Source organism: Coenobita brevimanus, chromosome 46 (assembly GCF_032717465.1).
Source record: "Coenobita brevimanus isolate Jiangsu-jjx chromosome 46, ASM3271746v2, whole genome shotgun sequence".
NCBI lineage: Eukaryota > Metazoa > Arthropoda > Malacostraca > Decapoda > Coenobitidae > Coenobita > Coenobita brevimanus.
In genome coordinates, this window is record NC_136999.1 from 41,292,587 (window position 1) to 41,436,765 (window position 144,179).

General features: G+C 42.7%; 1 protein-coding gene across 1 annotated transcript; it reads left to right on the forward strand.

Annotated features, from left to right (window-relative positions):
• The first annotated feature begins 3,194 nt into the window (after positions 1-3,194).
• On the forward strand, positions 3,195-91,735 carry LOC145398705 (putative glutamate receptor). The gene is made up of 8 exons (XM_080271507.1): positions 3,195-3,266; positions 8,591-8,719; positions 12,242-12,400; positions 18,211-18,301; positions 66,370-66,670; positions 66,774-66,994; positions 75,624-75,804; positions 91,632-91,735. Exons 2-8 carry the CDS (start codon positions 8,715-8,717, stop codon positions 91,733-91,735), a joined length of 1,062 nt encoding a protein of 353 aa, XP_080127633.1. The 5' UTR covers positions 3,195-3,266; positions 8,591-8,714.
• The last annotated feature ends 52,444 nt before the right edge of the window (positions 91,736-144,179 follow it).

A 144,179-nucleotide genomic window follows, 5' to 3' on the forward strand; every position in this document is an offset into this window, starting at 1 on the left:
AAGAAAAGGCTATGGAACTTAATTCCCTGAAATGTGACTAGTCAGCCTTATCTATAAGCCAGCGAGGAAGACGAAGCTGAGGTCCACTTGCACTAGCAGTTAAGAGTAACGGAAAATGGTCACTGCCATATAGGTCTGGCAACCCATCCCAGGTAAAATCTTAAACAGCATCAGCTGTAGATAAGGACAAGTCAATGGCAGTAAAAGTCCCAGTCTAGCTATGGAAATAAGTCATTTAATGGGAGTTTTAAATTCCCAACTCCTCTTCTTCCACTAAAGAGGCCAGTATAACACCCCGACGGTTGGTTTCACTGTTACCCCATAGTGAATGGTGACCATTCATATCTCCTAATAACAGAAAGGGAGAAGAAAGGCTATGAATGAGGCATCACATCCCACCCACGTTACAGGATGGTTTGGCGAATGAGTTTGGAAGGGTACAAGACAATAAATTTAAAAGTGAATGTAAAGGAGAGTAAAGTTGTGGTCTTCGAAAGAAATGAAGTCACTGAATGCACAGTTTTTTATGCAAGGAAGAAGGAACAAAAGGCCAGAAGCCTGCAAGATTGTTCCCTCCAAGTAAAAACTAAAACAAGATAAGAGGGAGCCGTATCCAAGATCAGTTAATTTCGAGACACTTGGACACACTACGTTTGAATGACGGGCAGTAGGAAATACGGAAAGAGGGAGACAGTCCCTGAGTTGACCAGTTGCATGCATGAAGGACTGGAGGTAACGGTTAGCTTTTGCATTAGAGAGTTGGATAGAAAATGGATGAGACCTTGCTGCTAGATGGTTGCTACACACCCTCCGTGATGATGGAGGGATGCAACAAGACAGTTCAGAGGAGAAATGGCCATTGAAGTAACGATAGTAAAGAGACAAAGATGCAAGAGAGCAGCGAAGAGGCAGAAGCTGAAAGGAGCCAGTAAGAGGCGGAGAGTTAATGAGACGAAAAGCCTTTGACTCCACCTTGTTGAGAGGAGCTATCTGTGGGGAGCCTTCCCACACGTGAGAATTGGACTCTAAACAGGAATGAAAAAAACTGTGTAGGAAGTTAACAACCGTGCAGCGGTTAAGAAGACACGGAGTCGGCGGAGCACATCTAATCTCTTGGAAGGAGATTTTACAAGAGAGGTAATATGATTTTTCCAAGATAAATCCCGAGAGAATGAAACCTCAAGTATGTTCAAAGATGGTGCAGGATAGAGTTGCATGTTGTTAAAAATTAGAGGATACTCCTGCGGAAGATTTTGTTTGGTTGAAGGATGCAAGAACTGAGTTTTTGAAGCATTAAATAGAACAAGATTATTTTTACCCCAATTGGAGATATGAGCCAAGTCAGACATTAGGTGCTGAGATGAGCACATAGAGAAGTGAATGGAAAGGTGAAGGGAGGAGTCATATGAGTGGATACGGTTAGATGTAGAGCTTAGAAAGTCACTGATGAATAGGAGGAAGAGAGTTGGTGACAGGACAGAGTCTTGTGGAACACCACTACTGATGGCTCTATGAAACAAACATTGGCCATCTATAACAACAACTATAGAAAGACCAGAAAGGAAGCTAGAGATGAAGGCGCAAATAGAAGGATAGAAACCGTTAAGAGGGCAAGTTTGGATATTAAAAATTTCTGCATGACTCGGTCGACAGCCTTTGAGATGTCAAGTGCAATGGCAAAGCTTTCGCCAGAGAGACGAAAGAAAGATGACTAGGAGTCTGAAAGACAGGTTAGAAGATCATCAGTGGAGCGACCCTGTCGGAACCCATACCAAAGATCAGCAAAGACGCTTGTGGAAGGAAAAATGCTTTAATTTTTTATGTGTTAGGAATAGATTCAAAAACTTACAGAGACACAGGATGTTAAAGCAATTGAGCGATGGTAAGTGGGCTGGGAATGGTCACTCTTCATTGGGACAGGGTGAATGAGAACAAACTTTGAGGCAGAAAGAAATGTACAAGTTGGAAGACAAAGGTGAAAGAGTTTACCTAGGCAGTGTGGCTGGATAGTGACGAAATGGAAACCTTGAGTGTATTTAAGTTCTTGGGAAGTGTGATGAGTGAGAATGGAAGTTTGGAGGATTAAGTGCTTGAAATGGTACAGCAGGGAATAAACGTTTCTTATTCCCTGACAGCAGTAAGTGAGCATGGAAGCAAAAAAACGCACTCCATGACAATATTGTGATCTGCACTCTAACGAACAGAAGCGAAGCTGGGTCCTGGTTGGAAGGAGACAAGTCAAGGGTGACAGCTTTGGAAATGAGTTATCTGAGAGGAGCATAATGAGTTACATGGAAAGACAGACTGGCAAATGCAGGGAAGGGACGTTGTGTTGTCGATGTGGATATGACAGAAAGCGTTAGGAGAAATATATTTGGGTGGCTTGGCCATATGGAAAGGATGGTGAGAGACTAACTAGGAGTGTATGGAAGTGACGTGGGGGGACGAAGGAGGAGGAGACCGAAGATGGGATGGAGGGATTGAGTAGAGAGGTATATGAGAGAGGAGGTGTAAGTTGGAGGGAGGGCAGCAAATTGGATAGGACAGGGCGACCTGGTGGAGATTTGTTTCTGGTCACCTCTTACGGATTAAGGCGTCTGGCTTCAAATAGATGGACAGATTGACAGACCTTTTTGCCAACACTTTTTAACTCCCTCCTCGTCTTTCACCATTAACTTAAGCCCGTCATTCCTTCTAAAACCCAAAATTTCAAACGATACCAGCCCTCTATGACGTGCTGGCAGAAAGGGCACAATAGAGCAATGGTAGTTGGGTCAGCTTTACCGACTGTGACTGTATAATGCTTAGTTCTTCTGCAAGTGGCATGAAGACATTTTAAACACAATGGTTACCAAGTTCAATTGTTTAAGAAGTCGAAGTGAAAACTTAAAGTTTTGAAATACACTTGAAAACTTATGCACGTACAGTGTAAAACTTGGTAGATATAAAACAGAAAATTAACAACCAATAAAAACAACGTGATATCAGAACCTCTGAACAACTTCCTTAATAAAATGGTGTCATTTACAGCTGAGAGAGGTGGTTTGGTGCATGACTGTGGTGGTGGTGAGTGACGATCCAGACTTCCTGTCCACTTTTGCCGAGTCTTCCTTCAAAACTCATCTCCTGATAATTCAGACAACGAGGCTGCTTGCCTTCACTCGCCTCCCTCTCCACCGCCTCCACGCCCTTCATCACCTTCACAAGACATTCTCTCGCACTGACTCACTCATCGCCATTATCAACGATGATCTGACAAAATTCAGGTAATCTTTTAACCCGATATCAACCCCTCTACTACAGGGACTTTCTCACCTGGGTGCCCTATTTGAAGATTTTTTTTTTTATTTGTCTCTCAGAAACCACCATTAACCTTCAGAAATGTCGAGTAAGTCGCACTGATTAAAAAACTATATCGTCATTCCTCGCACAGGAATTTTCCAGGTGTTTCGATACTTTTAGCACTTCTTACTAGATTAGCTGAAACTGCTATTTCACGCAAGTTGTATTAATTTTGTTTAATCTACACTCCTAAATTCTCAGTCATTGTATGCTGTATACTGTGTAAGTTTTACAGCCGGCCATACCGGAGCCCCCAGGAGGATTAAAATTGGGGTACAGGGGTAACTTAGCATGGAGAAGAATATAGACGTTGTGGCATTGGCCTCTGAGGCCATTTTGAGGCCACTACTGTTATGGCCCCGAGGCCAGAATGGCCAGGAGTGCCCTTCGGGGGCCGAATTTGTGGTTAACCAATGAGGCAATTTTCAAAATTATCTTTAGACCTTTCTGTTTTCCATTTTTTTTTTTTTTTTTTTCTGACGCAATAGCTTGAGCAAGTGTGTCCATGTTCACGTGGTGACAACGATTCCCGAGGTCGACCATTTCCGGTGAGAGCAGCGTGGCATCAGAGAGCATGCGCACGAGAGAGAGAGAGACCACAGCTGCTCCCACACAGTAATTTTGCACCAAATTGTGCACACTCCTGTGGATGCGCCACACTAGTCACGTTGATTTTTTTTTTTTTTTTTTTTTTTTTTTTTTGAAGAGGGTTAAAGAGTGTCACCCCTTCTTCAACAAATGTCCGCTGCCCAGCGTCACCAGGCGTGTCGTCACCGTGGCAGCCAACAGCCACGCCGCTATCTTGACATTCCTCTCTCTAATGATGGCTGCCACACCGTAAATCAACTGGTCCCCTGCCGGCTCAGGACATCCAACGTCTGAGCTTCATACCTATTCTAATTATTATTATTGTTATTATTATTATTATTTTTTATTTTTTTTTTACATTTTATGACGACTTACTTATTGTATTGACTAAAGGGTGAAACGATAGAAGTCTGACATTGCCAGTATAAAGAAAGTGGAATAGGTAAGTGTTTCAGGAATAAATGCGAGCGAAATGGAGTGTATGAAAAATCACTGTAGAACGCAGCGGGCGAAATTCCAAGAATACGCATAATGAAAACGCTTTAGGAGTTACCAGAATTGTAGTCGCATCAGAGAGTGTGTGCGTGAGACACAGAGAGAGGGGAGCCTGCGGCCAATTAGCTACCATTCGTAACTGAGCCACTGGAGCTGGCTATCTTTGTGTGATGTGTATTGAGCACCAAAGCAGTGCATGCCAACAACTTATCAGTTCATGGTGCATTACAAACACTCAGAACAGCTTGCTACGGCAAGCCTGTGTTTTGAACACCAAAGTCCTAAAAAAACAAAAACAAACAACAGCTTGCTATCACAGAACTTTTTTGGATTTGTGGCTAATGTCTACGCCAAGGGGATTTCCTTGACCCTACGTTACTCCTGTGGAGTGTTTTGGCACCCCCATTTTTTTTTTAAAGCTCATGTTTACTAGGTGGCAACTTGATTAAATTTTCTCTCCGTTCCAGTACTTGCCTGATTCAGTAAGGGGAAGGAGCACGTGGAGTTGCGCGGTCCTGCCTGTGCTGTAGTGAGAGGCACACACACTTTTTTCCTCCATGGGGTGTCCAGTCACCCGACCAGACTAACCAAGGTATATTATCACGATTTATGAAATGTTTTTCATTTCAATGGAGAATGAATTTATGTAGATTTGTTATGGAGAATATATATCAGTCCTCTCTCTAATATATGTTTACAATGAATTGCTGCTCTCAGTGTATTTTATTACTCATTCAGTCATATAATTATGAGTTTAGCTAAGACGATAATGCATAATTTCATATATTTGTTTTATGGAAACTTTCTGATTGATAAATATTATCCATCTTTTCACACACAAGATGGATGAAGCCGAGAGGCTAAGGATTCAAAAGATGTTGGAGGAGGCGGTTGTAAGCAGATCAGAAGATGATGAAGATGTAGAAGAGGATGAGTATGTTCCTGCCTCCGACACTGAAGGTGAAGATGATGTCGCAGAGGAGGATGAGCATGTTCCTGACTCCGACTGTTATGAATCAAAGCCAGATGATCTACCAGAGGAGCCCCAAAAGAAAATGCAAAGAAGTGAAGAATGGATGGGAAAAGACAAAACAACATGGTTGAGGAAGAATGCTCCTAATTTACCAATACTCACAATGTTATCAAATTTAGAGCAGGGCCAGAAGGACCAGCCCTAAATTCCCATTCACCTACAGACCTCTGGGCACTCTTTATCACTCCAGAAATAATTGATTTATTTGTCAATTATACTAACTTGACAATCAGTGAGAAGAAAAAGAAGTATGCTGAACCCTACAGAACACGAGACACTGACATAGTTGAAATGAAAGCATTTCTTGGCCTACTTTTGTTAGCTGGTACTTATCACGCCAACAGGCTACACCTTGCTGATATATGGAAATCTGATGGTACTGGCATAGAGATACTCAAGCTGACTATGTCATTGAATCCCTTTCGCTTTCTGTTGTGTTGCTTAACATATGACGATAAGGCAACACGCGAGGCAAGAAAGAGGGTGGATAAGCTTGCCCCAATCAGACAAATATATGAGATGTCTGTAGAAAATTGTAAAAAGAGCTACACTCCATCAGAAACTGTGACTATAGATGAAATGGTTGTAGTCTTTAGGGGCCATTGTTCCTTCAGGCAATATATCCCCAGCAAACCAGCCAAGTTTGGCATCAAGCTATATGCACTGTCTGATGCCAAAACTTTCTATGTATCTAACATGGAATACAGCCAGATGGGCCATACAAGGCTGACAAGAAATACAGTTCACTTCAGGCCGTGGTCACAAGGCTTATCTCTGAGGTCTCCGGATCTGGCAGAAATATAACATTTGACAATTGGTATATTACCTTTCCACTAGTCGTATCACTACTTCACGACTACAAACTGACTGCCGTGGGGACACTCCGAAAGAACAGACGTGAGATTCCCCAGCAGTTCTTGGTGACAAAGGGTAGACCTTCTTGTGATGGTATGTTTGAATTTAGAGAGAACCTTACATTAGTATCATACATACCAAAGAGGAAGAGTAAGAACAAGAAGAAAAATGTTTTACTTGTGAGCAACATGCACCATGATGACAATATAGACCCAAGAACTGGTGATGATAAGAAGCCTGAAATCATCACTTTCTACAATTCAACCAAAGGAGGGGTTGATGTGGTCGACATGATGGTAGGGAAGTATGACACCTCCAGAAACAGCCGTCGTTGGCCCCTAACCGTGTTCTTCGCTCTCCTCAACATCTCCACAGCAAATTTGCATGTCCTATATGCTCACAACCCACAGAATAAGCTGAGGCGCAGTAAATTCATCAGCAAGGTATGTCTGGTGTTTATGGTGGAGAGTCTAAAGAGAAGACTGCAGACCATGCATCTCCAAAGAGATCTCAGAGCAGGAATTAGAAGACTGTTGCCAGCAGCTGTTGGATCTTCAACAACCCCCCCAGCCACAGTCATCACAGAGGACAAAGCGGTGTGCATTTTGTGCCAGGTCACAGGACCGAAAGGTGAAAACACTGTGTAGCACTTGTGGTAAATATGTTTGCAGTGATCACAGCAAGGGTGATTGTGAGTTGCACGGAGTGTTAAGATACACTATCAGGTGGTGAATCAGAGTGATCGGAAATGGTGAGGATGTTGGGCAAAACCCATGTCTCATCCATGACTTTGTAATGAGCTCAAACAGATTTTTCCTGTATTTTATTTTTGTTGGAACATTCTATGGCGATTCTTGATGAGTGGTACATTTCCCTAGTATTGTATTGGTGTGCTTTAGATAAAATATACAGCATATGTTTACGTAACAAATTAATGTTAATTTTCATTACACTGACATATATGTTTAGTTATAATTGTGATTTAGATCATATTGTCAAACAGATTGGATTGGATTTTATTTTCCCATATTGTTTATCATAATACTGAATAAAAGAAAAACATGAAATGTATTATCCTGTGGCTGTTTACCTAATAAAAGTGTTTTGAATCAATATGTTGTTTTCTTTTTTACAATTTTTATAATTTATTGTATTTTATTATTTTATATTAATAAACATCAGCTACAAGGCATTCAATCTGTTCATTAGTGATTGTAGAGATATGCCGAAGCGGCAGTATGAATATATATAACATGCTGGTAACACTACATGTATTTTTGTATTGGGGTGTTGTAATACCCCACCTAACCAACCGTGTTTGAAAACCCCACCGGACTAGCGAAAGGTTAAAAACGACCCCAGGAAGACGCCCCATGGGCGAGGATGGAAGTCTTCCTGACTCTCAGGAAGTAACTATTGTAAATGCGCAATAATTGAGTAATAATCATAGGAACACTGATAAAGCTTCAACTATCATAATTTCATATGTAGCGGGATGGTGTGAACTGTGTAAGTTACATGCATGCGTTTGTGGAATGAAGGTGCTTTATTAAAGAAAGATGAATAATAAAGAGTAATGGAAGACTGCTAAAGCATAAAAAAAAAAAGAGGTGTATATCACGTCAAGTTCAATCTTAATTCGATGAAAGTTGTACTGATCACTGCGGCTACATCTGGTTCTACTTTAGGTGAAGAGAAGGACAGGTTTGGGGATCAACTAGGTGGAATGATCACCCAAAAGTTACAGGATATTGTGATAGTGTACTTAAATGAGGAAGTGCACAATGGCCCTGTGAAAATAATGGAATAAGCTGTTCTGAAGTGGAAGGCAAGACGGACAACGAACATTGACTGAAGGCTGTTTAATAGGATTAATTGTTAGAATATTTTAAGCACAAAGAACTACACAAGTATACGTGATATTGTGAGACTGGTAAGAATGATCAAAGGTGCCTGACTGATTACATAGAGAAAAATATTTTTGGAAGTGCTGTTGACATTAGAGTGGGGAATGTTCTATGCTGATGTTTGCCTGTTCATGTGATTTTTCTGTGCGTGGTAAAACCGAGAAGTGTGTGGTGATGAAGGAAAAAGGTAGTAGCCTACTCTGAGAGAATAAGAGTGAAGAAGCTAAATAAGAAACCAATATGTATCATCATTATCAACAACATCATTACTGTCGCCTTTGCTGCTATTTTTTGCTGCTGTTGCTGTTATTATTAATGTAAGTAGTCTTCATTTTATTTCTCAAGGCGTTACTTTTGTTGATGTTTTCAGAGTGCAGCTGTACTCGTCGTTGCCGTACAGTGATTCATCTACTCTGCCACAACGAGTGGCCACCTGGACTGCTGACAGAGGCCTGGTTCTTGCCCCCACCACCCATCTCTTCCCTTCAAAGTTTATGAAGTAAGTGATTTATCCCCAGGTTTGTCAAGTAAATGATGTATACCTGTAGAAAGAGAAAATTTACCTATCCAATGCAATATTCAACCCACATGAAGAATTACTTTACTTACAAAACTCTGTTTTACCAGTTAAATTTTACCTGCACAAAAAAATAGTTAACCTATTACTGTTGAGTAATAATTTACTTACACAATCATGTAGTTACACAGAGCAACAATTTACTTTACAAAGCATTATACTCCCCGTCTATCTATTGCCAGACGCCTTAATCCAGAGACTGCTGGCCACAAACAAATCGCCCTCTACGTCACCCTGTCCATTGCCATTTACCTAACCTCCGTCCAACTTCCCCCTGTCTGATATATATCTTCATTTAATCCTCCAATCTCATCTTTGGTCACCCGTTCCATGGCCAATCTCTCATTCTCCATACTCTCTCCATGACCAAACAAATATTTTTTGCAGACAATAGAAACAGAGCAGCATGGCACCAGATCGTGAACACGGCTGTGATTCGGCACCAGACTGTAAACGATTAGCCTTCAATTGATATACGATTAGCCTTCAATTGATATACGATTAGATTTCACTGATATACGGTTAAGCCTCAGGTAATATACGATGACGAGTCAACATGTGTGCCATTATGCCTCAACTGATTCGATTAGGGCTCGACTAATATACGATTAGACTACAATTGATATGCAATTAGGCATCAAATGATATACCACTCAACATCAACTGATGTATAATGGGGCTTCAACTGATACACGATTAGGCATCAGCTGATTTACTATTAGGCATTGACTCATATCTGATTAGGCTTAAACTGTTATACAATTATGCATCAACTGATTTATGAGTAGGCTTCAACTGATGTATGATTAGGTTTCAACTGATATACGATTAAGCTTCAACTTAACTGAAAATAATTTTATTTTAATCATATAAGCTTCAGCTGCAGTACGATTAAGATTAAATGATAAACGATTAGGCTTTAGCTGATGTACGGTTAGACTTCAGTCATTTATATGACAAGAATTTTCCTCTTGTAAGTCAATGGGTGTTTTCCACACTGGTACAAAAAAAAAAAATGGAAGAGGTACCCGGTGTTGCCTGGGTAAAACCCTATGATCGTGCATTGAGTGGGACCCTGGATGGCCACTCCTTGCGAGGGAAGACCCTCGGGTTCCCATCTTATCCTTGGGCCCATTTCCCCAGAGTTATATTCTCCATGGACCTGTTTCTACCATGGACGTATTTTGTCACTACCCACCCACCCACCCACCAACACTGCCCACTCATCCCACCAATCAGTTTACCTACCCATCAGACCCTCTGTTGCTAATAATATGATTGGAGAAGAAATTCAGCGGTATTTGGCAGCCATCTTTCCACCACGCTGACTTGAGTATTTCCGATTAACTATAATCTTGGCCATCAGAGGAGCCACTTGAGCTTATGTAATGCACACTTTTAAAGAGTCTAAATTCATTGTAAGAAGTTACACCTGTCAGAGCTGATATAAGTGTTCTACATGTATCCCCCTTGATTTCCATAGAGGACAGACAGACTGGCAGACAAACTCTCTCTCTCTCTCTCTCTCTCTCTCTCTCTCTCTGCAGAGATATGAAACTCCACAGATATGCCCAGACGTGTATTACTTAACATTTTGGGTAACTGGAGGCCCATTGCACCCATTTTATTTTTGCGCATTCTTTAAGTTAGTGCATTTTAGGTACATTGATTCAAAAATTGCTGTGCTATAATGATCAGTTGTGGTTAATTAGAGGTTACAAACAAACAGATAAACAGAATGGGAATTTTAGTAGTATATACTGTAGATACGGCCGTGTACCACCCTCGAATTCTAGAGCACAGAATAAAATATAAATCAGAAATAGAGAGGATAATACTTGGACACTTTTATCTATACTATTGCTGATTTCCATTCTGTGTACCATTGTTGCACCTTTTCTTATCCAGGAAAGTCTAGGTTAGGCTAGGCTTGTTTTCTTAGAACTAGGTTAGGTTAGCTTATTAGTCAGCTAGGTTAATCTGTTAAGTTTGGGCAGGGTAGGTCACGTTAGGTTAAAAAAATAAGTTACCATGACCTTCTGCAGTATATACAGGGTGTCCTAGGAAATGTCTGTCAAATTTCTTTTTCTTCTAGGGATAATTTCTAGTAGAAAATGCTGTATCAATACGGACTGAATTCTCAACCGATATGAGGGTACAATTATTATTAACAACCCATATCGGTGGAATGGTCTCTATGATTATTAACCCATAAGGTTATCAGTCAAAGAAGTTTCGTATCATTAACTCTCGTTCTCTTACTGACTCCTTTCAACTTCTGTCCCTTTGCTGCACTGTTGCATATTTATCTCATTTCTGTCGTTACTTCAGTGGTCTCAGCTCCTCTGAACTTTCTGCGTGCATCTTTTCACCACTACGACGGGTCAGTAGCACCATCTAGCAGGAAACTCACCCCTTTTCTGTCTCGTTTTCTTATGCACAAGCTAACCAATACTCCCAGTCCTTCATGTAACAGGTCAGTTCTGTACATGTCTGCCTATGACCTCCAGTCTTTTAAACGCAGTATGTCCAAGGATCTTGAAATGGACGTTTGTCGAATTTAGCTCTTTTTTTCTCTTTTTCAAAGGAAACACTTTTGTGGGCTTCTAGTCATTGACGTCTCTTTCCTCAGAAAAAAAAAAAAAAAAAAAAGCTTCATTATGGTCGCAAAATGGACTTATGTTGATATAGCATTTTTTACTCAAACTCACCCCTAAAATGTCTTCCTGAAGTTTGGCAGACATTTCTTGGGACACCCTGTATAATGACCTCTTTTAAGATATAGTGCCTATGAGCTAAACGTTAAGTGCTTGTAAGTGAGGACAGTTTCTAATGTGCAGATTATGTCTTTGGAATTATCAGTATTAGATATGCCTTTTTTTTTCAGAGGATTCGTTTGTTCATTGTCTCTGGAAAAGTGTCTTAAATTTCAATCCACATAACTTCGACATTTCCTTTATGTCCTTCGTGGTCACTGGACTTTGTGAAGTGTGAAAAAAATAGTGTAGGGTAGATGAATTGTGTGTAAACAGTTAGTGACAGGGATTCACTCAGTCTAAGATTGTTAAAGGTGACCCTACCCAAGCTTATAGACACAGTCTACATCCAAGTAGTATTTCCTATTCGTTCTCATACAGGTGAGTTAATCAATTTGCTCTAACTTGGCCTAAAATTTCCATCTCTCCATTTTGACTGTCGAGTTGTACCAAGATGTTATCATTTAGGTATGGCACTTGTCACGAAGAAGTGGTATGGAAAGGATGCAGAGCTATAGTTTGGTCTTACATTGCCACTGGACTACGTGGAATAAGCTGAAAAGTGTCGAAGATCTGGCCCAAGTTAATGTAAACGATGAACAAGAATATGCTCTCTAAATTTTGATTCTATTATACCATTAAGCACTAAAATCCAACTGGGAAAGCTAAAGATGCCATTCAATCTTAGGTTCCCTCATCGGCCTCATCTGGTGGCATCACAAGAAGAGTTTCCGACACAAGTAGCAGTGATGGTGGACGACCCCACAGCGCCGGGGGGTAAGCGGCTCACCTTTACGGGACCCATACATAATGTTGTGGACTTCCTTGCAAAAAGGATTAATTTCACGTACGTCGCACTGGTAGTCTAGTTTAACCCACTGAGTCCAGGAATTATGTTATTTCCTCTGTCAAGAAGGTTATGTTTTTCCTGCCATTGGATTATTTGTCTGTTTGTCTGTTAGCAGCATCACTCAAAAAATTAGGAATGTATTATGATGATTTTTTTTTTGGGGGGGTAGGGTATGGCCCAAGGAACAAGCCATTAGATTTTGATGGTGAAACGGGTATCATTAGGATCCAGGAATTTTTTTGTTTGTTTGTCCACACAATAACTCCAAAAGTACTCAATGAATTTCAGTAAAAATTCTTGGACGAGTGGGCCTTGGACAAAGAAAGAATTAAGTACATTTTGGGGCGAATCCGGATCCTGCAATGCCATTGGTGAAGGTATGCGTTCTCTGAATGCTTTCTAGTTCTCTATGTACTTTTGTCCTCTACTGACGATTATATTCAGCTTGGGATAGACGTTTTAAACTAAAAGTGTTAGATCTACCTTTAAGAAGCCTGTTCAGCTGTCTAAGGCAACTGACAGCAAACCTTTTTCTGTATCCTCTTACTTTCTCTATACTCATTTCAAAGCCAAAGGTGGCTGTTGTGTATATATACGAAACAACTTATCTTGCTCTCGTGTTCCTGAACTCGATTCTTCTGAATTCTCTACATTCTGCCTTCGGCTTTCCTGTCATTCTCTGACTTAATATATTTGTGATGTTTACTTATCTTCTAATTCTACTAACTATCAAATATTCTTTAACTACCTTACTTCTACCATGGAACACATTCTATCCATTTCTACTTTCTCTGAAATCTCCATTCTTGGAGATTTCAATGTTCACCACCACCTTTGGCTCTCCTCTCCTTTCACTGATCCACCTGGTGAACAAGCCTACACTTTTTCTGTCCTTAATGACCTAGAGCAGCTTGTACAGCACCCTACCCATATTCCTGACCACCTTGGAGAGAGCTCCAACACACTTGACCTCTTCCTTACAACTAATCCTTCTGCTTACACTGTTAATCTTTTCTCTCCGTTGGGCTCCTCCAATCACAACCTTATCACTTTAACCTGTCCTATCGCTCCGGTACGGCCTGCGGACCCTCCAAAGAAACGTTGTCTGTGGGTGGCACTTTGGAGCAGCGGATTGGGAGACCCTCAGGCGGTACTTTTTTTATTTTCCCTGGAATAATTATTGCTCCCATTGCCAGGAGCCATCTGGGTGTGCCTTGCTCATTACGGAGGCATATCCTTTGAGTAATGCATGAAAGCCTTGGTTTAATTATGCTTGATCTAATGTCCACAACAAGGAGAGGGTGTATAAAAGGTACCGGAGCCAACTCACCCATGAATCACATCTTTTATACGTTTCTGCCCGGAATTGTGCTAAGTCTGTTCTTCGCTCTGGTAAAAATAATTTCATCCATACTAAATGCTCTCAACTCTCTAACTCGAATTCTTTCCACTCCTTCTGGCACCTTGCCAAAAACCTTTCTAACAACTTTACCTCATCATCCTTCCCTCCTCTTTTCTACTCTGATGGTTCTGTAGCTATTTTTTCTACTGCTAAAGCAGATCTCTTTGCTCAGACTTTCTCCTCCAATTCCACCTTAGACGATTCCGGTGCTGTTCCTCCATCACTTCCCCCCCTCTGACTTCCTCATGGCTAACATTAAAATTTCTTCAGCTGATGTATTTTCTGCCATCACAAGCCTCAATACTAATAAGGCATATGGGCCTGATGGAGTCCCTCCTGTTGTTCTCAAGAACTTTGCTTCTGTGCTTACACCCTGCCTAGGCAAACTCTTTCGCCTTTGTTTATCAACTTGTACCTTTCAGTCTTGCTGGAAGTTTGCTCTCATTCAGCCAGTCCCAAAGAAGGGTGACCATTCCCAACCCTCTAACTATCGTCCAATTGCTTTAACATCCTGTACTCAAAAGTTTTCGAGTCTGTTCTTAATAGAAAAATTTTAAAGCATCTTTCCTATCACAACCTTCTTTCTGATCGTCAGTATGGGTTCTGTCCGGGACGCTCCACTGGCGATCTTCTCACCCGCCTTTCAGACTCAAGGTCATCCTCCTTTCGGGACTTTGGCAAAACCTTTGCCATTGCACTTGACATCTCAAAGGCTTTCGATCGAGTCTGGCATAAATCTTTAATTTCCAAACTGCCCTCTTACGGTTTCTATCCCTCTATCTGTGTCTTCATCTCTAGCTTCCTTTCTGGTCGTTCTATAGCCGCTGTTGTAGACGGCCATCGTTCTTCTCCTAGATCTTATAACAGTGGTGTTCCTCAGGGCTCTGTCCTATCACCAACTCACTTCCTTATATTAATCAACTACCTTCTAAGCTGTACATCTAACCCTATCCATTCATACACTGATGACTCCACCCTTCACCTTTCCATTCGATTCCCACAACGTCCATCTCAGCTGTTACTTCAACAAACAAGGGATGAGGCTATGGCACACCTAATGTCTGACTTGGCTCGTATCTCTGACTGGGGTAAAAATAATCTGGTTGTTTTTAATGCATCAAAGACTCAGTTTTTGCACCTATCAACTCGACAAAAGCTTCCACAGGTATACCCACTAACGTTTAATAATATTCAGCTTAATCCTGCATCATCCTTGAACATGCTTGGGGTTTCATTTACTCGGGACTTATCTTGGAAAGATCATATTACATCTCTTGTAAAATCTGATTCCAAGAGATTGGGTGTGCTAAGCCGACTCCATTCCTTCTTTACCCCTGCACAATTGTTGACTCTATACAGGGGTTATATCTGCCCCTGCGTGGATACAACTCTCATGTGTGGGGAGGCTCCCCACATACAGCTCTTCTCAATAGGGTGGAGTCAAAGGCTTTTCGTCTCATTAACTCTCCTCCTCTTACTGACTGCCTTCAACCTCTATCTCTTCGCTGCACTGTTGCATCTTTATCTCTTTTCTATCGCTACTTCAATGGTCACTGTTCCTCTGAACTGTCTGTATGCATTCCTCCACCTCTACAACGGGCGTGTAGCACCCATCTAGCAGGGAACTTTCACCCCTTTTCTATCCAACTCTCTAATGCAAGAGTTAACCGTTACTCCCAGTCCCACATTTATGCAACAGATCAACTCTGGAACTGTCTCCCTCTCTCTGTATTTCCTGCTTCCTATGGTCTCCAGTCTTTCAAACGCAGTGTGACCAGGCATCTCGAAATGAATGAATCTTGAATTTGGCTCTCTCTTGTATTTTGTTTTTCTTTTGGAAGGAACAGTTTTGCGGGCTCGTTGCCTTTGGTTCCTTCTTCTTCACATAAAAAAAAGTTGACTTTCTTTACTTGTATAAAATTATGAGATTGCAGCAAGGAAAAAAAAAAACTAAATAAAGGTGTCACCCGGATTCAAGGCAATCTAGAGAATTTAGGAATGGATTAATCTGTGTTTCTGATCTTTTGTCTCCTGAAAGTAGGAAACATTTACGGATATAGCTACATTTCCATTAATGTATACAGGATTTACAGTTCTGCCATAAATTGTCATTTTATATTATTATTCTTTTGCAGTCTGAACCATACCCTTTACAAACATAACATTGTCGTACCTAGATACGTTCCAAAAATATAATGAATGAACTACACAGAATTTTTAAAATAGTTATCTAAAGTCCGACCTTTTAGCCTATTCTGATCATATGATGGGGCAATGGCAAGTTGACAATAAATAAATAAATGTGATCGAACACCGGCTGGGAGAGGAAACAGTTTGGGAATTCGAGGTAATGGGTCATTCTCATGATAGGTCCGTCATAAAAAAAAAAAAAAAAAAAAATCTATTATCGTCACTTGGAGCATCTCGAATCTTTTGACAATGTGACGTGTAGACTACCATTTTGTCCAGATATACGAGCCACACCTTCCCTTTGACGACTGAGAGGAAATAATCCATGAAATGCAACACAGCCAGAGGGTCATATGTTATCCCTAAAGGGAAAACATTCAGCCGATAGGGTTTTTAACTTTCATTTGTAATCCTCCTCACTGAAAGTCAATGACTGAAAACCGGTTCACCTCAAACACTGTCTCTATGTAGCCAAATCATAAGGCAGAAGTTTAGTGCATCCTTGATAGTGCCAGTCATGCCTGTTGTACACGATCAGTAGATGGATGACAAGGGAAAACATAAGGGCTCATGATTACTTGTGTTAAGCAGCTCCTGAACTTGCCCCTTCCCCCCCTCTCTCTCTGTCTCTCTCTCTCTCCTCCATGCTTCTTGGTGAACTGGTGGTCCTCTGGTGTTGATGTAATATATTGACCACATGTGACCACATCATTCCCACCGTTACCTGCGTTCAATACCTCCTAAGGAAAATAAGGGTGAAATTGTTTAGTTTTTAACGCTTTGGAGGCACATCTCCTTAGACTAATAGCCTTCACTATACCACACTGAACAGCCATGGCGATATCACACATCCATATCCCACTCCACTACAGATATGGAACCAGTATCTCAAAGGGCGCCGGCAAACCAAGGCTGGAACCACACTTACTCTGACATGAATTGTCCACTTATGTACAGTCATAAGAAAAACTATCGTTACCCCAGGAATGTTCCATGCAAAACGAACGTTAGCTGGGCTATGTGGACAGGTCCTTGCTGTTCGCCCCTCCCCTATCTAGTGTTGCCATATCACAATCCCATTACAAGAGTTGGAGTAATGAGCAAGAATGTGCCATATGGCGGGGAAATATATAGGACGTGTTTGCGTTATCCTGTGCGCCCCGCCGGGGATTAATAATGAAACTCGGCACGTTTATTATTTTCCTACTATTCAACACTTATTTTCTACAGATTACACCAAATAAATTATTTTGAGGGGTATTAAATCTATAGGCATCGACTTTTTTTTTTTTTTTTATGATAGTCTAGCAGGGGTGCACGAGTTCATTTGTTTGCTTTAGATGGGTGGTTAAATGCTTCAGATGGATGATTCAGACGCCTAGAGGCTGTTTTGGAAGCAGGGGGTAGGTATACAAAAGATTAAAGCAATGAGACTGAATATGTATTATTTTCCTTTTACTCAGCGTTTATTATATGTTTACACTGAAATTTACTAACTTGGCTTGTATCAGCTGAAGTACTATCATAAGCCTGGCATGGGTGCACGTACTCATTGCCAGTCTGCTTGTGTGTTGCCGACTTTACATCATTGTGTTATATTTTTATTTAAATTAATGAATTCGGTGCCAGATAATAAAACTTATTGTCTCTATGCACAGAGGCTAAACGATCTAATTAGTTTTTATTACACAAATTTTAATATCTGTGTCTCACATAACCGACATTGACGGCTTTGCAGTACAAAGATTCCTGTCCCGTCATTCAACAACACATCGTCGTTTTGTCATAGTGCATTGCTCTGAAGGGTAACGATAGCTTTTCTTATGACTGTACGTTAGGAGTAACACTGGAATAAGAACACCTGGTTTCATTGTGTCACATTCTGACCTACCCATTCTCACTGTTAGACATGATGCATGTAACAATAAGAAGCATTATAGTCAGAATGTGACCCAGTGATACGAGGTGTTCTTATTCCAGCATTACTCCTAACATACATAATCAGACAATTCGCGTCAGAACAAGCCTGGTTCCTGCCTTGGTGTGGTGGCACCCAAACACCCATCTACTAGTACTCTTAAACAAGACTTGCTTCTTTCATAGAAACTTTACGGAATTATATAATTTTGTCTCCCCCATTACATATGAAACATCTTTAGATTTACTGTATGCAGTAAATTAGAGAGATCTTCCATTAACAACAAAATAACTTCAGGTACTCGTACGTGAGGCCAGATGACAGAGAGTGGGGCATGCGGTCGAAGGACGGCTCCTGGTCTGGTATGGCAGGCCAAGTATTCAGGGAGGTTAGTGTTTCAACATTTAGTATAATCATTTGGTATTATTGCCTTCAAAAGTTCCGCTCTTTCCCCTTCAGTTCAGTAACTCATAATTGTTAAGTAGTTTCGGTGAAATTGCATAAAGTCACCACAGTTTGTCTGGTTTGTTCAGCAGTTAGTTTTAATCAACAGTTAGTTTTAATTACCCTAACTAATAGTGTCATAAGTTACAGAAAGGCAAGAAGGGGATTGGAACTTTTGGAGGTAACAGTATAGTAGTCTAAAAGGCAGGATGCGGTGAAAATGATTTGTTGTTCACATTCAACTAGAATCCCTATGAGATGAAGTGCAGTATATCTAGTGTCACGAGAGATGGAGATCAGTAACCCACATTTAAAAAAATCTTGACTACAGTGACTGGCTTCAGGACCCTTTACCTGTCAAAGATCGTGATGTATGGAACTGATTATTACTGTTTCACACCAAATATAGACATTCAAAGTCAGCATAAAATTTCCTCCAAATTTAGTAATGTTCAACAACTCAGTAACAGTTAACACACTGTACAGTTACTGCCTATTCGCCGTGTCACAATTTCACAGTTTCTCTCTGATATATTATTGCTTCATGATGGTAGCTGAACAAGGAAAAATGTACTGAAATGAAAGACATTCAGATACCCCCCTCCCCACACACACACACAAGTAGTGGAAGCTAACACCATCTTGATCATGGCCTTCACAAAGTTCTTCACCAAACAATGTTTCAAATGAAGTGGAGGCATGAATGCCTTTTCAGGGTCAACAAAAGGTTTGTGAAGAGAGCTGAACCTTCTAGCCATATCTTTCAGTAGCACTGGCCATTCCTTTTGTGTGTAATGCTTAACGTCTGCTCGACTGTTCCATAAACAAAGAAAACACATGTGCTTTGTTTAATTTTGCTGAAGTCCTAGAAGCAAGCAGATCACCTTCAGGCCCCTACAGATGTTTCACTGATGTGTTTCGTGGTCATTAGCAGTCAACAAAGTACTCAGTTTCATAACTTTCATTCATTTCATGGGCATTCGCTTTTTTTTTTCCTTAGTGCAAGGAAGAAAGAACCAAAGGCCAACAGCCCGTAAACCGTTCCTTCATAAAAAAAAATAATAATAACAATAATAACAGTACAAAATTGAGTCAAATTCAAGATCCGTTCATTTCGAGGTGCCTGGACACACTGCATTTGAAAGACTGGAGATCATAGGAAGTAGGAAATACAGAGGGAGACAGTTCCAGAGTTGATCTGTTGCATAAATGAAGGACTGGGAGTAATGGTTAACTCTTGCATTTGAGAGTTGGACAGAAAAGAGATGAGAGTTTGTTGCTGGAGGGGTGCTACGCTCCCGTCGTAGAGGTGGAGGGATGCAAGCAGACAGTTCAGAGGAGCAGTGACCACTGAAGTAGTGATAGAAAAGAGATAAAGATGCAACAGTGCGACAAAGAGACAGAGGTTGAAGGGAGCCAGTAAGAGGAGGAGAGTTAATGACATGAAATGCCCTTAACTCCACCCTATTGAGAAGAGCTGTATGTGGGGAGCCTTCCCACACATGAGAGTTGTACTCTACTCAGGGGTGAATAAAGCCCGTGTATAAAGTCAACAACTGTACAGAGGTAAAGAAGGTACGGAGTCAGCTTAGCACACCTAGTTTCTTAGAAGCAGATTTTGGAGATGTAATATGATCTTTCCAATATAAGTCCCGCATGAATGAAACCCCAAGCATGTTCAACGATGATGCAGGATGGAGCTGGATATTATTAAACATTAGTGGGTACTCCTGTGGAAGATTCTATCAGGTTGATAGGTGTAAAAAATGAGTCTTTGATGAATTAAACGTAAAATGATATTTTCTACCCCAGTCAGAGATACGAGCCAAGTCAGACATTCGATATGCCATAGCCTCATCCCTTGCTTGTTCAAGTAACTGGTGAGATGGACGTTGCGGGAAGTGAATGGAAAGGTGAAGGGTGGAATCAACAGCCTTCGAGTGGATAGGGTTAGATGTACAGCTTAGAAGGTCATTGATGAATAAAAGGAAGAGACTCGGTGATAGGACAGAGCCCTGGGGAACACCACTGTTGATAGATCGAGGAGAAGAACGATGGCCATCAACAAAAGCGGCTATAGAACGACCAGAAAGGAAGCTATGCATCAAGGCACAGATGAAAGGATAGAAATCTTAAGAGGACAGTTTGGAAATTAAAGATTTATGCCAGACTCGATCCAAAGCCTTTGAGATGTCAAGTGCAATGGCAAAGCATTCGCCCAGGTCCCGAAAGGAGGATGACCAGGAGTCTGAAATGTAGGTGAGAAGATCGCCTGTGGAGCATCCCTGATGCAACCCATAATGACGATCAGAAAGAAGGCTGTGATAGGAAAGAGACTTAAAAATTTTTCTGTTAAGAATAGACTTGAAAGCTTTTGAGACACAGGATGTTAAATCAATTAGACGATAGTTAGGGGGTTGGGATAAAAGAATGACTGATTGATTGATTGTACTATATTCTGGCGGCACAACTGCCAGGATCATATACCACGGGAAAACAAGGTAAAAAACACGGCAAATAAAAAGTGCATATTCAAAATAAAAATATCTGTTAGTACGAATAAAATAACGAAAATAATAAAAGATTAATTTATATAATACAAATAACTTATAAAAGTAGAAGGAGGCGTACCTCCTGAAGAAAACTTCAAATATCACTAAAACCGCTAGAGGTTCCACCAAGCATCGAGGAGAGACGGTAGGGACCATCCACTCCCTTATGCTAATGGAGAAATCTATGACGTAGGTCCCCCATACTCGAACAATCGACCAGCATGAGACAGACAATAAGGGGAGCAAGGCAATCATCACAGTACGGTTGAGTCTCACCGCTCATGAGGAACCCATGCATAAGTCGTGAGTGCCCAGTGCGAAACCTAGCAAAAGCCACCTCCAATCGCCGAGACATGGAGGGGAGAAACCTTGGTACAACCACTCTCTGAAAGATTTCTTTTAGTTTATTATGAGCAACAGCATCCCGGTGTCTCTGCCAACACATACAATTTGCGTACCACAAGTAAGGTGTTACATCAGAAGCAGGAGGCAGGTAGTCTGTTGGAGGCTATTGAGAAGATGCAGCTTTAGCATTATAATGTATCTGCCCTTTCATTGCCCACCACACCAACATGTGCAGGAACCCAACAGAAGCCCACATGGCGGCCACGACGGCCAAGAAGAAAAAGCCTCTCTTAAACTGATAAAACCAATGGATGGGATGCATTAAAAGACTCCAGTGCAGACAGAGCACTATGTTAGTCACTAAAAATCGCAAAAACGGATTGGGGAAGAGTAAAAATGATTTTGAGACCATATAAAATCGCAGGAGGGATGCCTGAGAGGGAGGTGAACCCTTTTTTTTTTTAACAAAAGACCTACAAAATGTTATATGAGGGAGTAGCCAGGAACCCATCCTTGGGATCCGATGTGGACAAACTGCCAGTCTCGGAACAGAGAGGATTAACATAACAGACTGGACCCTGTACACAAAGGGCTTTGGGAAACTAAGGTGGGTGTCAAAAATAGATCATGAATCCGGAGAGACTATGACACAAGAAACTGAGAGTGGGATGTGGTGAAAAAGATTCCAACACATCATCATCAACACCTGACATCGCAAATCCAAGTGGAATACACCAGCATCCACCAACAAACTTAAAATCAAGGATGATCTGACTGCCCCAGTTGCCAGAAGTACACCAGCATGATTCATAGAATTTAACGACTGGAGATGGGCATCTGTTGCAGAGGAGTAGACCTCACACCCATATCCAAGTTTAGGAAGAATAAGGGACCTGTGCAAGAGGAGCAGGGTCTCTCGGTCAGCACCCCAAGAAGTATGAGCCAAAACCCTCAAAAGACTCAAAGCTTTTATTAAGAACCCAGGTTATTCATCTATCAAACAGAAGACCCAGAAACCACGTCTCTTCCACACAGGATATTCTCCAACCATAGACATACAAGTCCGGGTCTAGGTGAACCCCTCGAAGACAAGAAAACTGCATAACAACTGCCTTTGTTAAAGAAAAACGAAGGCGATACGCTCCCCAGCCGGAGATTCTATTAAGAGCCAGCTGGAACTTCTCTGTCAGAGATTTTTTAGATGCAGTGAAGGAAATTGAGAGGTCAATGACATATAGTAAGCCTCGTACAATGTCAGGAAGTACACTGATTATGCTGTTAATGGCCATAGCAAAGAGAGAAACACTATGGTTACTCTCCTGTGGTACTCAATCTTCCAGTGCACGGGCATTAGAAAGTAGTCAAAGCACCCCTCCCACTCAGACCCCTAAAAATGGGTTAGATAAAAACTGCTGAATAAAAATAGGCAAGCGCCCACAAAGACCAAATTCATGAAGAGAAAGTTAAATGTCATGACGCGAGACAGTGTCATATGCCTTCTCCAGATCGAAGAAGACTGTGACCAGGTGTTGGTTAGTGGAGAAAGCGTCAAAGACAGAATATTCCAAGAACAGTAGTGCATCAGAAGTAGATCACATTTTTCGAAAACCATAATGGGCAGAGGATAAGAAGTCACCTCCCCCAAAAAACCACACGAGCCTAACACTGACCATCTTTTCTAGAAATTTACATAGGCAAGACATCAGAGAAACAGGCCAATAATTCGTCGCATGTAGGTGGTCCTTACCTGGTTAGGGATAACTACAGCAACACCCCAACAAGCCAGAAACTCTCCAGAACACCAGATCTCATTACTGTAAATGGTGAAAGCAAAAACGAAAGGGATTCATCAGACAGGTGACATAAGAAGGTATAAGTAATATCATCATAACTAGGAGAGGAATCATGGCACTGCGATAGAGCCGCCTGGGGTTCAGAAAATGAAAATGGAACACTTATAGGACTCTCCCACAGAAGACACAAAACTGAGACCATGAGATTCTAGGCGTCAATACTGACAAGTGATAGGCGAATCTGCATCCTTCTGTGGCATGCTGGCAAAACGATCAACAAACAACTCTGCAACAGCAAATGGATCAGCCACAGTTCCACCAGCTGCAGATAGAACAGGAGGGGAAGGAACAGTAAATTTTCTTGAAAATTTCATTACCTGATCCAACACCTGAGTGAGGGAAGTCCCCAAACTGATGGAGGAAACATAACCTTTCCAGGATGAATGCCTGGCCTCCCTTAAAACCTGCTTCATATGACCTCATCCCTTCTGATACGCCACCAAATACTGAGGATCCCCACTGTGATGACGAAGTCGAGAGAAGGTGACTCGTTTGCCTTTCACTGTGGAACTGCAATCAGGGTGCCACCAGGGAAGTGGATGTTTAAGAAACTGACCCTTTGTTCTTGGAATAGATAATAGGACTGCTGAGTGCAACATGTCAGTGAAAAATGAGACTGCCCTAGTAAGACAGCCAAACTCACTGACAGAAAAGGAAATGGAACTTAATTCCCTGAAATGTAGCCAATCAGCCTTATCCACATGCCAGAGAGGAAGACTGATGTCCACCAGCATTAACAGTCAGGTGTAACGGAAAATGGTCGCTGCCATATAGGTTTGGCAACACACCCCAGGAATAATCTAAAACAGCATCATCTGCACATAAGGACAAATCAGTGGCAGTAAAAGTTCCAGTCTGGCTGTGGAAATAAGCCATCTTATTGGAGTTTAAGATGCCCAACTCTTCACCCTCCACTAAAGAGGTCAGAATAGTACCCCGAGGGTTACTTTCACTGCTACCCCATAGTGGATGGTAACCATTAATATCTCCTAGTAACAGAAAGGGAGAAGGAAGGCCATGAACAAGGCATTCCAGATCATCCCATTCAACAATAGCACTAAGAGGAAGATAAAGGCTGGAAACTGTAAACTGCCTATGTAAAAACATCCAGACAGCAACAGTCTGCAGGCGAGTGGAGATGTCCAGATGATTGTGGAATATCCTGGCAAAGGAAGACAGCAGCACCTCCATGACGCCTTTGGTCCAGCAGGATCAGAATAAAAAGCATGGTAACCAGAAGAACAGGAAGGAAGAGCATCACCAACCATGCACATGCATAGAGGAGTAAATTGTGAAACAAGACGACACAGTTCCTCACAGTCAGCATATAAACCCCGACAATTCCACTGGATGATAGAACCCATAGTGGAGGGATGATGATTAAGTGAGGGACTGTATACATCCTGACAAGCGAACGAATTTAGACTGATGCTTAGGAAGGCCCTTGGGAAGAGGCTGCCCAGCAACAGGAACCCTCACCCTGTCGAACATCCACTGGCAAATGTGATGACGAGCAAGAGGAGAATCTTACAATACTCTTCCTCGGAGGTGGAAAAACACTTGGTTTGGAACCGTTATGGTGCACAGTGTGCCGCCCGACTAATGATAACCTGGTGGAAGAAGAAGGGGTGCCAGACAATGTGGCTGAGCAAGAGATGGCTTGATAGGGGGATTGCAAGTTCTACTAGCTGGAGTAGAACAGCCAGTACCACCATGAGAAGAAGCACAATCAGTAGCACAGCCCACAATACTGGAACCCTGAGAGGGCCAGGCCTCATGCAGCTTAGCAGGCAAATCATCGACCTGGGTACCATCACTGTCTGGTGGTGGCTGGGCCATCAGTGAAACGCCATACCCAGCCTGCACTCACCCCGACCCCTGAGCATCCTGAGTAGGAGTAGTGGGCTCCACAGCAGAGATCTTTGGTAGCAGTGCTTCTATCTCTGAGCTCTCTGAGGAGCCACGGCAATGCTAACCATACACAGGAGGGACGTTGGGAGTTCTGGATGTGTCAAGACAGGGTGTAGTGTCAACATGGACATTTGCAGCAGGAGGTTCTGGGATGGGGGAGGCACTTCTAGACGCAGGAAGCACCACCCCAGAGAGGACACCCCCTGAGACAGGAGGCACCTCCCTAGTGGAAGCACAACTGCTTTCAGGCTGCACCCTCTCAGAAGAACCTCCCGGCTTAGAAGGCCAGGAAGTAAAAACCCAAGAGGTTAATGGGATACTGTATGATGGCAGGAGCACCTGCCAGGTAGCTTTAGGGCGAGACAAGGCAGCAGCAAAGGTAACCCCAGGGCGAATGAATCTCTCCCTTACCCTGGCCTTTGCCTCAGAAAAAGAAATTTTCTCCTTTGTTCAGACAGAAACAATCTCGTATTCAAACTTGTACACATTGCAATCCCTTAAGGAGGCCACATGTGCTCCTCCACTGTTCAGGCATTTAGAGGGTTGAAAACAATCAACCATACCATGGGAAACACCACCACAATTTCCTCAGACCTCGGGAAGGCCAGACGCTTCCAGCTGGCAGGAACGGCGGAGATGACCTAACCTTTGACAATAATAGCACCTTCTAGGTCAGGGAACATAAAGTTTAACCTTAAGCTTGCACTACGTAGCAATGACAACCTCTGGCAAAGTACTGTAACACAATCAAATGTCAAGATAAGAGTGGGCGTGGGTGTTAGAACCCCATCAACTTTCTCCATAATTCTCTGTACTACTACGACTCCCTGAAGAGCCAGCCCCTCCAAGAAGGAAAAAGCAGAATAAGATATCAAGTCACGAGAATACACAACCCCATGGGACTGATTTAAGGCCATGTGACAAGAGGTAGACACTGGATAACCGGCGACCATAGTAAGGGATTGGATGAGTGAACGCTCCTCTTCATTCATGGCCTATAGCGACAGAGAATCATCGCCCTGCAAGGAGACTTCGGGGATAAATCCACATGCAATAACTAAACCATTGTGAATCTGAAAACAGTTCAGGTTCTGGAAGAAAGTACCATCAGCCATTTTGAGTACTATGTATTTTGTATAAAAGTGTTTCACAAAGACGCCAGATTGTTCCCGGCATTAGGCTCTGCTGCCACAGTGTTGCCAAGATTGGTGGTGATGAGCCCTTGAAAGAGGAGCAACGTAGCATGCAGGTGAAAAATTGGAGCAGGTGTGTTTCTCCCTCTTTATTATGCCATAGAAAAGTACTGCTGCGACAAGAGAGAACAATGGAATACAGGGTCTCCCCCTAACGAAAGCTAAAAGTGATCTGATCTACCTCACTGCCCACCCTGGGAACCAGTACAGGTCAGCAAAATTTAGAGACGCCACTGTCTCTCAGACATGGGAGACATGTACAGCCGGGGAAAGGTCCGCGTTATACACTCGCTCGCCACGTCGAAATAATCAGTGTGAGACAAGTGTTAAGCGAAGCAGTAACCAACATTCATATATCTGGTAACCGTGTGAGAAGGATGGGGATGGAAGAGTAAAGGGTAGCAACTATCACCTCCCCCTTGCCTTCCTCCTCCCTGAATCTCTCCACTCCCACACAGTGGCACCAGACATTTGAGTGTCTCGCTACTTCTTCACTAGTCGTTGTCTCACGCAGAAAGGTCTTAACTGGCAGGTAGGAGTATAAGGTGGAACTTTCCCCAGGTGTACATGAGTAGGCGTAAGTTACAATTCTACTGTACTATGCACATGATACATCTCAATGAGGCAGTATTAACTGCATATGCAGTATAAACACATTCCCCATGATTTAGATATAGACAGAATTTGTATACTTCCCTCACCCTCCTTTACTCTTCCTGTGTACATCTAAAAGTGCTAGTCTTAACATGTCTGGCCTCTCATCTCTCTCCCACACCACACTCACAGTGAAGTTGTATTTGGTTATTTATCTCAACACTACAATACATTTTCTTTAATTATGAATATACATCCCTGTGTCTACTATGTAAAAATAGTGTGAGACTTAACTCATTGTTGAAATGATGCCAGAACCTGAACATTGCTCGGCCACACCTTTTTGACATCCCTGTCGACACTGTAGTCCTAACTACTGTGTAGCTTAACCAGTGTGTAGGGTCGCTAACTACTCAGGCCTGTGGTTTTCGTGGGTTTCCCCCTTTAATGCCTTTCAGAGAATAGCCCCAAACACAAACACAGGACAAGACCACAAGAAGTTGAAGACCAACGCCAGGACCAAAAGAGGAAGGAGAAAGACATGAAGGAAGATAGGACAGACATATGGTTTTAAATCAGTCTTGTTCAGGTAAGTAACAAACTCCATTCCGTTTAACACATGAGACAGCCTGTTCACATTCAACAAAGAAACACTAAATAAAGGTAGAAAGGGTCGTAACTGGGACAAGAAATTCACCGACAAAGCTAGACGTTACTTGTTAGGTAGAATTACCATCTCTTTACTGTGCAGCTCACAAAAATCGGGTGCAACATAGTATCCGACTACCTTAAGGAACAGGTGTTGTGATGCTCACATCAGGGTTACATCTTCTGTCTCAGGAAAGAAGAAGTACTGTTTCGCATGTACATGACCGTGGAAAACTGACTTCAGTTGGATGGGTTGGAAAGTGCATCGTTGCAATGAAGAAGAAGTCTTCGTGTCCAACAAGGCCATCTAACACTCCTCTACCTTTGAAGGTACAGTTTAAAGACAAAACGGAAAACAGTTTATACATGGAGATCGTGAAAGGAAGCCTTACACTTCTCAAACTCATCCACAGTCGTTTCTGCTATATACCTTTTGTCATCAAACACAACTAACACTTCTGGACCCTCCTTCAAAATGACAAGTGTGTTGTTAGCAGTAGCAAAAGGGAAAGGAATGAACCGCCATGCATGGTATGTTATTGTATTCCGCATGGATACCAGTATCAGGATGCCATCATGGGTCAACACGGCCTCCAATAGTGGATAATAATACTTCAGCTGATTTATACCAAAAAGTTGTGTAAGTCCATGCTTCACTACAGCTACGTCAAGAGCACTGCTTAAAACATGAGTAGGAAGCAATAATGCATAAACCCTTTTCAAACTTGCATTGACTAAGCCGTCCACCATATTGGCTGCATGCAACTCCAAAGCAGTGACTGATTCATCATCAGCATGAAAATACTCTGCGATTAACCCTAAGTTATGGTTGGTAGGTTAGTTTGGATACTGTTCACAATTCCTATGAGATGGTTGGTAGTCACAATTATCTCATTAGCCTTGTTAGTGAACTCAACTAGTTGTTCATATGTGTGGACGATTAGCCTGTTATTTGCCTTAGCCGCCAATGCAAAATCATGCATCTGTCTGCCCAATTGCACTACTTCCTTGTCTAGTGCTGTACCAAAGAGCTTCTGAGACAGGATGCCTAGACAATCCACAAGTCTTCTCTTAGTACGTGCATGGACATGCTGGGAAAGAGCAGAATCTGTATTTGGTAAAGCGACATGTAATTCAGTAAGCCTGTCTAAGAGCCTATCTATATGTTCAGTCTGAACAACTAATGCATGTAAGGCTTGTACGAAAGCTTCACTGTTCAAATCAATCAGCTGCTGTTTCAGGTCAGGTAATTTTCCTATCTCCATCAGCTGCTGTTTCAAGTTGTGTGACCGCCCCATCTCTATCACTTGGTGTTTTAAGTTAAGCAATCCCTCAAAAACACGTCTTACAGTGTCTGGAGTTTGAAGATAGTCATCCATAGGGTAGTGCACGCAGACAGCGTCTTCTACCACCATGACTTCTCCTAGTGGGCTCTTCAGTGCTCCTGGTATCGGCTGTACGACGACATAGACTGCGACGAAGACAGAGGGGACAACACCTCAGATGATCGGTTAGTTAGGCCTTGCTCTTGACTTACTGCCTTGATCCTGTAAGCATGTACTATCTCCTGAGTTCCATTCACATCATTCCTTATTCTATAGGTATGTCCACACACTATTTCCATAATTGTACATGGCCTATGGAACTTAGGGTTGAGCTTAGAAGTTCTTTCAGGATTCTGGACCATCATCTTCTCGCTACCTCCAGCATCTTTTCTTGAGTACCTTTGTGTTGTTTCGCCATCATCTCCACTCTAGAGGCTTTTAATCTTTTCTATTCTTCACTATGAATGCACTGATATTTTGCAAGTTGAACCTTGTTGTAATCATCAGAATTATACACTGGAGTAGAAGGTCCAGCTAGCAAATCGTACGGCAACACTTTCTCTTCTCCATAAAGGATGTAATGAGGAGATTTCCCAGTTGACGAATTGTCTGAGGAGCTTAAGGTAGCTGCTACGTGTGGTAACCAGTGTTGCCAGTCATTCTCCATCTAGTTGATCACTGGTCACAGGACTTTCAATATCATCCTGTTTGTCCTCTCTACAAGGCCATTGCTCTTGGGACTGTAAGGCATAACAAAGACTTGCTTTACCCCATATGTACGACAGATTTCCTGTAACACCTGGTTACGAAATTCACTGCCATTATCACTGAGCAATACCTTGGGTGTAGAGTATGGACAAATCACGGAGGTTACAAAAGCGTGCGTCACCTCCTCTGCAGTTTTCGTCTTTAAATAGTGTGAGCCTTGATGACTTCTTGGCAATGCCAATAGATCAATGAAGAATGTATCCCAAGGTTTTTCTGGCAGGGAATACTCGAAGTTGGGAGTTGGAGGTCCAGTTGTTCCTCGTATTTCCGCACGCTTGACACATTGACTAACGTGGGCTTCTATGTCCTTCCTCATGGTCGGCCAATAGTACTTCTTTCCTGCATCACGTATGCATCTGTCACGTCCGGGATGACCTGCTTGAGGCACATCATGAACCAACTGTAACACGGCTTGCTGTAGAGTAGCAGGAACAACCAATTGATACACAGTGCACTTCTCCAGTGGTTTCTTATACAAAAGACCTCGTTGAAGGTGGAAGTGAGTCATCGGTACCAGAAGTTCAGGTAAACAAGTCTCTTCGCCTGACTCCAGGGCATAGATGACTTGAAACCACATCGCACCATTACATTGTTCTGCTTTACTGTGTCTGGGGAATACCCACTGAGAGGGATATCCTCAGACATGGCAGCAGCAATGTTTCTACTCAGCACTTTGGCAGCAACATTTCGATGGCCTGGCAAATATCTGACTTCTGGGTCAAACTCCGTTACCTTGCTGAACCAACATGCGACTTTACCATGCAGGTTCTTCCCTTTGAACAAGTCACCAATGGGTGCATGGTCAGTTAAAACAATTATCTTATAGCTGAAGATAATATCCCGGAAATGTCCTAACACCCACATGACTGCTAATGTCTCCAACTGTGTCGCCAAGTAATTTTCTGGGGGTCTTAGTGCCCTACTGGCATACGCAATGGTGTGCACTTGAACCTGAGGCGTCCGTGCACAGGTGAGTAAAGTCAGGAAACACTAACGCACATGCTTCAATCATGGCTTTCTTGAAATCGTTGAAGTTTTTCTCTTCTGATGATCCCCATTTCCATGCTGCATCCTTCTTGAGTAGCACTGTTAACGGTGATGCAATAGCAGCATACCTATGGACAAAGCTCCTGTAGAAGACAGTGAGCCCGAAAAACGGGTGAATGTCATCCTTGGACTTGGGTGTTGGGAAATTTATCATGGCAGTTACCTTATCCGGAAGAGCCTAGTTGCCATCACCGTCGACTAAGTGCCCTAGAAATCTAACACATGACTTTGGGAACTCACACTTTGACAGCTTGATTTTTGGACCCATGGACTTTAACGTTTCCATCACTCGTTTTAACTTATTAAAGTGAGTGTCCATGTCCTTGCTTACAGTTTTCAAGTCATCTAGATACGCTAAGACGTCTTGCCCTAACATGTCACCAAACAACTGATTTATCATCCTCTGAAATGTCAAAGGAGCATTACTCAATCCAAAAGGTATCTGGAGAAATTCAAAGTGCCCACAGTGAGTGCTAAAGGCAGTGATGGAACGAGACTCTTTGATCAGTTCCACCTGCCTATACCCAGACGCTAGATCTAGGCAGGTGAAAACGGTATTTCCCTCACCCAGGGACTTTAGTTAGTCTGAGATGCAGAATCGGAAAACGATCTGGTACGGATACCTTGTTCACTTGCCAGAAATCCACAACAGGTCTCACACCACCATCCTTTTTAGGTACCAGAAAGAGTGGTGCTTTCCAAGGTGTGGAGGAAGGCTGAATGACTTCACCATGAAGCATCTTTGCAATATCCTCTTCCATTGCTTTCCTTTGGCTGTGTGGTAGATGGTATGCAGGCACATATATCGGATTTGTCCCAGGGCACAAACTAATATGACCCTACCAGTCCTACCCAGCGGTTCTCGTGCTTTATGGTTAACATTGTCTGTTACCTTCACGTATTGTCCTAGCAAACTTCCTCTCCCTAGACATGTAGGTTCCAACTGAGTCATTGTTTGCAATGTAACTACTGGAGAGATCACAGGTACATCGTCAACTTCCCTTATGGGGGCAACATAGCATATCAAGTCGCCTACATAACAACTATCTCTGAGCTACTTGCGCCACCTCTCATATTTGTGATGAAGAGGGGTGTCATCCGGTCTTGTCCGACACTGCTCAGGGTGGACTCCAGCAACAATTCCTTATGTTTTACGGTTTCCGTTAAGCAAGCTACGTCATTTCCCACCGACATATCAGGTACTCAGACAGGAATTTTGCAAACAGTCCGACTGGGCAGGTGATGATTCCCACTCATTACAGCTTTTACCGGCTTCCAGCCCATACCCTCCGTTTTGTGTTCGTCTGGCGATTCCCTTCCCTCTACACCTGTTAGGGTAACAACTGGTTGAATGGCTCCTTGTTGGATGCCACTATCTCCAGCTTTTGTTGCTGAGGGAACAAGGCCCACAAACTCCTTTCCATTAAAGGAAATGGAATGTCTCTGAGGGTGTATAATCACATTATACTCTGCCATGGACTCAAGGCCTAATATCCCACCAGCTGGCAGAGAGAAGTCCTCAGCCACATAGAATGTAGCATGAAATACAGGAGATCGTTTATCTGCCCTCAGTGTCAATGGTACCTGGCTTACAATCTTCATTTTACTCCCTGTCGCACCTGTCAAAATCACATCGGGTGCTGATAACGTCTCATGTGCATGAGGCATCAGATGCCTTAGTCTTTCTAGTGCTTTACTAGAAATATTTGTTGCACATGCCCTGGTGTCAACTCTCAAAGACACCTGGCCTTTCCCTATCATCCAAGGAATTGACAATAAATCCACCTTTTTTATAGCTGCCACACACGCATCGTTTTCGGGTTATTTCTGCGTGTGGCTCTGAGCTTCCCTCCGAATTCGCCATGCTACTTAGTTATTCCCTATTGGCAATGACAATGGGGCAATAGTCCGAGGAATGAGGACACTGCCCTTGTATGACATACCATCTTTGTACCTTTGGCTTTGTGATTTTGGCTTGGTTATGCTATGGTGGGCTGGTTACTTGGTTACTTTTTGCCTGATTGCTTTTACGAGAAGTACTAGACCCAGACGTGGCAGTTGTGTTTGCCTTGGCTGCCTGGCGTGCCTCCTTTTTAGCCTGCCAACACTTTTTATCCATATGACCAGCCTTATTGCACACAGGACAAAACTTATCAGCAGAGTTTTGTTTCTCTGTGTCCACGCCTAAGACAGTTCTTCTGCCCTCTCCTTCTGCCTTCACTTTTAACTTGAAGTTCAAGTCATGAAAGGCTATTTCACGAGGTCTTTTCGCCTGCCTAAGTACTCTATCTTGCCTAGCAAGTACTAGAGGTACTCTAGAAAATAAGCTGTGTTCTCATAAGACAATCCCCCAGTTATGTCTCCCCAGCCTGAAGTTACCAAGGCTTTGCTAGCTTCCACATAACACCTACCTGCCTTCACGTGAGCTTGGCCTTCAGTACAGTTTGGATACTGCTGTGCACTATTTACCAATCTGAACACCCAAGCATCTGACACAGCAGTCACTTTTGAATGTATTTATCAGAGCTTCCTTAAACCTCTCATATTCCTCAGCAGTGGGTCCGGTTTGGAAAATGGAGGCCTCAAGCATTTCAGCCGCCTGGGAATTTGGCTTAATATTAGCTTTAACATGCCAAATTTTTTCCCCATCACTAGCAAGTTTCAGTCTATGTATCTGAGCCTCACAGTCTCTTAGGAACCTATGTATGTCATAGTCATCTTCCCCAGTAAACTGCATAGTCGGCTGTGATGTAGGCAACGCCTTTATACAGTCTGAGTTCCAAGGTGACTGGGCAATGAAAGGTCCCTGACATTGACTAACCGGCTCTACAGGTGGTAATGTTTGAAGTGTAGCAGTAGTAAGGTTTGTAGTTGCCATATTAGGTACAGTACATGCCATATAGGAGGATTAACATGGGTTTGCATGTCAACACTGTTAGTTAAGGCCACAAGGATTAGCATAAGGAGCATTAGGAAATAAATGATACTGCCTCTGTTGTCCAAAAACCTGCAGGGTGTTAAACATGCCTGAGGTGAAAGTGGGTACATAAGTGGTTGGATTAATTTCAGAGCTTAGTGAAATCTGAGGATCTGTTATAATGTCCAGGGGTGCTCCTGCAGCCTGTTCTCCAATGATCACAGTCTCCTCTGCACTAGAAGTGCCTTCATCAGTAAGACCAGTGGCCATTTCGGAACTAGTTTGACACTCAGGCACTGTTTGAAATGTACAGACGTCGGAATAAGTTCCTTTCCTTTTCTGTGGACAAAGGTGTTTGTAACACTGCTCGTTGGAGAGGTATCCCCTCCTCCTCCCTTCCTCATAGTCCCACACTCCCTCCCAACCTCCCTACTTTTCTCTCCGACCCCATAACCCCACCCGGTGCCCTCCATACTCTCGCTCACAGCCAGCTATGGGTTTCTGTACTTCAAGCACCTCTCTAATTACGTGTAGTCCGAACAACTAATAAAGGAATAGTACAGTATATATCATAAACCAAGTTTGGAAAAAAGTTTACTACAGAAAGAGAGAGAGAGAGAGAGAGAGAGAGAGAGAGAGAGAGAGAGAGAAAGAAAGAGAGAGAGAAAGAAAGAGAGAGAGAGAGAGAGAGCTAAAAGACAGGGAGCGACAGGCGGAGGGAGAGCGAATGGAAAAATGAGAAATGAGAGGACAGTTAAAGAGAAAACAAAAAGGGGAGAGGCAAGGAGATATCAATGAGACTTAAGAAAAGAAACAGAGTGTGGAGACAGTGAGAGGTGAAATGAGATACAAGCAGTGTGAAAGGGAAAGAGAAAAGCGAGATGTGAATTGAAAGGCCGGGACACAGGGAAGTAGAGACAAAAGGGGAGACAGCTGAGGGGAAATGGGAATGGAGCAAACAAAGAAATAGGGATAACAAAAAGAGAAAGTGGGAAAGACAGCTACTGAACGGAATACTGAGAACGATAATGAGAAAAGTTAGAAAAGGAGGCAAGGTAACAGGGAGGAGCAAGAAAGTGTGTTATTCTGGCAAGGACACAGGGAAAGAAAAACTAAGCAGGATAAGACGAAAGCACTGAGGCTGAGTAGAACGAATGACATTCAAGTAAAAAGAGAGGGAGAGAAACAGAGAAATTAGAGAAATTTGCAGATAGAAAGTACAGATTAAGGTTGGGAAGAAAATAGGTTATTTTTTATGTCAAGAAAGAGGAGGAGGATGTTAAGAAGAGAAGACAAGGGGAGGGAGAAGGGGGGAGGAAGGGAAAGACAGTGAGAAGAGTGGAATGAAAGAGAAGATTTCGGGTGACAGGGTGAGACTGAGAGAGGAGGGAGAAAAGAGCATGCAGTTATTACTGGGGGAAGAAAGCAGTGAAGGAAATGGATGTAGTACAATTAAAGAAATACGGAGAGAGTAATGGAGAAAAAAGGGTAACACATGTGACAGATGAAAATAGTAAGACAAAGTTGTGACACAGGAAGGGAGAAAGAAGAGTGAGGTAAGGAGGGTGTGACAGAAGGGGAAAGAGACGAAGGAAGAAGAAAGGAAGGAAGGTAGGGACTGAGCAGATAGCTATAGTGAAAGGGGAAGGAGGGAAAAGGAAACTGGGGATGAGACAAAGGATCTAGAGAGAGAGAGAGAGGGAGGGAGGGAGGGGCCGTACACAGACAGGCACAGACAGATTGGTCGAAAAATATTCAGAAAGTGTGTGTGTGTGTGTGTGTGTGTGTGTGTGTGTGTGTGTGTGTGTGTGTGTGTGTGTGTGTGTGTGTGTGTGTGTGTGTGTGTGTGTGTGTGTGTGTGTGTGCGTGCTTCCGTCCCTGTGTCACTTCTGTAACATCGTTCCATTTTTTCACTTGCGTGTTTTCCTCCTCTCTGCTTCAGTTTCTCCTCTCATTCACTTTTTTGTCAGTATTTCTCCTGATTGTTCTTACCATTCCAAGTCTGTCTGACTGTCTGTCTGTCTCTCTCTCTCTCTCTCTCTCTCTCTCTCTCTAGGAATAAAGAGATTGTTCTCACAGTCTATAGATCCTTAATACAGCCACTTCCTGAGTTGCTGTGGAATTTTGATCGCTTGAAATAGACATACGTCGACTTAAACCCCTACTCCGCAGGGATGTTTTCGCCGATCCGTGCTCGTCCCACGGAGATATTGGCACTCTGACTAACTTTTTAAAAATATTTACCAAAAATCAGTTATTAGCCCTAGAATATTATAATTACAAATGCATATTGCACATGCCTCCAACTTTCTCCTGGGATGTTTGTTGAGCCTTCGTCGACAACCGTAGGACTTGTGGAGACTTCTGAAGTTGGGTAACTAAGTCTCCACTTTACACTTCCCGACATCCCGTAGTATGATTACTAGAGCCAGATATTATCACTAAAAACACTATTATATGATTTTCAAATAGTTTGGAATCCATACTCCAAAAAAAAAATCACTGTGAAAGCAATTTTAATTACGAGTGCATACGAGCTTCCAACCCGTCCTCGTTCCCCGCTGGTATTTTGTCATATATTATTCAAAAAAACAATCACACTTTATATTCCTATTACTTTATAACACTTGTATACATCTGCAGTCTTTATCCATAAGTTTCCTTCAGTAATAGTAGTGAATTGTCACTGTAGGTATTCACATTCTCTTTCAGTAAAATATGTAGAAATCCAAGGTTTCACTTTCACTGTCATAACTTCAAATATTTGTACTCATATTCTTATATTACTAATTATTTACATTTCTATTTACATTTTCTCTTGTATTTTCAATATTTACACTTCTATTTTACTTACACTATGTTATGCCCTGTCACTTGGAGTAACTTATAAAACTATACAGTATTACACTGTTCAATCATATTTACATCCATTGCCTTCACTTGCTATTTACACATTATTTACATTTTCCACTTGCACTTTTAGAACTGTTTCAGGCTGTGGTAATCAAAGAAGCAGGTAACACAGAGGGGAACCTGGCACTCAGCACACTTCCAAGAGGTGTGTTTGTGCTCAGGTGTGCGTCTGGTGGTATGTGCACACATCTGGCACCTGCGGATCGCAGCCTTCCTCTTGGTTGTGACAGGCATTTGCACCTGTCTGTGCCGATCCATGTACGCCCTCTGCTCAAGTCTGTCAGGAAGTCTAACAGAATGGCGCCTTGGAGCTGCTGCTGTCACCCTACCATATCTCTCAAGCAGCTGCTGAATTCAAGTCCTGGCAGTAGAGAGGCGGCCTGCAGTCCTGATGGACCCAGGTTCGAATCCCGGCTGGGGCAGGGAACAGTTTAAGGATTTGAATTTCATAAAAAGCAGACTTTCCTGATCTACCAGATGACCTGCCGACATGCCATAAAAGTACCCCCGCTAATACCAATACACCAGTCCTGTATGAGACAGCCCTAGCATGTATTCAATATGGATGGTGGGTGTTAGTGCCGAAGTGGTGACATGTAGAGAGGTGTATGATATGAAGGAGGACTGCTGGGCCTTGCAAGCAGGGTGTAAAGTCTATCCCCAGAGTCGGACACATAAAAAAAATAAAAACTCAGGGAGGACTTGGGTGGCTTTACCTTCATCTTGTACAGGATGAAGGCGTTCAGCATCATCATGTCCATGAGATGCAGAAAAACTTTCCTGTACCACCTAGTATTCTTCCTGAGGCAGTTGATCTCTCTAATCATCATGTCGGACTTGTCCACCAGCTGCATGTTGATATTATGGTCGATGACAGCATCAGGCTTCCTCACAGGTTCGCCTGTCCTTCGGTCGACCTTCCCACTGTCTTTCAGTTCCCCCTTGTGTATGGTGGTAAGCATGTGCACGACACTCTTGTCATGCCACCGTATTGCCAGCATCTTCTCAGACTTGCATAGGTGCATGTCTCCTAGCTGCAAGTTTCCTGCCTCGGGGAATTTGGGGAAGTTGGCACGATTGCTCTTCACAGTGTCAGAGGAGCCGGTGCAGTGCTCTGAAAGGTATTTAACAAGTTTCGGTGCTGTATAATAGTTGTCAGTATACAGCACATGATTCCCACCAAAATACCTTTCAAGCAGCACTTTCACTACACAGCCTGAGAATCCAAGGGGGTGTGTTTTGTCCAGATCGACAGTGCTGGCTGAATAGATGACGAAGTCAAGGATGTACCCCGTCTTACAGTCGCACAGTACAAAGAACTTGATTCCAAAGCGATGACGTTTGCTTGGAATGTACTGTACAAACCTAAGACGTCCTCTGAACAAAACCAAGGACTTGTCTATGACAACCTTCTGAAATGGGTGGAAAAATGACAATTTTATCCTTCATTCTGCTCAGAATCTCCCGGATCTTCCAGAGCGGGTCAGTCTGGGAAGGTACATTGATGTTGGCAAGTGCAGGTTTCCCATGATGTTCCAGAAACGATCTCTGGCCATGTAGTTATTGAATATGGGTGAGGGTAGTAAGGGGTCCATGGACCAGTAATCTTCCAACTCATGCTTCTTTGAATGTGGCATGAGAAGCATGAGGGCGAGGAACACATACAGCTCCTGCACTCCAAGCATGGTCCACTATTGCATTTTTGCTGCACCTGCATCACTTACAGCACGTTGTGACTCATACCTATTTGTCTCATCACATATGTGCTGCATGACTCCATCATCGAGGAAGGCCAAAAGGAAGTCCACACACTCAGCATCCTCATCAACAGTGAAGGCAGGCTGTATCACTGAGGAACTCTCGTCAAAATGGAGTTGTTCAGGGACGAAATCGGAACCTTCCGTCCACACGAAGGCGTCCAGGGTTCCCTCTCGTGGCGGTGTTGGGTGGGTGAGGGTGGAGGGTGGCTGTGAGGCAGACTGGGCTGTTTCAAGGTCACTCTGACTGACCCTAGGTTGCCGTGTAGCACTAGCAGCCCTTACTCTACTTGCTACTCTACTTTTATGAGTCAGGGATTTACCACTTCCCCTATGGCCTACCTTCATTGTAGGTGCTGGTGGAGACTCCGACGACGAAGACTCAGGAGAAAATTCTGCTGAAGAGGAGGAAGAAATAAATGAAGTGGGGCAGGGAGAGCAGGGAGGTGATTCACCTCGGGACTCATGGTGGGATGGGTCACTCGGGGCCGTTGTTCCGGGGCTAACCTGCCTCCTTTTCACTCCCTTCTCAAATTCCTTCCCTTGCTGCACTAAGGCCTCCTTTCCCTTGGAGCTAGGACGAACTTGGGACACTGAAGCACTCGTACTTGGAGTTTCTGTCACGATTTCCTCCCCAGGCACATCACACGATTCACCCGAAGGATCAAAGTCACTATCCATCATTATCATAGATAATTCTGCCAGTTCACGTTCCACTGCTGAGTCACTTATTCCTTTACTGTTTCCCACACAAGTTATTCTAGGGGTAGAGGTTACAGGGCCCTTTGCAATGGGCGCAGAAGCAACAGAAATGGTGGGGCATGAGTGCAACATGAATTCACCTCATAGGACAACAAGGAGTCGAATGATGTGGCGTATATGGGCAGCCAAGGGTTGACAATGTCAGTAGAGTGACAGCTGCTAATTTATTTGCTATGAAATGATTGGTAGGAAATCTCGACAATACATAACAAATTAGGTAGTTCCAAGTGAAAGTAAATATCACTTAGGCTTCTCCCTTCCATTCTTATATATATTTTTATTACGAGAATAGATTATAAGGCATATTTCAAGGGGAAATTATCAGGGAAAATTAGCAAACGAGTGCATGTGAGGTGTTGTCAGGTTATAATTAGCCAATTCCAGGTGTATGGCACTATCACTTACCTTATTTCTTTTTTGTATATATTATTTTGTATAAGAATAGGGCATAGGGCTTATTTTAATGGATAAAATCAGTGGAAAATTCTGGGGAAGATTTGCTTGACACACCATGGCCGGGCAGGCGAGAGGAGAGGGTAATGGAGGGGAGGTAGGGAGGGGAGTCGAGAACGGGGAGAAATGGCTAAATTGTCAACAATGGACGGGAGTACAGATGACATTAGGAGCGCTGACTATTGTTGGACACTGGCAGTACTGATAGATGATACAAGCCACCACTTGAAAGCCCGGGAGAATTCAAAATAACACAGAATCACAAAAGTGACACCCCACGGTTAAGGGGTTAAAAAGAGTTCAGGAGACTAAGGTATCAGGTTCGCCTAAGGGCTGTGGGACTTTTTTGAGTAGAAACTCGTAGACTACGAGGTCAGCTCATTAAAGTGTTTAAAATCTGAATGGGTTTCACAATCATTACATTGAAGGTTGCTTACTCTTAACACGGACTCGGCACACAACCATGGTTGGAAGCTGTAAATGAAAAAATTTACCAGCAGAATTACGTGAAAACTTTTTCACGTGCAAGATCTGCTCCACATGGAACTGACTCAACATGGACATTGTTAAAACTACAGTAGAGAAGTGTAATGGATTCATCAGCAGGATCTTACACTAGAATATATGTGAATTGGATACGCATTCCCAGGCAAACAAGAAGTATCTCTACGGTATCCGCTGCATAGTTACTTAGATCCTAACTTTTCCTTGTAACGCCTGTGTGTGTGTGTGTGTGTGTGTGTGTGTGTGTGTGTGTGTGTAAAAGAGGTGTCTACTACCGCAACATTTAATCACAACAGATTCATTCATTCTCTCTCTCTTTCTCTTTCTCTCTCTCTCTCTCTCTCAATGTGTAGTAAACTTTTTCCTAACTTGGTTTATGATATATACTGCACTATTTCTTTATTAGTTGTTCAGACTACACATAATTCGAGATGTGCTTGAAGTACAGAAATCCCTAGCTGGCTGTGAACGAGAGTATGGAGGGTACCTGGTGGGGTTATGGGGTTGGATAGTAAAGCGGGGGGGGGTTGGGTGGGAGTGTGGGACTATGAGGAAGGGACGAGGAGGGGATACCTCTCCATTGAACAGTGTTATATATACACAGAAAAGGAAACGAACTTATTCCGACGTCTGTACGTGCAGAATGCAAACGGAAAACGTTCCAGTCTTCATTATTCAGTTGCTCAGAAGTGTCCTGGCTACCTTCCTTATCCCCAAGATTTCCTGCATTCATATCATCTATTACTTGTATACTTTCATCCAACATCTCTATTCTCCACTCATGTAAGTCTATGTCTGATTTTGATTCTAAGTCTGATTCACCAGACTCTAATTCCCACTTCCTGTTCTAAAGAGACAGCTCCATCCTCAGTTGTTGGTTGTTTCATATCTCCTTTAATCTTTCGTCCCAACCTTTTCAGCTTATCCATCTAATCTTTGCCAGCAACTATTCTCTTCCCAGTCACAGGAAGTTTAGACTGACACAAATGGATTAGTTATGACTTAGCAATAGAGAACGGGACACAGACAAGATACACAGACAACAACAATTTTAAGGAGGGACTGAGAAACCTTTATCTTCACACATTTCCTGTTCTACCATATGCTGATCGTAGAGTGTATGTGTTGTGGAATGATATGCATGTACACTAACCTAGGTTTATTCAGGTGATGATGAAATCCAGGTAGATTCGCACTGCAATTCCACAGAAGTCACACACATTCGTCCAGTCTCCTCCTTCTAGCCACACTGAGACGTTGCCTCCACTCTCGCCTAGAGTGGCCTACAGCGGCCCACTCTTTCGCACCTCACCAGGATTGCCAGATGCCTTCAGGATAATGTCACCCCTCTCCATGCTGGCCTTGGTCTGTCTCCCATAACAGAGAGATATTTTGCCAGATTTGCTAGAGACAGAGATGCTAATCTTGAGAGAATGAGTTCACTACTCCGATTTTCCTGCTCTCACTGTTCTGTCCTTCATCTCACTCCGCAGTTACTCCCTTGGGAAAAATGGAATTTGGATTTTCTGTTATCCACCTAAGAGTAAGATGCAATGAGCGGTTCCAAGGTTGCTCACTTCACTTAAATAGAGTCCCTTTCGGCACCTTTCGTATCCCAGCACTAGGCCACCAAATAATGTTCCCGGCTTTAGTCTCTGCTGCCACAGTGCCACTGAGATTGGCGGTGATGAGCCTGTGAAAGAGGAGCAAGGTGGCGTGCAGGTGAATCAGAAAAACTCGAGCAGGTGTGTTTCTCACTCTTTATTATGCCACAGAAAAGTACAGCTGCAACAAGAGAGAACAACAGAATAGAGCGTCTCCCTCTGACGAGAGCTAAAAGTGATCTGATCTGCCTTGCTTCCCGCCCCGGGAACCAGAACAGTTCAGCTAAATTTAGAGATGCCACTGTCTCTCAGGCATAGGAGATACGTACATGAGTAGGTGTAAGTTACAACTCTACCATGCACATCATACATCTCAATAAGGTAGTATTAATTGCATATGCAGTATTAACACATATATATTTCCCCATGACTTAGATATATACAGAATTTATATCCTTCTCTCACCCTCCTTTACTCTCCCTGTGTATGTCTAAAAGTGCTAGTCTTAGCATGTCTGGCCTCTCATCTCTCTCACACACCACACTCACAGTGAAGTTGTATTTGGTTATTTATCTCAACACCACAATACCTATTCTTTAATTATGAATAAATATCCCTGTATCTAATACGTGAAAATAATGTGAGACTTGACTCATTGTGGAAGTGAAGCCAGGAGCAGAACAAGGTAACAGATTGATAGAAGGGCCATCTGGATTCGCACGTTTGGCAGGTGACCAGGAGGGTATAGGGTTGCTGGCCGGAGAGTGACCAGGCGATGGCGACTTGTGCCATTGGTCACTGACCACACGAGTGGTTAAAGAAGTGTTTAATGTATCCATATGTACATTTGTGACAGGTTAAATAGCACCAGGAGGCATGGGAAACCACCTACTAGGGAGTCAGGGGATCGAGAGCAGTCTAATGGGACCAGGGTACCACGTCCACAAAGGGTGACCCGAAAAGGACTCCCCATGGTGTGAAAGTTTGCACCCACCAGTGCAAAGACCCCCTTTCCCAATACCCCCCAGCCCAGACACCTAACCAACCAACCCAGGAAGGTACCAAGGTGACCCCTCTGGAGAGCAGCACTGATGACCCACATGGATAATCTACGGTTCGGGCAGTGCTTAGTCAGACCCCTCACCCACAACCTTACCCACCCTCACCCACAACCTTACCCACATGGGAGACCTTGCCAGATGTCGTTATGTCTGCGGGCAGGCTTGTGGGATCATGGGCACACAGGCCCCCACCACCATGACAAGGTGTCTGCCCACGGGGAGGATTTGGAACCAAAGGAAACTCATTTCCATTATCACGAAGGACTGCCCTCAGTGAATTCTTCCAACAGTCTATGAGCAACCGCCATTCTCCTCTTTCATAAGGACGATACTCACAAAGGCGTTGCATTACCGATATGGCATCATAACAGTATCAAAACATATCATCCATCTTGAAGTACATTGAAATTTCAGGATGTTTATGACGGAAAATGGTGGTTGCTTGAGTCAATATCCAAAGAGTTCATTTTCTCCTAGTGCATGTTAAGGTCTCTTATAAGGTCATGCAGCTCCACCTGAGTGAGGAAGTGCGGCTCCTCGCTCTCTAAATCTTTTTGAAAGTTGGCACCCATGCAAGTATCCTCCTCACAAGGTTCTTATTCACTTGTGGTACTTAACCCCTCCGTGGCTGAAGGCCTGGAATTTTCCGTGCACGCCAGGCCAACGCCAGGGCCGTTTTTTGAAGTTTCAAAAATTGATTTTGTTTTTCTTGCCATACTGAAGGGAAAGTTCAGATGCACCAAACAGTGCAAATCCTAGCTTCCTAGACGCATTTTATGGCTTCCAAAGGAGTGCAAAAGTTGCAGAAATATCGGCAACCGATATCCGCCGCCCAGGGGAGCTGCCGCAATGCAGCTGGGCAGATGTTATTTTTTTTTACCTCCGAAAACAACACGAATGGTGCTGAAATGTTGTGCATATATGAGATATGATGATATCGAATGATTTCAGTACATAAGCTATTAGGAATGGCTGAAAAAAAAAAAAAAATTTATGAATAATCTTTCACCTTTTAGATATTGAAATATCTGCCACCACCGGACCGACCACCCCACCACCCCCCACCTTACCACCGAGCCACCGCCTCACCACCACCCCAGGAGGACCCTCCGGATCACTGAGAGGTCAACCCGGAATGAGAAGGGCGCCGGTGCTTCCCTGTCCTGAGTCCCTCTGTCACTCAACCAGTCCGACAGAAGCTACGCCAGCAGAAGACATGACCCTGCAGGCGGGGCAGCCTTCACCAGGTTCAGGGTGGGACTGACCCAGATTCAGTCCCGGACAACACCGCGGTACGGCCACTGTTCATGCCGGGGAGGGTACGGCCACTGTACGCCCCTCAATTGTTTTCCCCCTGTAGCACCACCACAACGGCCACTGTATGCCCTTCACCTACCGCCATATCTGGAGACGGCCTCAGAGTGTTAGCTATTGCGTGCACTCCGACTGGCAAAGGAAGGAGTGGAACCACGATAACGGCCACTGTACGTGTTGGGGAGGAAGCAGCCACTATACGCCTCTCGTCCACTACCTCCTCCTCCTACGGGAGTAACACCGCGGTAACGGCCACTGTACATGCCGGGGAAGGAGCAGCCACTTTACGCCCTTCAGTTACTTCCCGTGGGGGAGGCAGACCTGCGGTAATGGCCACTGTACGTGCCGGGGAGGGAGCAGCCATTGTACGCCCCTCATCTGCCTCTTCCTCCTTCAGGAGCAGCACCGCCACAATGGCAACTGTACATGTGGGGGAAGAAGCGGCCACTGTACGCCCTTCAGCTGTGGATCCTGGGAATTACAGAACCGCCACACCGGCCACTGTACGCCCTTCATCCGTGATTCCTGAGGTCCTCCCGGAGAAGGAGGTCCCTTGCGCGGCCGGCCTTTAACCTCTCAGCTGCATGGGACGCCCCTCTCTTACTCCCTCCAGGTGTGGTTCCCCGACGGTGCTGCCGGAGTGGTGGCGCTGCCCTGTGTCGATCCTGCTTTCTACCGCTGGTCGGCCCCGGTCCCTGACGGATGCCAGACAGAAGAGATGCCGCAGTCTGCCCCTGATGGCACCCCTTCCTACAGGCGACCGCAGCACCCAGGCTCCCAGACCGGACCGGCGTGCCCCAGAGCCAGGCCATTTGGGCTCCACTACCCCACGGCTCTCCACCCGGAATAAGAGGCGACAGGCCCGCCTCCTGCAGCTGTTCGGCCCCAGTCCCGAGGGCCGCCTTTCAGGTTGAGGCCCCCAGATCGGAGTGCCTCCCTGCACCCCACCAACTAGGCACCAGCACAAGGGCCTCTCAGGTTGAGGCCCCCAGACGGGAGATCCTCCCTGCACCCCCCTGACAAAGAAGGCCCAGGCTGTGACACCCCTATGGGTAGTGCACTGTCTCCTGCAGGAGGGCTCCCCATTAGAGCCCCCTCCCACGCCCGGGCGCCTCCTATGTTAAGCCCAGGAAACAAGGGCAAGTAGACTTTAACACATCTCGTGTGCCTTGAAAAACCACAGAGACGAGAGTGAACAGTGACAGTGAAAGGCTGAGGCCAGAATAATTAGTGACGCACAGTGAGACAAATACCCAGGCAGAACAGAAAAGACTAGTGAGCACGGGCACAGAGACATACGGAAACGGTAAGAGCACGAGGAAAAGCCAAAAGTCTGTGAACAGTGTCTCCGCGACTAAGTAACTATCCTAAGTGTTGCGACTCACACTCTGACAAGATATAGTAATACTCACCCTCTTGACCCCTGGCACTCTTTACCCCTAGTGCATCTGGTTGAGACTATTAAATGCTAATTCTGCGTATAGACATAATACAGGTATATAGAAATTACCACTCACCACCGATGTATAATTGCAGAACTCCACTCTCTGCCTGTGCTGTGTGTGATACGTTATATTTGGGAGCTAACTCTGTAAACCTGTCTCCATCATATCCTGTAACTCTTTGTTTATATATTGTAACAGTGTATTGAAATAAGCCAATAGACGTGTTAAGGTGTACTGCCTAATTTTTATGCCCTGTTCCTTTGTAAGTGTTTTATTTCTGGTCCGGAAAGAGGACCCTGCTCAATCGCGGGTGTTTTTAGGACAAGAAGTTGGACTAAAAACATCCTGCATAACACTGGTGGCCAGCGGTGGTTCTGGATCCGAGTAAAGCACGGAGGAACACAAAAGGGAAACCTGCACAATGGCAGCCAAACCTCACATCCAATTGCCAAAGTTCAATCCTGAACAATATGACATTGATGTTTACTTGGATATGGTAAAACCCCTCCTAGACATTGGGTTTGACACGGACAGAGAAAAAATAGCTGTCACACTACCCAACCTGGGCAAAATAATTGCTACTATCGCCACAAAAATCGTCCCCGACTTAACCTGGGACCAATTTTGACACATTCTGAAACAGACGGTGACGCCTTCACTGGGCAAAGTTGTCACCCTCTCACAACTCGATACCCTCACCTACGATGGCTGCCTCAACAACACTTTCGTCCAGGCTAGGCGCCTCATCAGCGCCGCCTACCCTGAAGCTACCACTGCTACTCGGGATCAACACACCTTTAACACTCTGCTGAGGATTCTCCCGAGCAGAGTACAGGAGCACTTCATCATCTATGATCCCTCAGGAGACATGGATCGTGACCTACAACTCGTCCGACGGCTCCTCGCCGCCCGCCCTATGCCACAACCTATCCACGCTGTGAGCAAATTCCCCACCACTAAACCCTAGCCACCCAAGGCAAGGATGCCGCCCAACCAGCCCACCCAACCCACCACGGAGCCATTTATCACCGTCCCCAGGGCTCACCCACAGAGAAAACGCCCCAACCTCATGGAAAATTTCAACCTCATCTCTATTAACCCCTGGGTATTTACTGCCTGTAGTCGTACCTGCCCCCTGCATGACGTCAGGGAATAGCTTAAGGCAAACCGACGCAGGACCCCCACTCAGGGGTGCAGGAAAGTCTCAGCCCTAGAGGACGACGCTCCACAAGATGACGCTCCGCCCATCATCTACCTTGAACCCACACCTCCCCACGGTGGCGGGGGCCACTTCACACAAGTACAGACCCCCAGTCTACGACAAAATACTCCTGAACGGGGTCAAGGCTAGACTACTGGTGGACGCGGGAGCTGCCAGGTCATGCCTGTATTCACACTTTTACTCCCGCCACAATTCTGCCTTTGGCCAACCTTGTAGATGCAGGGGATGGCCCCCTGCCTATCCGTGGGGAAACTCGGGCCCTACGGACCGAAACCCACCAACAAGCATCCACCACACATCCCTTCATCATCTTCGACTCCACCTGCCGTGCACACGACGGCTACCTGGGACTGGACCTCCTCCAAAAACTACACACCACTATCGATTGTCACCAGTGCCGACTCCACTTCAGTCCAGCCCCCAACGCCCCCCAAGGAAAAAACAAAACCACCGCCCGTCCACACAATACATACAAACCACCTCCCCCTGACAGTCATCCTCCCCAGTTCATCTGCACTTGCAACTCCACTCCCTTATCACCCCACACCTCATCCCCTTACTCACCATCCCCATATTCCACCCAACCTATGCCACCTCCCCCTACAACTTTCCCCACCGCTATCACCATTCCACCACACCACGAGGCTTGGTTAGAACTGAACAGACCCTCCGGTACCTTCGTCCTCTTCTCTCCTGCCCTACCAACTGGACCCCAATGTCCGAACTATCCGTGTCGCAAACCTCGCCGCCACGCCACTTACACTACCACGAGGGCTAATTGTAGGTGACATGGAAGAAGCCAAGCCTTGTACAACACCGCCCTCCAGCCACCCCACTCTACCTACTCTCCCTCTGCACCTATCCACTTCCCAAACTAATAGCCTCCAACAGTTACTCCTGGACTTCTAAGACCTCTTCTCATCTGGCCCTGCAGACATTGGCCACACTACTTACCTCAGCCATGAGATCCACACAACCGGACCACCCATTCGCCAACCATCACGCCACAAACACCCTAAACAACGGGCGGAGGAAGACCGGCAGGTCCAGGACGTTACTTAATGCCGGTGTCATTTCCAACTCAAATAGCCCATGGTCCTCCCCCATCATACTAGTTAGAAAAAAAGATAGAACAATGCGAGAATCGACGACTCCCTCGACTCCCTACACAGCTCAACCTGGTTCTCCATGCTAGACCTACAGTCAGGTTACTGGCAAGTCCCCGTTCATCCAGAGGATAAGCAGAAGACGGCTTTCTCAACCTCAAACGGCAAACACTACGAGTTCAACGTCCTTCCCTTCAGACTCTGCAATGCCCCAGCTACATTCTCCCACCTCATGGAGTCTGTACTGGGCGGTTTAACCTGGGAAATCTGCCTGGCGTATCTCGACGACGTCACTGTCTTCAGTTGCACCTGGGCTGACCACCTACACCGCCTTAAACAAGTTTTCCTACATATACGCCAGGCTGGACTAAAACTCAAGCCTTCCGAATGCATCCTAGCTGAGCGATATGTCTCCTTCCTAGGACATGTGATCAGAGCCGAGGGCATCTCACCTGACCCAGAAAAACTACGCGCAATAGCTGACATCCCTCTACCTAAAGATGTCCATGAAACCCATGCCTTCCTAGGCCTAACTTCGTACTATCGGCGTTTCGTGAAAGGCTTCGCCGATATCACCAAGCCACTCCATGACCTGACAAACAAGGGCAAACCGTTCGTATGGACTGAGGAAAGGAAAGCTGCATTCAACAACCTCAAGTCAAAACTCATCTCAGCCCCCATCGTTGCCTTTCCAGATTACAACCTTCCCTTTCGTCTGTACACCAACGTCTCCCTCATTGCCATAGGAGCTGTTCTTGCTCAAGCACAGGATGGGCATGAACACATCATCGCCTGCGCCAGCCGCACCCTGAATCAGGCCGAATGTAATTACGTGGCCACCAAGCGCGAGTGCTTCAGAATCATCTGGGTGTTAGACTACTTCCAGTCATACATCTCCAGCATCCACGTAGTCATCATCACCGACCACCAATCCCTCCAGTGGCTACGCCAGTCCAATACTAACAACGCCAAACTCATCCGGTGGCGAGAAGCATTAGAGGAATTCGATTTCTAAATATCCTACCGGCCCGGCAAATTACACACCAACGCTGACATCCTTTCCTGCCTACCCATCAATGCTATCAGCCCCAAACCTGACCTCATTCAAATGTGGCAGGATAAACAATGCCCCATCTGGATTCCGCATGTTCGCCAAATTACACCGACACAGCCATCACCTGTTCAACTCAGACGGCCACATCATCCTCGACCCGACCACCGCACACGACGCAATGCTGCACCTCCACGCCAACAACGTCATCCACCTTGGTACAAAGAAACTTGCAAGTTTTCAATGATATATATTGGACCTCTAACCCCTCCACCATTGCCAAAAGTATTGTTCAAGCATGCCGTGCCTGTGCCTTGGGCAAAGACATCACCCGCACAGCTGGACCAGCAGGGAAACTGACCACACAAAAACCATGGCAGTTACTCTTTCTCGATGTCGTCGGCCCCCTCACACCTAAAGCGGAATACAAATATATATTCACCTTCGTAGATGTTTACTCCAAATTCCTCATCGCCTGCCCCGCTAAAGACCACAATGCCGTTTCAGTTGCCGACGCCCTAGTCTACCACGTTTTCCCCTATTTCGGAATCCCACAGGCCTTAGATTCAGACAACGCACCAGAAATTATGGGAAAAATCTGGGAGGAACTCACATCAATAATTGGCTACCGCATCTCCCACTCATCCCCATACTGGCCACAGGGAAACAGCATCTGTGAGAGGAGTCATAGAGCCCTCCTAAACCAAGTAAGGATAAGAATTGTACAAACTGGGAATGACGATTGGCTGGCACACGTCAAGATTGTGCAATGGGGTTTGAACACATGCCCCATAGAGGACGGCATCACCCCCCACGAGCGAGTTTTCAGGGAATCCCCACTCCTCCTACCCCTCTGCCACCACCTCCAACCTTCCGCCACACCCTCCACCACTGACCCCCTACACCACCTCAAACGACGCCTCCATCACCTCCAAGCACAACGAGACCTGCAACCCGACACTAACCCCTCCAACCCCTACAACCCAGGAGATTCTGTCATCGTGGCACACCTGCCTACCCCCACCAAGACCTCCCCCCGTTTTGATGGCCCCTTCACCATCATCAAAGTCCCTAACCCCTATCAAGTCACGATTGACTACCAGGGGCAACCATGAACCTACAGAAACAGACCCACCCTCCAACAATGACCCCACACTCACCTGCATGGCACACACCACCCGCAGCGCACCTACCACCGCAGCGTCTTCCGAGAATTACCCCCCGGACTCCCACTCCTCACCACCCCCCTCCACCTCACCTACAGTCACACCACCTCCCCCCACTCCAACCTCCGACACACCACCCCCTCTCCCCGACTCCGATCCCTCACCACCAACAATTCTCCATGCCTCTCCTACGCCCACCCCGTCTTCTCCACACCCGTCTCCAACACCACCCATGGCACCCTCCACCCCGCCCACTTCCCGCCAACCAACACAGTTCCCACCCACCACCACCTCACCACCGCGTCCTACCTCCCACCCCCCTCACCCAACCCCATGCACTACACCTGCCGCCACACCGCCCTCCAGCCCACTACGTGCGCCCACACCACCTCTCACACACACCACCCACACCACCATTTCTGCCCCCCCTTTACCCACTGACCATTCTCACTACACATTACGCGCCACACCACCGCCCACGACCGCCACCACCCACAGTAACACCCCAACACCACCATGTGTCCAACCACCCTCACCACCCACACCCACCCTCACCACCACGACCACCAGATCAGGACGCCTCTCCCTCCCACCATCTAGATACACCCCAACACCTCCATCTCCTCCCCATCCTGCTCCCCATTCCCTAACACATGACAACCTCCCCCCAAACACCACCCCCATCACCCTCCCTCTCCATCAAGCAAGGTGGAAACTTCCCAAATCTCAATTCCCCGGAGGACAACGCTCCTCCCACCAAACCATCCCCCATATAAATCCCAAGATCTCACTCGCCAGCATACAGCTTCTGCCCCTGTACCAGGCACCACCACCGGAGATGAAGATTGAAAGGGTAACATGGCGCCCCCACGACCGCCCCACCATCTCCTACGCCAGACCACCCAACCATCGTCCCTACGCCTCACCCTCAACCCCCATCAGGAGCCAAACCTCACCATCTGCCATTGGACCAACCTCCTCGACCATCTCACACCGGCCCACCAGACCTCCACCACCACAACGTACCACCTCCAGTCACGGGGCCGTGACTTCTCGACCGTGGAAGGTGGTGAAATACCTGCCGCCCCCTGACCGACCACCCCACCACCCCCCACCCTACCACCGAGCCTCTGCCTCAGCACCACTCCATGAGGACACCATGGAGGGCCGGATCACCGAGAGGTCAACCCGCAACAAGAAGGGCGCCGGTGCTGTCCTGACCTGAGTTCCTCTGACACTCAACCAGTCCGACAGAAGCTACGCTGGCAGAAGACACAACCCTGCGGGCGGGGCAGCCTTCACCAGGTTTGGGGTAGGACTGAGCCAGATTCAGTCCCAGACAACACCGCGGTATGGCCACTGTATGTGCCGGGGAGGGTACAGCCACTGTATGCCCCTCAGTTGTGTTCCCCCTGTAGTGACGCCACAATGGCCACTGTACATGTGGGGGAAGGAGCGGCCACTGTACGCCCTTCATCTACAGCCACATCTGGAGATGGCCTCGGAGTGTTAGTTATTGAATGCACTCCGACTGGCAAAGGAAGGAGTGGAACTGCGATAACGATCACTGTATGTGTCGAGGAGGGAGAGGCCACTGTACGCCCCTCATCCACTATCTCCTCCTACTACGGGAGTAACACCACCAGAGTGTTAGCTATTGTGCGCACTCTGGTTGGCGAAGGAAGAAGGAGTGGAACCGCGATAACGGCCACTGTATGTGTCGGGGAGGAAGCGGCCACTGTACACCCTTCATCCACTACCTCCTCCTCCTACGGGAGTAACACCGCGGTAACGGCCACTGTACATGCCGGGGAAGGAGCAGCCACTGTACGCGCTTCAGTTACTTCCTGTGGGGCAGGCAGACCCGCGGTAACGGCCACTGTACGTGCCAGGGAGGGAGCGGCCACTGTACGCCCCTCATCTGCCTCTTCCTCCTTCGGGAGCAGGACCGCCACAACGGCCACTGTACGTGTGGGGGAAGGACCGGCCACTGTACGCCCTTCAGCTGTGGACCCTGGGGACTACAGAACCGCCACAACGTCCACTGTATGTGTGGGGGAAGGAGCGGCCACTGTATACCCTTCAACCGTGATTCCTGAGATCCTCCTGGAGAAGGAGGTCCCTTGCGCAGCCAGCCTTTCATCTCTCAGTTGCGTGGGACGCCCCTCTCTTACTCCCTCCAGGTGTGGTTCCCCGGGGGTGCTGCCGGAGTGGTGGCGCGGCCCTGTGTTGGTCCTGCCACCTACCCCTGGTCGGCCCCGGTCCCTGACCGATGCCAGACAGAAGAGGTGCCGCAGTCTGCCCCTGACGGCGCCCCTCCCTACAGGCGACCACAGCACCCAGGCTCCCAGACTGGACCAGCGGGCCCCAGAGCCAGGCCGTTTGGGCTCCACTCCCCCACGGCTCTCCGCCCGGAATAAAAGGCGACAGGCCCACCTCTGGCAGCTGTTCGGCCCCAGTCCTGAGGGCCACCCTTCAGGTCGAGGCCCCCAGGTTGGAGGGCCTTCCTGCACCCCACCAACGAGGCTCCAGCATGAGGGCCTCTCAGGTCGAGGACCCCAGATGGGAGAGCCTCCCTGCACCCCCATGACGAAGAAAGCCCGGGCCATTACACCCCTACGGGTAGTGCACTGTCTCCTGCAGGAGGGCTCCCCAGTAGAGCCCCCTCCCACGCCCGGGCGCCTCCTATGATAAGCCCAGGAAACAAGGGCAAGTAGTGACTTTAACGCATCTCGTGTGCCTTGAAAAACCACAGAGACGGGAGTGAACAGTGACAGTGAAAGGGTGAGGCCAGAATAATATAAGTGACACACAGTGAGACAAATACCCAGGCAGAACAGAAAAGACTAGTGAGCACGGGCACAGAGACATACGGAAACGGTAAGAGTGCAAGGAAAAGCCAAAAGTCTGTGAACAGTGTCTCCGCGACTAAGTAATTATCCCGGGTGTTGCAACTCGCACTCTGACAAGTTACAGCAATACTCACCCTCTTGACCCCTGGCCCTCTTTACCCCTAGTGCATCTGGTTGAGACTATTAAATGTTAATTCTGCCTATGGACATAAATCGGGTATCTAGAAATTACCACTCACCACCGATGTATAATTGCAGAACTCCACTCTCTGCCTGTGCTGTGTGCGATACATTATATTGGGGAGCTAACTCTGTAAACCTGTCTCCATCATATCCTGTAACTCTTTGTTTATATATTGTAACAGTGTATTGAAATAAGCCAATAGATTTGTTAAGGTGTACTGCCTAGTTTTTATGCCCTGTTCCTTTGTAAGTGTTTTATTTCCGGTCCGGAAAGAGGACCCCGCTCAGTCGCGGGCGTTTTTAGGATGAGACGTCGGACTAAAAACAGCCCGCATAAGAGATATAAAATATGTTTATGGTGGTTTCAAGTTATTTTTTACGTTATCGTTGTGCCCCTGCTTGGAAAAGGGAGCGAAAGAGTTGAATTATCAGTCCTAAATGAGAAAATTGCATGTCCTCCAAGGTTAGACTCTGCCACAGGAGAATAAAATGGAGGGTCAGATCCGATTAGGAATGTGGAGGTTGAGTCGCAACTTCGAGCTCCCACACCATAAGCATGGCTAAAACTAGAATCGTAATGTACTTTCAGAAGTCTAATTATTACGAATACAGATACAAAACAAAAATAAATAAGTTTACAGATGGGGGAAAACGTATTTTTTCCTTAATAACATGTTCATCTTTCTCTATCATTTTTTTTAAATCTTTATCATTTTACCTTGTTATTTTCGCAATATATATTGCTGTCTCGTAAACAGGGTTGTTGTATGTGTTTTGCAAGGGAGGAAAAATATTGTATTTTCTGTCTGGGTCGAGATAATGGGTGTAACTATGTGTTTTTTGGCATGGCCACGAGCGAAAAAATCGTACACCCACTCGTCATGACAGCAGGAGGAGAACTGACAGATGATATGTGAGAGGGTGAAGTCAAGGTCAGTATAATGTCCCAGATTTTCGTTCACTTCCCGAAGGTTTTCACAGTTTCCTACAAGTTGCACTGCATCAAATGATCCAAACCATTACAACAAACCTGAGCAAATAGGTAAATATACCAAGACAAAAATGTATTTTTCACTTATTTTCATGCCTTTTTTGTATGTGCCTGTATTACTTCATAATCGTAAGCAGGTGGTTGTGTGTGTTTTGCAAGAGAAGACAAAGATGATATGTTCTGCCTGGGTCGAGATAATGGGTGTAGTTGTGCTCGCTTAGGCATGGCTAGGAGCGAAAAAATCGAAAATCCACTGATCACAGCAGCAGGCTTCGAACTGCTTGATGAGGTGTATGGGAGTGTAGTGTAGGTCAGTGTGAAGATGTTCAGAATGTCCATTCACTTCCCCCAAATTTTTGCAGTTCATTATAGGCCGCGCTCAAATGACGCATGTGCCCATTGATCGGCTAAAAGTCATTCAACGCCGGCGGCCACGGAGGGGTTAATGGAAGGTTTGGAACTGGAAGCTCAGACCATGGGGTACTGGCTTAAGAACAGAGGGTACGTTAGGATGTATGATCTAGGACCAGGTTTTCACTGATTCCCCTTTGGTGTTAAAGAGAGAAAAGTAACAGTTAGTACGGTGATCCTTGATTCATGCCAAAACATTGGTACAGCAAAAGGCATTACTGATGGCATTCATTCATTCATGTGGTTTACACAAGGCTTGAAAGCTGTATGGAGTGCCTACTTCTTGTCTTGATTACCAACAGGACATTTGAAGTAACTTTTGCAAGTGGCTTTAACATCCCTTGTAATTGATTTCTTCAGGCTTTCAGGTGTCTGATGCATTCATACAGTTATGGCACTCCACCGTATGCCAACACAGATCAAGGCACTTTGTAGCAGTAAAGAAAGTCTGAAATTGAATAATGGCAAATATATTCCTACCTATGCATGTATTGGTGTCCCCCCCCCAAAAAAAAAAAAAATGAACTGCTTGATCATGGGAAAATTTCACCCGACTTTGGCTGTGACTGATTCATTTTGAGTTACTAAATATTTTGTGATTCAGGTACTTAACTGCAAATGATAAGCTGCCACAATATCTAGCTGAAGTGCGCCTTTATCAGGTATATCTATTTCCATAATAGTAGTCAGGTCAGATTTCCCATGTAAGGGCAGATTTTCCTATGGTATATTGGTTATTGAAAACTGGACGTGTTAGAAAAGATTGGATATCATATTCCAAATTTACAGGTTCATGTTGCTTTGAATCATCTCAGATTATACTAGAACCATAACACTTTTTAAATTTTGTCAACTAGTGTCATTTACAAACTTAGCTGAGAGTAAATATTGCTCGCTTCCTCGTAACAACTGTTATGGTAAGTGACATCCAGAAAAACAGTGCTCTTGCAGCCATTATTATCCCAAATACATTGCTAGCAACAGTCATGATACTTATCTTACAACGGGTTATTCACACTTTTTCTACAGTTTTACAGAACAGTACGTGAGGTAATGGTCACAGCCTGTTTTCCCTTCCAGTGAAGCAAGTCTTCATAACTGGGTCACCTGGCATAAATTTTCTCTTTTCGGTACTTTTCTTTCTACTATTTTCTTTTATTATAAACAGGCCACTGCACCCTAATTACATTATCATTTGTAAAAACATTTCTTCAATCCGTGACAAATTTTCACTGTTCCTCTTACACTACTTTTACTTTTCAGCCATGATTAAACTGGGTGGTCACACATCTTATGGGGGCTTCATGGCACCAGGACAAAATTGCTGTTAAGACAACACTACTGACTTTGACCCGTACTCCACTATCAAATCTTGGATGAGAACCTTTAACTTTACTTGACTGAATGACTGATTGCTTGATTGACCAAAATATATGTGGCGAAGTAACTGCCAGGGTCATATGTCGTCGAACACCAAGTCAGAGCACGACAGTGAGGAGAGAATAAAAGCAGAAAATAAAATATAGATTAATTAGAATAAGTAGAAAAAAAAAGGGCTAGCTGCATTGGAGTTACCAGAATTAGTCCTGAGTTTTAAAAAAAAAAGTCTTCCCTGCTCAAGTGACAGATGAGTTACCTGGTCTCAGCTACAGCCAGGAATTCAGTATTGTTAAGCTTCATGGGGACCCTTTTAGTAACTGCGTTAACGTTAACCTTTCCCTGGTTCAGATGTAAGTTCGTTTTCCTCGATCAGCCCTCAGTTGTCAAAGCTCTAGGTCGCTGGGCAAGGTCAAAGTCCAGCCCACGTGTGAGTTTCTTTGGAAAATAACTCAAATACTTCTGATCTGAATTTAACCAGATTTACTGGAAGGGTTGAGGGGTAGGCAATGAGTCAACCCATTGTTTTTTAGAATAATGAGTCAAAAGCCGAGGTCATAGAACATGGCCAAATTAAACAGATTTCTTCTTATTTCAATCATACTGTAATGGGACTGACAATAAGGGAAATATAAAAGGATTCGATATTGAGAACAAACTTCAAGGTCACTGGAAAAGGTCAAAAGCCAAGGTGGCAGGGCAAGGTCAACTCAAACGTTACTGATATGATTGAAATCAAATTTGGTGGAATGGTTAATGGTCATGCAAGAACGAAGGGTTTCAGTACCGATTATAATAAGTCAAGGGTCAGTCCCACATGGCAGAATCAAAGTTCGATTCTGTTCTTATCTAATTATTCATAACTAACTGTATTTTTACAGGGATGAGTCAAGCTCATACTGTCCAGTGTAAACAATTTTTTCATACATATCCTTAAATTTATGAATTGTTTTGGCACACTATTTCATTCAGTAGTGTATTCCGTTGATCAATTACCCTATTTGGGAAACTAAATTTCCTTATGTCTTTATTGCCTCTCCTTTAATGCAGTTTTTGCATGTCCTCATGCTCATGCTTCTCCATAGGTTATACACTCACTTATGTTTATTTTCTCCTTCCATGATATGCATTTATATACAGGTAGCATAAACATGTCTCCTCTTTTCCTTCTCTCCTGTAGTGTTGGCAGATTCAGTTTTTCTAGTCTTTCTTTGTAGCTTAGATCCCTTAAGCTTGGCACCGATCTTGTGGCGGCCTTTTCAACTTTTTCAACCTTATATATGTGTTTCTTGAGATGAGTATTCCAGACTACTGATGCATACTCCAGGGATGGTGTGATGAATGATGTTATCTTTCTCAGCATGTCAATATATATGTATGTGAATGCTATTCTCATATTTGCAAGCAGTGTATACAAGTTCCGTTCCTTCTCACTGATGTGGGCAGCCGGAGATAGTCCGTTATTGATAATCACAACTAGCTCCTTCCCTCTTTCTGATATGTGGAAGGTTTTACATCCTAACTTATAATTCCAATCTGGTCTTCTTCCACGTTTACTAAACTTGATTACGTGACATTTCTCCACATTGAATTCCATTTGCCATATATTACTCCATTCACGAAGTTTACTTAATTCTTCTTGTAGCTCTTTACCAGAGTCTGTGTTAGTAATTCTCCTTAGTATTTTTGCATTATCAGAAAACATATTTAGATAGCTTTCATTTCCAATGTTACTATCTGTGTCATATATATACACTGAAAACATAATTCGTGCAAGCACTGAGCCCTGTGGAACTCAGCTAGTCACTTCCCTGCATGATAAGACATTAGTCCCCTTAGTACTGTTTTCATTTCCCTTTTTCTGAGAAAATCTTTCATCCAACAGTACAGTTTGCCTTGGATTCCTCCTTGATGGTACAGTTTCCTTAAAATTCTTTGGTGCGGTACTCTATCGAATGCTTTCTTGAAATCTAGATACTGTAAATACTGTCCACCCATCTTTCTCGTTTCTGTAGTGTTTCTGCAACTCTGTGATAGTAGCTTAATAGATTAGTAACGCAAGATTTTCCCTTTCTGAAACCAAACAATCATTCTGTTATCATATTATGTTCTACAGATGGTTTGCAAAAGCTTATCAGCATTTCCAGTATCTTACAACTCTGGTTAGTGTTACTGGTCGGTAGCTGAGTAGATTTTGTCTGTTCCCTTTCATGAATAAGGGAACAATGTTCGCTTTCTTCCAAATGTCAGCTAGTTTACCTTGACCCAAGGATTACTTGAATGTTAAAGTAATTGGTCTACTTAACTCCTTTGCACATTCATGTAGCACCCAATATGAAATTTCGTCAGGATCATTTGCTTCTCCTTTGTCTGATTTACTTAACTCCACCTATATTTCTTTCTCGGATATTTGTATATCTGGTATTATGTGTGGGCATGCGTTTCATATCATCCCTCTCAAAATTATTTTCTTCTGTAAAAACTGATTAGAAACTTTCATTTCGTACTTCACTAATATCTTTCTGTTGAGTACAGATGATCCCCTCGTCTCTAATGGACTGTATTTTATCTTTAAATTTGGTTTAGCTTCGGATGTACCTCTAAAATAGCTTCCGTTGACCACTACTTTTATTTATAATATTTTCCTCAAACTGTCTTTGGGCGTCTCTCCTTATTCTTGTATAATCATTTCTTGCCTGTTTATAGTTATTATATGCCCTCGCACTATTGTGTCTTCCGCATGTGTTGCACAGCACGTCTCTTTTTTTCTTCTGATTTTTTACATTTTTTATTAAACCATTTCTTTATTTTCATTTCTGCTTCTTTGTACTGTGGGATGTAATTTCGGACTCCTATTTCGTAAAGTTCACAGAATTTTCTGTATATAACATTTGAATCTTGTCCACTAAGCTCTTTTTCCCAATCTGTTTCTAGGAAGTATTTCTTTTGGTCATGATAATTGCCCTTTTTGTAGTTTAGGCTCTTTTAATAACTTTCATTACTGTTAACTATCGTCACCCTTATAAAGAAACTACTTAAGAAATTTTTTCTACTTTTCGGGAAATCGAGAAAAACCTGTCTCATTTTCTTAACTTTTAAATGGCTTAGGCAGAAACTTGAGGGGCATTTCAGACCACTCACACCCTAGACCTGTCAAAGGCAGTTATACCAATAGATGCCCCACATGATGAAGAATTGGTTTATGCAAAAATCCAGAAATCGACGAAAAATGACTTAGGCAACTTCTTTAAGAGGGTGACGCTATGTCATATGCAATCCTGAAGTTGCAATTTAATACTGCATGATCGCTTTTGTTGAATGGAGGGTGATACATTATATTGTCAATATCATTTTATTGCCTTGTAATTATAAGATCTACTGTAGTACTGATGGTACATCCAGTCCTCTTTTTCTTGTGTTTTCCTTTACATGTTGTGTTAGGAAAAACTCCTTCACAATTTCCAGGAGCTTTGGTCTCAACAGTTTTCATGACTTTTTATATCTAGAGTAATCCAATATGTATTTGTATTGAAATGTCCAGTTTATATAATTCTTTCAGTTATCTCCACCATTCAGAGTAGTAATGCTCTTAAACTCTGAATTGTACTCTCTGCCAAGTCTTCATATTCGCCTCTTTCCCAAGTGTATGATCTGGGTGGCATGTGTAAATTTGCCACAGTTACTTTCTCTTCAGATGTATTAATCTCTACTGCATTCAGTTCTATTTGGGAGTGTATATCTAGTTCTATTTCTTTGACTTGTAGATTATATTTTGTTAATATTATAATTCTTCCTCCTTTTTTTAAGTTCCTATCTCTTCTCCATATATTGTATTCCTCTAGGTTTAGGGTATCGTTTGATATCCTGGGTGTTAATTTTGTTTCAGTTAGACAAGTAATATGTGGTTCCTTTTCTTTGATATCATCATTCAGCTCTAATAATTTAGATACCATTCCATCTACATTTGAGTACATCAACTTAATCATCTTGTTTACATACTTGTCATGACTTGGGTCTACTACCTTCCTCCTATTTATTTCCTTCTGGTTATGTACCACTTTCGTGCCTGCAATCCATTTACTTTGTAAAAACATGTATTCTTCTCTTCCTCTAATCTTCCCTCATTCTTTGTTTTTGCCTCCCTCTTCTCTTTTAGTAATCCCAGTTCCTCTTGTGTTAGGCATCTGTTTATCCATGCGTTTTTGAATTCCTCTTTTTCCATAAGTTTGTTTGCATTTTTTAGTATCTCCACAATGTTTACACTCTGGAAGGTTAATTTCAGGGGCCTTGTGTTACCCTAGCCTTTTGTGCTCATCTGTGTTTTTATTACAGATATCCTGTGATATTTTCTTCAATATGCTCATTATATTTGCCAACGCCTTTTTGTCTCTCAAAATCTTGTTTTTTATTTCTTCCTCATCTAAACCATTAATTTTTTTTTTTATGCGAGGAAGAAGGAACCAAAGGCCGCGGGCCCGCAATTGTTGTTCCTTCCAAGAGAAAAACAAAATACAAGAGAGAGAGCCAAATTTGAGATCCAATCATTTCGAGATGCCTGGACACACTACGTTTGAAAGACTGGAGATCATAGGAAGCAGGAAATACAGACAGAGGGAGACAGTTCCAGAGCTGACCTGTTGCATAAATGGAGGACTAACGGTTAACTCTTGCATTAGAGAGTTGGACAGAAAAGGGATGAGAGTTTGCTGCTACAGTCGTTCTATTTTATCAAGGCAGTTTGGGTCGGGCCCTCTGGGACCTCACTCTGTTAGCTCTGTTGCCACATCGTCGCCACACACGTGCGCTCTCTCTCTCGCTCTCTCTCTCTCTCTCTCTCTCTCTCTCTCTCTCTCTCTCTCTCATATTATATATTAACTACTACTAATTGTATTTTCTTAATTTTTTCTCTTGTTTTCGACATTTTTTCCACACCACCCCTGAAGTAAAAGTCTACAGGTGCCTCTTTTTTTTTTTTTTTAAATAGCTTCCATGGCGGGAGACTGACCGAGTATGACCCACTCACGCAGGGCTGTCCCTCGTGTCACCACCTGACAACGTCTCAAAGGCAACACTGACAAGTCTTATGAGATTTATACTATACTATAGCTTTTTTATTGAATTACATCTATACAGAGTGTTTAAAATTCATTTATAAGTAGTTGCTAGCTTAAAATAGGAGAGTGAGAGAGAGAGAGAGAGGTGAACACAAATAATTACACGTGTGTCGGCGGCGATGTGACAACAGAGCTAACAGTGTGAGGTCCCAGAGCATCCCACCCAAACTGCCTTCATAAAATAGAACGACTGTAGACGGGTGCTACGCGCCCGTCGTAGAGGTGGAGGAATGCATGAAGACAGTTCAGAGGAGCAGTGACCATTGAAGTAGCGATAGAAAAAAGATAAAGATGCAACAGTGTGGTGGAGAGACAGGTTGAAGGGAGTTAGTAAGAGGAGGAGAGTTAATAGGACGAAAAGCCTTTGACTCCACCCTATTGAGTAGAGCTGTATGTGGCGAGCCTCCCCATACATGAGAGTTGTACTCCACACAGGGGCGGATAAAACCCCTGTATAGAGTCAACAATTGTGCAGGTGTAAAGAAGGAACGGAGTCGGCTTAGCGCACCTAATCTCTTTGAAGCAGATTTTGCTAGAGATTTAATATGATCATTCCAAGATAAGTCTCGAGTAAATAAAACCCCAAACATGTTCCAGAGATGATGCAGGATTAAGCTGAATTTTATTAAACGTTAGTGGGTATACCAGTGGAAGATTTTGTTGGGTTGATAGGTGTAAAAACTGAGTCTTTGATGCATTAAAAACAATTTAAGATTATTTTTACCCCAGTCAGATATACGAGCCAAGTCAGACATTAGGTGTGCCATAGCCTCATCTCTTGTTTGTTTAAGTAACTGCTGAGATGGAGGTTGTGGGAACCGAATGGAAAGGTGAAGGGTGGAGTCATCAGTGTATGAGTGGATAGAGTTAGACGTACGGCTTAGAAGGTCACTGATGAATAAAATGAAGAGAGTTGGTGATAGGATAGAGCCCTGAGGAACACCACTGTTGATAGATCGAGGAGAAGAACGATGGCCGTCTTCAAAAGCGGGTATAGAACGACCAGAAAGGAAGCAAGAGACGAAGGCACAGATAGAAGGATAGAAACCATAAGAGGGCAGTTTGGAAATTAAAGTTTTATGCCAGACTCGATTGAAAACCTTTGAGATGTCAAGTGCAATGGGAAAGCTTTCGCCAAAGTCCCGAAAGGAGGATGACCTGGAGTCTGAAAGATAGGTGAGAAGATCGCAAGTGGAGCGTTCCTGATGGAACCCGTACTGATGATCAGAAAGAAGGTTGTGATAGGAAAGATGCCTTTAAATTTTTCTATTGAGAATTGACTCGAAAACTTTTGAGATACAGGATGTTAAAGCAACTGGATGATAGTTAGAGGGTTGGGAATGGTCACCCTTCTTTGGGACTGGCTGAATGAGAACAGACTTCCAGCAAGTAGGAAAGGTACAAGGTGATAGACAAAGGCGAATGAGTTTGCTTAGGCAGGGTGTAAGCACAGAAGCACAGTTCTTGATAACAACAGGAGGGACTCCATCAGGCCCATATGCCTTATTAGTACTGAGGCCTGTGATGGCAGAAAATTCATCAGCTGAAGAAATTTTAATATCAGCCATGAGGAAGTCAGAGGGAGGAAGTGATGTAGGAACAGCACCAGAATCATCGAAGGTGGAATTGGAGGAGAAAGTCTGAGCAGAGATATCTGCTTTATCAGTAGAAGAAATAGCTACAGAACCATCAGAGTAGAAAAGAGGAGGGAAGGATGATGAGGTAAAGTTGTTGGAAAGGTTTTTGGCAAGGTGCCAGGAAGAATTCCAGTTGGAGAGTTGAGAGCATTTAGTACGGATGAAATTATTTTTAGCAGAGCAAAGAACAGACTTAGCACGATTCCGGGCAGAAACGCATAAAAGATGTGATTCAAGGGTGGGTTGGCTTTGGTACCTTTTATAGACCCTCTTCTTGTTGCAGACAGAATTAGAACAAGCGTGATTAAACCAAGTCTTTCTTGCATTAGTCAAAGGAAACGAGAAAGGAATGTATGCTTCCATGCCCGAGAGAATAACCCCCATAATGCGCAATGCACACTCGGATGGCTCCCGGCCATGGAAGCAATAATCATTCCAGGGAAAATCAAAGAAGTACTGCCTGAGGGCCTCCCAAACCGAAGCTCCAAAGTGACACAGACGACGTTTCTTTGGAGGGTCCACAGGCCCTACCGGAGTGACAGGACATGTTAAGGTGATATGGCTGTGATCGGAGGAGCCCAACGGAGAGAAAAGATTAACAGTGTAAGCAGAAGGATTAATTGTAAGAAAGAGGTCTAGTATGTTGGAGCTCTCTCCAAGGCGGTCAGGGATACGGGTAGGGTGCTGTACAAGCTGATCTAGGTCATTAACCCTTTTAACCGCGGGTGTCATTCCAGAATGACATTGCAAACTCTGGACTAAACCGCGGGTGTCATTCTCGAATGTTTGTGAATATTTTGAATACCCCGCATTTTTTCCGTGCGCCAATTGTTTCAAGAGAGAGTAGCTATTAAGTTCTTTCACTCCAGCCAACCCCCACCTCCCTCCTCCCCCCCCTGGGGCCCCACCTCCCACCCCCTGGGCCCCCCACCCCACCCCGTACCAAACACGCATCAGTATCTGTCCAGCTGTGTGAGCGACAACACTGCTGATGTGGAAGTGAAGTGCAGGCAATTACAGTGCCTTTTACCTGCCTCAGTGAACACAAAGTGGGTGTTTATCGTATGTGCAGTGTTCATATATGTTTATAGTATTATTATCAGAATGAGGTTGGCATTTGGTAATGGTGTGTGAGCGAAAAATAGTGATTACAACACCGCTGATATGGCAGTGACGTGCGGGCAATTACAGTGCCTTTTACCTGCTTCAGTGAACACAGAGTGGGTGTTTATCGTATGTGCAGTGTTCATATATGTTTATAGTATTATTATCAGAATGAGGTTGGCATTTGGTAATGGTGTATGAGCGAAGGTAATGGTGTGTGAGCGAAAAATAGTGATTTTACACCCCTCACTTCTAACGGCTCTGCCCGTCCTGTGAAAGTCAACAAAGTCATGAAACCTACATCAATGGAAAGCTGAAGGTTAGTACTTTCTAATGGTACCTTATTTTTTTCTCTAGCTTTATTCTTGCAGAGTTATTAAGGTTTAAAGGTTTGTTTACATTTGGCTGAAACCCCCGCGGGAGAGGACAGTCAGACCAAAACAATACCCGCGGTTAAAGGGTTAAGGATAGAAAAGGCGTAGGCTTGTTCACCATGTGGATGAGTGAAAGGAGAGGAAAGTCAAAGGTGGTGGTGAACATTGAAATCTCCTAGAATGGAGATTTCAGAGAAAGGAGAAATGGATAGAATGTGTTCCATCGTAGAAGTAAGATCGTCAAAGAATTTTTGTTAGTAGAATTAGGAGATAAGTATACAGTCTAGATATATTTAGTCAGATTTGTTTATATCTGCTAAATCTTTGACCAATTTTGGATTGTTTTGGATATTTTTTTTCACATCCTTTTTAATGCTTTTTTCTTCAACACTTGTTCCTAAGCCTTTCTTTATTTACTTTCACCAATTCAGCATACGTAGTTTCCACATTTTTGTAGGTTTGCATCACTTCATTCACCTGGGTTGTCTTCTCGATATCACTGCTCTGATCTATCAGACTGCTTGCTTGCTTGCTTTTGTGTGTGCGTGTGTGTGTGTGTGTTTGTGTGAACAAAACAACTAAAGAAATTTTGATCTGTTTTGGATTAAAATTGGTGTATGAGTTGACAATCATCGAAGAGATTTTTTTTTTTTTTTAGATTAATAGGTTTAAGGTCAGGATCACATGGCAAAATCAACTTACAGTTTTCATCTGATCTGAACAAAACGTGGAAGGGATGAGGTTAACACACGGGCAGATATCTATTTCGAAAACAGTCAAGGTCAAGGTCAAAGGGAAAGGTCACCGGGCAAAGTCAGCTCAATCTTGCTCTGATTTGAACCAAACTTATTGAAAGGGTTAAGGCTTAGGCAAGCATGAAGTTATTTGATTCTGAGAGTAATTTGTTGAAGGTTAAGATCACAGGCCAAATTAATATCATCGGCCCATAGACCAGCTGTTGGCCGTGTGTACTGCATTCTCTTAAGTGTTACTTTTTGTTTGATTGGTGTGTCTGGCAGGTTGTTCAAAGACTGACATGTACATAAGAGAGTCTGCGTAACTCTCCCAACAACTATACATAAACAATGGGTATACTGAAGTCACACTAAGCTAATTGTTTCCTTAATGTACTAACAACAGAGTACCATCAGCTAAAGACGTGTCATCTCTCTTGCTTTTCTGCTTATGATCTTTGAAAATTAGTCTCCTGAATCTAAAGCAAATGACATTGATGACACTGATCTATGGCCAAATAAAGTAATCAGTGTCATTTGCTGTAGAATCACCAGACTGAATTTTAAAGCCCTTGGGGAAGGAAGTAGGACAGGCGACGGGACTTTTGTTGTCAAGTCTACAGTGCATAAAAAAAATTATTGAAACAACTTTGTGGTAAACAAATTGAAAATTTACAATGTGATGCTAAACACGACTGAGGCCTTGTGACACATGTTGGCAGCCCTGAAGATGGCAGTTTCCATGTGACATATCTCTGCTATGTGTTATCATAGGCATTTCCTACAGTTGTGACGCTTCAATGCTAAATTTAATACTTATGTATAATTATTATAGAGATGAACGTTTGATTTCAAAACTATTAACCTCGAAGTGAAGATACAATTTTTAGGCATTGCATCTAATGAAAGAGAAATACACTGAGGTGGTTTGGACATGTGGAGAGAATGGAGAATGAAAGACTGAATAAAAGGGTGTATGTAGGTGAAGTGGAGGGAGGGAGAGGGAGGAGGAGACCGAAGATGAGGTGGAGGGATGGAGTTGAGAGGTATATGAAGAGGGGGGATTGAGTTGGAGGGAGAGCAGTCAAATGGTGGGTGACAGAGCGACTTGGAGGCGTTGTGTCTGCAGCCACCCTTTGCGGGATTAGGCCATTCTATAGATAAATAGAATAGACATAATGAAAGAGACTGTTTTTACTATCACTTTGATCCAATATTCAGTTTTCCCTCATTCAAAGGTGAACTTACTAAATTAACAAGAGTTCTTTATATCATTCACCAGAACATGCAAAAATGTCAAGGTTTACACAGTACACTATACACAAAATAATATATACTTTGTTTTTTTGTTTTGTTTTTTCAATTCCTTATAGAGTAATTACTAATGATCATATTTTGATCTTTATGTTTGTTTTCACCCGGTCGTTTTATTAAAGAAAATGAATATTTCAATAAAATTAAAGGGGACCCGTAAACTGCGGAAGAACTCCCGTGGCATTATTTATATGTTGTGAGAACGACTCAGTCGGCTAGTGTGCGCATGGTTGTGAAATTAGGAGTAGAAAATTAATAAATGATGCAGGGTAGACACTGATAACGCTCACTACACCATCCCCAAAATACACAAGATATCATCCCGCTAAGTGGAAATGGAGCGTTATATATGGACCAGCCTGTATGTTCAGCTAACTGCACTTTTCTTCAATAACTCTTCTCTGTTTCAGGAGGCTGATATCAGTGGTGGGCCACATGGCATCATAGACGAAAGGAAAAAGGATTTCCACTGCGGTCCTATTGTGTTTATGACGCATCATACAATTTTAGCTGCCCGTGGTCGCCCTGAGGTGGACCCGTGGGGCTTCCTGCTGCCTCTGTCACCGGTAGTGTGGATGGCTGTGGGGGCGGCACTGCTGGCTGTGATCACTGCTATGCTACTCCTTCCTTCTTGCCTTCCTCCACACACTAACCACCCACCAAGACAAGAGACCAACATATTCAACTGTATTCGCATCCTCCTGCAAGAAGGTAGTGTGAATGTCCATATTGAAACTTGCCCTCCCCCCCTCCCATTTATTTTTAATATGCTTCCTTTAGACGTCACTGAATTAATCGCTTTTGTTTTAAACAGATGTGTCTAAGCCATCTGGGTGGTGGTGGTGGGAATATGTGGTGCAAGGGGTGTGGATGCTGGTCATGGTGGTGTTAACACAAAGCTACGTTGGTAATCTCATGTCTCTCCTGGCTGTCAGACACATCAGTCATCCCTACCAGACCCTCAGAGATGTCATTAACGATCCTAATATGAAAATACTTATCATGGCTTACCTCCCAAAAATGGCATTATTTAAAGTAAGGACCACAACATTTTATTTACAGTCAACAGTTAAACTGTAGATATTGACACTGCAATACTCCTTTTACCTTATCTTAGTTCAAATAGTCCTCCTTTCTTTAGCTTATATCACACAGTTTAGTAGCAGAGAGAAGCAACCCTAGTACATTCTGTCCCTTGCACTTCTTGACCCGCATCATAATGCAGCTTTACTTTATTGTTACAACTAATCAGTGGAGAACTGGAGATGGAGAGATGACAAAGGCTAAAGTAGAGAAAGTTTATTCAGGCAATATTTACTTTAGGGGTCCTTCTCTTCGGCGGGTTTCCTCCTCATCATCACCTTGTTTTTATGCTGTGTGGGATTATTTGATGCCGCAGATTGTCGGAAACGCGTTTTTAGATACTAAACAGACCTCATCAGTCCCTGCATAAGATAAAGGGAACAAAGTGTGTTTGGTTAGGGATGGGTGACATTTGTTGTGCAAGGTGAAGTAGTGCCGTATGAATACGCAATAATCCAACTGGTTAAGTTAGATGAGGCTAACTTAACTAAAACACACACACACACACACACACACACACGTTTTCAGCAACCGTCAACATTAACCCGCCCCGTCCCGACCACTTTTTCACCACTGGTACCCCCCAATCCCGACCATTTTTGGACCCAAATTTTTTTTGCTAAAACTTTCAATTTTGGTCAGAAACAATGGTCAATCACCAAGAAAGTGTTCACCGGGGTCCGTAAGTGGCCTAAACAGGTATACCTTCGTTACACCTGGTACCGTGTTCTGTGTAGGTGGTCTGAGGCTCTCACGTTTTCTATGGTATTATAAGTCTGGGAAACCAATGAAAGTAAGTAGATATGTATTTATTACAAACATAAAAACATGTGATACAAGAGTAAATTGGATTTTATACAAAAATAGAGTTGAAATAAGCATTGTACCATCGTGCGAACCGAGCAAAATCGGCCAGACTGGTCACGATGAATCGCTAACATTGCTGAATCATGATACATATCATTTTATCTACTTACATAATACATCTCCAATAACATTATACCATTTTACATTTTACTGAACTGTTTTTACGTATTCACAGGCCTTTCGATAACATTTTGCGTAATGTTAGCGCTTATTTACGTAGTGAGTGAACTCGCTGTGACTGTTGTTTCAACTCGTATTGTGTTTTTTCAACTTACATAATACTTTCCTAATAACATTATACACTTTTCCACTTTTGAGAACTGTTTTGAGATAGTTTCAGGCCTTACGTAAATATTTAGCGTAATAATAGTGCATAATAATACAGACGGTGAAGTCGCTATGACTACTATTTCAACTTACAACCTATTTTTGTACTTATATAATACTTCTCCACTAACATTACACATGTTTCCACTTGATATAATTGCTATCACATAATTGGAGACCTTACTATTCTACTGAGCGTCATATTATCGCATATTTACACAGTGAGTGTTATCGCGATATCATTTGTTTCATCTTACACTAGTATTCAACTTATAAATTACTTTCCTACTAACTTTACACCCGTTTCCACTTTATATTCTTGCTATCACATATTTACTGACCAGAGTGTTAAACTGAGCGTCATATTTTCGCAGATTTACACAGTGGGTGTAGTTTTGATATCACTTCTTTCAACTTACACTATTTCTCAACTTATACATTACTTTCCTGCAAACATTACACCCGTTTCAACTTTATATAAGACTTAGCACATACTGACTGGCCTTACCATTATACTGAGTGTCATATCGCCATCCCACACAGTTTCAGTAGTGTAGGAAGTTATGGTACTCTCTGAAACATGGCTGAAGGCACAACGCAACATTGCACTCTACACACTCGTACCTTGTGTCTTTTCTCTGAGTGGCTGGTCTGACTGTCGAGTGCTTGCATACATGGCAGCAGCGCTGGGGTTTACGACGGTTTGGTTCGGAAGGGATTGTGCTAGGATAGTGGCGTCCTGCGAGGCGTAGGGGAGTCTGGGCAGCCATGGGGGTGCGGGTGCGGTGTGTGGGTCTGTCCTGGGCATGCCTGGCGATTATTTCACGTGCCAGCTCCCTCACAAACCCCTCAAAGGTCTCTGATACTCCTGTTGTCATGGCGTGCAGGTAGTGTGCGTTCAGGACCGTGATGTCGAGCAAGTGGAAAAAGAGCTTTTTGTACCACTTCATCGTGGTCCTGGCACAGTCAACACTGGAAATCATCGAGTCTGACTGATCCACTTGCCTCATGTTCAGATTATAGTCAAGTACAGACTCGGGTTTCCAGACATTGCGCCTCCTCTCGCTACAGTGATTAACGGAGTCTGTGCGGTGCATCAGCGGGCTGTGTACAGTTGATAGGAGGCAAACTTCCCTGTTGTGGTTCCACAGGGTGGCAAGGATGTTATTTGCCTGGAAGAAAACCACCTCGTTCTTGTCAAGTTTCCTTCCTATCTTGACCATATGGCGACGGTTTCTCTTGACTGTACCACAGACTCTGGTGTCGTGTTGGTGGAGGAACGTAGCGAGAAGAGGGCTAGTGTACCAGTTGTCCAGGTACAACACATGACCACGATGAAGGTACTCCTCTATCATTGTCTTCACCACGGCCCCTGAGAGTCCTATACTACGATCTTCTGTTATATCTGTCTGTGCGCCCGTGTACAAGACTATGTCTTGCACATAACCAGTCTTACAGTCACACATAACAAAGATCTTGAGCCCGAAACGGTGTCTCTTGCTGGGTATGTACTGGCGAAAGGAAATATTGCCTATCCACAACACAAGACTCTCGTACATGACGAGGTCTCTGTAAGGATAAAATGAGGAGCGGAACATTTCCCGTAAATGATCAAATACAAGCCTAATTCTCCTCATTTTATCAGTGTTATTAGCATTAGCTGGATCTTCTGCATCAAAAAAGTGGAGGCGGCCGAGAATCTGCTGAAATCTATTACGACTCATCACCTTTCCAAAGAAAGGTGTGATGGTCATTGGGTCAGTGGTCCAGTATGCAGGTACTGTATTTGATTTTTTCTTACAACACCCATCAAGAGAACAAGGGCAAAAAATAAGAACATCTCAGAAATTGTCACAGGATAGTCATATTGCTGGGAATGCCTGCTCGTTGTTCCCAAACGTTCACTTTCACGGCGCTGTGTTCGTGAAAATATGTTTGTCTGTTCCACTATGCGCCCCACAAACGCCTCCCCAAAGAACTAGTGGAAGAAATCCACCCTAGTGGAACCAGCATGCACACCTGGAGCCGTGCAACCAGACCGCCACTCCTCAGTGAAAGGGTGAATGATGGGAGTAAAATTACTCCCATCTTCCCAGTTCCACGAGACACCACCGTCTCCAGCCATGGCCCCATCATCGCCTTCATCAGGGTGGGGAGGTGAGGGTGGTGGGGGAGGTTGGGGAGGTGGAGAGCGGCGCCTTTCATCACTCGCACTTCTCTTCCCTCTCCCTTTTCCTTTACCCTTTCCCTTCCCTTTCCTTCCTTTCCCCACATCCTGGGGCTGTGGGGAGGAAGTTTGGAATATTGTGGGGCGAAAGACGTGCTGGGGAGTGGCTCCACCTCCTCTCCCCTAGGCCTACGTGCACCACGTGCTCGTGCTGCCTCCCTCACACCACTTTCCCTTTCACCCCGCACTCCCGCCACACCACTTTCCCTTTCACCCCGTGCTCCCGCCACACCACTTTCCCTTTCACCCCGTGCTCCCGCCACACCACTTTCCCTTTCACCCCGCACTCCCACCACACCACTTTCGACTTCCCCAGACAAAACACTAGGACCATACCAAATTTGCCTTCTCGCCCCACCTTCTGATCCACGGGGTGAGATTTTTTCCTTCCCCAACCATGAGGCGATATCATGTCCTAAGCCGCCGTCATCGTCATCGTCCTCATCCTCGTCCTCATCAGAATCTCTCTCTAGGGGATGGAGAGAGGTCCGTGCAGGTGGTTTGGGTGCAGGCTGGCCTTCCCTTGCCTTACGATATGTCACATACCGCTTTTTCCGGGGCGAAGGGACCTCCTCATCACTGCTTGTTATTTCCTCCTCAGGCTGGACGTAATCTCGATCCACCACATCATCATCAAGTGGAGAATCACTATCTCCAGTGAAGGCATCCAGGGCGGATTGTATTTCGTCGTCTGAGAGACCTTTACGCGCCATGTCTGACCTGGGTCACTGCTAACAGGTGAGTGACCGAGACAAGGGCAAGCGCGGGTCACACGGGGTCTGGGACGCTGCCCGCCTGGCGGCAGGTAGGGGAGGCTTGGGTAGGTGGGCGAATCGAAAATCTCGCGCAAATTTTGAAAATTGTGGAAATTATGAACCTTGCAATTGCAGGACGTTAAAGTACGTCGACGGGATTGGCAGTGACAAAACATGAGGGTGTGGAAGAACATCGACGGGACGCCGCAGGTTAAATCAACCATTCACAGCATAAAAACAAGCTGGCGAAAAAGAGAAAACACAGAAACAGTGGAGAACGTAAAGTAAATACTTACCATGAACTCTGTCATTCTGTCCATCGATGTCAGCTTACTGAAATCCCGGAGAGGGATGGTAACAAATGAATCGCCTCTGTCACTCTGTCCTCTGCCACTCACACACCCCTCTCTCATATACCATACCACTCCTCCCACTACTCTGTCTAGTAACAAAATGTATGCATGCATGTATGTATGTATGTACGTAATTACTTTTTGTATGTGCACGAGTCTAGGCACAGGCATAACAGTCCGTTCCGTGGGGCCCAGCTGTCCTCCCACGTATCATACACTTCCACGTCACCACTTCGGCTCAAAGCACCCACTGTCGATACTGAATACATAGTAGGGCTGTCTCTTACAGGGCTGGTGTCATGGTATTGGCATTTTTTTTTTTTTTCTGGCGAAATTTAAATCCTTTAAACCTTTCCTGTCCCAGCCGGGATTCGTACCCGCTTCTACTGGGACAATAGACCACCTCTAAACAGACAGCGAAAATAAATATATGCACTCACAGCAAAAAAAAAAAAAAAAAAAATCAGTTAATATTGCAGACCTGTTCACTGGACCTCCTCAATTATGGAATGATAAAGTAGTATTTCAATGTTACTTATCATACTTGTTTATTAGGACTTGGTTTTCATATCCAATGCCCTCCCTGTCTCCCACCCCCCTCCCTCCCACTCAGTAGGCAAATTAAGCATCTGCCGACTTAACTGAACAAAATGCCATTTGTGATCTTCCAGTTTTTTCTTTTAGATTCCATAATGTTTGAACGCTGTATGAAGGAACGCCTTGCGAAAACCCAGCACCTTGCGAAAACCCAGATCTTACGTATGGAGTCTGTTGTCCTTTATCTTATCCAGGTCAAGAATTCCGTCCTTTTACAGCTTATTCTATGTAGCTCAGTTGTAGAACAAAACAATATTTCACCTTTAACCCGCAGCATCCCGTCAACGTTCTTTAACGTCCTCACGTTTTGTCACTGCCAATCCTGTCGACGTACATAAATGCGAATCAATTGCAAGGTCCCTAATTTGCACAATTTTCAATTTTCGCGAGTGATTTTTGGTACGTATACACGTGACACCTTCCTCTACAAGATGCCAGGCAGGGACAATGCCTTACCCAGTATGACCTCTTCCACCACCCCTGCATGCCACTGTCTCAGTAATTCACCTGTTATCAGTGACCTAGCCAGTAAAGCCATGTCATGCCACGGTACGAAAATCAGGGCCAGAGTGATTCCCCAATCAATGACAATGTGGAGGACAAACTTTACATAGCATTAGAGGAAGAAACAGTCAGAAATGATCATCAGGTAATGTGGCAAAAAAAGGTCAGGTATGGTGATGAGTTAGTGAGTGAAACAATGCTTATAATGCCTATATTACTGCTTGAAAACCAATATACTCTCATACTACATATAAATTCGTACCAAGTAAATAAATAAATACCGTTTATGAGTGGTATGAAATAGTTATCCTCCCATAGAACTCGTTTTCATTGGTGCCAGCCTGTTAGAAAACCCTGTAAGGTCAGGAGGTACTCCTACCTGTATCGAGTATTTAAAACCTCAGGTGAGCGATTTCTCTATGAATTTTCGATGTTTCTCACCAAAACCGGAGGTTTGAGCCAAAAGAAAAAAAAAATCCAAAAATGGTCGGGATTGGGGGGAGTCAGTGGTGGAAAAGTGGTCGGGATGGTGCGGGTTAAATCCGTTCCATAGCACTTTGTTTGTGACTAGCATCATATTCAAGTGTTAATCTATTGTTAGAAGTCAGTATCCAAGATGAAGCGATTTCAGTTTTAGCCCAAATTAGAGTAAAAAGAGTAAAGTGGAAGGTTTCTTGTAGTCCACACTTAGTTTATGTCCAGGGCTTAGATACTCGAGCATATTCACTACAGATATGGTGTCTTAACTTTGATTTCTTTTTCTTGGAAGAATTAGAGATATGACAAGACAGCTCCTTTCCGTGTGCTTCCTGAAGAAACAGGAACAATCTACGGCAACTGTTCTAGTACCTAAGATTTGCTTTTTTGTAAGATTAATTCGAGATTTCAAAACATTCTGCACACTTTATTCCTTAACCTTCTTGCGGTAACAATTATAAACTATGATAGGGAAGCGATGGCAAGCTCGTTTGAAGATCCCACACCGGATGAGCATGGGACTGCAAGAGCAACAGCAATAACATCTACACTCTTTTTACTTTAACTTGGCCTAAAATTTCTCTTTTCTTATCGTAATTGTTGAGTTACAACAATAGGTTAACATTAAGATATGATGCTAGTCATGAAGCAATGCCAAGGAGAGATCGTAGAACCATACTTGTTTTGTAATTTCGCTAAGCAGACTTTACTGATCTACCATAAGAATCGCCAATAAAAAAAAGAAAAAGAAAGCCAGTACCACTACACCAGTCCTGTAAGAGACAGCCCTACTATGTATTCAGTATCAACAGTGGGTGCTTAGCGCCGAAGTGGTGACGTGGAAGTGAATGATAAGTGGAAGGATTGCTGGGCCTCACGGAACGGGCTGTTATGCCTGTGCCTAGACTCATGCACATACAGAAAGTATATACATACATACATACATACGTATATACTTATTTGTGATGAGATAGAGTAGTATGAAGAGTGGTACGGTATATGAGAGAGGGGTGTGTGAGTGGCAGAGGACAGTGTGACAGAGACAATTCATTTGTTACCATCCCTCTCCGGGGTTTCAGTGTGCTGACATCGATGGACAGACTGATAGAGATCCTGGTAAGTATTTACTTTACGTTCTCCACTGTTTTTGTGGTCTCTTTTTCACCAGTTTGTTTTTATCCTGTGAATGGTTGATTTAATATTGAATGTTGCTGATAACGTGTTTTTTTTTTTTCCCGTCAGATATTAAGTTAGCCTTATCTAACCTAACAAATGGGATCATAGCATATTCACACGGCACTACTTCGTCTTGCGCAACAAATGTCATCCATCCCTCACCAAAAAAAACTTCGTCCCCTTTATCTTATGCAGAGTCTGATGAAGTCTGTTTAATGACAATCTGCGGCATCCAATCACCCCATACAGTATAAAAACAAGGTAATGATGAGGAGGAAACCCGCCGAAGAGAAGGAGCTCTAAAAGTTAATATTGCCTGAATTAATTTATCTCTACTTTGGCCTAAAACTGTCATCTTTCCATCTCCAGTGCCTCGTTGTAACAATTAATTAAAGTTGTATTATGATGCTGGTCACGAAGAAGTGCTAGGGACAGAATGGACTAGATCTGCTTGTCTCTGCTACTAAACTGTGATATGAAAGAAGCTGCAAATGGAAGAAAATTTGGTCCAGGTTAAGATAAAAGATTTATAGTTCGGAAAGCACAGGAAAAATAACGGAATTAAACTAAGAAAAATAATCATTTCTTTAGGCGCTCGCTTAAGCATGTTAATATTAACCCAAAATTGCATTTGAGCATTTTGTGTTATAAGCATAGTCCAGCACGGCAGCTTTTTTCATTTAATAATCACTGGATGGGATAAGTAAGTAAAATCTAGCAGGCTTGTTGTTCTGCTGAATTTTATGCAGCATATTTCAGAGACAAACACTTGGAGGGAAATACACACAGTGCAATAAACGTATTAACAAATGTGTATGCTGATTCAATGACCTGCCTGGTACCACAGACGTTTTCAAAGTGGCGATGATAAAATGACTGTGGGAAGCAGAGATATAGATAAGATCAAGTGAACATTTGGTAGACAGTAGAGCTGAGACAGGAGAGTACCTAGGCACTGTCAACGTTAATTTCACATGATAATTTTCCATTCCAAATGCGATTTGTGCTAAAACTTCCAAATTTATCAGTGTCGACATTTTCAACTATACCTTGTAGACCCGAAATTCGCAAGTGGTTAACTGACTAGATCTGTTGAGTTACTTTAGCTCCGTCAGTGTAAACAGTGCTCTGCTTAGCAAAATTGTGCGTCAGATAATCATTAATTACACAAAAAGCTTAAGTACAACAAAGTACAACATCTTATACGATATATGGGAATAACAGACAGCATTGATATGAATGGTTTCATTACTAAACAATCTACTTTCTGTTCTGCTCTAAGTTTTATTTCTCTTCAGACTGTGGAATCTGGAGTGTACCGTGAGCTTGCAGACCTATTTGACACAGAGCGAGTGACCACCTCCACGTATAACAACTTAATGGCAGACATGAGCAGGTTGGCGAGGCCTGGTACTCATGTCGTCTTTAATGCCGATATGAACTTCTGGAATTTCATGGCTGCAGATTTCTCTCTGGCAGGTTTGGACTCACTGCACCCATGTTCATAGAGCGAGAGAGGGTGCCATGACTTTAACCGCGCGCGCGCGCGCGTACGTGCGTGCGTGCGTGCGTGTGTGTGTGTGTGGAAACAATACTGTACATATCAAAATTTTTTATGCGGTTTCAACCAAACTTTGTGGAAGCATTTAGGGACAGCCCTCGAGGACACCTATATTTTATTATTATATATATATATATATATATATATATTCCAGTACGTTAGATCAAATGTCAAGATCACAGGGCTATGTTAAACGTTGGCAAAATCACCTTAGCCAGTTTTTATTCATTCCAGACCGAACTTGGAGGAGGGGTTGGGGTAATTCAAGAATGAAATATTTTATTTTTTATAACAATCACTGAAACGCCAATGTCACAGAGAAAAGTCAACATAATCAGCCTTTTATCGAGTGTTTGCGAAATGCTTGCAGATAAGAAGAAAAAAATCAATAGAACAATAATCTGTCAAACATCTCAGTCGTAGGGAAAGGACGAGTGCCAAGGTTACAAGTAAAGGCCAGCTAAAACATGTCTGATCTGATATAAACTAAACACAATCGAAGTATTAAGGGTCAGGTAAGAACGAAAGGATTCAGTTTTGAGAACAGTCAGAAGTCAAGGTCGCAGGGCAAGGTCAAAGTTCGATCTGTATGACTGTGCTTGAACAAAATAAACTACTACTGTGAACATTTGAAAGCATTATAGTTCATAACTTACGATCTCTCTCTCTCTTTCTCTCTCTTTGTTTTTGCTAACTCCAGAACAGTAATTTTCCGTGATCCTGTTGGAGTGAAGGGCTAAAATGCGATCCCTATTAAAAACTTCTACTATCAAAAACCACTTTAATGTAAATATGTTTTTAACCCCTTAACCACGGGGATGTCGGGAGTGTGCCTTGCGCGTCCCGCGAGGATAATCGCGCACCAACTGACTTTTTAAAAATATTTGCCAAAAATCAGTTATTAGTCCTAGAATATTATAATTAAATAGGCATATGGCACATACCTTCAGCTTTCTCCTGGGATGTATGTTGAGCCTTCGTTGACTACCATAGGGCTCGTGGAGACTTCTGAGGTTGGGTAATGAAGTCTCCACTTTACACTTCCTGATACCCAGTAATATGGTTACCACTGCTTGATATTATAACTACAAACACTATTCTATGAATTTAAGTAGTTTGGAATCCATATTAAAAAAAAAAAACACACACTGTGAAAGCAACGTAAATTACGAGCGCATACGAGCTTACCACCCACGCTCGTTCTCGGATGGTGTTCTGAGGCGGAGCTGTCATTTATTATTTATAAACACACTCACACTTTATATTCCTAGTACTTTATTACACTTATTTATATATACAATATTTATCCATAAGTTTCTTTCAGTACTAGTAGTTTATTTTCACTCCAGGCATTCACTTTCTCGTTCAGTAAACTAGCGCAGAGAGCGAAGTTTTTACTATCACTTTCTTTACTCCAAGTATTTATACACGCTACAGCAAAGGTTTCACTTTCACTTTCATTACTCCAAGTATTTATGCTTGTATTCTTATATTACTATTTACATTTCTATTTACATTATTTAATTTACATTATTTACATTTCTATTTTATTTACACATTGTTATGCACTGTCACTTATAAAACTATTTTTCACTGTTTAGTTATGTTTACATTCATTGCTTTCACTTGCTATTTACACATTATTTACATATAATTTACATTTCCACTTGCACTGTTTTAGAGTCACCAGAAAGATCATAGTCACTGTCCACCATTACCATTGATAAATTAGCCAGTTCACGTTCCACAGCAGAGTCACTTAACCCTTTACCCTTTCCCACACGAGGTTTAGTAGGGGTAGAGGTCACAGGGCCCTTTGCAGGGGTTTAAGGACAGGCACGAATCGGACTTGGTTCCACCTTGAAAGACGACAGTAAACTGAATGATGTGGCCTAGGGGCAGGGAAGGGTTGACAATGTCTGCGTGGTGACAGCTGCTATTTTATATGCTATGAAATGATTGGCAGGAAATCTATACAATACATAATAAATTAGGTAGTTCCAGGTGAATGTGAATATCACTTAGGCTTCTCCCTTCTTTTCTTATATATATTTTTGTTACGAGGATAGGTCATACGGCATATATCAAGGGTAGATAAACAGGGAAAATTAGCAAACGAGTGCACGTGGGGTGTTGCCAGGTGATAATAATCCTGTTCCAGACATATAGCAGTATCAATTACCTTTATTCTTCCTTTAATATATTACTATGTCTATGAATAGGGCATAGGACACATTTCAATGGATAAAATGAGTGAAAAAATCAGTCCAGGACTTGTGTAGTGCAGCGCAGCTCGGAAGGCGGGAGGAGAGGGTAATGGAGGGAAGGGAAGGAGAAGAGTCAAGGACAGGGGGAAAAATGGCTAAATTGTCAACAGTGGATGGGAGTGCAGATGACATTAGCAGAACTGAGTATAGCTGGACACTGGTAATACTGATAGATGATACAAGCCACCACTTGAAAGCCCAGGCGAATTCAAAATAACACAGAATCACAAAACTGACACCCCGTGGTATGATCCCTTGCTCCCGAGCATCACGAAAGTGACGCCCTGCGGTTAAGGGGTCAAGAAGCAGGACTGCTAGGTAGGTGACACTGGAAAGTTCCCGATGGTTCGTGCATTTTCAGTTGCCTGGGAGAGTTGCCAGGTAGCCTGCTGTTCCAAGCGGAAATATAGTATTTTATTAGGTTATGCATTATTTGTTTTTCTCTCTAATGTTCTATATGGATGATTGTTTGTTAAATCATGTAATATAATTTCAATTTGTATGGTGAGGTGTTACAGTGCTATGTAATGTAAGAAAGCTCTGAAATATTTTGGATGTCTCCGACTTGGAACTGCTGTCGCTTGGAGCATCTAGAACAATTGAGTAGTGAAGAAGGTTATAACGGATGAGGGAGAGAAGTTCAGTAATTTTATGTGGTCTTGTGAAGTTAGTGTAGCTCTTGGGTTGTGAAGCACAGTGTAATTCCTTGGAAACTGAAAGAAAAGCATTCGGGAGCCGAATGCTAATTGCCCGCCAGATTATGCTCTTTGCTAAGCCCAGAGTTTGACCATATCTTGATACCCTGATGGTTTCATGCTCATAACTCAAGCCGTTCATGAGATATAATGGTGCTAAAGGTGGGCAATAAAAAATAGTTGACCTTTGGCAGCCATTTTGGTGACCCTGACCCCAAGTACCCATTTTCGAACTCGTCCAAGGTCTTGGTCATATCTTGATACCCTGAAGGTTTCATATTCATAGCTCAAGCTGTTCATGAGATATAATGGTGCTAAAGGCAGGTGATTATAACCAGCTGACATTCGGCAGCCAGTTTAGAGACCTTGACACTGATCCCGAGTGCCCATTTTCGAAAAGTGTCCAAATTTTGGCCATATCATGATACCCTGAAGGTTTCATGTTGATAGCTCAAGACGTTCATGAGACATAGTGGTGCTAATGGCGGGTGATAAAAACTAGTTTACCTTTGGCAGGAATTTTGGTCACATTGACCTTGACTCTGAGTGCCCATTTTCGAACTTCGCCAAGATTTTGGCTATATCTTGATACCCTGAAGGTTTCGTGTTGACAGCTCAAGCTATAATGGGAATACACACACAAACACACACATACACACACACACACACACACACACACACACACACATACACACACACACACACACACACACACACACACACACACACAGGTGGACAAAAACATTATCGCTCCAACTTGTAAAGGCAGGAGATAAAAAAGGCAATGAATGTCAGAAGACTGTGTTATTTCGACGCATGAGATTATCTTGTGTGCGTTGAAAGGCTACCCCTACTAAGAACATTTCACTGGTTGATGTCCTTCCTATACTGAACTACCACTGTTGGAGCCTGTGGCAGTGTGGGACGATGACGTAAGAAGTGGTGTCAGGAGTTGGGATAGAAAAGTGCTGCAGAGAGTCAAATCTTCAACATGGAGCCAGAAGGTGTGCAGACAACAAGCCATGCTAGGCAGGAGGAGGCATCTCTGGCTGCAGTCATGAAGTTACTACAGACACAAATTGAAGGAAAGAAAGAACTCTGTGAACAACTACAAGCACAAAGTGAACAGCTACAGGCACAAAATGAAGAACAGAAACGATATGAAAGGCTTCAAGAGTCATTACAGGAGCAACAGGAGGAGTTACAACTGAGGATGCAGAGACAGTATGATGCTTTCATGGGGGAAGTAAAGGAAGAACAGCAACAGTTGAAGGAGGAAGTATACACTAAGTTTTAGGAGCAGAAGTGTGATGTATGCAAAAACGGAATGCTGACAGCTTTTAGATGACAAGTTGAAATTAATTTGTGAGGGAAATGAAGCCAAAGAGAAATCTTGCACTGCTGAGCCTCAGCATAGTGTACAGGAAGCAACTAAAAAAATGGGCAATGTATGGTGAATCTTGAGGAATCTGGAGCACCTAAAGGTAGCATTACAGAGATGAATAATCAGAATGTAGGAGTTTTGAGTTCTGGACTTAATTATGAGGCCCCAGTTTTTAGGCCTCAAAAGCAGTGAAATGTATGGCTATAATGGGGGTCCAATTAAAAAGAAACCTCAGGAATGTGATCGTGAAGTATCTTGGGATGCCTACCATGTGCAGTTTCAGTTACTTGCTGATCCGAATGGCTCAGATGATAGGCAGAAGGCAGTGCAGCTTCCTACATGCCTCAAGGGTGCGACAATGGAGATTCTTGGCCAGATATCAGTGGAGGACAGGAACAGATATCAGTCCCAGTTAGGAGTTCTGGAGCACAGATACAGGACCATGTACCAGACTGAGGTATACAGAACAAGGTTTTGGACCCGTGTAAGGGCACGAGGCGAATCCCTTCAGCAGCTTGCACATTATCTGGAGAGTATGGTATACAAGGCGTACCCTGGAGCTGCACATAACCTAGTGGCTATTCTTCTGAGGGACCAGTTCATCGATGGTCTGGATTGCACAGAGTTGAAAGTGCAAGTGAAGCAAGCCCTACCAAGAAGCATGCAAGAAGCATTAGTCAGGGCTCTGGAATCTGAGTCCTACATCAGGTCCAGTACATCCAGTTTGCAGACAGGATGTAATGCAGGATGCAAGGCAAGAAAGGGGCAGATACTTGGAGTGAAGAAATTTGATGGAAGTTACTGGTTGCAAGAAGTCAGAACATAGGAAAGAGGACTGCTACAAGTGGAGGAGGGAACAGAAGATCAGAGGAGGTTGTTAATTTGTGAAAGGTTAAGACATAAGAAGGAGGATTATTACAAACTGAAGAAGGACTAAGAACAGTTACAGAACAGTGTAAAGAAATATGCAATTGTAACAAAAAGGCTTTGGGCATGAGATGAAGTGAGACATTTCATTTCTGAATGTCCAGAGAAGAAAAAGGAGAACAAGAAGAAGGCTGCAGGAGGACAATAGGCAAGTTGGCTCGAGAAACTGGACAAGCACAACTATGAATTGCAGCACCATCCTGGGTGGGTACATGGCAAAGCTAACAGCCTGAGTCATTGGCCTTGAGACTCAGATTGCAAGCAGTGCAGTAGGAATGAAGACCTTAGCAAGAAATGCAGCCGTACTGCAGTGACAGACCCAGTATCCGCTGAAGAAGGCCTAAGAAGATGCAGACTGAGGATACAGATTTACAACCAGTGCTATAGTAGCTGCAGCGGAGTACAGTGCAACCATCTTGGGAAGAGGTTTCCAGGTTCAGCTGTGCTACTAAAAGCTACTGGAGTCAGTGGGACCTCCTTTATTTGCACAACAGACTACTGGAGTGACAGTGGGCGACACCTGATGGACCCAGCAAGTATTGGCAACTAGTGATACCTAGGAAAATGAGGTCTGAAGTCTTAGAAGGGTCTCATAACCAGATCACTACTGGGTATCTGGGAGTGAAGAACACTCTAAGTAAGCTGTAACAGATTTTCTACTTGACTGGCATGTCAGGATGTTGAAGCATGGTGCTGGGTCTGTCATGTATGCTGATCCAAAAAGGGACCCAAGATGCGTGGTTTCGCCCATCTTCAGTTGTACCAAGTGACTGCACCAATGGAAAGAGTTGCATTGGACATTGATGGACCTTTGCCACTCACTGAAAGGGGAAACCGATTACATATGTGTTGCCATGGACTCCTTTAAAAGAGTGGCAAGTAACCTATGCCATTCCCGATCAGGAGGCTGCAACTGTTGCTATGGTGTTGGTTGACCAATTCTTCTATTGTTTTGGGATGTCACAAGGGCTTCATTCAGACCAGGGTAGAAACTTCGAGTCTCCTGTGTTCAGTGAGTCCTACAAGTTGCTGGAGAACATGAAGACCAGGACGACTCCATCAAGGCCTCAATAATGTGGAATGGGGTAAATTCAATTGAAACCTGGGACAAAAACTGGCTAAGCACTGTGTATAAGGACAGATGGAATGGGACCAGAAATTACCTGCGTTGCTGATGGCATATTGGTCTGCATCCCACTATTCTAACAGGCACACCCCTGCAAAACTGATGCTGGGCCACGAGCCATGATTACAAGTTGATCTTTTAATGGAAAGACCACTTGGTGAGGAGCTGCCTACATACACCTCCAGCTATACAAAGCATCTTCAGGAAGACTGGCTAAGGTACATCATCAAGTTCGAGGAGCTCTGAAGTTTTCAAGCAAAGTGATGAAGCAAAAGTATGATGCCAGAGAAAGTGAGAAAGTGAAGTGAGCTTCAAGGAAGGTGGCAAAGTTTGGCTATACAATCCTCTTTGGAAGAAGGGACAGACACCGATTCTGCAGAGCCCACGGGATGGGCCCTACACTGTGATATACTGCCTCTCATCTGTAACGTACCAGATTCAGGGAGACAAGAAGTCTCGGCCTAAGGTAGTACACGTGAATCGTCTGTGGCAGAATCTTGGGCCAGGACAGTACGGCTAGGACGTCTTGAAGGAACTGTGCACACGAACAACAGATGATGTTGAGGAGGACCAAAAGGCTGAAGCAGAAGAGGATGGTGACAGTTTCCCAAGAGAAGAAGTGAATCAGGAAGACGACCAAGTCATTCCTGGAAGAGTGGACTGTGCTGAGGAGCAGAGATGTCGTCAGTAATGTCATAGAAGAAAACCTGGTAAGTTGAAGGATATTTTGTGTATGATTAACTGTTTAGTTTGGATTTCAGATTATGTCTGGAAACTTTGTGTACTTTCGTCGGGATGACAAAAGGACTTGGGTAGGGGTAATGTTAAGAAGCAGGGGTGCTAGCCAGGAGATACTGGAAAATTCCCTATGGTTCGCACATTTCAAGTTGCCGAGTAGCCTACTATTGTGAGCGGAGGTATGTTGTAATGTAATCCGTTAATCTTTTTTTTTTCTCTCTATAATGTATCTCGATGGTTGTTAATTTATGTAATTTAATTTTGGATGTCTCAGATTTCGAACTGTTGTCGCTAGGAGCAACTAGAACAATCGAGTAGTGAGGGAGGTTATTAACAGTTCGTGAACCATGTACCCCAACTTAGGCCGATTGGTACCATTCAAGGTGGCCAATTCTAATATGCATATTAAGAAAGATAGATATCTGATGACCACATTTTTGCATGATAACAGTTTGGAATCAGTAGCTTGCCTTCTACAAAGCCCATTAAAGGAGATGCCCCTAATGCACAGAATTACGTCAAATAAATCTGTAAATTTTCCACAGTCTGATGAACTGATACATTTGTGATAGAATAAAAGACAAAATATACAGTTGTTATTTTATTTATGATACAAACATAATCTGTTGAAAATGAAGACATAAATCCTGTTACAAATATTGGATTTTGGGAATACACTCATTGTTGGAAAGCCTAATGTCTGGAGAATGTTGATGATCAACAGTTTTTTCTAGTCATCCTCATCTTCATAATCATCATCATCATCATAAGCATTATCACATTCATCTTTTCTGTCGGCACCTTCATCAGATGGCTGATTCTCATATGTTAGTCTGCAAAATTCCGAACTCTTCAACCCATTGACAGCACAGCTACATTTGGGTGCTGTGCAAGACAATGACTGTGAGTTTTTCTTGTCCTCCGATGATTTTCACCTCCCATCCATATGCACTGGGTGTTGGTACTTGTGGGTATTATTTCAGACATCTCTAAACAGCTATCTGAAAATCTGCACAAGATGTATTTTTGCAAAGCATTACTGCAAGATGGTAGACAGTGTTGCTCATTATGTCCTTTTTTGGATACAAACAGCCCATAGTGCAGTTCATTAACTTTTTCCCTAGCAATTTTTGATATAGCCTATAGGTGAATGATTCTATCCTGTCTCTAAGAGATTGGGATACAGTCCATTCTTTCCCAAGATCACAGAATATTTTCTGTAGCTGAATGTCATCTTTCAACATTTTAAAGGCGCTCAGCTTCTCACCTCCAGCAAATGTGCTGACTCAGTCACATCCGGTAAAAGTGTGCATTCCAATAATTGCCTCGCAAACAGATTCACCTAGAAACCTAAAGATTTTTTGTACCTCTGTATATTTCACTCTAGCCTGGGGTCCACTTTTCCAATAAAGTGAGGGAGGAATGTCTTTATCGAAGGCTAGCATTAAAAGGAAAACAGCTGTATTATTTGAAACAATGATAATTATCTTGAAACCACAGGTCTATGCATGAGCTGAGTGTAAAAGGATATGTGTGTCAGCCTCTTCTTGGGTTGTCTTTAGCTCTGCCACAGTGTCACAACTTTGGGCACTTCTCCGATGACAGGTATCATTGCATGTGAATAGTAAAGTTTTGCCATTTAGTTTGTTGGCATGTCTCTCCTGCTTCCATTCAGGGGCAATGAACTGAATGAGAGAAGTGTTGTTGCTTGTGAAGGTAAGAAATTTTCTCCACTGTACCACAAGCTGTTTGCCATAACTGTCTCTCAGCATTTTTAGTAGAGTTTTCATTATAAACAAAGACAATATCTAATCTGTCACTTTTGGATGCTTCATGAAGGGCCTTTGACAAAACCAAAGATGCAATGTCTCCAAAGATTTTCGTCTCTCCTTTTATCTTGTGAACAACAGTATGCAAGCAGATGATGGAGGAAACACTTCTTCCGCAGATACCTTTTTTTGTAACTCCTTGGAAAGTACAGACTTCGCCGTTTTCATCGGCAGACTATCAGTTGTAGTAAGGGACCATAGCAAGGGACCTAGCACAAATTTTAAAACCCCATTCATGTGAAGTTCCTGTATCTGTGCCATCATAAGCATATTGCCAAAGAGCCAAGTGGTTGCTCTCAGAATGACATGTCTGCCATTGGTTTTCACTCTCTTGGTTTTACAGGTTTCACTGAAATTATTAAACTTCATTCTGGGAAGATCATGGAATTTGATCAGTGGAGAACTGGGCCAGTATTAATAAAAACTTCTAGGAGTACTCCTAAAATTACTACTAAAAGTGGTTGTAGATGAGAGTTGCTTCTAAAAGTTCCTCCTAGGAGGACTCGTAGTAGTAATTTCGCTCCTACCATGAAGTGTTACTAACACAAAGAATCTCTGTTTAATATATTTATTAAATTACCACTAGAAAGCCTTAGAGTATCAATAAGTAGTTTAAAAATGAAAAACTAGATTTTATATATAGAAACAACATCTAATTGATCATATAGTATGATTCTTTACAAATGTCGATAAAATGGATAAAATGTAAACACATCGTGTGGTCAGCTGATCGTGCCTGCTACCATCGGGGCATTGTGTGTACACGTGGTAAAGTGACCGTCAACAATGGCACAGTTTCAACATACCACGGCTGCAGATAAATTCCGGAGAAAGAGAAACTGGACGGAGGAAGAGTGTCTCGTGCTGGCAGAAGGCATTGGAGAAAGAAAAAGAATTATAAAGGGGAAATTCGGCCCGAGGAACACCTCGGACATGAAAAAGCATGCATGGGCTGAGATTGCAAATGCCTGAATGCTGCTTCCTCTCATCCACTTTCTTGCCAAATTCGGGGATCATGTATTGATCCAGGCCACCTTGCAACCACATCCAGTATTTTATATTCACTATCAAACACCAACTAAATGTTCATGCTGTGGTAATTTTTCCTATTCACATACACTTCATACTGGTTTGGTGCCACAATTTGTATGCGAGTCCCATCAATCACACCAGCTACCCTAGGAAAGCCAGCAATTCGCCTGAATTTTCTTTCAGGTCTTTGTAGTTCAGGGAGTGTACGGGGGAACTTCACAAACCTCTTAACAATGTGTGGAGCAGGTAGAGCATAGCGTGTTTCCGTTATCACATTGCTCACAGATGGCTGCGATGGTTCAAAGTCATCACAGTTACACTGCTGCATTTTTCCAGTTGCAAGGTACCTTAATAGTATCAACACTTTGATCTCGGGTGTGAGAGGATGGTTTCGATGTGTGGGCCTTTCCAGTACATCTCTTACTAAATCAGTAATAAACAGAATGCCCTCACGATCGAAACGGTACCTTCTTACAAGTTCTTGATCATCATATAACATGAATGCATCCTTCCGAACTCGAAAATTTCTGCGTGGTGGGTGGTGTCAGTCAGCCATGGTCTATGTTGTCTTGTCTTTTGGTGTTTGAGGGACGCAGCTACTGTGTTTACTGTCACTAAAAGCCCTACTAACTCCTTAAAAGTCCTTGTGGAGGACTTTTACTTTTTAGCGATTTTACGAGTAAATTTAGGAGTTGAAAGTAACTTTTAGGAGTACTTCTAGAAGTTAGGAGCCAAATTTCACTTTGAGAGGAACTTTTTACTTATAGGAGTTTTTATTAATACGGGCACTGGTCTCCAGTCTCTTCACTTTGAAGTTCACGTAAGCATTTTCACCACGATTATGTGCTTCTTTTAGATGGGCTACAACATCATCTGGAGCTACAGTGGCACTTACAATGTTGACAAGCTCGCTTGATTCTTTGAAAGGTTTCACCAAGTCACCTACGACACTAATCACTGAACAAACAGCAGTTTCGTCTTTCAGCATTCGTGGCTTGTGCAGATATGCATGGTGCATGTCTGTTTCCTTAAGCGGAACTATCTCACGCAGTATCCTGGCGTAAGTATTTCTGTACTCTAAAGTTAGACAGTATCATGTGAAGCACCAGTATTCAGACTAAAGCAACAAGTTCCAACTGCAGTTTTGGTGTCTTTGTTGACTGTTTCTTCTGTTCCCTGGTCAACAGGGATGCGACCAAATATACTGGAGTCTCTTGTCTGAACAGCAAACCAGCCTTCTTTGAAACTGTCATAGAGATCTGGATTTGTGTCAGACAAGTTAGTTTTTTCAGCAAAATACACACTGAGATAGCGTGCATAGTTGACTTTGCCATATGCATAGCACCATGGAATAAATGAATGGATACATACTATATGGAGCTCCCTGATTACCTCCCTTGTAGCCCGTAGCAGACCAAGCAATACAGTGGTAATGTAAATATAGCTCATCCAGAATTCTGACAAGTACCATTGTCATGTTGAAGAATATCAATGCATGATGCAAAATAATGAAGCAAACCATCAAGTTCCACGTTTGACATCGTCTCTTCATACATCTCTGAGCAAAGATTTTCATGAAGGTCATAAATAATTTATAATCCTTCTTGAATGTGTGGTGATCGATTTTGTTCCATCCATGGGACTAACTCTTTGAAGACAACGCGGAGTAAAGTTTCATATATATATTTGTGGGATCTCGCTGTTCTCATGTACTAGCGGCCTTCCATGACACCAGCAACTGATCCTTCTGCAACAATACCAGCTTCTGTTATAATGTCTTCCAACCCGCCATCCTCAAACCATTTTCCAATAATGGAAAGTATATTGCACATAGTATGGAATGCTCCTGTCTGCAAGGTTACATTCTTGAATCTCTCAGCATGTTTCCACACAATCTCTACAGCCTTAGCATAGATTGCCTGACAATCACAACTACTATTTTGGAAAGGTTCACAGTGTCCTTGATCTGCACTGAGTGCTTTAATATTTAATGTATGGTTTCCATATCAGTTGCTGGGGCATTTATAGTTTGGAGATATCCTACGTCATCTTTTGTCAGTGTCAGGTCTCTTCTCATGACGATATTGACGCTTGTCTATCCCATCACTTGTTGGTTGTCTCCCTCGACCTGTCTTGTAAGCATCATACAAGATTCTTCTTGTGTGCCTCAGTAGTCACATTAGTTCTACCACTGTCAACACTTTTGAGGTTAGAAGGACCGACTTGCTTCCCTGGTATGTAGACAGTCAAGAGGTCCTCGTGTAAAGTTAGGCTTCTTTTCTTGTTTTGCTGAATAGCCAGAAGAGGAGGTTTGTATGGCTTTGGTCCAAATATATGTGGCAGTAAAATTATGCCTTTAATTCTGTGAGACGTTCCCTCTCCTGTCAGGGTCTCCTCTAGTTGATCAATGTTTTCTCATGCAAGAGTTGTAAAGACATGACTTTGTATATTTTCTCGCAAAATAATGTTATCTGTAGCACCAACGAGCTTTAGTAGGCACACAGCAGTTCAGTTTTCTGCTATAGTAGTATGTGACACTCCATGACCAAGCTTGTTCAAAATCCGGATAAACTCAATATTGCCGGTCAGAGCCTTTACAGCAGATGGCAGAAGTACATATTTAGGTGGAACTTGAGATCTCTCACTCACTGCATATATAAGATCCTGAGCAAGTGAGTCTACTAGCAGTGAACTTAGTTTTCAGGATTGTTTGGAAGGCACATCTCCACTGATCAGTGCAAAATAGAACTTTCAAACATTTTTTGGCATTTCCACACTACTAGTTAGGGCTGAGGGTAGAAATGGCCATTGTCTATCTTCATCCTGGTCTTTTATAACAGATCTTAGGTGTAACGCTGCTCTCTCCAGTGTCTGCTGAATATTAGTAGAGTTTTCCTGAAGTATTTTCAGCTTGCTCTTCAGCTGCCGATTTTCACGTGCCAGGTCATAGGCAGTGAAACTGTATGGAAATACCAAGAGCTTTCCCTTTTCATCGGCCAATATACAGTATGAAGCTCGTCTCCAAGATCAGCTTCAAGTTTCCTTCGAAAGTGTTTCTTAGTTGACTCTTGTATTTCCACTCTGAGGAACGGCATGCGGTCCTGTAACACATTAGTATGCTCTGCTAGTTTCATAACTCTGAGTGATTTAAACAGTTCACATCGGATATACTGCAACAAGTGGTCATAGGCATCCTTTTCAGCCTCCTGGTACTTGTAATCAGCGTTCTCAGGATCATAAAGAGTGCCTGTTTCAGTACCGTCTTCTGTGCCGTTTAAATTGGTATAAAGTCTGCAGCAGGACTTATGATACTCTGCCTCTGCTTCAACAAGCTCTCTTGACGCAAGAGCTAGAATTCTGGTGTCATTATGCTTTGTTGTCACTTTTGGTATCTTGAGTCTGCTTGTAATTCAAAACACTTTATCAAAGGCTCTCTGGCCGTTTTATGTATTGTGTTGCCTTTTCTGGTGGGCGAAATATGCAAGTCTTATCTAAAACTCTTGAGGTTGATGCGTGTTTCCTTGCAGAACGTCGCTTCACCTGTGAAAGTGAGCCGTTATCTTTGCCTTCAAGTTGATCCAAATCACGCTTCACAGTGAATATCTGGCGACATTTTCTATGATGAAATACCTCCGGCACATCTCCCTCTCCTATGGTTGCAGCAATGTCTAGCAGTGGTGTGTGCTATCTTATTCTGGCAGCTCTAAGAAGAGTGTTCCAGGAATCATAGTCTCTTGATGATATAAGATCACTGTGTGGAACAACGTCGCCAGAATGGATCATGCATACCTTCTCTGTATGGTGATCCATCTTCAGGGTGCAGAAAAACGTTCACTCATGCACCTGATAAAACACAAGATAATTAAAGAAATGAGACAAGAATGAAATTAGCATATGCTGAGGTAAGCACAGGTAAGCTGAGAAAGTATGACAAAATTTTGTAGAATTTTATCACATTCCTGGGAAGTATATTTATTTAAGGCTTATGAGAATGCCAGGTGCAACATGGCAGTATATTGTAGGGGGTCAAATTTGGCGCCGTTTTTACGACAAGTATCAATTGGATTCTAATGATACGTGATAGTTTTATCTATTATGCATTCCTTGATGTTAAACTGTTTGACGTTTTGTGAACGGAATGACTGTGACAAAGAGAAAGCATTAAGAAACCACCAACCTTTGGTGCTGTCAGGTTCATTTATTATTCAGTGGATTTTGATAAAATTTTGCATAGTGTCTTCCTATAACCAGCACTCCACTCAATAAAACATGATTTACAAACAACACAATGATCATTAAAAGTGAGTTAAACCCACATGAGCACACACCACTAACATAACCCTATTTTCCGAATCTTCAGAAAACAGATTTTCAACACAAATTTGCAGCTGTCCAGCCAGTGTAAGCTGCCTGTCTGTGATTGCTATCATGCAGATTCTCAACGCCTATGGGTAGATCTTTGAAATGAAACAAATAAACCTTGTTCAACTTTTGTGGTACTGACCACCCCAGGTTCCTCACAGACTCAATAGGATGTGGGAAAGAATAGAGGAGGTTCAGTCAGTTTTACTTGTGGCCTTGTGAAGTTAGTGTAGCTCTGGATTTGTGAAGCAGACAGTGTAATTAAATAAAGACAACGAAAGTCAGAAGCATGTGTTATTACAACGCCTGAATTGATCTTGTGTACATTGGAAGGCTGACCCTATGAAGAATAATTATACACTGGGCACCCTATGAAGAATTATTCACTGGGCAATGTACTTCCCATACTGAACTACTGCTGTTGGAGCCTGTGGCAGCGTGGGTCGAGGACGTAAGAATCTGAATATGTGAAAAAAAAAAAAATCACTTCCCTACATATATGAAAGAATCCAAAAATCATTATATATGAAAAAGCTCAAATCTGTGAAAAAAAAAAAAAATCAGTTTAAATGTATGATAACTAAAATCTAAGTATGTGAATGAGAAAAAAAAAATAAATGTGAAAAATCACTTCAGATTTAAATCAATAAAAAATCACATATCTAATTATATAAATGACCATAATATCTAAATCTATGAAAAAAAAAAAAAGCTACAAAGCTAACTCTATAAAGAAACTGCCATAAGATCATCAATAACCCTAGCTCAGTTACGGTTTCAATTTGGACCCATGTTCATAAAGTATTTTTTTTTATTAAAGATTCCCTCACTTATAATTCTCCAGAGTTACGTCCTTTCCTCCTGGCACCCTGATTTCCGCTTCAGGTACCATTTTTGCTCTACGTGCTAAGTTTGATTTTCCCAGGATGATTACACGTCCATTTTGTTGTTTTTTCTCAGGCAAAACTTCACCTATACTTACCTAACAAACTAACATAGCTTGATACTCAGGAAACAAAGCTATCCTAACCTTGACTTTCCTGCATTAGAAATAGTACAAAAAAGAGACAGAGAAGGGAAAACATTTTCCCGGAACACCTAGGCCGGTATTCTCGTCGGTTAAGAAATCTCCTTTACCCCTTTTCCTTAACGAAGTATTTTGCATTTTACACCTTACTGTCCTTGTTTGTGTTATATAATTACTTATAACATCACCATACTCTTCATAAATCACTGACGAAGGCTTTTGACTACCCATATTAAAAAATGAATCGCTATGGAGGAGATGTTAGGGAGCTTCCTTAACCGACGAGAATATGGACCCGTGTTTATTTCTGCATCCCTCTATAAAGTGTCATAATACTCACAGAACTCTTTGTTAGCAGGTCAGTGCGATTTCTACGTTGGCCGGAGCACCTACTTTCCACTACCACTGTCGGTAATGGCGCAGAAAAACAGTCCTGTCTCGACTGCTGTGGATAGGGGGTAAGTATGCTGAAGAGAATGATGAACACAAAATGAAAAAACATTCATTACACCCAGATATGCGTGGCCAAATAGGCTTCACTAACGCTAATTCAGTGACTTGCGTTTTTAAAGTGAAAAATTTATGTGAATAGAGTGACACTTAATTTAGGGGTCTGAAGACAGGAAACTTGGAGGACTAAGAAGAATTATGGTTAATGCAAGTAGCTAGTAGTAGTAGCCTAATAGAGGTAATAATAGTAACAGTGGTGGTGGTAGTAATAGTAGCAATAGTAACAATGGTGGTGGTAGCAATAGTAGCAATGGTGAAGATAGGAAATGTAGAGTACTAAGAAGAATTATGGTTAATGGAAGTAGTTATTAGTAGTAAGAGAGGTAATTTTAGTAAAAGTGGTGGTGGTAGTAACAGTAGTAGTAGTAGCACTGTTGGGGGTAGCAATGGTAGTAGTAGTAGTAGCTATATTGGTGGTGGTAGTAGTAGTAGTAGTGGCAGTAATATTGGTGGCGGTGGTAGCAGTAGTAGTAGTAATATTGGAGGTGGTGGTAGCAGTAATGGTAGTAGTTGCATTAGTAGTAATGCATTCATCATGATGAAGTACACGACCTCACTGCAAAAATGCTACATCAAAAATGCCATGATGTCACCATAGAGCCAGCTCTGCTGCCTCTAGACGGTGAGCACTTCATACACAGAACAGCAAACACATCAAATGACGCAAGAGTGGATGTCAGTCCTCGAGGTTTCTGGACACTTGGGCAGAGGGCTTTCTTCGATTTTAGGATATTTGATCCTCTGGCAGCATGTCACTGCGAATTCTCTCTCGAGGCTGCACACAAGAGGAATGAACAGGAGACAAACTATAAAAAAAAGGATCCAGCATGTGGATCACGGTCGATTCACTGCCCATGTTTTCACAACATCAGGTGGGTTGGGTCCACAGGCTGTGAGATTCTCCTCGAAACTGGCACAGGTTCTTTCCGAGAAGAAGCATCAACCTCAGAGTTCTGTTATGACCTGGATTAGATGTCGACTGTCATTCTCCCTCATGTAGTTTGCACCCCTATGATATCAAGACTCCGTATTATAATAATACAACTCATAGCATGATGGATAGATAGATAGTAGATAGGAGCACCAGCCAAGGAGTGGGAATGGGAAATGTGTCAGCAAGAGATGACCAAAGGAAATGTGTCTGCATTTCTGTAAGGAATGCCAGAGGGCACCGGAAGCGCTACATACACACAGACACATGCAGGCTTCTAGAAACCCTACCTACGGGTTATACACGTGACACGAACCCTCCCAGATAAGAATGCAGGGATTAGAGAGTCAGAAAGGGGCTAGCCACAGAATCAAAAGGTTGTAGAGAGAGGAAATAAGAAGAGGGGTCCAGTGAGACTTAGGTTGTAAATTACGTTCCTTTGTAATGCATACACTGCACAACTTAAACTTTCCTTGAAGATAATAAATCAGGATCAACTCCATGTATCCATCTTTGACTTCTCCTACCTTCGACTACACGATAACTAGAACCAAATTTCAAGATTAACATATTACAAGCTCAAGATTCACATACTGTATATAGTTGGTGGCAGCAGAAGTACGAACCTCGTCTTCAAATCTACAGTGAATTCCTATAAAATACAAAATACAAGTTACAAGCTACGAGACATCTCTACGATTAACTACAAATAACAAGTCTACGAGACATCTCTGTAATTTTCTACACGCACCTACAAGGGGGGGCAACGAGTAAATCACAAGAAGAAAGGACCGAGAATACATCGAGAAAGAAAAACAAAACAAGCAATGAAAAACAAGTACACAGCAGCATCCCTTGACCCCCACTGCTCTCTCCAACCGCCCCGCAACCTCCACCGCTGACGCAAGAGTGCAAGAAGGTCAAGACGACGAAGCAAATACCAAGCCCATATTCACAACTCATCTAACTCACCTTTCCTCAGTCAGATTACTCATCGCTACTCATTTACTCACCACAGCTACCAGAGTGGGGGAAGTCGACGTCACCATGTATGTTTGCTGAACCAACACCAAGTCAATCATCGTGTGTTTGACACCACGCACCTCTCACCCATTGCTCGTTACTCATTCTTATTCACACATTCCTACTCATATTCATTTATTTCCAACTGCTATTGAGTGGGAGTTGGACGTTGTATGGCGAGGTTTTCTATCACTGAGATTAATTCGCACTGCAATCAACACTGAGATCACCAAGCCATGGAATTTGCGGAATAATATTGTCCTTCAGCACAGCCCTAGAATTATCGAGAGGGAGATCTTCTATCAGCTCTGCATTTACCTTCCGAGACACGCCTCTCCAAGTGACATCATCTGTATCATGTGGTTGTAATTCTACTTTGCTCATTTCTTCTCAGTGCTTTAAATTAGGTACAATCACCTCCTTTACTTATTTTTATATATACATTTATACACTTATTATCTTTCATTTATTACAACTCATTCACTCATCTATTCCGTCAGGACAAATAAAAGGCGTATTTCATAATACCATACCCTAGCAACATGAGTTCATTTTAGCTGAGTGATATGAACAGGGTATTTTCGCCTCCGCCGGTGTTAGTAACAGATGATACACAGTTAGCGGCCACTGCAGATACACAATCAGGAGACCAAGAGGACAACACAACCACACAAACTAAAGACAACGATACAAGTACATCATTTCTAGATGATAATGATGATTCCTGGGAAACTTCCTTTGATGTAGCAAGTGAGAACTTTGTTTCTGACTTGCCTGTCTATGATAATTTACTTAAAAGAGTTCATCGCTCAGGTAAAATCTGTTCCACTATTCCGTTACACAACGATAAACAAGTCCAAGCTAACCTACCAAAGAAACCATCCAAAATGATCACCGCAGGCAATGCCACAAATCAAACATCCCAACCTTATGTTTACGTTTATCATGACGATAAAACCGCCCCAGAATTCTCAGGCACAGAAAAAGATCGCACTGATGTGATTTCATTGATCAATCAGTGTGAACAGATCTTCGTAAAAAGACACATAACGGATGAAGAAGGAAAAATTGCAATATGGAAAGATGCCCGGCAGCCTGGCAGGTGAATTGCTTAGGTCAGACAAGCTTCTTAAGGCTAAGACATGATGAGTTTAAAACAGAATTCTTAAAGAAATTTGCTAGAGGTATGAACTTTTTGCCGAGCATAATCCCAGAATTACATAACATTGTGGATCTTGTAAGGGAGCACACTACAAATCATGTGCTCAGTGAAATAACAGCAGATGTCTCTACCATTAAAAGAACATTATTAGCTACGTTAGAAAACTAAAACTGGATAACACAAGATGGAAAGATGTCACCAGACGTTGTCGTAGACATCATTGGTTATGTAGCTGCCTTGTGTAAATTACCTGATAGGATACTCAAAATAGCCAAGATGATCCTGTACACCCCAGGTATGTGCTTGCTAGACTTAATGAACGAGGTAGAGATGAATTATTGTAGCTAAGCAGAGGTGACCGAAACACAATCATATTCTAGTAGAATGAGGGTGCCCGAGACAGTATCAGCTGTGAAAACAGCTACAACTACCCAAAACAGAGTACAAAATAGATCGCGACCAGAAAACAGACAGAACAAACAACCAGATGCTTTGAGGCAGCGTTCTCAAACACCAGGCCACAGGTACTCACATAAAATTTCTGCGCAGTCCGAGCAGATCTCACGCCACAGACACCACTAAATATGGAAGTCATCTTACAGATAACAGTCGGGAGATAGGTCCATTCTATGTTATCACTGTGCTAACCCAGGACACACAAAGAATGACTGATTTATCAAAGCAAGAAGATGAACAAAAGACACAAGGATATGATCCACACTGTAGACATCATCGGTCCCAAGGGCACTGGACCAGCATTTGTAAGACTGTAGAGAAAATAGCTTCCATTTTCAAATCGGGAGAAGGCCAAGTCACAACAAAAAACGATCAATCATAAAGAAAAGCAAGTCTAAAATTCACATAGGAGGCATGTTGGGAAATGAGTGTCTCTTGATACCAGCTGTATGTGAGGATCAAAACGTTTCCTTATTATTAGACACAGGCTCTCCAGTGAACTTAATAACACAAGAAGAAATAGATAGAATTTTTAGAAATAAGAAGAAAGTAACTTTTTGGAAGAATCTGATTCAGACTTATATAAAGTAGATGGCAAACAAATTGAAGTAAAAGGTATGGTACGGTTAAACATCAGTTTCACAGAGACTACAAGACTAATTTCTGCATTTTTGTATATTGTTTAAAACAGCTATAAAAGCTGATATGTTGCTAGGCTTAAGATGCATGAGAACAGAGCAAATAACTTTACTTCCACAAATGAATGGAATAGACTTTGATAATGAATTCATACAAGAAATACCATCACAGTCCTCACTGAGTAGTAAAACAGAACCAAAAAGAATTGGTAATATTAAAACCTTAAACAAACATACACAAACAGATGAGTGTATAGATCCACTCCCACCCCCCACCCCCCCCGCCTCCAGGACTAGAAACCCAGGTAACGGTACCGACTTCTCAGTTTTTCCCGCCCATCTCACCAATGATTTAGTTATTCCTCCTAATTCCTACATAAGGGTAACCATAAAAGGCAAATTAAAGAATAGTACTGTTCTTATCTTGGAAGAATTATGTAAAGTAAAAGGATTGTCAGTAAGAAACGCATTATGTCAGATGAATAACGATGGGCAAACTCAGATATTCCTAATTAATGATGAACGGGGAAGTACAGTTGAATTGGGGGACTTGAATAGTTAATATTGAAAAATGTCCCGTCCCCATGATGGAAACATCTCTAGCTGGAGTGATAAGTAAGATAAAATCTACGGATAGAGAAAGCATAAAAGAGAATTTAATTCACTCAGGTGAATTTGAAGAAGACACTGATTTGTTAACATGGCTGGAAAAACATAGGGACACCATAGCATTACCCGGAGAACAATTAGTGTGTACTAACCTAATTAATCACAAGATTAACGTGCTCCCAGACACACAACCGATTTTCGTACCTGCCTATAGAGTCCCACAATCTCAACGTACACTCGCAAACCAGTATGTCGATGAATTGTTAAAACTTGATATTATTGAGCCGTCAGTCTCCCCGTGGAATGCCCCATTATTTTTCGTGCCCAAACGAAATGGAGAAATGCGTGCGGTAGTAGATTACCGTAAACTAAATAATCACACAATCCCAGACCAGTTTCCCATGCCACTGCTAAGTGACATCCTACAGAATATTGGACCAGAAAATAATGTATTATCCACAACAGATTTGCTAAATGGATATTATCAAAGTCTATTAGATCAAGAGTCACGTAAATACACTGCCTTTTCCACAAATACAGGACATTATCAATACAGGAGAATGCCAATGGGATTGAAGACACCACCAGGCACTTTCCAACGCCTGATGAATTACATATTGTCCGGATTTCTAGGACAAGGAATATTCGTTTATCTTGATGATATAATTGTCGCAACTGACGATATAAAAGAACATCTCCAGAAATTTAACCTACCCTTACAAAAGCTTGGTGATGCTGGCATAAAAATTAAGCTTTCTAAATGCAAATTTTGCTCTAAGGAAATAAAATTCTTAGGCCACAAAGTAAATGCTGGAGGTATGCACACGTCCAGTGACAAAATACAGGCAGTGAGAGTCATCCCAGAATCCACTACGATAGACGAAGTTAGACAATTTTTAGGTCTAGCAGGGTATTATAGGTCATTTATACAACAGTTCTCTTAAATAGCCTTTCCTCTATTCCAACAACACAACAAAGATGCTGTATTCCAATGGGAAGAACATAAACAAGCATTTAACGAATTAAAAGATAAACTTACAAATGCACCATGTGTGGCCTATCTGGATTTCACAAAACCATTTATAATTTGCACAAACGCATCTATTAAGGGATTAGGGGCTGTATTGATGCAAGAAGATAAGAGAGGAAGGAATCAACCAATTGCATTTGCCAGCAGACAAATAAAAGGTGCAGAGAAAAATTATTGCACTACAGACTTAGAGGCACTTGCAGTGATTTTTGCATTATAAAAGTTCCGAGATTTGGTATATGGTTACGAAATACACTTATTCACCGACCATAAACCGCTAGTGGCTATGTTTAAAGAAAAACTCCTCCCAGGGAGGAGAGCAAGATGGAAATGTATAGTCGAAAACTACAATGTACACATTCATTACATACAAGGCAAAATGAATCTAGTAGCTGATGCATTATCGAGGAACCCGAAAACAATTCATGTCGCGGCATTATATCTCATAGGAAACATCCCAAACCATGATGAAATCGCGAAAGCACAAAGACTTGATCCAACATGGTCTAAAGTTATACAAGTTAGAAAGTGGAGATGACATACAATTACCAAAGGTACATATACCACTAGAAAAATTCTCAATAATCAATAATGCCTTTTACAGAATCAACCCAGGACAACCAAAACTCCAAAGAAATAATAAACAATTAGTGGTACCTAATGACATGATACCACAAGTATTACGAACGATACACGATAGCCCACATGCAGGACATCCTGGAAAGGATAAGACATTCAAACAAGCCCAGTTGTTATATTACTGGCCATCATTACGAAAAGATATAAACAATCGTATAGACAGATGCGAATCATGGGCAAAACACAAAGGATACCCAATCACACCTGGACCTACAGGTAATTACCCTGTACCACATCAACCATGGGCTGTTGTCGCGGTTGATTTACTCAAGATGCCATTATCATACAATAATAACCAATACCTATTCGTAGCAACAGATCATTTTTCCCGTTATGTAATCTTAGCCCTAATTAAGGATAAAACAGCAGAAACAGTAGCAAAGGCAATAACAGATAATGTAATATGTCACTTTACTACCCCAAAGGTACTAATAAGCGTTAATGAAGGTAAATTTTAATCCTGATATCTTACAAAAAATATGTAAACAATACAGTATCAAAAAGGTTAAAGTTTTAGCCTATCTCCCAACATCCAGTGGGTTAGTAGAGAGACAAAACAAAAAAAGTATTAGATATACTATGACACATTCTCCATGAAAATTATGCAAGCTGGGATGATTGGATTCCCAGAGTAGAAGCATCAATTAATGGATCTGTAAAAAAGTCTGTAGGAGGGACACCACATTCCATTATATATCTATCCATCTAACTATTGCCAGACTCCCTAATCCCGTACGGGGTGGCCACAAACAAATCGCCTCCACGTCGTCCTGTCCCCTGCCATTTCACTGCCCTGCTCTCAACTCACACCCCCCTCTCTCATATGCCTCTCCACTCCATCCCTCCATCTCATCCTCGGCCTCCCCCTCCCTCTCCTCCCTCCACCTCACTCACATACACTCTCTTCGTCAGTCTCTCACCCTCCATCCTCTCCACATGGCCAAACCACCTCAGTGTATTCCTCCTAACGCTTCCTCTCACATCTACGTCCACACCACAACGCTCCTTTATATCCTCATTTGTCAGCCTGTCTCTCCATGTGACTCCACAGGCTTCTCTTAAATAACTCATTCCACTGCTCTCACTCTTGACTAGTATACTTCCAACAACGTCCACGCTTCAATTCCATACGTTAGAGTTGGTATCACAATACTGTCATGTAGTAACTTTTCACTTCCATGCACACTTCCCCGTTTCTTATCACTGCTTTCAAGGAACCAGCAACCTTTCTTCCTGGTTGTACCCTTTCAAGCACTTCACCCTCCAAACCTCCATCCTTACTCATCACACTCCCCGAGTACTTAAACGTACTCACATTTTCCATTTCCTCACTATCCAACCTCACTGTACATTGACTTCACCACTATCAAGGACCATAACTTTACTCTTCCCTACATTCACCTTTAGATTCCGTTTCTTACATACTCTCCCAAACTCATCCACCAAGCCTTGCAGCTCCCTTTCGTCTTCACTTAACAACACAGTATCATCTGCAAACAACAGTACAGGGAGTTTCCAAACACTACCCTCTCTCACCAGGGCCACTCCAGCATCCACTACCCTACCTTGTACCTCTTTTATTACCCCATCCATGTACAGGTTGAACAACCATGGAGACATTACACATCCATGTTTCAGCCCAACCTCTAAAGAGAAAAATTCACTCAGGTCACCATCCACATGTACATACTATTCACAGCATTCAACAACTTCCCATCTACTCCATATATTCTTAATACTTTCCACAATCCTTGTCTATCCACCCTTTCGTATGCATTCTCCAAATCCATAAAGGCAGCATACGACTTCTTTCTCTTCTCTAGGAACTTTTCCACTAAAGATCTAAGAATGAATATCTGATCTACACAACGTCTTCCCTTCCTAAAGCCTCATTGTTCTTCTCCAACTAATTCCTCTCTTAATATCCTAACTCTGTCAATAAGTATCCTACCATACACTTTTCCTATTACACTAAGAAGACAAATGCTCCTATGATTACCACACACTTCTTTTTCCCCTTTTCCTTTGTATAAGGGAATAATTATATAAGGGACAGATATAAAATTACCATATGAAATTCTAGAAGGTGAAAATCTGCTCATATACAACTACGACGATTACCCAAAACTCCGTTTACGTGAATTCCAGGACATAGATAAAAGAGTGAAAAAACGATTATCAGTGTCCTAGGGAGAAATGACGGAGGAATTTAATAAAAAAGAAAAAAGAATTGCCTATCAGCTTAGCAGACATTGTCTGTGGTATCATTCATACGAAAGACAATAAATTATCCCCGAAATTTGAGGGCCAATACGAAGTAATTAACATAAAAGCAAACAAAGTTGTAATTAGGTCACTGTCAAGTGGCGAAGAGAAACAAGTTCATATTGATCATTTAAAACGAGTTTCAAGGGAATTATCCAATAATTATAAGACCTCGAATACCACCGAACAACCGAACATAACTCATGAAACCAATCAAGAAAACAACAATAATTACAAAAATAAATTAAGGTCGCATTCCACACAAACAAACATAGGTGCAAATGTTCAAAAAAATCTACAGGACAACATTTACATGATTTAAATATCGATTAAAACTCCTTCTATAAATGAAATAACAAGCAAGTTATTCTTCTCCGTTAGTCAACCGTAACGCACATCATCACTATCATTAACCACAACATAACTATTAGAAAATTAAGATTTTTTTTTTTTTTTTGGTAGGTAACGATGAAGGGACTTATACCATGGATCCTCCTCTACATAGCAAGAGGATAAGCTCACTTAGACCCCCAACACATAATACGGCAAGGATGCCTCATAGCTCCAACGGCCATGACGTCAATCGTAAAAGATGTCTTGAGTACTGAAAACAGTTTGGATTATTTATACGAATTACCCATTTATCTAGTGAACATCGCCAAACCCATGAGGACCCTGGACTTCATGATTGGAGGCTATGTTTCACAAGCACATAACAGAAAGGAAGTGGATGAAATAGTGAAGTTAGCGAAATGGAAGATAGAACAGGCGAAGTCAACTATGCTCATCATGATCCAAGATCTCCCATCTCATGGAACGGAGGTATTGACCGACACGAACATCACACATACTCGCCAAAAGCGCGGATTGTTTGACCTGGGTGGTGCAGTTCTTAGGAACATCTTTGGATTGGCTCCAGAGGTAAATCTCCAAGAAATAAACAACAAGTTTAATAAAATAGCTCAGGTACTATCATATCAAAACAAATTCGTCGCCAGACAAAATTCAGCAATGAAGACAATCGTGAAAAAAAAAAAAAAAAAAAAAAAAAGCAGATAACAGCTTACCAGAGTGTAGACAAAATAAATGCCAGGGAAGGGTTCATAACAGTTTGCCAATACTTCTCCATCATCACGGAACATATTGACACAATTATACTCCAGCTAGATAACACTAGAGTTCGTTACAGGGCATTTATGCAAGGAACTGCAAATGCTGGTAATGGTAGGATCACAATTGACCTACTTCCAATTCATGAGCTACGTCAGATAATTAGCCAGGGCATACATCAACACAGTTTGAACCCTTTGTTTCGTGCTAGAGATTTCATGTTATATTATCCATATTTAGAAGCAACACTACCACCAACATCAGTAGTAGTTCATGTACCGTTCAACTGACGACCTGTTCACAGTATACCAAATACACCCCTTTTGTTAGTTATTATTACTATAGGGGGTCTTAATTATTAACTAACATAAAGCGATAACCAACTCACCATTTTATACCGTATGGAAATGGTGTTTGATCAGTACTCAGTATAAATATTCGAAGGCCTAAAATAAATATCCTGAGTAATTAGCTGTAGTGTTGATGTAATAAGTGCAGAATGATGGTTCATTGCTGTTTACTGTCCAGTTGCGGGAAGAGAACCAAACTATCTGGTGGCAAGGAGAGAACTGAACTCTCTGGTGGCAGGGAGAGAACTGCAGCTTCGAGCAGCTTCGTGCGCGAAGTAAATAAATGAAGCTTATCTATCTATCTATCTATCTCTTGCCAGACGCCTCAATCTCGTTCCGGGTTGCCACAAACAAATCGCCTCCACGTCGCCCTGTCCCCCACCATTTCACTGACATGCTCCCAATTCACACACACCTCTCTCATATACCTCTCCACCCATACCCTCCATCGCATCCTCGGCCTCCCCGTCCCTCTTCCCCCTCCACCTGACTCACATACACTCTCTTCGTCAGTTTTTCACCCTCCATCCTCTCCACATGGCCAAACCACCTCAGTGTATTCTTCCTAACGCTTCCTATCACATCCACATCAACACCACAACGCTCCTTTATATCCTCATTTGTCAGCCTGTCTCTCCATGTGACTCCACAGGCTCCTCTTAAATAACTCATTTCCACTCCTCTCACTCTTGACTTGTGTCCTTCCAGCATCGTCCAAGCTTCACTTCCATACGTTAGAGTTGGTATCACAATACTGTCATGTAGTAACTTTTTCACTTCCATCCTCACTTCCCTGCTTTTTTTCACTGCTTTCAAGGAACCAGCAATCTATCTTCCCTGTTGTACCCTTTCAAGCACTTCACCCTCCAAACATCCATCCTTACTCATCACACTCCTCGAGTACTTAAACGTACTCACTTTTTCCATTTCCTCACCATCCAACCTCGCTGTACATTCACTGACTTCACCTCTCTCAAAGACCATCATTGTACTCTTCCCTACATTCACCTTTAGATTCCGTTTCTTAAACACATTCCCAAACTCATCCACCAACCCTTGCAGCTCTCATTCGTCTTCACTCAACAACACAGTAACATCAGCAAACAACAGTACAGGGGGTTTCCAAACATTACCCTCTCTCACCAGGGCCAATCCAACATCCACTGCCCAACCTTGTACCTCTTTTATTACCCCATCCATGTACAGATTGAACAACCATGGAGACATGACACATCCTTGTTTCAACACAACCTTCAAAGAGAAAAATTCACTCAGTTCACCATCCACACTCACTACAGCCTTAGCACCATCATACATACTCTTCACAGCATTCAACAACTTCCCATTTATTCCATATATTCTTAATACTTTCCACGATCCTTGTCTATCCACCCTGTCATATGCTTTCTGCAAATCCATGAAAGCCGCATACAACTTCTTTCCCTTCTCTAGAAACTTTTCCACTAAAGATCTAATAATGAATATCTGATCTACACAACCTCTTCCCTTCCTAAAGTCTCCCTGTTCTTCTCCAACTAATTCCTCTGTTCTTTCTCTAACTCTGTCAATAAGTATCCTACCATACACTTTTCCTATTATACTAAGAAGACAAATGCCCCTATGATTACCACACACTTCTTTTTCCCCTTTTCCTTTGTACAAGGGAATAATTATACCTGACTTCCAATCCTCCGGAACTCTACCTTCCTCCCAGGCCTATCTGCACATTTTTCACATCCATTCTACTACTATCTCTCCCCCATGCTTCAGCATTTCACCACACACTCCATCAATTCCTGGGGCTTTCCCCAAATTAATTTTCTTCATTGCTTCCACAACTTCTATCCTACTGATTCCTTCCTGTCTTCTCACCTCCCTCCTTCTCCCAGCCATTCCTCAGCAACTTATACTCGCATTACTTCCATCCTTTATGTTCAACAATTCCTTAAAGTGTTCTCTCCATAAGCTCACTTTTTCTCTCTTCTCCACTAGTAATCTACCATTTTTATTTTTCACCCCCCTGCTAACTTCACTTCCACCCTGTCTTACTCTTTTCACCTCTTTACAGAAGATTTTCTTACAGTCCCTCCACTTTACACTCAAGTTCCTTCCAAATTGCTCATCCGCTCTCTTCTTACTCTCTCTTACTAATCTTTTCACCTCTCTCATTCTTTGTACATATAACTCTCTCTTCTGCCTCTCAACTTCTTCTACGCCCCTATTTCTCATCCATTCATTGTATGCTTTCTCCTTTTGTGCCACAGCCTGTCTCACCTCTTCATTCCACCACGCTGTTCCTTGCACACCCCTCCGTCTTCTCTTCATCCCGCACACCACATCACATGCTGCACATATTTGTTCTGTGAATATCCTGCACACACCTTCCACGTCCCCCGTCTGCTCCAGTTCATATTTGCAAAATCGTTCCTCCACTTCTGTCTTATACTCTGCCTTTTTCTCATCCTCTTGTAACCTTTCCACTCTCCTTACAAATACTCCTTCTTCCCGTCCTTTACTTCTTCTATTTCTCCATCTTCATTGGATCTTTATTCTGGCCACCACCAAGTAGTGGTTAGAAAGTCCACTCCCCCAACCTCTATAAGCTCTTGCCTCCATTACACATTTTCGTATCCTTTCGTCCACACACACATAATCAATCACTGCTTTCCTTTCATTCAGTTCACCACCCACCCTTCTCATCACTCGCCATGTATACCTGTGGATCATTTTGTGCCTGAAGAGGGTATTGGCTATCACCAACCTCCTCCCAGCACAAATGTCCACTAACGCACTGCCATTCTCATCTATCTCAGCAGGCACACCCCACTCACCAACTATTCCATCCACCTTCACATTCCCTACTTTACCATTCATATCACCGATCAAAAACACTCTCTCATTCCTTCCAAACTTTTCCATGCACACTTCCTCATTTGTCCAGAACTCTTCTCTCACTCTGCTTGCACGATCTTGCATTGGAGTTACACACACACAGAGGGAGTCATCAGAGGCAGACGTCCTACATCGGTGCTCCGTACCGAACCAATACGGCCAGTGGCATTTCCTAAATTAGTATCTTTGTATGAGTGAAGCTCTGTACTAGGTTAGACTAAATGATTTTTCATTATTAAAAGGAAAAAAATAATAAGTTTAAACAAGACTTGTTCAAACAGAAAAAAGAACCATGAGGAAAAAATGCACTGAGTCAGCTGGGTTTGTTTAGACTACAGCAACACGGGGAAAGTGTACATACTCTGTTCTTTTAGTATTGCAAAATGGATACATACTTTAGTAAAACAAATTTGGAAAAGAAAAGGGATAAAAGTAAAAAGCAAAATGATGATTTCTACCAAGAACTGGTTGAAGTGGAGACTCACAATAGACTGGCTGTACGTGTACACAAACTAGAAATGGCTTTCAAAAATGAAATTGATGAAATAAAGAAGCAAATGCACTTGCAAAAGGAAGAGATAGAAAAACTAGGAAGGGAGGCCAATAAGAAAGACACAATCATCAGTGAACTAACAGTGGAATTGAGTACGCTTAGGAAGAAAGTGAGTGAAATGGCAAGTACAGTAGTCAATCACGAGAGTGTTATGGAAGAGTTCAAAAATGACACAGAGACAATTAGGCAAGCAAGCAGTCTTATGGACCAGAGTAGTGATAATGAGGAGAAGATAACACAGGTGAATGAAGCTGTGCAAAGCTACAAAAATGATGTGGAAACCACGTATGCTGAAATGGTGAAAGTAAAGAAAGACTTAGAAACAAGGGTGGAGAAAAAAAGCATTAAAAAGGAAGTGAAAAGAATAATCCAAAATAAACCAAAGTTAGTCAGAGATTCAGTAGAGATAAACAAATCTATAGTAATCACTGTTATAGAAGAGGAAGAAGTAAAAAACGAGATCACAAGAGACAAAAAGGAGATGGCAAATGTAATGAGCTTACTAAAAGAAGTATCAGAGGAAATCTGTAGTAAAGACATAGAGGAACACAGAAGGTTAGGGAAATACGAGAAAAGCAAGACAAGACCTCTAAAGGTGACTTTCCAGAGTGTAAACACTGTGAAAGAGATACTAAAAAATGCAAAGAATCTTATGGAAAAAGAGGAGTTCAAAAATGTATGGATAAAAAGATGCCTAACACAAGAGGAACTGGAATTACTGAAAGAGAAAAGGGAGGAAGCAAAAACAAAAAATGAGGGAAGATCAGAAGAGGAGAAGAAGAAATTTTTTTACAAAGTAATAGGATTGCAGGTACGAAAGTGGTACACAAACAGGATGGAAGAAAAAGGAGGAAGGTAGTAGAACCATGTCATGACAAGTATATAAACAAGATGATAAAGTTGATGTACTCAAATGTGGATGGAATGGTATCTAAATTACTAGAGATGAATGATTATGTCAGAGAAAATGAACCACAAATAATATGCCTAATTGAAACAATATTAACACCAAGGGTATCCAATGACATACTAAATTTAGAGGAATACAATATATGGAGGAGACAGAAATTTAAAAAAAGGAGGAGGAATTATAATATTAACTAAGAAAAATCTAAAAGTCAAGGAAATAAAACTAGATATACCATCACAAGTAGAACTGATTGCAGTAGAGATCAACACATCTGCAGGTAAAGTAATTGTAGCCAATTTGTACATGCCACCCAGATCAAACACATGGGAAAGAGACGAGTATGAGGACCTGGCAGAGAGTACAATTCAGAGTATAAGATCATTACTACATAAAATGGAAAAGAAATCGGAAAGAATTATACTAATTGGGGATTTCAATACAAGTATAAATTGGAATACTCTAGATATAATTAGCCAAGAAAGCTGTTGGGACCAAAAGCTCCTGGATCTCGTACAAGAGTTTTTCCTAACGCAACATGTGACGGAAACCACCAGAAAAAGAGGACTTGATGTACCTTCAGTGCTAGATCTAATATTTACTAGACAAGAAAATGATATTGACAGTTTAATATATCACCCTCCACTCGGCAAAAGCGATCATGCAGTACTAAATTATAACTTCAGGATAGCATATGACATAGTAAACAGCAATGACAGTTACAAAAAGAGCCTAAACTATAAAAAGGGAAATTATCAAGACCTAAGGAAGTATTTCTTAGAAGTTGATTGGGAAAATGAGCTTAGAGGACAAGATTTAAATGCTGTATATAAAAAAATCTGTGAATTTTATGAAATAGGAGTCCAGAAATACATCCCACAGCACAAAGAAGCAGATAAGAAAATACAGAAATGGTTCAATACAGAATGTAAAAAATCAAAAGAAAGAAGAGATTTGTTGTGGAATAGATACAGAAGACACAATAGTGAAAGGGCGTATAATAATTACAAACAGGCAAGAAACAACTATGCAAGAATAAGGAGGGAAGCCCAAAAACAGTTTGAGGAGGATATAATAAAAAAAAGTAGTGATCAACCAAAGCTGTTTTACAGCTATATCAGAAGCAAAACCAAAGTAAAAGATATAATACAATCCATTACGGACGAGGGAATCACTTATACACAAGAGAAAGATATTTGTGAAGCACTAAATAAGAATTACCAATTAGTTTTTACAGAAGAAAAAAATTATGAGAGGGACTATGTGGAACACGCATGTCCACACATACTACCAGATATACAAATAGCAGAAAAAGTAATACAGGAGGAGTTAAGTAGATTAGACAGAGGAAAAGCAAGTGGTCCTGATGAAATTTCATGTTGGGTATTACGAGAATGTGCAAAGGAGTTAAGTAAACCATTATTTTTAATTTTCAGGAAATCCTTGAGTCAAGGTAAACTACCTGATATTTGGAAAAAAGCAAATATTGTCCCCTTATTCAAGAAAGGAAATAGACAAAATCCACTCAAATACCGACCAGTATCACTGACCAGTGTTGTAAGCAAGGTATTAGAAAAGCTTATAAGAAAAGCTTGGGTAAATCATCTAGAAGAACACAGTATGATAACAGAAAGATAGTTTGGTTTCAGAAAAGGAAAATCATGTGTTACTAATCTGTTGAGCTACTATGACAGAGTAACAAACACAATACAGGAAAGGAAAGGATGGGTGGACAGTATCTATTTAGATTTCAAGAAAGCTTTTGACACAGTACAACACCAAAGACTTTTATGGAAACTGTACCATCAAGGAGGAATTCGAGGCAAACTGTTTTGTTGGATGCCAGACTTTCTCATAAAAAGAGAAATGAGGACAGTACTAAGAGGAAACTACTCATCATGGAAAGAAGTGACTAGTGGAGTACCACAGGGTTCAGTGCTGGCACCAATCATGTTTTTAGTGTATATAAATGATATAAACAGTAACACTGGAAATGAAAGCTATCTGAATATGTTTGCAGATGATGCAAAAATACAAAGGAGAATTACTAACATAGACTCTTGTAAAGAGCTACAAGAAGAATTAAATAAACTTCATGAATGGAGTAGTACATGGCAAATGGAATTCAGTGTGGACAAGTGTCATGTAATCAAGTTTGGTAAAAGTGGAAAAAGACCTGATTGGGATTATAAGTTAGGAACTAAAACCCTATACACATCAGAAAGAGAGAAAGACCTAGGTGTGATTATCAAAAACGGACTATCTCCGGCTGACCACATCAGCGAGAAGGTACGGAACATGTATACACTGCTTGCAAATATGAGAGTAGCATTCACATACATAAATGAAGACATGCTAAGAAGGATAATAACATCATTCATTAGACCAACCCTGGAATATGCATCAGTAGTCTGGAGTCCTCATCTCAAAAAGCATATAGACAAGATTAAAAAAGTTCAAAGGGCCACTACAAGATGGATACCAAGCTTAATGGACCTAAGCTACGAAGAAAGACTAAATAAACTGAATCTACCAACACTACAGGAGAGAAGGAAAAGAGGTGACATGATAATGCTATATAAGTGCATATCAGGGAAGGAGAAAATAGACATAAATGATTACTTAACATATGGAGAAGCATCAGCAAGAGGCCACTGCAAAAAACTGCATAAGAAGAGAGGTGATAAAGACGTAAGGAAATTCAGTTTCCCAAACAGAGCAATTGATCAATGGAATGCACTACCGAATGAAACAGTGTGTGCCAAAACAATTCACAAATTTAAGGATATGTACGATAAATATGGTTTAAGACACGGGACAGTACGAGCTTGACTCATTCCTGTAAAGATACAATTAGGTAAGAACACAAAATCGCCCATATTTCTATTCCAACTTTCACTCTTACGCACACAATCCTTGACCCAACTGATCCATACTCTCTTATGCTCTTATTCCATCTTTTACTCACAACTATACATACTCCTTCTTTTGCCCTCTCATTCTCACCTACTCCTGCACATATACCCCATCCATACTCACATTCTCTCACTCTCTCACCTCTCCATTTAACTTCAGTTATTCCGCATACATCAACTTTCGCACCCTCAAGCACCTGGACAATCTCTCTCTCTCTTTCACCTCGTCATTCGCTCCCCTTACATTCCATGTTCTGATTACCATGTCCTTTGTCCGGTCCTTGGTCGGCATCTTTTCGTCAGTCCTTGTCTGAGGCTTATTGTTTGTCTTTTTAGTTAGTTTACTTTCTTTCGGGGAGGGGCACTATCCCTCCGCCAACCCTTTTAGTTGCCTTTTATGAGAAGCAGGGATCCTGGAGGAGTATACTTGAAAAAAAAAAAAAACTACCCCCAGGGGGTATCATTATCATTACCGAATATATAACTAAATATGTTGTTTTCTCCATGACCACATTTATCTCCAGTGATAAATAATGTCTTACCCAAATTCTGCGGTACATGAATTTATTTACAAGAAATGTGCTGTCGTGGGCGGGAAATTCAAACCCGAAATCCACGACATGCTCCTCCGATCAAAATATATACATTATTTACAACTATCCAGTCCCCATCAAGGGACGCCATAGTTGAGAAGAACTGAGGGCGGTCCGACATGATGTCCTCAAAGGGGCATCACATCAATCATTTACGGGTGTAGGCAGGTGTTGGGTAGCGCCGGTTTGCCTTTCATCTTCTTTCATGTCTACATCAATTGCTAGTGGATACATCTTAACCACCGGTCTTGTGGTCAAACCGGCGCTTGTCCTTAGCTGTACTACCCTACATTTTTTATCAGAACCACGTAATAATTTAGTGACGACCTAGTCGCCAGAGAGATCGAGGCCTATCGTCGAGTATCAGCCCGACATCCCCAACTTGAGGCGCTGCCTTCCATTTCTTGTATGTCAATTAACGATGCTGCTCCTTGGGAGTTACTAGGTAGTCAGTGGTTCATCTCCTCCATAGATCTCGTGAGATCTCTGTCACGTATAGGAGACGTCGGTTTATTCCCGAATTAGTCCGCCAGGTGATATCCATGAGATCATTATCCCTGACTTCTTGTTTCGGGAACTGTCTAAGACGCCTCCCATTAATAAGTTGTGAAGGAGTGATAGGGAGTGGATCATCAAGTTCAAAGTATGTATATCCAAGTGGATGGTCATTGACTGTGGTCTCTAGTTCCAATAATACATTATTCAGTTCTTCACAAGTTGCTAAAGCTCGACCCACTACCTTTCTCAGGCCAGACTTTACGATACCTATCACTCTTTCCAAGATGGCACTAAACCATTGCGTCCTGGCCGGTATGAACCGCCACTCAGAATTTACCTTTACCAATTCATTCTGTAACCTTGGATCATTTTTTAACTCCCTCAACACACTGCCTCCACTTATAAATGTAGTGGCATTATCGCTAATAATGAGTTCAGTGAAGCCTCTCCTGCTACAGAATCGACGGAAGGCATGATTGAAGGACTCACAGGAGAGGTTCGACACCGTCTCGATGTTTACAGCCCTAGTAACTGCACAAGTAAACAAGACTACCTATCATTTCCTTAGGATACCCTTTTGTTTAATGGGTAGAGCACCTGTGTAATCTACTTCTGCTACTTGAAATGGATTCACTTCCTGAACCCAAAAGTATGGTAACGGCGGAGCCTGTACAGCACTATATGGAGCACCTTGTATCCATTTACAAGTTATGCATTTTCTTAAAACCTTCTTTACAACTTGTCTGTTCCTAGGAATCCAAAACCTTTGCCTTTTGTACCTTACAACATAACTTACTACAATATGGCTAAACACCTTGTGGCAATACTCGGAAAGGAGAGCCTGTAACCTATGTTTACTTGGTATTAGGATAGGGTACTTTGCTTCATCGTTTAAGTCTGACAACTGTAACCTACCCTTACAACGCAACAGCCCACCTTCCGTATAGGGGCCTAACTGCTTCACAACATTACTTGGTGTGCCCTTCCCAGTGGAATAATAATGGTAATCCTCAGGGTACTCTTCCATTTGAGCTAACTTAATCATTAGTGATTCTATTTTTTTCTAAATATTGGCAGATGCCTCAATCCCGTTCGAGGTGGCCACAAACAAATCGCCTCCACGTCGCCCTGTCCCCCGCCATTTCAGTGCCTCGTTCCCAACCCAAACACCCCTTTCTCATATACCTCTCCACCCCATTCCCTCAATCTAATCCTCGGCCTCCCCCTCCCTCTTCCCCCCTCCACCTCAGTCACATACACTCTTTTCGTCGGTTTTTCACCCTCCATCCTCTCCACATGGCCAAACCACCTCAGTGTATTTCTCCTAACGCTTCCTATCACATCCACATCCACACCAGAACGCTCTTTTATATCTTCATTTGTCAGTCTCTCTCTCCATGTGACTCCAGAAGCTCCTCTTAAATAACTCATTTCCACTGCTCTCACTCTTGACTTGTGTCCTTTCAGCAACGTCCAAGTTCACTTCCATACGTTAGAGTTGGTATCACAAAACTGTCATGTAGTAACTTTTTCACTTTCATGCTCACTTCCCTGCTTCTTTTCACTGCTTTCAAGGAACCAGCAATTTTTCTTCTCTCCTGTACCCTTTCAAGCACTTCACCCTCCAAACCTCCATCCTTACTCACCACACTACCCAAGTACTTAAACATACTCACATTTTCCAATTCCTCACCATCCAACCTCGCTGTACACTCACTGACTTCAGCTCTCTCAAAGACCATCACTTTACTGTTCCTTACATTCACCTTTAGATTCCGTTTCTTACACACTCTCCCAAACTCATCCACCAAGCCTTGCAGCTCTCCTTCGTCTTCACTCAACAAGACAGTATCATCTACAAACAACAGTACAGGGAGTTTCCAAACACTACCCTCTCTCACCAGGGCCGCTCCAACATCGACCAACCTTCCTTGTACCTCTTTTATTTCCCCATCCATGTACAGATTGAACAACCATGGAGACATGACACATCCCTGTTTCAACACAACCTTCAAAGAGAAAAATTCACTCAGTTCACCATCCACACGCACTGCAGCCTTAGCACCATCATACATACTCTTCACAGCATTCAACAACTTGCCATCTATTCCATATATTCTTAATACTTTCCACAATCCTTGTCTATCCACCCTGTCATATGCTTTCTGGAAATCCATGAAAGCCGCATACAACTTCTTTCCCTTCTCTAGAAACTTTTCCACTAAAGATCTAATAATGAATATCTGATCTACACAACCTCTTCCCTTCCTAAAGTCTCCCTGTTCTTCTCCAACTAATTCCTCTGTTCTTTCTCTAACTCTGTCAATAAGTATCCTCCCATACAGTTTTCCTATTATACTAAGAAGACAAATGCCCCTATAATTACCACACACTTCTTTTTCCCCTTTTCCTTTGTACAAGGGAATAATTATACCTGACTTTCAATCCTCCGGAACTCTACCTTCCTCCTAGGCCAATCTGCACATTTTTCACATCCATTCTACTACTATATCTCCTCCATGCTTCAGCTTTTCACCACACACTCCATCAATTCCTGGGGCTTTCCCCAATTTAATTTTCTTCATTGGCTCCACAACTTCTATCCTACTGATTCCTTCCTGTCTTCTCACCTCCCTCCTTGTCCCAGCCATTCCCCAGCCACTTTTACTCGCATTACTTCCATCCTCTATGTTCAACAATTCCTTAAAATGTTCACTCCATCTGCTTACTTTTTCTCCCTTCTACACTGGTAATCTACCATTTTTATCATTCACCCCCCTGCTAACTTCACTTCCACCCTGTCTTACTCTTTTCACCTCTTTACAGAAGATTTTCTTACAGTCCCTCCACTTTACACTCAAGTTCCTTCCAAATTCCTCATCTGCTCTCTTCTTACTCTCTCTTACTGATCTTTTCACCTCTCTCTTTCTTTGTACATATATCTCTCTCTTCTGCCTCTCAACTTCTTCTACGCCCCTATTTCTCATCCATTCATTGTATGCTTTCTTCTTTTGTGCCACAGCCTGTCACCTCTTCATTCCACCACGCTGTTCCTTGCACACCCCTCCGTCTTCTCTTCATCTCGCACACCACATCACATGCTGCACATATTTGTTCTGTGAATATCCTGCACACACCTTCCATGTCCCCCGTCTGCTCCAATTCATATTTGCACAATCGATTCCTCCACTTCTGTCTTATACTCTGCCTTTTTCTCATCCTCTTGTAACCTTTCCACTCTCCTTACAAATACTCCTTCTTCCCGTCCTTTACTTCTTCTATTTCTCCATCTTCATTGGATCTTTATTCTGGCCACCACCAATTAGTGGTCAGAAAGTCCACTCCCCCAACCTCTATAAGCTCTTGCATCCATTACACATTTTCGTATCCTTTCGTCCACACACACATAATCAATCATTGCCTTCCTTTCATTCATTTCACCACCCACCCTTCTCATCACTCGCCATGTATACCAGTGGATCATTTTGTGCCTGAAGAGCTTATTGGCTATCACCAACCCCGTCCCAGCACAAATGTCCACTAACGCACTGCCATTCTCATCTATCTCAGCAGGCACACCCCACTCACCAACTATTCCATCCACCTTCACATTCCCTACTTTACCATTCATATCACCGATCAAAAACACTCTCTTATTCCTTCCAAACTTTTCCATGCACACTTCCTCATTTGTCCAGAACTCTTCCCTCATTCTGCTTGCACGATCTTGCGTTGGTGCATACACTCACGGAATCGCCCACATTTGTATTTCAACTTTCACTCTTAAGCACACAATCCTTGACCCAACTGATCCATACTCTCTTATGCTCTTCTTCCATATTTTACTCACAACTATACATACTCCTTCTATTGCCCTCTCATTCTCACCTATTTCTGCACATATACCCCATCGATACTCCCATTCTCTCACACTCTCACCTCTCCATTTAACTTCAGTTATTCCGCATACATCAACTTTCGCACCCTCAAGCACCTGGACAATCTCTCTCTCTTTCACCTCATCATTTGCTCCCCTTACATTGCATGTTCCGATTACCATGTCCTTTGTCTTGTCCTTGGTCGTCATCTTTTCGTCAGTCCTTGTCCGAGGCTTATTGTTTGTCTTTTTAGTTAGTTTTTTTTTTCCGAGGAGGGGCACTAACCCTCCACCAACCCTTTTAGTTGCCTTTTTCGAGAAGCAAGGATCCTGGGAGAGTATTCTTGAAAAAAAAAAAACCCTACTCACAAGGGGTATCATTATCATTACCGAATATATAACTAAATATGTTGTTTTCTCCATGACCACATTTATCTCCAGTGATAAATAATATCTTACCCAAATTATGCAGTAAATGAATTTATTTACAAGAAATGTGCTGTCTTGGGTGGGAAATTCAAACCCGAAATCCACGACATACTCCTCCGCTCAAAATATATACATTATTTACAACTGTCCCGTCCCCATCAAGGTACGCCATTGTTGGGAGGATCCGATGGCGGTCCGACGTGATGTCCTCAAAGGGGTATCACATCAGTTATTTACGGGTGTAGGCAGGTGTTGGGTAGCGCCGGTTTGGCTGTCATCTTCTTTCACTTCTAGATCAATTGCTAGTGGATACAGCTTAACCACCGGTCTTGTTATTAAACCAGCGCTTGTCCTTAGCTGTACTACCCTACATTTTTTATCAGAACCACGTAATAATTTAGTGACTTGACCTTGTCGCCAGAGAAGTCGAGGCCCATCATCAAGTATCAGCACGACATCCCCAACTTGAGGCGCTGCCTTCCATTTCTTGGATGTCAATTGACGATGCTACTCCTTGGGAGTTACTAGGTAGTCAGTGGTTCATCTCCTCCACAGATCTCGTGAGATCTATGTCACGTATAGGAGACATCGGTTTATTCCCGAATTAGTCCACCAGGTGATGTCCGTGAGATCATCATCCCTGACTACCTGTTTCGGGAACTGTCTAAGACGCCTCCCATTAATAAGTTGTGAAGGAGTGATAGGGAGTGGATCATCAAGTTCACCATATGTATATCCAAGTTGATGGTCACTGACTGTGGCCTCAAGTCCCAATAATACAATATTCAATTCTTCACAGGTTGCTAAAGCTCGACCCACTAACTTTCTCAGGCCAGCCTTTACGATACCTATCACTCTTTCCGAGATGGCACGAAACCATGGCGTCCTGGCCGGTATGAACCGCCACTCACAATTTACCTTTACCATTTCATTCTGTAACCTTGGATCATTTTTCAACTCCCTCAACACACTGGCTCCACTTATAAATGTAGTGGCATTATCGCTAATTATGAGTTCAGGGAAGCCTCTCCTGCTACAGAACTAATGGAAGGCATGAATGAAGGACTCACAGGAGAGGTTCGACACAGTGTCGATGTTTATAGCTCTAGTAACTGCACAGGTAAACAGGACTACATATCATTTCCTTAGGGTACCCTTTTGTTTAATAGGTAGAGCACCTGTGTAATCTACTCCTGCTACTTGAAATGGATTCACTTCCTGAACCCTAAAGTATGGTAACGGTGTAGCCTGTACAGCACTATATAGAGCACCTTTTATCCATTTACAAGTTATACATTTTCTTAAAACCTTCTTTACAACTTGTCTGATCCTAGGAATCCAAAACCTTTGTCTTTTGTAACTTACAACATAACTTACTCCACTATGGCTACACACCTTGTGGTAGTACTCGGAAAGGAGAGCTTCTAACCTATGTTTACTAGATATTAGGATAGGGTACTTTGCTTCATCGTTTAAGTCTGACAACTGTAACCTACCCTTACAACGCAACAGCCCACCTTCCGTATAGGGGCCTAACTTCTTCCCAACATTACTTGGTGTGCCCTTTCCAGTGGAATAATAATGGTAATCCTCAGGGTCCACTTCCATTTGAGCTAACTTAATCATTAGTGATTCTATCTATCTATCTCTTGGCAGACGCCTGAATCCCGTTCGAGGTGGCCACAAACAAATCTCCTCGACGTCGCCCTGTCCTCGCCATTTCACTGCCTCACTCCCAACTCAAACACCCCTCTCTCATATACCTCTTCACCCCATCCCTCCATCTCATCCTCGGCCTTCCCCTCCCTCTTCCCCCCTCCACCTCACTCACATACACTCTCTTCGTCAGTTTTTCACCCTCCATCCTCTCCACATTGCCAAACCACCTCAGCGTATTCCTCCTAACGCTTCCTATCACATCCACATCCACGCAAGAACGCTCTTTTATATCTTCATTTGTCAGTCTGTCTCTCCATGTGACTCCAGAGGCTCCTCTTAAATAACTCATTTCCACTGCTCTCACTCTTGACGTGTCCTTCAAGCAACGTCCAAGCTTCACTTCCATACGTTAGAGTTGGTATCACAATACTGTCATGTAGTAACTTTTTCACTTCCATGCTCACTTCCCTGCTTCTTATCACTGCTTTCAAGGAACCAGCAACCATTCTTCCTTGCTGTACGCTTTCAAGCACTTCACCCTCCAAACCTCCATCCTTACTCATCACACTACCCAAATACTTAAACATACTCACATTTTCCAATTCCTCACCATCCAACCTCACTGTACACTCACTGACTTCACAACTCTCAAAGACCATCACTTTACTCTTCCCTACATTCATCTTTAGATTCCGTTTCTTACACACTCTCCCAAACTCATCCACCAAGCCTGCAGCTCTCCTTCGTCTTCACTCAACAACACAGTATCATCTACAAACAATAGTACAGGGAGTTTCCAAACACTACCCTCTCTCACCAGGGCCACTCCAACATCCACTACCCTACCTTGTACCTCTTTTATTACCCCATCCATGTACAGATTGAACAACCATGGAGACATGACACATCCCTGTTTCAACACAACCTTCAAAGAGAAAAATTCACGCAGTTCACCATCCACACTCACTGCAGCCTTAGCACCATCATACATACTCTTCACAGCATTCAACAACTTCCCATCTACTCCATATATTCTTAATACTTTCCACAATCCTTGTCTATCCACCCTGTCATATGCTTTCTGCAAATCCATGAAAGCCGCATACAACTTCTTTCCCTTCTGCAAATCCATGAAAGCCGCATACAACTTCTTTCCCTTCTCTAGAAACTTTTCCACTAAAGATCTAATAAAGAATATCTGATCTACACAACCTCTTCCCTTCCTACAGTCCCCCTGTTCTTCTCCAACTAATTCCTCTGTTCTTTCTTTAAATCTATCAGTAAGTATCCTACCATACAGTTTTCCTATTATACTAAGAAGACAAATGCCCCTATAATTACCACACACTTCTTTTTCCCCGTTTCCTTTGTACAAGGGAATAATTATGCCTGACTTCCAATCCTCCGGAAAACTACCTTCCTCCCAGGCCAATCTGCACACTTTTCACATCCATTCTACTACTATCTCTCCCCCATGCTTCAGCATTTCACCATACACTCCATCAATTCCTGGGACTTTCCACAATTTAATTTTCTTCATTGCTTCCACAACTTCTATCCTACTGATTCCTTCCTGTCCTCTCACCTCCCTCCGTCTCCCAGCCATTCCCCAGCCACTTATACTCGCATTACTTCCATCCTCTGTGTTCAACAATTCCTTAAAGGGTTCTCTCCATCTGCTCACTTTATCTCACTTCTCCACTAGTAATCTGCCATTTTTATATTTCACACCCCTGCTAACTTCACGTCCACCCTATCTTACTCTTTTCACCTCTTTTCAGAACATTTTCTTACAGTCCCTCCACTTTACACTCAAGTTCCTTCCAAATTCCTCATCCTCTCTCTTCTTACTCTCTTACTAATCTTTTCACCTCTCTCTTTCTTTCTACATACATCTCTTTCTTCTGCCTCTTAACTTCTACGCCCCTGTTTCTCATCCATTCATTGTATGCTTTCTTCTTTTGTGCCACAGCCTGTCTCACCTCTTCATTCCACCATGCTGTTCCTTGCACACCCCTCCGTCTTCTCTTCATTCCACACACCACATCACATGCTGCACATATTTCTTCTGTGAATATCCTGCACACACCTTCCACGTCCCCCGACCACTCCAGTTCATATTTGCACAATCGTTCCTCCACTTCTCTCTTATATTCTACCTTTTTCTCATCCTCTTGTAACCTTCCCACTCTCCTTACAAATACTTCTTCCCGTCCTTCCCTTCTTCTTTTTCTCCATCTTCATTGGATCTTGATTCGGGCCACCACCAAGTAGTGGTCAGAAAGTCCACTCCCCCAACCTCTATAAGCTCTTGCATCCATTACACAGTTTCGCATCCTTTCATCCACACACACATAATTAATCATTGCCTTCCTTTCATTCAGTTCACCACCCACCCTTCTCATCACTCGCCATGTATACCTGTGGATCATTTTGTGCCTGAAGAGGGTATTGGCTATCACCAACCTCCTCCCAGCACAAATGTCCACTAACGCACTGCCATTCTCATCTATCTCAGCAGGCACACCCCACTCACCAACTATTCCATCCACCTTCACATTCCCTACTTTACCATTCATATCACCGATCAAAAACACTCTCTCATTCCTTCCTAACTTTTCCATGCACTCTTCCACATTTCTGCAGAACTCTTCTCTCTCTCTTTCACCTCATCATTCGCTCCCCTTACATTCCATGTTCCGATTACCATGTCCTTTGTCCAGTCCTTGGTCGTCATCTTTTCGTCAGTCCTCGTCCGAGGCTTATTGTTTTTCTTTTTAGTTAGTTTTTTTTTTTCCTTTTTTTCCAGGGAGGGGCACTAACCCTCCGCTCACCCTTTTAGTCGCCGTTTACGTGAACCAAGGATCCTGGGGGAGTATTCTTGAAAAAAAAAAACTACCCCCATTGGGTATCATTATCATTACCGAATATATAACTAAATATGTTGTTTTCTCCATGGCCACATTTATCTCCAGTGATAAATAATATCTTACCCAAATTATGCAGTACATGAATTTCTTTGCAAGAAATGTGCTGTCGTGGGCGGGAAATTCAAACCCAAAATCTGCGACATACTCCTCCGCTCAAAATATTTACATTATTTACAACTGTCCCGTCCCCATCAAGGTACGCCATAGTTGGGAGGAACTGAGGGGAGTCCGACATGATGTCCTCAAAGGGGCATCACATCAATCATTTACGGGTGTAGGCAGGTGTTAGGTAGTGCCGGTTTGCCTTTCATCTTCTTTCACTTCTAGATCAATTGCTAGTGGATACAGCTTAACCACCGGTCTTGTGGTCAAGCCGGCGCTTGTCCTTAGCTGTACTACCCTACATTTTTTATCAGAACCACGTAATAATTTAGTGACTTGACCTAGTCGTCAGAGAAGTCGAGGCCTATCGTCGAGTATCAGCACGACATCCCCAACTTGAGGCGCTGCCTTCCCTTTCTTGGATGTCAATTAACGATGCTGCTCCTTGGGAGTTACTAGGAAGTCAGTGGTCCATCTCCTCCACAGATCTCGTGAGATCTTTGTCACGTATAGGAGACGTCGGTTTATTCCCGAATTAGTCCACCAGTTCATGTCCGTGAGATCATCATCCCTGACTTCCTGTTTCGGGAACTGTCTAAGACGCCTCCCATTAATAAGTTGTGAAGGAGTGATAGGGAGTGGATCATTAAGTTCACCATATGTATATCCAAGTGGACGGTCATTGACTGTGGCCTAAAGTCCCAATAATACAGTATTCAGTTCTTCACAGGTTGCTAAAGCTCGACCCACTACCTTTCTCAGGCCAGCCTTTACGATACCTATCACTCTTTCCCAGATGGCACCAAACCATGGTGTCCTGGCCGGTATGAACCGCCACTCAGAATTTACCTTTACCAATTCATTCTATAACATTGGATCATTTTTTAACTCCCTCAACACACTGGCTTCACTTATAAATGTAGTGGCATTATCACTAATTATGAGTTCAGGGAAGCCTCTCCTGCTACAGAACCGATGAAAGGCATGAATGAAGGACTCACAAGAGAGGTTCGACACTGTCTCGATGTCTACAGCCCTAGTAACTGCACAGGTAAACAAGACTACATATCATTTCCTTAGGTTACCCTTTTCTTTAATGGGTAGAGCACCTATGTAATCTACTCCTGCTACTTGAAATGGATTCACTTCCTGAACCCTAAAGTATGGTAATGGCGGAGCCTGTACAGCACTATATAGAGCACCTTGTATCCATTTACAAGTTATACATTTTCTTAAAACCTTCTTTACAACTTGTCTGTTCCTAGGAATCCAAAACCTTTGCCTTTTGTAACTTACAACATAACTTACTACACTATGGCTACACACCTTTTGGCAGTACTCGGAAAGGAGAGTCTCTAACCTATGTTTACTAGGTATTAGGATAGGGTACTTTGCTTCATCATTTAAGTCTGACAGCTGTAACCTACCCTTACAACGCAACAGCCCACCTTCCGTACAGGGGCCTAACTGCTTCACAACATTACTTGGTGTGCCCTTTCCAGTGGAAAAATAATGGTAATCCTCAGGGTACTCTTCCATTTGAGCTAACTTAACCCCTTAACCGTGGGGCGTTACTTTCGTGACGCTTGGGATCAAGGGATCATACCGCGGGGTGTCGCTTTTGTGATTCTGTGTTATTTTGAATTCACCCGGACTTCCAAGTGGGGGCTTGTATCATCTATCAGTACTACCAATGTCCAACACTAGTCAGCACTCCTAATCTCATCTGTACTCCCATCCATTGTTGACAATTTAGCCATTTCTCCCCATTCTTGACTCCCCTCCCTCCCCCCCCTCCATTACCCTATCCTCTCGCCTGCCCGGCTGTGCTACGCTAAGTAAATCTTCCCTGGAATTTTTCACTGATTTCATCCATTGAAATAAGCCCTATGTCCTATTCTTATACCAAATAATATGTACAAGAAAGAAATAAGGTAAATGAGAGTGCCATACACCTGGAATTGGCTAATTATCACCTGACAACACCTTACGTGCACTCGATCGCTAATTTTCGCTGTTTATTTCCCCTTGAAATATGCCGTATAATCTATTTTCGTAATAAATATATATGTAAGGAGGGAAGGGAGAAGCCTAAGTGATATTTACATTCACCTGGAACTACCAAATTTTAAATGTATTGTCTAGATTTCCTGCCAATCATTTCAGTGCTAGACATAGCTATTTCAAGAGCTAACATTGGTAGCTCTGAATATCCCCTAAGTAGGCCTCTAATCTATTTTCGTAATAAATATATATGTAAGGAGGGAAGGGAGTAGCCTAAGTGATATTTACATTCACATGGAACTACCTAATTTATAATGTATTGTCTAGATTTCCTGCCAATCATTTCAGTGCTAGACATAGCTGTTTCAAGAGCTAACATTGGTAGCTCTGAATAACCCCAAAGTAGGCCTCCACCCCGGCCCTCCGTTATCAGTTTACTCTCATCTTCCGAAGTGAGGGTACGTATGTTTCTTCTTGCTGACTTCAAGGACTTTTTTCACCCCCATGCAAAGGGCTCTGTGACCTTTACCCCCTACTAAACCTCGTGTGGAAAGAGGTAAAGGGCTGACAATTGATAAAAGAGTGACTACGATCTTTCTATTGAGTAAAACAGTGCAAGTGGAATTGTAAATAATGTGTAAATAATGTGTAAACAGCAAGTGAAAGTAATGAATGTAAATATACGTGAACAATGGAAAATAGTTTTATAAGTTACTTCAAGTGACAGTGCATAACAGTGTAAATAAAATAGAAATGTAAATAACGTAAATAAAATAGAGAACGTAAATAGAAATGTAAATGAGTAGTATTATAAGAATATGAGTATATACCCTAGGAGTAATGAAAGTGAAAGTTTCACTCTAGCATGTCTGAATGCTATGAGTTATGAGAGTGAAGATGAAAGTGACATTCACTCTCAATGCTAGTATACAGGACGACAAAGTGAATGCTACGTATTTTACTGAAAGAAATTGAATCCCTACAGTGACAATAAACTAATACTACTGAAGGAAACTTATGGATAAAGACTGTAGATATATATAAGTGTTATATAGTAACAGAAATATAAAGTGTGAGGGGTTTTATGAATAATAAATGACAGAGTACCAAGAGCGAACTAGTGCCAGTGCGACGATCAGACACACTCGTAATTTCCATTGCTTTCACAGTTTTTTTTTTTTTTTGGAATATGGATCCCAAACTACTTGAAAATTGTAGAATAGTGTTTATAGTGTTTGTATCTGGCTGTGGTATTCATATTACGGGTTGTCGGGAAGTGTAAAGTGGAGACTTCGTTACCCTACTTCAGAGGTCTCCACAAGTCCTACGGTAACGGACGAAGGCTCAACAATCATTCCAGGAGAAAGCTGAAGGTATGTGCCATAAGCATATGTAATTTTCTTATTCTAGGACTAATAACTGATTTTTGGCAAATATTTTTTGAGAGTCTGTCGGAGCCCAAATAACCCCACGGGACACGCAAGTCATTGGTAAACAAGCCCGCGGTGTAGGGGTTAATCAATAGTGATTCTATCTATCTATCTATTGCCAGACGCCTCAATCCCGTTCGAGGTGGCCACAAACAAATCGTCTCCACGTCGCCCTGTCCCCCGCCATTTCACTGCCTCTCTCCCAACTCAAACACCCCTCTCTCATATGCCTCTCCATCCCATCCCTCCATCGCATCCTCGGCCTCCCCCTCCCTCTTCCCCCCTCCACCTCAGTCACGTACACTCTCTTCGTCAGTTTTTCACCCTCAATCCTCTCCACATGGCCAAACCACCTCAGTGTATTCCTCCTAACGCTTCCTATCACATCCACATCCACACCAGAACGCTCTTTTATATCTTCATTTGTCAGTCTGTCTCTCCATGTGACTCCAGAGGCTCCTCTTAAATAACTCATTTCCACTGCTCTCACTCTTGACTTGTGTCCTTCCAGCAACGTCCAAGCTTCACTTCCATACGTTAGAGTTGGTATCACAATACTGTCATGTAGTAACTTTTTCACTTCCATGCTCACTTCCATGCTTCTTATCACTGCCTTCAAGGAACCAGCAACCTTTCTTCCCTGCTGTACCCTTTCAAGCACTTCACTCTCCAAACCTCCATCCTTACTCATCACACTACTCAAGGACTTAAACATACTCACATTTTCCAATTTCTCACCATCCAACCTCACTGTACACTCACTGACTTCACCTCTGTCAAAGACCATCACTTTACTCTTCCCTACATTCACCTTAAGATTCCGTTTCTTACTCACTCTCCTAAACTCATCCACCAAGCTTTGCAGCTCTCATTCGTCTTCACTCAACAACACAGTATCATCTGCAAACAACAGTACAGGGAGTTTCCAAACACTACCCTCTCTCACCAGGGCCACTGCAACATCCACTACCCTACCATGTACCTCTTTTATTACCCCATCCATGTACAGATTGAACAACCATGGAGACGTGACACATCCCTATTTCAACCCAACCTTCAAAGAGAAAAATTCACTCAAATCACCAACCACACGCACTGCAGCCTTAGCACCATCGTACATACTCTTCACAGGATTCAACAACTTCCCATCTACTCCATATATTCTTAATACTTTCCACAATCCTTGTGTATCCACCCTGTCATATGCTTTCTGCAAATCCATGAAAGCCGCATACAACTTTTTTCCCTTCTCTTGAAACTTTTCCACTAAAGATCTAATAAAGAATATCTGATCTACACAACCTCTTCCCTTCCTAAAGTCTCCCTGTTCTTCTCCAACTAATTCGTCTGTTCTTTCTCTAAATCTGTCAATAAGTATCCTACCATACACTTTTCCTATTATAATAAGAAGACAAATGCCCCTTATGATTACCACCCACTTCTTTTTCCCCTTTTCCTTTGTACAAGGGAATAATTATACCTGACTTCCAATCCTCCGGAACTTTACCTTCCTCCCAGGCCAACCTGCACATTTTTCACATCCATTCTACTACTGTCCCTCCCCCATGCTTCGGCATTTCACCACACACTCCATCAATTCCTGGGGCTTTCCCCAGTTTAATTCTCTTCATTACTTCCACAACTTCTATCTTACTGATTCCTTCCTGTCTTCTCACCTCCCTCCTTGTCCCAGCCATTCCCCAGCCACTTATACTCGCATTACTTCCATCCTCTATCAACAATTCCTTAAAGTGTTCTCTCCATCTGCTCACTTTTTCTCCCTTCTCCACTAGTAATCTACCATTTTTATCTTTCACCCCCCTGCTTACTTCACTTCCACCCTGTCTTACTCTTTTCACCTCTTTCCAGAACATTTTCTTACAGTCCCTCCACTTTACACACAAGTTCCTTCCAAATTCCTCATCCTCTCTCTTCTTACTCTCTTACTAATCTTTTCACCTCTCTCTTTCTACATATATCTCTCTCTTCTGCCTCTTCACTTCTTCTACGCCCCTATATCTCATCCATTCATTGTATGCTTTCTTCTTTTGTGCCACAGCCTGTCTCACCTCTTCATTCCACCACGCTGTTCCTTGCACACCCCTCAGTTTCTGTTCATCCCACACACCACATCATATGCTGCACATATTTGATCTGTGAATATCCTGCACACACCTTCCACGTCCCCCGTCTGCTCCAGTTCATATTTGCAAAATCGTTCCTCCACTTCTCTATTATACTCTGCCTTTTTCTCATCCTCTTGTAACCTTTCCACTCTCCTTACAAATACTCCTTCTTCCCGTCCTTTACTTCTTCTGTTTCTTCATCTTCATTGGATCTTTATTCTGGCCACCACCAAGTAGTGGTCAGAAAGTCCACTCCCCCAACCTCTATAAGCTCTTGCATCCATTACACATTTTCGCATCCTTTCATCCACACACACATAATCAATCATTGCCATCCTTTCTTTCAGTTTACCACCCACCCTTCTCATCACTCGCCATGTATACCTGTGGATCATTTTGTGCCTGAAGAGGGTATTGGCTATCACCAACCCCCTCCAGGCACAAATGTCCACTAACGCACTGCCATTCTCATCTATCTCAGCAGGCACACCCCACTCACCAACTATTCCATCCACCTTCACATTCCCTACTTTACCATTCATATCACCGATCAAAAACACTCTCTCATTCCTTCCTAACTTTTCCACGCACCCTTCCACATTTCTGCAGAACTCTTCTCTCTCTCTTTCACCTCATCATTCGCTCCCCTTACATTCCATGTTCCGATTACCATGTCCTTTGTCCGGTCCTTGGTCGTCATCTTTTCATCAGTCCTTGTCCGAGGCTTATTGTTTGTCTTTTTAGTTATTTTTTTTTTTTTTTTTTCCCCGGGAGGGGCACTAACCCTCCGCTAACCCTTTTAGTCGCCTTTTACGTGAACCAGGGATCCTGGGGGAGTATTCTTGAAAAAAAAAAACCTACTCACAAGGGGTATCATTATCATTACCGAATATATAACTAAATATGTTGTTTTCTTCATGGCCACATTTATCTCCAGTGATAAATAATATCTTACCCAAATTATGCAGTACATGAATTTCTTTACAAGAAATGTGCTGTCGTGGGCGGGAAATTCAAACCTGAAATCTGCGACATACTCCTCCGCTCAAAATATTTACATTATTTACAACTGTCCCGTCCCCATCAAGGTACGCCATAGTTGGGAGGAACTGAGGGGAGTCCGACATGATGTCCTCAAAGGGGCATCACATCAGTCATTAACGGGTGTAGGCAGGTGTTGGGTAGCGCCGGTTTCCCTTTCATCTTCTTTCACTTCTAGATCAATTGCTAGTGGATACAGCTTAACCACCGGTCTTGTGGTCAAACCGGCGCTTGTCCTTAGCTGTACTACCCTACATTTTTTATCAGAACCACATAATAATTTATTGACTTGACCTAGTCGTCAGAGAAGTCGAGGCCTATCGTCGAGTATCAGCACGACATCCCCAACTTGAGGCGCTGCCTTCCCTTTCTTGGATGTCAATTAACGATGCTGCTCCTTGGGAGTTACTAGGAAGTCAGTGGTCCATCTCCTCCACAGATCTCGTGAGATCTTTGTCACGTATAGGAGACGTCGGTTTATTCCCGAATTAGTCCACCAGTTCATGTCCGTGAGATCATCATCCCTGACTTCCTGTTTCGGGAACTGTCTAAGACGCCTCCCATTAATAAGTTGTGAAGGAGTGATAGGGAGTGGATCATTAAGTTCACCGTATGTATATCCAAGTGGACGGTCATTGACTGTGGCCTAAAGTCCCAATAATACAGTATTCAGTTCTTCACAGGTTGCTAAAGCTCGACCCACTACCTTTCTCAGGCCAGCCTTTACGATACCTATCACTCTTTCCAAGATGGCACCAAACCATGGTGTCCTGGCCGGTATGAACCGCCACTCAGAATTTACCTTTACCAATTCATTCTATAACCTTGGATCATTTTTTAACTCCCTCAACACACTGGCTTCACTTATAAATGTAGTGGCATTATCACTAATTATGAGTTCAGGGAAGCCTCTCCTGCTACAGAACCGACGGAAGGCATGATTGAAGGACTCACAAGAGATGTTCGACACTGTCTCGATGTTTACAGCCCTAGTAACTGCACAGGTAAACAAAACTACATATCATTTCCTTAGGTTACCCTTTTCTTTAATGGGTAGAGCACCTGTGTAATCTACTCCTGCTACTTGAAATGGATTCACTTCCTGAACCCTAAAGTATGGTAACAGCGGAGCCTGTACAGCACTATATAGAGCACCTTGTTTCCATTTACAAGTTATACATTTTCTCAAAACCTTCTTTACTACTTGTCTGATCCTAGGAATCCAAAACCTTTGCCTTTTGTAACTTACAACATAACTTACTACACTATGGCTAAACACCTTGTGGCAATACTCGGAAAGGAGAGCCTGTAACCTATGTTTACTTGGTATTAGGATAGGGTACTTTATTTCATCGTTTAAGTCTGACAACTGTAACCTACCCTTACAACTCAACAGCCCACCTTCCATATAGAGGCCTAACTGCTTCACAACATTACTTGGTGTGCCCTTTCCATTGGAAAAATAATTGTAATCCTCAGGGTACTCTTCCATTTGAGCTAACTTAATCATTAGTGATTCTGTCTATCTATCTATTGCCAGACGCCTCAATCCCGTTCGAGGTGGCCACAAACAATCGCCTCCACGTCACCCTGTCCCCCGCCATTTCACTGCCCCGCTCCCAACTCACACACCCTTCTCTCATATACCTCTCCACCCCATCTCTCCATCTCATCCTCGGCCTCCCCCTCCCTCTTCCCCCCTTCACCTCACTCACATACACTCTCTTCGTCACTCTTTCACCCTTCATCCTCTCCACATGGCCAAACCACCTCAGTGTATTCCTCCTAACGCTTGCTATCATATCCACATCCACTCCACAACGCTTCTTTATATCTTCATTTGTCAGCCTCTCTCTTCATGTGACTCCAGAGGCTCCTCTTAAATAACTCATTTCCACTGCTCTCACTCTTGACTTGTGTCCTTCCAGCAACGTCCAAGCTTCACTTCCATACGTTAGAGTTGGTATTACAATACTGTCATGTAGTATCTTTTTCACTTCCATGCTCACTTCCCTGCTTCTTATCACTGCTTTCAAGGAACCAGCAACCTTTCTTCCCTGCTGTACCCTTTCAAGCACTTCACACTCCAAACCTCCATCCTTACTCATCACACTACCCAAGTACTTAAACGTACTCACATTTTCCAGTTCCTCACCATCCAACCTCGCTGTACACTCATTGACTTCACCTCTCTCAAAGACCATCACTTTACTCTTCCCTACATTCACCTTTAGATTCCGTTTCTTACACACTCTCCCAAACTCATCCACCAAGCTTTGCAGCTCTCCTTCGTCTTCACTCAACAACACAGTATCATCTGCAAACAGCAGTACGGGGAGTTTCCAAACACTACCCTCTCTCACCAGGACCAGTCCAACATCCACTACCCTACCTTGTACATCTTTTAGTGCCCCATCCATGTACAAATTGAACAACCATGGAGACATGACACATCCCTGTTCCAACCCAACCATCAATGAGAAAAATTCACTCAGTTCACCATCCACACACTGCAGCCTTAGCACCATCATACATATTCTTCACAGCATTCAACAATTTCCCATCTACTCCATATATTCTTAATACTTTCGACAATCCTTGTTTATCTACCCTGTCATATGCTTTCTCTAAATCTATGAAAGCTGCATACAACTTCTTTCCCTTCTCTAGAAACTTTTCCACTAAAGATCTAAGAATGATTATCTGATCTACACAACCTCTTCCCTTCCTAAAGCCTCCCTGTTCTTCTCCAACTAATTCTTCTGCTCTTTCTCTAACTGTCAATAAGTATCGTACCATACACCTTTCCTATTATACTAAGAAGACAAATGCCCCCATGATTACCACAGACTTCTTTTTCCCCTTTTCCTTTGTACAAGGGGATAATTATACCTGACTTCCAATCCCCCGGGACTCTACCTTCCTCCCACCCTTAATTCCGGCACTGTCAAATAAGCCAGCATTGCCTCATGTGTTCCTTGCCTCCTATCTTTCAGTGTTTTGATAAAACTCAATACCCATGCCATCACATGCATTGTCTTCACATAAGAACCATATCGGTCCCAATTCAATATTGCAGGAAGAGTTATCGATACTTGCAATGACAGGGCCTTTTCAAGGAGACAACCTGCAGTGGCGTTCCGAACTTCCTGACATGGACCATTTTCCTGCTCATATTTTGGTGGGGTAGCCATGTGGGCCGGTGGCGTCCCGAACTTCCTGACATGGACCATTTTCCTGCTCATATTTTGGTGAGGTAGCCATGTGGGCTGGTGGCGTCCCGAACTTCCTGACATGGACCATTTTCATGCTCATATTTTGGTGAGGTAGCCATGTGGGCCCTCCCCATCACAATGAGGAACCTATTAAGGACGCATGTGAAGTCCCTCTGGAAACCATATCACTGGGGTTGTCTTTTGTTGACACAGAACGAAATTCAGCATCAGGGACTAATGCCTTTATTTCATCAATTCTGTTCTGAACATATACAGGCAACAGTTTTTTACTTGACAACCAGTATTGGGTTATCTGACTATCCGTCCAGATGTATATATTTTCTATGCTTAACTCGTCCGCATAGGCCTCATAAATATACTTGGCGAGACGAGCTGCTAGCACGACAGCAGTCAATTCTAATTTTGGTATAGTGAGGGGTTTAATGGGTGCTACTTTGGTCTTTGCCATAGCTAATCTACTACCTCCCTTATTGACTAAGTAGGCTGCTACACCACAAGCAGGGGTGCTTGCATCACTAAACAGATGCAGCGTGACCTTTTTACTCTCAGTGACTTGGTGGGGAAATACAATATTGGTAGTTAATCATATCCTCATACATCGCCTGCCATTCAGCCTCTATATCCTCCGGTATGGGAACATCCCACCCACATTCAATACTCCATAGATCTTGCACAAATTCTCTTGCACGGATGGTTACCGGCAATATTACTCCCAAAGGGTTAAACACACCTGCAGTTATGTTCAACACCTCACGTCTTGTCACTACTGTGGGTATAATTTCGTGTCCCTTGACCTGCAACATATCCATACCAGTTAGCCAATTAATGCCAAGTACTTTTACCTTGTCCTGAACTTCAGAAGCCAAACCCTTTAGGTGGAGTAGCTTCTGCAGTTTCACACTGTTTGCTACCCACTCTCTTAAGGACAAATTAGCACTTGAAAATACTCTCAGGGCATCCCAACACAATTGTTGTAAACCATCCCCATCTTCTTCGGTTCCATGCAAATTGTCAATATACAACAATTTCCTTAATTTATCAAGCAAGGCCTTATCCTCCTGAACCACTGACAAATGTTTTTGTATGGTGGCATTCAAGAGGAATTGGGAACAAGTGGCTCCAAACAACACTGCCTTGAACCTATTTATCAAGTAAGGGCTATTTAGATTTATAGGTTCAACAGGTCAAAGAAATCTAGTGGCATCCCTATCCTTTTTAGATAACCCCACAATAAGAAATGCCTTCTCGATGTCACTCACCCAGGCAAAACGATGACACCGAAAGCGCAACAATGTCTGTGTATTAACCAAAGTTGGGCCTGCGTGTAAGCAATCATTCCGACTATATGCCCTCTCATGCTCTCTAGCTGAACAATCAAACACTATTCTAATTGGTGTTGTTAAGCTATATTTAGTGACACCATGATGAGCTAGATAGTGTACAGGATGTCCTACCAGACTCTTGTCCTCCATCTTTTCTATGAATGCTCTTTCTAGCTGATCCTGGATGACTTTACTATACTGTTTGCAGTAGTTGGGATCCTTTATGAATTTACGCTGCATACCTCTTAATCTGCCCAAGGCTAACTTAAAATTATCAGGTATCTTATCCTTGGGGGAAGCAGCCTAGGTATATAGATAGATAGATAGATAGATCTTATCAACGTTATCTTTCCACGGTAATTCTACAACATATTGTCCCTGTTCTTTGGAATATTGCACCATTTCATAGAAGTTACCTAATACCTTCTCTTCCTTCATATCGGTCTCATTGGGACTAATACCTATGTGATCTAAGTCCCATAGAGCTGTCAGATCCTTGATTTCTGGAGTAGTATTCCTGCCATCAATATCTGTCAACTCCATTATCGGATCAACTGCCAGTTTCTGAACAGTTACCAGCTCTACATGAGTACCATCTTCTTCTGACTGAGAAGTGCCGCTCAGTGTATAACCATAAATTGTGGGTAGCAAAATTATGCCTCCTTCCTTTATATAGCCAGCGTGTACAAAGTGATAATAAAAGTCCGCCCCAATCAGCAGTTCGACCATATCACAACTAATGACACTTGGATCTGCTAACTTGTAGCCCCGAGCCTTCAGATCCCGCACATTATGTTCCAGCCCCTTCCCTGGCTGGAACATAATGTAGTTCGTTTACAACCACCACCCTCAACTTACGCACTTTCCTACGATCAAGGTAAAACAACTCCACTACCTCATACTCATCACTACCCCTAGAGCCAGTAAATCCTTGCAGTTGTAAACGTTCCTTTCTCATCTTGTTTACTTTCAGGTTCGCTAAACTTGATCTTAGAACAAAGGTACGTTGTGAGCATTGATCTAATAAAGCCCTAACCCTGTTCTGCTGGCCCGTTTGAGTAACCAAGGGAATTTGAATCGCTGACAACACTGCATTACGACTTGAAGCCACAGCCATTGTCACTGTTGGTTCTTGGGTTACGGTTTGTCCATGGGGTTCAGAACGTTAAGTCAGACACAAACAGTTGTAGTGTTTCTGCTGGCAATATCGACATGGCGTTACTTTGGGATTAGTCCAACCCTGACTACCATGATCTGCCAACAAACACCCGACACATAGCTTTAATTGCTTTCCTCTCTTTAATTTTGCCTTCTATGTTTTATATTTTGCACACTTAGCCCAAAAATGTCCTGGTTCAAAACACAATTTACATCCATTCCTCTGCGTAGGTTCAGCGTGTTTCACTTGCTTCACTGCATATGCTGCCGTAGCGGTTGCACCCAAATATTCCAAGGGATTCTGTCTACTTTCAATATTGCACACTTCCGTCTTTAGCACACAAACGTAATCATCTACATCCAACCACTTCTCTAAATTCACGTTTGATCACTTCTGAAAGTGTACTAGGGAGTTTATTATGTAGCAAAACGGCACAAATTTCACTCACAGTCACTCCCATTGCACGTAGTGATTCTAACGCACATTCAAAGAATGCAAAAAAAAATCTTTTAGTTCATTCACTTCGTGAGCTGGAGGAGGTAATTACATAATTTTGCAATGTGAGCAGCCTTAATGCGATCTTCTTGACCGTAGGTGTTCTTTAAAACTGTGACTGCTGATTCATAACTAGCTGCTAGGAACCTGAATCCACTAATAATTTGGAGTGCTTCACCATTTCATTATCCCATAAGATATGTAAATTTCTGGATGTCTGTCAGATCTTTTTGGGAGTGCACACTACAGTCAAATAGCTCTCAAAAACCCAGCCACTGAATTGGATCACCACCAAATATTGCCAATTTCAGAGACGGTAATTTAATTCCCGATGCTTTCTGACTTTCTGCCTGTTCTTGCACTATCAAGTCCTGGGAGGGTTATTCCAGAGCACTCTAATCCTATAAAGTGTCTGTTGACCTTATTAACATATTCCATGTCACTGGCCACTTCTTCTTCTAGGTCTTCATCAGGATATAATTCATACAATTCCTGATTGTAAGACTCGATCTCAGCAAGGATCTTCTCAACCGTCACTTTCATACTTTTGATGTCATGAACGGTTGTCACATGTTTTATAAATTCTGTCAAATTAGTGGTCAGTTTAGTGATTGCTCCCTTTTTGGCTGCTCTAAGCCTCCTTAAAGATTATATTTTATCCATTTTTAATGATAGGCCAACTAAATGAAAGAAGATGACAGCAAACGCAGAATTTTAAGTTAAATTTAGTCTTTCCTGGGCAAATAAAAAAATAAATAAATAAATATAATGAAATAAAACAGGCCGAAATTCTATATTAAAAATTTGACAAATAATTTTGTCAAGCTCCCGTGAAGGTAGTATGTTGGGCAGTCCTGGAGATCAAACCCTAATTCCCCCCACGAGCAGCTTGTTGCCCAAGAAAGCAACACGCTCTATCCAAAAGGCCATCCAACACCCTTCTGATGCCTGGTGCATCCAGGCACGCCAAACTTGCGGACATAAAAGGCTGGAGCATCATCTGGAAACTGCACCGGACGATCTAGCGGGAATCTCTGGAAATATGAATGCCCCACGCAACATATGGATTATCGCCGACACAGCACAATGATGTTCCAGCTCCCACACCCGCAATCCCCTATTATTTATCACTAGATATGATCCTGGTCACGGCACCAATTTATGTTAGTTATTATTACTATAGGGGGTCTTAATTATTAACTAACGTAAAGCGAATAACAACTCACCATTATATACAGTATGGAAATGGCGTTTGATCAGTACTCAGTATAAATATTCGAAGGCCTAAAATAAATATGCTGAGTACTTAGCTGTAGTGATGATGTATTAAGTGCAGAATGATGGTTGATTGCTATTTACTGTCCAGTTGTGGGAAGAGAACTAAACAGTTTGATGGCAAGGAGAGAATTGAACAGTTTGGTAGCAGGGAGAGAACTGCAGCTTCAAGCAGCTTCGTGCGCGAAGTAAATTAAATGAAACTTATCATTACTAACCACTACCTGGTGGAGGGAAAGTTAAGAGTAGGTAAGAGATGGGTGAGAGCTATGAGGGTTAGGTGTGGCAGGGAGGTTTTGAAAGTGAGTTCGATAAAAGAAAGAAAATGATAGAGTATCAGAAGAAATTGAAAGATGAATGGAACGCAGTGAAAAATCAGGAAAATGGCAGTGTGGAGGAGGAATGGCAGTTGTTTAAGAGTGCTGTGGTAGATCATGCAGAAGAGGTGTGCGGTGTGAGACGTGTGGGTGGTGGTGTAAGAAAAGAAAGTGAATGGTGGTGTGAGGAAGAAAGTATGGCTGTGGCTGAGAAAAGTCGTGGATATGAAGTGTGGCTGCAGAGGAAGGATGAGGTGTCATATGAGAGGTATAAAGGAAAGAGGAATAGGGCGAGAAGGGCTGTGCGTGATGCTAAAGTGGCAGCAGATGAGATGTGGGGTAGGTGGCTGACTGAGAATTTTCAACAAAATAAAAAAATGTTCTGGAAGGAGGTGAAAAGGATGCGAAAGGGAGAGTCTGGGAAGGAAGAGTGAGTAAAAGCAGAGGATGGAAGGACGTAAACTGAGATTAATGCACTAGGGAAGAGATGGGCAGAGTACCGTATTTTGAAAAACTGTTAAACGTAGAAGAGGAAAGGGTGGCTTAGATTGCGGCGGATGGAAAAGTGCAAGGAATAAATGTGTTGAGAGAGTTGAATGATTCTTTGATCATATAGGACTACATAGGAAAGCAAACAGCAACAGACCTTATGGTCCTTTCGAGGCTGCTTGTTACGGAGAAAACTATGACTACAAAATCTAACTCTACATGCTGAAGGATAAGGATTGTAAAGCAAGAAGGGTTCCCCCACCCCCAAACCCTCCAGGAAAAAGTGAGAAAAACCACCATGCAGCATGGAAAAACTGACATGGAAATTTCATAGAATATACTGGAAAGGAAAAGTCACGTTCAATAATATTTTGTCTATAAGCTGCCCGATTGAGTAACCTGAAAGAGAAAGTAATCAAATAAACTAATAATTACGGCATGACATTATAAACCGGTACATTGAGTTTATGGGAAGTCTGTGGACATAACGTGGAAACTACACACTGCACAGTGTGGATGTCTAGGGGCAGTGCAGCAGCCTTGCCTAGCACTTTTAAGGTAGGCAGCAGTCAATCAGGCCCTAGCTCCATTCACTCCACTGAGACGAGGAACTCTCCCATGTAACACAAGTACACAAGTTTCATCCTGAAGCAGTGACCCCTGGTACATCAAAAAAATCCCGATGGTGGTTACTTGACTAACAGGGACCCTCAGTGATCCACAGCCCATCACAGATCGAAAGTAAGAGTAGTGACTGTTATCTCAGGGCTATCTGTGCATATCCTAATCTGTGCTTACTGTATATTACCCCATTTGCATTAAGCAAATTGAAAAATGTATGATGATGTGACGTGACGCTATGTTAAGTTTATGAGTTTTCCTGTAGACACGAGGGGACTGCACAGTGTGGATGTTTAGGGGTGGTGCAGCAGCCTTGCCTGGCGCTTTTAAGGTAGGCAGCAGTCAATCAGGCCCTAGCTCCGTTCACTCCACTGAGACAAGGAACTCTCCCATGTGGGACAAGTACACAAGTTTCATCCTGAAGCAGTGACCCGTGGTACATTTTAAAAATCCCGATGGTTGTCACTTGACTAACAGGGACCCTCAATGATCCACAGCCCATCATGGGTCAAAAGTAAGAGTAGTGACTGTTAACTCAGGGCTATCTGTGCAGATCCTAATCTGTGCTTATATTACTTTATTTGCATTGAATAAATTGAAAAATGTATAATAATGTGATGCGACACTATGTACGGGTACGTTGTTTACAAGGTGTCTTGTAGACAAAAGGGGAATGAACTTACACGTAGCTATGAAAGCAAGTTATTCAGACAGAAATAGAGTCAGCTGAGGATTCTCATGCAAATACTTTATTTTGTTTTTGAATGTCTCAATTGAGATACTGTTCACGATATCTGAGGGTAATCTGTTCCAGATATTTATAACTCTGTTAAAGAAGAACTATTTTGCTTCATGGGATTGGAAACGCTTTCCCATAATTTTGCAGCCATTACTTTTGGTTTGACTAGGCCGGTCTAGATCAGAATATTTATTCATGTCTAAGTTGTCATATCCCTTCATGATTTTGAAAACTTCAGTAAGGTTCCCTCTTACCCTGTGCTTCATTAGGCTAAATAATTTAAGTTCTTCAAGGCGTTCCTCATATGGTTTGTTTCTAAGTCGTGGTATCATTTTTGTGATTCTTCGTTGAATGTTCTCTAATATTTCAAGGTCCTTTCTGTAGTACGGAGACCAGAATTGCACACAATACTCAAGATGGGGGCGCACTAGCGAGCTGTACAAGGCAAGTATGACTTTTTCCGATTTAAACTCAAAAGTTCTTCCAATAAAACCCACCAGCTTGTTTGCAGTTTTAACCGCCTTGGTGCACTGCTTACTTGGTTTTAGGTCATTTGATATTATCACACCAAGATCCTTTTCATTGTCTGTACTTGATAACTCGATATTGTTCATTTTTTAATTCACATGGACGTTGTTACTTCCAATATGAAGTACTTTACATTTTTCTGTGTTGAATTTCATTTGCCATTTTCCTGCCCAGCCTGCTAAAGTACTAAGGTCATTTTGTAACTCCTTCTACTGTAATTTAGAAGTTACTTTACTGGTTATTTCAGTATCATCTTCAAATTTGGATACTTTACAATTTAGACCCTCATCAATATCGTTTATATAGATAATAAAAAGTATCGGTCCAAGTACTGAGCCTTGGGGAACGCCGCTGATCACATCACGCCATTTCGATTCCTTTTCGTTTATCACAATTCGCTGTTTTCGGTCTGAAAGCCAGTCTTGTAACCATTTCTGCGTATTTCCTTTTATTCCATGTGCTTCTATTTTGCTCATGAGATGCTTGTGAGGGACAGTGTCAAATGCTTTCTGAAAGTCGAGATAAATTATATCTACTGCTCTTGAGTCATCTTATGATTTGTAACCATCATGGAAGAAGTCCAGTAAGTTAGTTAACCCGTCACCTCCCTAGTGATTTCACACCTCCGATACCCCCCAATCCCGAGCTGTTTTGGAGAAAATTTTTTTGGGCTAAAACCTCCGCTTTTGTTGAGAAACAAAGGTAATTCAACAAGAAAGGGCTTGCCAGAGTCCATAAGTGGTCAGAAAAGGTGACGTCCCCCGCACCAGGTATCGTATTCTGTCACTGACGTGTGAGGCGCTCACGTTTTCTATGGTAGGTAATTCTAGGAGAAACAACAAAGAACGCCTCTACATTTATTGAATTTGAACTAATAAACAATAACAATAACAATATAATGGTTTTCAATTATATATATACGAAAAATAAGCATTGTTCCTTTGCGCAAGCATAGCAAATTTGGTCAGAGTGGTAACACGCTATGTGCTAAGTTTCTTGTTTCGGTCAACACATCATTTTTTCTACTTGTATTATACTGTTTCATTGCCATTTTACCATTTTGTACTGCATGTAAATGTTTTCAGCTGTTTTCATTCATTACGATGACATGTAGCATAACTATAGCACACATCTGCTTACTCAGATCACTCGCTATGACTCGTGTATCAACATACCATATTGTTTTATCACTTTCATGTATTGTTTTCTTTACACTGAACATTACCTCAACCACTGTAAATGTTTTCAATTATTTACATTCATTACGAGGGCATTTAGCGAAATGCTAGTGCATATTCACGTAGCAAGCACACTCTCTACCACTCGTGTTTCAACTTCTACTTTATTTCTTCACTCCCAATATACTTCCCCACTTACTCGTACATTACACCCGTTTCCACCTTATGTTACAATTTACATATTTACGGGCCTTATTTATTCAACTGTCAGAATATCACACCAAAATACCCTCGCAGTGAATGTTTCGACTAAGATAATAGTCATACACTTACATACTAATTTTCCACTTACATTACACCCGTTTCCACTTTATACAACTATTTACATATTTACGGGCCTTATTAATTCCACTGAGCGTCAGAAAATCTCATCTATATATACTTGCTAGGAATATTTTGTCTTAGAATAAATTTATGCACTTACATAACTTTCCAATTATATTACACCCGATTTAAATTTTCATACTAATATTTACATATTAACGGGCCTTATTTATTCCACTGAGTATCAGAATAGCGCATCTACATACACTTGCTGGGAAAGTTTCCACTTAGAAAATAATTATGCCCTTACAGATTTTTCCACTTATAATACACCGGTTTCCACTTCCATAGTACTATTTACAGATCTACTGGCCTTATAATTACACTGAGCATCTGTTTGTCGCATTTCTTTCTGAATATCAACGTCACATCGCATTCACACCATATCAGAAGTGCATCAAGGTGTGATACTCACTGAAACAAGGGTGAATGCAGAGACCCACGTCACACTCAACGCACAGGTAGCAGATAATATCTTTTCTCTGAGTGGTGGGTCTCACACGGGAATTGCTACACACATGACACCTGCGTTGGAGCCTAGGTCTATTTGGCTGGGGAGGTATAGGAGTGGGGAAATGGCGGGCAGATAATCTCAGGGGAGTTTGGGCGGTAGGGGCAGTGCGTGTGCGGTTTTGGGGCATTACAACCGCATACTAGGCAAAAATTTCACGTGTAAGGTCTCTCACAAACCCTTCAAAGGTTTCCCGAACTCCTGTTGTCATGGAGTGCAGGTGGTGGCAATTCAGGGCAGTTATATCTAGCAGGTGAAACAAGGGCTTCTTGTACCACTTCATCATGGTCCTGGCACACTCGACAGTGGATATCATGGAGTCTGACTGGTCCACCAGGCACATGTTGATGTTGTAATCGAGGACACACTCAGGTTTCCTTATGTGGCACCTGCTCTCGCTGCTGTAATCCACGGACTCTGTATGGTGCATCAAGGGGTGGTGAACCGTGGACAAGAGGCTAACTTCTCTGCTGTGGTTCCACACAGTTGCAAGTACACTGTTCGCTTGGAAGACCACCTCATTTCTGTCAAGTTTCCACTCCACCCTCACCATGTGACACTGGTTCACCTTGACGGTACCACAGATTCCCATGTCATGCCTGTGTAGATAACAAGCAAGAAGAGGGATAGTGTACCAGTTGTCCAGGTAAAGGACGTGACCACGATGAAGGTAGTCTTCTATCATTGTCTTTACCACTGCTTCAGACACTCCAATACTCCAATCTTCTATTATGTCTGTCTGTGCACCGGTGTACAAGACTATGTCTTGCACATAACCAGTCCTACAGTCACACATAACAAAGATCTTGAACCCAAAACGGTGCCTTTTGCTGGGTATGTACTGCCGAAATGAAATATTGCCTCTCCACAACACGAGACTCGTCTATGACAAGGTCTTTATAGGAAGAGAATGAGGAACGGAATGTTTGCCGTAGGTGATCAAAAACCAACCTAATTCGCCTCATCAGTGTCATTTGTATTGGCAGGATCATCAGCATTGTAAAAGTGGAGGCGACTTAGAATTTGCTGAAAGCGATTACGGCTCATGATTTGCCCAAATATTGGTGTCAGCATGATAGGGTCCCTTGTCAAGTATGCCGGCATTCTATTTTTTCGTACAATACCCATCAAAAGTACCAGGGCAAAAAATAAAAACATTTCTGCAAGGAAGACAAGGTAATCATATTTGATGGAATGCCTGCTCCTTGTGCCCGATCTTTCACTCTCACGGCGCTGGCTGCTAGCAAAACGGTTTGTTTGTTCCAATATTTGCTCCACAAAACCCTCACTGAAAAAAAGGTGGAAAACATCCGGGGAACTAGGGTAAATTCCTGGAACAGTGCAGCCAGCATGCCCTTGCTCAGTGAAGGGGTGAATAATGGGAGAAAAATCACTCCCATCCTCCCAATTCCAAGTCACAAATCCCTCGCCCCCATCGTCGCCATCGTTGCCTTCATCTGGGTGGGGAGGAGTTGCTGATGGGGGAGGTTGGGGAGGAGGAGTGCGGAGGGCTTCCCCACTCGCACTCTTCTTCCCTCGGCCTTTACCCTTTCCCTTTCCCTTACCCTTACGGCCTTGTGGAACATTAGGGGGCTGTTGGGATGAAGTCTGGGAATATTGGGGAGCATAAGTCGTGCTGGGGAGTGGTTCCTCCTCACCTGCCCACTTCATCACAACACCACGTGATTCATCACGCACCCTCACTCGCCCACGTGTCTGGGAATATTAGGGAGCATAAGACGTGCTGGGGAGTAGTTCCTCCCCACCTTCCCCCTCCATCACAACACCACATGATTCATCATGCACCCTCACTGCCCCACGTGATACGCCCCACCGCCTCACACCACCACGGGAAAGCGATGACTCACTCCCGCCACTCTCACTTTCTATACTCGCCCCTGCACTTTCCATTTCACTCCTCACTCCCTCCATGCCACTTTCGCCCTCCCAAAACAAAAGACTAGGCTCATACCTGCTTGTACGATGTGGTGTACGCTCGGGGCTGCGATGGGTGATTATCTCGCGGCTGTACCACATGGCAGCATGTCCCATGGCTCCATCCTCGTCCTCGGATTCGGGCTCCACATCACGTAGGGGCTGCCAAGAGGTTGTTGCACATTGTTTTTGTGCAGGCTGGCCCTCTCTAGCAGCACGACAAGTCATGTAGCGCTGCTTCCTGGGGGATGGGACCTCCTCATCACTGCTGCTATTTCCTCCTCCTCTGGTTGGACATAATCTTTGTCCACAACCTCGTCATCCACTGGTGTATCACTGTCGCCTGTGAAGGCATCCAGGGTGGATTAGATTTCCTCTTCCTAGAGACCTCTATGCGCCATGTCTGACCAGGGCCACTGCTAACAGGTGAGTGACCGAGCTGAGGGTGAGCGCAGGTCGCACGGGGCCGCCGAGTGTCCCCGCCTGGTGGCAAGTAGGGGAAGGTCGAGCGATCCTACGTACCAAAAATCAAGCACGAGATTTGAAAATTGTGCAAATCATGCACCTTGCAATTGCGCGACATACCAATACGTTGACAGGACTGGCAATTACACAATGTTGCAATGTAGTCATACATCAATGGGACGCCTCGGGTTAAGCATGAACGACGATGTCTGAATCCATGTTGCAAGTCTTTATTTTATTTTCTTCTAGATAATTAATTACTTTATCTCTTAAGAATTTTTCCATTAACTTGTACACTATTGATGTTAAGCTGATTGGTTTGTAATTTCCTGGGTGTGACTCATTTCACTTTTTGAAAATAGGTGTTACATTTGCTAGTTTCCATTACTTAACGATTTATTGAATAAAACAGAGAGTGGCAGCAGTAACTCATTTTTTGCTTCTTTGAGAATTCTTGGTGATATTTTATCAGGGCCAGGAGTTTTGTTTATATTCATACTATTTATGGCTGAAAGGATATCATTATTATGGATAGCATAGTTACTAAGGACTGTGGTATTTGTTTGGTTTGTGGGTAGCACTAGGCTTCTTGTGGTGTTTTCAACTGTAAAAACAGACGCAAACTAATCGTTAAGAATGTTTGCCATTTCGACCTCATTTTCTGTGTGTTTTCCATTGTTCGTTTCTAGAGGACCTATTGATGTAATCATAACCTTTTTCTTTCTAATGTAACTGTAAAATTCTTTAGGATTTGATTTGCACGTATTAGCAATGTGGATCTCCAGTGCTCTTTTGATTTGTTTAATAAGTCTTTTTGATAATGCGGCATAGATTTTCGTACTGTAATTTATCATCATTATTTTGTGTAGTATTATATTGATGGTATGCCTGTTTTTTGGCTATTAAGTTACTTATAATTTCACTAGACCACCACTTTGGTTTACTATTACCAGCTGGACTCCTGTTATGTAGTGGCTCACATGACTTTACCGCTTCGTTAAATTTATTGGTGAATATTTCCCATGCTTGGTTTATGTCATCGGTTTCAGACAATTGATTCCAGTCTGCAGTTGCAAGTAGCACTCTGATCCTGCTGAAATCAGCTGTACTATAATCTGGGACCTTTTCTTTGCTGTTCCTTTTACTTTTTCAGTAGTAATATTAAACTCTACAATTCGGTGATCACTGGAACTAAACTCAGGTCATATTTCAACACTGTTGATTAGGTTATCATTTGTAGTCAAGATGATTTCTAGGATATTGTTTCCTCTCGTTGGGTATTCTACATGTTGGGAATGAGTCCTTTCTTGAAGATTCGTATAAAGCTCTTGTCCTGAGTGTGCCGTTAGCGGTTCACCCCACTTTGTTACCATTAGATTAAAGTATCCAAAAATTACGCTATCCTCTTGACAACAAATTTCCACAATTTGATCATAAAGTTTTTCATCTCTCAGTTGACTGTGCTGGAGGACGATAGACGAGACATACATTTAATTTATGTGAATTAATGCTTAGCTGAACATAACTGGCATCTATGTTGGTAATCCTGGGTTTGGGTAGGACAAGGGGGTGGAGACTAGTTTTCACATATAGTAAAACACCATCACCAGCTCGATGTGGTCGCTCACAGCTGAAAATATTGTACCCTGTTAATGAGTATTCCGCTAGAAAGTCATGGTCAGATGTGTTAATCCAGGACTCTGTGATCCCAACAATGTCATAATTTTCTAGGAAATTAACAGATTCTAAATCCTCCAACTTGTTACGTAGACTACATGCATTAACATAGAAGACTCTAATTCCATCCCAAACAGTTGGTGATCTGACTCTGCGGGCATTTACATTGAGGTTACTGCTCTTGGACGTTCCGCATTTTTTTACTTGAAGAGGGCAACTTTATCATGTAAAAGTCTACCTAGCCGTGCCGCACCTACCGAGTTCAAATGGATACCATCTTTCTGAAATAGAGTATGTTGCTCATAAAATTGGTCCCACAGATTGACAAAGTTAACTCCCTCTTGCATGCAGAGAGATTTGAGTCGGTTATTTGTGCTGAAGGCCTTATCATAAAAACTGTTCTCTGCCCTGATTCTTGGGAGTATACCAGATATTATCACATTAGAGGACTTAGTTTTGAATCATTTGATCATTTCATGATACCTTGCTAGCAATTCCTCCGATCTATTGCGCTTCAGATCATTCGTACCAACATGGATGACATATAGAGTTTTATCATTTGCATCTATTGTGACTTCATTGCAGGCTTCTGTGATATCACATAGTCCACCTCCTGGAAAACAGTACCTCTGTCTGCTGCTGGGGGCATGTCCACAAAATTCCTCCAGCTGACTGTGTACAACAGAGTCCCCAATAAGCCTTGTTTCTTCTGTCTCATCAACCGCTTCGGCAAGGATCTGGTAGTGATTGTACGTAGTTATGGGAGGGTGCTTCGTCGTACCTTTTCCGGGTTTTGCGCCATTTCTTACCAAGGTAAAGGGGACTTTGCTTGGCAAGGAACATACTGAATCGCTGGGTGAGGAAGATACTGGTACACCATCATCTGTAACTGCCTGATGGGCAGGGGCTTGTACGAGCTCAGTTTGTAAGCGTCTTCCTTCTTGAGTGCTGTTGCTGACTCCTACGATTGCTGCTACAAACTCTTTCTGTATCTCAAACTCTGCCTTGAGTTCCCTGGAATTTCTCTGCAATTCGGCTAAACCATTTTCTAGATCTCTTCTCATGATGCATAGTTTGCACACAGGTGTCGAAAAGTAATCCGAAAAATACTGAGGCGCAAAACAACCGGTACACTCCTGGCAGACCTTCAGTATAGATGGCTTTTTGCAGCAATATTTCCAAATCCCCCCCCCAAAAAAAAAATAATAATAATATACAACTGGTTAAGGGATGTGGTTACAAACAGACAATTTACTCTATAAATGAGATATTGAATTTCTAGGGAGATTCACTTACTTTTTATATACTATCTTCCATTACCAGAATAAAATGAATAGAGAATCTACCTCCTATGGCACAATCCAACCTACATGAATTCTTTTATCAGTGTAAAAAGAATAAAAAATCTGCTTGTTATGGTACAATCTAGCTTACCATGAATTGTGTAAAATGAAATTCTACTTGCTATGGCATAATCTAACTTACTATGAACTGTGGAAATACACCATAAACTGATTCACTGGGAGAAAAAATGAAAATAAAAATAACAAAGGAATGTTGGGGAGAAATCAAAATAAAAACCTAGCTTCACTCAGTGAACAACTGTTTATAATGTAAAAACTATTTAACTGGTGTAATATCAATCACACAGTTGTTACTCTATACAGAAGACAATGCTATTCACTTGCACTAATCTAGCAAGCAACTCAGTCAATATTTGTTAATGTTAGACTTTACAGTAAGACGTACAAGGCTGACAGTGGGAACCAAAACAGAGCTGGTAGGTAAATACACTCAGTAAACTACACCATTTACTTGTGAGAAAAGAATCTACTTGCTAGATATCGTTCTAACTGACCTTGATCTGCCGGAAAATAAACTGTAATATGACTGAGA

Coding starts and splice junctions, on each gene's coding strand:
- LOC145398705 (XM_080271507.1), top strand. Junction 18,302..66,369: donor CAGGCCAAGTATTCAGGGAG/GTTAGTGTTTCA, acceptor TCTCTGTTTCAG/GAGGCTGATATCAGTGGTGG. Junction 66,671..66,773: donor TCGCATCCTCCTGCAAGAAG/GTAGTGTGAATG, acceptor TGTTTTAAACAG/ATGTGTCTAAGCCATCTGGG.